At 37.1% G+C, this 143,220-nt stretch overlaps 17 protein-coding genes and 3 pseudogenes across 19 annotated transcripts; 19 read left to right on the top strand and 1 right to left on the bottom strand.

The window, feature by feature from the left end:
- Positions 1–66,411: 66,411 nt before the first annotated feature.
- Positions 66,412–86,035, bottom strand: smad2 (SMAD family member 2). 3 transcript variants are annotated; one of them, XM_020707804.2, is made up of 11 exons: positions 85,866–86,035; positions 82,309–82,793; positions 77,990–78,079; positions 76,830–77,023; positions 76,437–76,571; positions 75,202–75,276; positions 74,987–75,037; positions 74,530–74,742; positions 73,230–73,367; positions 71,799–71,943; positions 66,412–69,480 (listed from the first exon to the last, which is right to left on the bottom strand). In XM_020707804.2, the coding sequence occupies exons 2-11, from the start codon at positions 82,563–82,565 to the stop codon at positions 69,357–69,359; spliced, it is 1,422 nt and encodes a 473-aa protein (XP_020563463.1). In that variant the 5' UTR covers positions 82,566–82,793; positions 85,866–86,035; the 3' UTR covers positions 66,412–69,356. The 3 variants fall into 3 exon arrangements, with proteins under 3 accessions (XP_020563463.1, XP_020563464.1, XP_020563465.1); XM_020707805.2 differs by having other exon boundaries at positions 75,214–75,276; XM_020707806.2 differs by lacking the exon at positions 77,990–78,079.
- Positions 86,036–87,165: 1,130 nt separating this feature from the next.
- LOC101162771 (N-acetyllactosaminide beta-1,3-N-acetylglucosaminyltransferase 2-like) lies at positions 87,166–91,694 on the top strand. Its single transcript, XM_004075007.4, has one exon. It carries the CDS (start codon positions 87,187–87,189, stop codon positions 88,519–88,521), a length of 1,335 nt encoding a protein of 444 aa, XP_004075055.3. The 5' UTR covers positions 87,166–87,186; the 3' UTR covers positions 88,522–91,694.
- Positions 91,695–94,471: 2,777 nt separating this feature from the next.
- Positions 94,472–95,616, top strand: LOC111948322 (heat shock protein 30-like). The gene has a single exon (XM_023960809.1). It carries the CDS (start codon positions 94,691–94,693, stop codon positions 95,291–95,293), a length of 603 nt encoding a protein of 200 aa, XP_023816577.1. The 5' UTR covers positions 94,472–94,690; the 3' UTR covers positions 95,294–95,616.
- Positions 95,617–96,978: 1,362 nt separating this feature from the next.
- Positions 96,979–98,125, top strand: LOC111948331 (heat shock protein 30-like). The gene has a single exon (XM_023960824.1). It carries the CDS (start codon positions 97,198–97,200, stop codon positions 97,798–97,800), a length of 603 nt encoding a protein of 200 aa, XP_023816592.1. The 5' UTR covers positions 96,979–97,197; the 3' UTR covers positions 97,801–98,125.
- Positions 98,126–99,412: 1,287 nt separating this feature from the next.
- On the top strand, positions 99,413–100,548 carry LOC111948326 (heat shock protein 30-like). The gene has a single exon (XM_023960813.1). The coding sequence runs from the start codon at positions 99,702–99,704 to the stop codon at positions 100,302–100,304; it is 603 nt and encodes a 200-aa protein (XP_023816581.1). The 5' UTR covers positions 99,413–99,701; the 3' UTR covers positions 100,305–100,548.
- A 1,367-nt stretch (positions 100,549–101,915) lies between these two features.
- Positions 101,916–103,049, top strand: LOC111948323 (heat shock protein 30-like). The gene has a single exon (XM_023960810.1). The coding sequence runs from the start codon at positions 102,206–102,208 to the stop codon at positions 102,806–102,808; it is 603 nt and encodes a 200-aa protein (XP_023816578.1). The 5' UTR covers positions 101,916–102,205; the 3' UTR covers positions 102,809–103,049.
- Positions 103,050–104,467: 1,418 nt separating this feature from the next.
- LOC111948318 (heat shock protein 30-like) lies at positions 104,468–105,532 on the top strand. The gene has a single exon (XM_023960805.1). The coding sequence runs from the start codon at positions 104,713–104,715 to the stop codon at positions 105,313–105,315; it is 603 nt and encodes a 200-aa protein (XP_023816573.1). The 5' UTR covers positions 104,468–104,712; the 3' UTR covers positions 105,316–105,532.
- Positions 105,533–106,663: 1,131 nt separating this feature from the next.
- LOC111948329 (heat shock protein 30-like) lies at positions 106,664–108,146 on the top strand. Its single transcript, XM_023960815.1, has one exon. It carries the CDS (start codon positions 107,219–107,221, stop codon positions 107,819–107,821), a length of 603 nt encoding a protein of 200 aa, XP_023816583.1. The 5' UTR covers positions 106,664–107,218; the 3' UTR covers positions 107,822–108,146.
- Positions 108,147–108,702: 556 nt separating this feature from the next.
- Positions 108,703–110,655, top strand: LOC101162102 (heat shock protein 30-like). The gene has a single exon (XM_004085886.4). It carries the CDS (start codon positions 109,730–109,732, stop codon positions 110,330–110,332), a length of 603 nt encoding a protein of 200 aa, XP_004085934.1. The 5' UTR covers positions 108,703–109,729; the 3' UTR covers positions 110,333–110,655.
- Positions 110,656–112,017: 1,362 nt separating this feature from the next.
- LOC111948332 (heat shock protein 30-like) lies at positions 112,018–113,164 on the top strand. The gene has a single exon (XM_023960829.1). The coding sequence runs from the start codon at positions 112,237–112,239 to the stop codon at positions 112,837–112,839; it is 603 nt and encodes a 200-aa protein (XP_023816597.1). The 5' UTR covers positions 112,018–112,236; the 3' UTR covers positions 112,840–113,164.
- A 1,286-nt stretch (positions 113,165–114,450) lies between these two features.
- On the top strand, positions 114,451–115,584 carry LOC111948325 (heat shock protein 30-like). Its single transcript, XM_023960811.1, has one exon. It carries the CDS (start codon positions 114,741–114,743, stop codon positions 115,341–115,343), a length of 603 nt encoding a protein of 200 aa, XP_023816579.1. The 5' UTR covers positions 114,451–114,740; the 3' UTR covers positions 115,344–115,584.
- A 1,479-nt stretch (positions 115,585–117,063) lies between these two features.
- Positions 117,064–117,847, top strand: LOC111948363 (annotated as a pseudogene).
- A 1,347-nt stretch (positions 117,848–119,194) lies between these two features.
- LOC111948333 (heat shock protein 30-like) lies at positions 119,195–120,457 on the top strand. The gene has a single exon (XM_023960830.1). It carries the CDS (start codon positions 119,750–119,752, stop codon positions 120,350–120,352), a length of 603 nt encoding a protein of 200 aa, XP_023816598.1. The 5' UTR covers positions 119,195–119,749; the 3' UTR covers positions 120,353–120,457.
- A 1,828-nt stretch (positions 120,458–122,285) lies between these two features.
- LOC111948362 lies at positions 122,286–122,848 on the top strand (annotated as a pseudogene).
- A 1,825-nt stretch (positions 122,849–124,673) lies between these two features.
- LOC111948361 lies at positions 124,674–125,284 on the top strand (annotated as a pseudogene).
- A 1,614-nt stretch (positions 125,285–126,898) lies between these two features.
- On the top strand, positions 126,899–127,963 carry LOC111948319 (heat shock protein 30-like). Its single transcript, XM_023960806.1, has one exon. It carries the CDS (start codon positions 127,144–127,146, stop codon positions 127,744–127,746), a length of 603 nt encoding a protein of 200 aa, XP_023816574.1. The 5' UTR covers positions 126,899–127,143; the 3' UTR covers positions 127,747–127,963.
- Positions 127,964–129,094: 1,131 nt separating this feature from the next.
- Positions 129,095–130,577, top strand: LOC111948328 (heat shock protein 30-like). The gene has a single exon (XM_023960814.1). The coding sequence runs from the start codon at positions 129,650–129,652 to the stop codon at positions 130,250–130,252; it is 603 nt and encodes a 200-aa protein (XP_023816582.1). The 5' UTR covers positions 129,095–129,649; the 3' UTR covers positions 130,253–130,577.
- Positions 130,578–131,128: 551 nt separating this feature from the next.
- LOC111948320 (heat shock protein 30-like) lies at positions 131,129–133,090 on the top strand. Its single transcript, XM_023960807.1, has one exon. It carries the CDS (start codon positions 132,163–132,165, stop codon positions 132,763–132,765), a length of 603 nt encoding a protein of 200 aa, XP_023816575.1. The 5' UTR covers positions 131,129–132,162; the 3' UTR covers positions 132,766–133,090.
- Positions 133,091–133,643: 553 nt separating this feature from the next.
- LOC111948317 (heat shock protein 30-like) lies at positions 133,644–135,499 on the top strand. Its single transcript, XM_023960800.1, has one exon. It carries the CDS (start codon positions 134,674–134,676, stop codon positions 135,274–135,276), a length of 603 nt encoding a protein of 200 aa, XP_023816568.1. The 5' UTR covers positions 133,644–134,673; the 3' UTR covers positions 135,277–135,499.
- Positions 135,500–136,938: 1,439 nt separating this feature from the next.
- LOC101162542 (heat shock protein 30-like) lies at positions 136,939–138,047 on the top strand. The gene has a single exon (XM_023960851.1). The coding sequence runs from the start codon at positions 137,184–137,186 to the stop codon at positions 137,754–137,756; it is 573 nt and encodes a 190-aa protein (XP_023816619.1). The 5' UTR covers positions 136,939–137,183; the 3' UTR covers positions 137,757–138,047.
- Positions 138,048–143,220: the final 5,173 nt, after the last annotated feature.

Genomic DNA, 143,220 nt, shown 5'->3' with positions numbered 1-143,220 from the left:
TCTTATTACTATCTGATTGCTTCTTAGGTTTTCCTAAAACCAAGTGCTGAGGAGATCTAAAAGATGTGGTGTGTAATGAGTACAACTGTGATTTAGTTGTAAAACAATTAGTACAACATTCACAAATGAAAATCTACCATTAAGATTAAAGCAAAAAATATATATATATTTGACAGCAAAACAGCTTAGTCTGTAAGATGTTAATGTTAACTTGTGTTTCAGTGAATTTTTGCCACATCTTTCCCGCATGTTTTCGTCTGCTCCAGGTTCACAATGATTTGAACAAAAAAAATACTCAGAAATGCAATTTGAATCTCAAATTTTCTTCATGCACTCCATGTATGCATTTTTCTCCTCCATCATTAGAAAAATGCCACAAAAACACAACTTTAATTGGAGTGGATCTTTAAGACAGATAATTTGGAGGTTGATCGTTTCAGCTGGACTGATGCCCCCATTCACTCATTCATTTACACATTCTCGCGTGTCCAAAAAATGTATATGACTTGCATCCACCTTGAAACCTAAAAATATGATGATGTTTCTATGTAAAGGCACACTCAAAAACATTTGCAGCAGTAAATGCAAAGAGATGGACAGAAACAGAAGCAAACAAATGCCTTCTAAAGTTTAATTTCTTGTTTTTGATGCTATTTTCAGTTTATCATACAATGGAGAAATGCACATTTGAAGTGGTAATTGTGTTATGGAATTTATCAAACAAAACAAATCAGTACATGTATTTAATTTGTTGCTGTATAAAAAGAGACAAGGAAAAATGTATCTAACTGATTAAGTCTGCATGATAAAATGACCAAAATGCAGTTGGGATCAAACATGTTTATTCTAACAAATTCACAGACCATAATAATTGGACAGGATGGAACTAAAGGCCCCCACAAGTACAGACATGCAGGCATCCATGCACTGTGTGTGCAGAGGAGATGATGGGTGATAGAGGGGCTCTATGCTTCATAGGGTGGTAAATGGAACATAAGGAGCACCGCACCCTCCCCACTGTCGTATGACAAACAAAACACATGAGCAGACACAGATTTTATTTCCATTTATTTATTGAAAGGAAGAGAGAAAAAAAGTTTGTGTTCTTTTTTCACTCTAAATGACAGGTTAAATAATCGATTTACTGTCTTGTAGAGGATGTGTAACAGAAGGAGGAAACACAAGAATGTTGTCATGGTGGGTATAGATTCATCAGATCACATCCACAACATAAGTTTTCAGTTGCTGGTAATCATGTCTGTCAAAATGAAAAATACTAGACATGGTAAAACTTCCATTTGCCAGACCCAAAACTTTTATTTGGCAAACCAGCTGAAGAAAAAAAACAAGAGCATGGCTTTGATTCCATCATGTAAAATACTATATCATAAATGCACATCCAAGCATTAGTAAAGCTTTTAATATTAATGCCTTCTGGGACATTGTTTTACTTGTAAAAGTTGTGCTTTTTATTTCTTCAAAAGTGGAAAAACCCATAAATCCAAAGAACTGTAAGATGGTTTAAACGTCATCAGTGAATTGATTTTTCTTAATTATAATAAAAGTCAAAAGTGGAGTATTTTGTTGTGAGTTACAAACAGAACATTAGGGTCAGGGAGTAATCTCTTACTTTCTAAGACGATCGTAATTTTCATTTCCTAATTGAGAGAAATGGATTGAGGGATAAAGTGAAAGCAGAGATGAACCAGGGATACTAATGTATCCCCTCATCTTCATCACTGTTGTAAAAGCCTTTTGGTTTATTTTTCTTCCCTTTCCCAAGCCTTTGCTTCACATGGATGACTGAAGTTTCCTGGAATTTGGGCAATGTATTGTTCAACTGCTGTTAGCAGCTCTATACTTGCAGAATTTTAGTATCTATTTAGAAAGAAATGCTTTGAAAAGCAGCAAAAAACTCACACAAAATCTTTCAGGACAGGCGTACCTCTGTATTTCAACCCTATGTAAATATTCTTGTCATATTTGCTAATCATTTCTGTGACCCCTATCTCATTAGCATGATCAAAACTTTCCTTAACAACCACTGTTTATAAGTTGCTCAAGTTTTCTGTCTTGCAGTTATCCATCATTCCACTAGGGGCAGTAGAAGGGCTTTTCCTGCTCATTTTAAAATGGCTGCTTCCGTGAAATTCCCAAAACACTTTTGGTGGGGAAAATTTTGCAAATTTTAAAAACTTGATGGTGAGACTAACTTATCTATGACTACTGAATGTATTCAAAGGAAACAAAATTTGTTTATTACTTATTCACTGTAATACAGTTATACCATGTTAAAAATGTGTGGATCATATTTGAAACAGTAGGTAAATAAAGTGCTTTTTTTCCAACAAACACTTATGTCTGTGTTTCTACATTTTAAAACTAACACTGTTGTGAGCAAAAAACGTACTAAATTCCCCATTGTATCATAATGTATACAATCATGAAAAATCATATTGCATTTTTGTGGATTTCATCACAGGCTTTAAAAAAACACCTTAATTCCAAAAATAAATAAATAAAATAAAATAATCTCTTATTTCTCTGATGTTGTAAAGTAAAAATATCTAATCATGGTGGCTAATTGACTCATTGCTGTTCTATCAGCAAATGTTCATTAGTGAAAACAGCTCAAAGTGTAGATCAATTTGTAGATCATCTGACCCCTCTTTTGTTTTTTGATGAAGCATTTTCTGAGGTTCAGGTACTTCACATCAAACATGCCACACAGCACAATCAGCTGCTCCCTCTATGCCACAGGTGTATTGTTAAACGAACTGTATTACACACACCTCTCAGGCTTTGATGACACTCAATTCAATTAAAATCCAGACACATGTGCACATTTATACTCATTCTACCAATGCATCCAATCACCAGCCAAACACCTAACACACAAATTATGGCCCATACACACACAAAGTTGATGTTCTGCTCTATTCTTGATGTTTCACAATTCAATTAAATCACCCTGAAATACTTCTTTTGATGTCAGTATTGGCTATCAGGCATGCACACCTGATCCTAGCAGTACAGTGGCCTTATTCTCTGCAACACAATGATGCTAAAAGCTAACAACATCTGGGCAGCAGTAATGACAGTTTCAGGCACTAGTGAAGCTACAACAGATGGGCAGGCTGTACACTCACTTATATAAAAATATTTCCTATTTTAATGCAGAATGTTTTTGAAAAATGTGCAGCAGTATGTTCTGACATGAAGTCTGTATACTTCCAGTGGCTAAATACACATTTATCTTTATTTTGTTTCAGAATTAAAGTTAATTCTAGAGGAAACTCCAAAATGCAGTCTGGCTGCATCTCATTTTCTCCTTTCTTTCCTAGAATTTGTAGGGGCTGCACGGTGGTATAGTGGTTAGCACTGTCCCCACACAGTGAGAAGGCCTTGGTTCAAGTCCCACCATGGGACCCTTCTGTGTGGAATTTGAATGTTCTCATAGTGTATGCATGAGTTTTCTCCAGGAACTCCATCTTTTTCCCACAGTCCAAAAACATGCTTCATCTGGGAACTGGTGACTCTAAATCAGGGGTCAGCAACCTGGGGCACAAACTGGCAAACAAAGGAAAAGACAGTGGCACGCAGAAGTATGACAACGATAACCACTTGATCTGTCATCTATTTTTATTTTTCAGATTTCAAAAAGGATCAGGTTGTAGTGACAATATAATCTCACAAAAAGCTTTTTTTCCTCCATGGCGTCAAAAGGAAAGGGAAAAGGTCCAGAGTGCTGTTACTGTGACCCCGCCCACCTATATAAATACTCCAAGTTTTTCACATCAGCCTTTATGAAAGGGTGATTTAAATTAATGTGCACTGTAGGAATAAAAAAGCTAAGTTTATCACTGTTTAAATGAAAATGCTGTAATAACGACCCTGTGTTTTAAACTGTTTACAGGTGGGATGAAATGAGCTTGTGTCTGTAACGTCACATTTTTGGTCATGTTTTTGTTTTTGTTTGCGCCGCCAAAAAAATGACCAAAAAAACAAGGTCAGATTAAACTTGGACTTTCTTTCTGTTCTTTCAAATGACAATATGAAATTTACACAGGTTTTAAAGTGAGTAACTGACTAACGAAGAAGTAAAAACATCTCATTTTACAAGTAATAAGAGCACCATCACAGAATTCACTTACATTACGTTATTCAGGCTGTGTCTCATAAAGTAACAAAAGGTTAATAGGCCAAAGGAATATGCTTTATAAATATCAATGGTATTTTGTATTGACGTACCCAATCCTATTGCTGTAGACATACCGCAAACGCATTGCTTTTTGTTTCAAACAAACATATCGGCAAAGCTATTTCAAACTTTAACATATTTTCCTTCTGCAATATTGTTATGAACGCACGTTTTTGTGTTATGAATGTTTTTTTAAAAGACTATTTGACCTGTTTGTGAATTGAATAATATTTAATATATTTTGGAAATCTTTTTATATTTCTTTGTATTAGGGTTCACATTATAGTTGGTGATGGGTCAGTTAAGAACACTTCAAATTGGCACTTTATGTCTTAAGCTTTGCTTACCCCTGCCCTAAATTATCTCAAGTTTATATAACCCAATAAAAAAAAAAATTTGTTTTGTCATATTCTGGCAAAACCCAAAGGGTCAGAGCAAGAGGTTGTTTTGGCTTCCATAGGAATGAAACTGTAAAAAAAAAAAAAAAAGTTTTGTAAACCTATGGTACAGTTTTAAAATATGACTTTTTCTGCGTAACAATTGTTTGTTAAACTAGACTTGCAATGTCTTGTTAAGAAACTCATACTATTTGGATTACAGAGTTTATTGGCTTAAAGCTTACCCCAGACCCAAAACTGAATTATGTCATGTCAATTTCTCAAAGTACATTTACACTTAAAGCCACACACATCCAAAAATAACAATGAGATAAAAGAATTGTATTATTTTTTTCTTTTTATGTTGCCCGCAGTCCCTACAAAACATTTGACCGTATTTCAAAAGAAAAAATTACTAGAAAACAAATCCTTGCAGACATTGCTATAGGGATGTGTGGATGTCCAATTGGCCTAAAGTTGACCAAACATGCATTCCTCTATTGTAATGCAAAGACATTCATAATAGAAAGCAAATAACTAAAAGCATTGAATTTAGCAAACAACTGCTTTCAATTTTCAACTAAAGGCAAAGTTTCCTATAGATCCTGTACTTTAACAAACATTGATTTTGTTCAAATGTAGTAGGAATAAATAATAAATAACTATTTACTCTGGTTGCATCATGATTTAAAAGAGTGTGTCTTTTTTTCTTTGAATTTTTAAGACTGCAATTTAAGATGACATAAGAGTAAATTATAAAAGTAAAGGCCCGATTGCCACATAAAAAAGCATTGATAACAATATTTTAAGAAAAGTTTGTGCTTGAAGCTCAAAAGCAAGTCAGTGGGCATCTGACCTGCACGGTCAATACCTCTTGAAGTGACAGCATTTTATTCTCAGCAAAAGATTAGAGAGCAACTCATTAGCAGGAGAATACAGTATATATATATATATATATATATATATATATATATATATATATATATATATATATATATATATATATATATTGTAAAGTGTATTTTGTGCCTGGCTGTATGGCGGTACACACTCAAATGTTGTTAATGTAAAGGCGAAGCAGTAAAGCTCATTCAGCGGCTTTAATGATTTAAAAAAGACATTCCCCTCACCCCAAATCTGTGGGGGTTGAAGTAATAGATAGGAAGCCAAAATCCCATACGCATATATGTACACATACATACACACTTGAGGGTGTGCTTGCAAAATCATTTGTGCGCGTTACTCTGTGAACAGGGATTCATAGGGCAGACATTTCAAAATTAAATGCTTTTGGTCTGGCAGATTGCTTTACGTCTCTGTCATGTTGTTGTGAATAGGCTCCAGATTTTGATGCATATGAAGACTGACAGGAACACCCCCCCTTTTCAACCCTCTTTAAAACACTCACACATCCACACTAAAACACTTTATTCATTTTCATTCTCTTTATCACCAAAATCCATAGCTTTCATTTTTGTCTTTTGTCCAAGTGTGTAACAGTCTTTTCATTTTTTGTCAATGACAGTAATGATCATTTAATCAATATTTTTTTACATGTACAGTTTTAAAAAAATGTAATTATTTCTTTATAGACTAGGTTCTGGATATCTTTTATAGTTTGTTCACTAATCAAAAGTCATAAAGCCTTCATTTCCTCTGAAAATCATTATCATATTTTCTGTACTATTGGCACAGCGAATTTTGAACTTGTCCAAAATAAGGCAGATTAAACTACAGGGTGCCTTAAACAAGACAAAAGAGTCAGTGATAAATCCACATGTCAGTCAAACTTTCTTAACTGTGATCACAGTAACTCTAGTACTTGTTCACAGGGGTGTGTCCAGTGAGGGGCTTGCCCCACTCCACCACTTTTCAAACATGCCTTCCCGGGTTTCCCCATCCTGAGACACTGAATCTTGATTTCTTACTACATGTTAACCCTTGTGCTATCCTAGGCACTTTAAAAATGGGAGTTGGGTCATCTAGACCCACTAGACAGTGCGCTGAACCTTTTTTCTTCAATGATTTGTGAACCTCACTGGTGTCCATGGATTACATGAAATCTTTCCACCTTTATCCACCTTTGTCATGGTAGGAATAACACGACAATGCAAGGGTGGGGTCATCTAAGATAACACAAGGGTTAAACTGTGTCTTATTTTTAACCTGTCCTGTCGAACAACTATGCAAACAGATGAGAGCTGAAGCCCTCTTGTGTTGGACATACAGTATTTTCCTGTTACAACAGGGAGTTATGAATCTACTGACACACAAGGTGTATATTTGAATAAACCCCTTTTGTAATGTAGACTGAATTTTATTTATATTAATTATATTTGTAATCATTTTTTGTTGGACTGGACGGAAAAGAAGAGGAAGGAAGGAGAGAGAGGGATGTTAGAGAGGGGAGGATAGGTGGGTGATTATAGAAGAGGAGGGGGTAAAATCATAAGGCCTTATAAAGCAACAAGTTGCTGGAAGTTTATAATTGTTACTGTGAGGTTTAGATGTATAAAAACTTTAGAAGGGGTGGGGTTACAAATATACCTGTTGGCTCCAATAAAGTTCACATTTGTTTTTTTTGCACCGATCTGCTGTAGCAATTGAATTTCCCCAACGTGGGATCAATAAAGAATATCTTGTCTTGTCTTGTCTTATCTTATACAAACAAGTCAACATGGACATAAAACAACTAATGTTCACACATGCATACCTATGCAGTCAGACTAACACATTTGTGCAAAGGTGAAAACAGCACAGAGTGAGTGTTTATGTTCTTCTAAGGTGGATGATGGAATGTAATAAAGAAAGAGGGAGAGTGCCCAGTCATCCCCACACCAAGGCCCCCGCTGAAACAGAAGTGGCAGCCAGGACCCCCAACACCCACATTGTAGCAGATAGAGGAAAAACAACCACCGGGCAATCACATCCACCACCCAGGCCAGGGCCAGCAAGACAGCAACAGGGGCCCCCAATGCCAGAGAGCAGGGAGGCACAGGGGAACAGAGAGTGCAAGCTCCAGCCCGACCAGAACAGTAGTCCCCCTGCTGCGCTCGGAGGGCCCAACATGGGACCCTGCCCCAGGAGAGTACCCCCAGCCCCAGACGAGCAGCCCATCACCACCCAGGAGTTCTGAGCATCCCCCCACCCCAACCCCAACTTGGGGGAGCCAGGATCCCCCAAGGGAGACCCGCCCCATGGTTGGTCCAGGAGAGAGCAAGGCATGGGCTGCCAACTCCTGCCGAGGAGGAGAACGCCCAAGAGAAGTGAGGGTCCCCAAGGAGTGTTGTAAACTTCCCCACATTTGGAATTTTGGAGAATGCCGACACTCAAGGGCAAGGACCAGAACCCACACCACAGGGACACAGACACCCCCAGGCTCAGATGTCATGAGATCCCCGGATCTTGGTCTTGCCGGAGAAATTAATACAACTTAAATAATGTAGCCACATTAATATATCTCCTTAAATTAAAGTATATTTGTGGGCATAGATGACTATCCTGGTTGTCAAGGACCTGGTTGTCCTGGTTGTCAAGTCTCCTATCCTTTTAGATTTAATTTGTTTACCTATTTCATCACACCTGATTTATTGGGTTCATACAGCTGTATGGAAGAATAACTTTAAACTTATTCAGAAACTGATCAGTTGAAGCATGAAACATCAAAAAGCTCAAAGGCGGGAGCCTCTGGGGACTAAAATACAAATGTCCTTACATTGCCAAAGTTGTACTGTTAACCAAAAATGTTATTTTGTGACAGACAAGTTGGCTTCATTACATCAGGATAATAAAAAAGAAACAGGGAGAGAAATAAGAGGAAAAATGAAAGATCACAAAAGAGTGCAGATTTCTTCATTACAAAGAACATGATAGAAGGAGAAAACAGGGAAGGAAGGACTGAGCAGGAGCCATCAGGATCCACAGTGAGTTCTCCAAATCAATGGAAGAAGAATGGAGGATGGAAGGATGGATGTGAGAATGGAAGAAGTGTGTGGAAGTGATGTTCTTAATGGACATCATGAAGTTCTATCTGAATACACTGACATGGTGATACCAATATTAAGTAAATATGCTTTTCAATTTTGTAACTATAATTACATATTTGACAATATTTGCATTTAACATTGTTTGCTTTTTTTAAAAATAGAGTTGCTTTTTAGCCAGTGTAACTGTAAATAGTTTGTAGTTTGTCACATAATGTAAATATTGTTAAAAGTTAAATAGACACTGATGAATGTGAATCATAAGCTGTGATTGAACTGAACTTTTTTGTTCCTTCAATGCCAATGGAGAATTTTAAAACTTTGCCCTGTCAAGGTTGAAATCTCAGCATAGTGGGGGTGAATGCATTTTTTTAATATATCTACTTCGTATAAATCTATGGGTATGAAGAGGGTTTGACGTGGCTTGTTTTGATTTTCCTTTGGGTGTTGGAACCACCAAAGTTTATTAATTGAATGAGTTTTGAGTCATTCAAACGTTTCCCAACCTGAGCCCATATCTGCCCCCCCCTAAAATAAATACTAGACACGCCGCTGCTTGTTTGTAACACGCTACATAGTAGCCACTTTAGAATTGTTAGCTGTGTTAGCGTATTCACAATACATGTAACTCCCAACCTTGTTTGACAGTAGCCGTGACTGGCACTGTTGGCCGATTTAGTTTAGCCCCCCTATGTCAAGCTCTTCACTCTTGCAAGACACAGCTTGCAGAAAGGGGGGGATCAAGGGTGGGGCTACTCAGCTCAGCACCAACGGCCACGCCCATTTAAAGGAGACTTTGGAAACAGAGACTTCAGATGAAAACATGAAATATAGCTTTTTAAGACATTTAGGTTGTGGGATTTTGGTTAAAAAACTTCACAACACTGGAAACGTTATTATGTAACCCTTGTGCTATCCAAGGCACTTTAACATTGGGAGTTGGGTCATCTAGACCCACTAGACAGTGTGTTCATCTAGACCCACTAGACAGTGTGTTGAACCTTTTTTCTTCAATTATTTGAGAACATCACTAGTGTCCATGGATTACATGAAATCTTTCCACCTTTATCCACCTTTGTCATGGTTGGAAAAACACGTCAATCTAAGGGTGGGGTCATCTAAGATAACACAAGGGTTAAAAATAAAATTTGTCATAGTAAGACTTAAAAAACAGAAAGAGCACTGTGTACTTCTTAAAATTACTTCAACGTCAGTAAACACGATCAGAGTTAATCCATATAATGAGACGCCCTAGATTAAAAAGCACACCATTTTTTGGAAACAAATTTGGGTTTTTAGATGCGCCTTAATAGTGCAGAAATATAATATTCACCCCTTGAAATTTCATTTTAACCATTAACAAGATTTAAAGCTGCAATAGAATATTACCAGCCTTGAGACTGTACCAACCGATATATGGGTGCTTGGAGTAAATTTATTTTTTTCAGCTTCGGACAAAGACCAAAACGTTTTTGTAACCACTTATTAGTTAGAAAAAAAGTCTCTGAAACATACATTTTTTATTTTACTAAACAACAAAGCAGAAAAAAATGTTTTTTCTCTCTCTTAAAAACCAAGTTAAAAAAAGTTTCAGCTTACCCTTCTGGAAGACAAAAGCTGTGTTACTACAAACAGTTGGTGGTTCTCAAATATCCGGCACAAATCCACTTTACAAAAACAATTTGTGAAGGATTGGTTTAAGAAAAATATGCAAAGCATCCAGGCTTGCATTAGTGATTATTTCTGTGTGGATTGCAGTTGTTACTCAGTGCTATCACTTGTCTGAATTTCCTGTTCTGTGACAGTCTGCATCTGCCCGCATGATGCATGTCATCAGTCTGCCTCCTGCACACATCTTCACATTTCTACAAGAATACTATGAGGACAAAAAACAATTGGTTTCAGAACTTCACTTATGTTTTTTTTAACTTTATAAAGGAAAATGTTGAAGGCACTATTCTGTTGTTGGAGAAGCTGCTACACTCAGTTGCTTTACATTGCAATTATCCAGAACCTACTTAAGTGCTTTATGACTGTGACCTGCATGCATGAAAATACCACAAATGCGAATAATTAGTTTCTTAGTAAAACAAAAACAAAAAACAAATAACTAGACAAAACACAAAGAAGAGAAAATGAAGATGTCAAATGGGATTTAGTTTAAATCATAAATGAAGGAGTATGTTGAATTATTTTTTTACATATTTATTAAAGTCCTACAAAAACTATATTTCTTTCTTTTTTAAATTGTGTCAGTTGTCCTTTAAAGGCCATATATGATGATCCAGCACTGCTGGTTTTAGAAAACATTTGATTTAAAAAAAAAAGTCAGAAAATGGTGGATCGTTATCTATTAAGAAACCAATGTTTAACTCTTAAAATAATAAGAAGAGGAACAACTAAATGTCAAAAGAAGATAAATATAAAATAGAGAGAAGGGTACAATTATACATACATAGTACGACCTTCCCAACATTTTACCCACCCTTCAACCAAATAGTTAAGCCGCTGGATAACCCAGGTAACACGTTTTGTTACAAATGTTGATGGATGAAATCAGTTACAACAGCCTAACCAGTGAAAGTACTGCTGTGTTGCCAGAGAAGTAAATGGAGAAGATGTCTCCTCTAAATAATGATAGTTTTAAACTTGCAGTTTTGTTTTCCCCCGTTGTCAAGTTGCCTGCCTCTTGATCATATTTATCATTTTATGTTCCTTAAATCATTTCTTTGAAATTACTAAAGGTTGCAAAGGTTTTTGGTGGAATACTCAATAAACTATAGATCATAACAAATCTTAAACGAAAAAATGCATTTTTAATAATTTCTTTACACAGTCACATCAAAAAATTACCCCCATTGTCTTATTAACTCGTACTAGCACTCTATTTGTGTGAGCATTCAATTTTCCTGTTTTGATGGTTAGGAACAGTCCAAGGGCTTAGTTCATTAAAAAAAACTTTTAATTTCATTAAACTTTTGATGGGTTTTTTTGCAACATAGGATTCAATGCTTAGCCTCACATATTTTAATGAGCTGTGTAAGTTGTCATATAAAGATAAAGATGGGTGGCGGTGGTGGTGTCCACATACCACAAGACATTGCACACTACCATTTTTCCGTTTGTGAAAATCAAAACTCAAATCTGGTTTATAAAATGTTTATTTTACTTTTTTTATTTCATACAATCAATTTTACTGACACCTTAATTGACTAATGTTTGACATGTCACTGGAAATGCACAGTGAGAGGCTGTGGTCTTAGGGTAAAAGTCTTGGAACTCAAGAAATATCCAGAGAGGTTTTGATTAAATCTATCTGAATTCTTGTCATGAACCATCTGTGTGCATGTCTTTCCATATTTTTGCATTGGGTGTTGTGACTGTGAGTGTGTGTGTTAAATTGTTTCTCATTCACTTCAGATGTGAGGACTTCTCACTCGATGAGCAGATGAAAGCCACTGAGTGGTAATGGAACCTCTGTTGAGACCAGCCAGCCAATCTGCTGCTAGCAAAAGTACACTTCACTCAATCAGAGGCACACTTACACACACATACACATTCGCACACTGATCCTGACACATTTGCATTTCAAGTGCCACAGCAGTTTGCTAGCAAGTGAGACGATTCCAGTTACCATTCAAATGAAGTTTGTGTGTGCCCCAGAGACAGAGGAGAAAGCAGAAAAGGATTTTTTTACAAACATGCAAACATGGCTCTGCCTGGGAAATCTATTCTGAAATGAGCTTTCAATTTTGGGGATGTTAAATCAAGAATCACTTTGGTCGACTGACGTGAAGTGAATATTTTTTGTGCTTGCAGACAAAGCTACATTAGGACTATATGGGTGTAAATGATTTACCATAACTATTTTATCAAATAACTGATAGATGCCAAAAGGGAAAACGAACATGTGCAATGTCAAAAAAACAAACACAAGTCTTAAACGTTTTTTCATGTAAATCCCTTTATCATGAATTCAGAATCGAGTATTTAGCCGGACCATGGTGTAATTAAGGGATCATGGCAGATGAAGTGTGCATTATCAGAAATTATACCATGGGCCAAGAGAATACTCGATTCTGATTGGCTGCTGGGTGTGCATTAAAAAGTGATATACCACAATCATTCAAGAGTTTAAGAGCTAATTATAACTTTCAGCGACTCTGAAAGTTATAATTAGTTAAAAATGCACACAGACTCTGAAAGTCTCTGTGCATTTTTAACACACCTCAAATATTTTTGCACGGTGGTGCAGTGGTTATTTTTTTCGTAGACTTTATTTATCCTTCAATGGGGAAATTTTTGACCACATTTGACCCATCCCCTGGGGGAGGAGTGAGCTGCAACTGAACTGCGCTCGGGAGGCAGTAGCGTTCACTGAGTGATGTTAACTGCTCGTCATTGATATGGTAATTGCCCCCAGTACCATTGTTTCTTCCCCCCGGGAATCGAACCCTGGATTCCTGCATGGTAGCCGCTCACCTTACCAACCGAGCTACTCAGCCGCTGCTCAGTTAGCGCTCTTGCCTCACAGCAAGAAGGCCCCGGTTCAAGTCCTGGCTGGGGTAGGTACCTTTCTGTGTGGAGTTTGCATGTTGTCCCCGTGTATGCGTGGGTTCACTCCGGGATCTCCGGCTTCCTCCCAGCGTCCAAAAACACGCTAGATGGGTTAATTGGCAACTCTAAATTGTCCATAGGTGTGAGTGTGAGAGTGAATCGATGTGTGATTATGGACACTCTACCCTGCGAGAGACTGGTGACCTGTCCAGGATGTCCCCTGCCTTTGCCCACAAGTGGCCGGGATAGGCTCCGGCAGCCCCGTGACCCCGAAAGGGAAAAACGGAATAGAAAATGAATGAATGAATGAATGTTTTTGTTTACAAGAATTTACATCTGAGCTGTTTAGTTTGGGTCAATGCGCTCGAACCCTGTGCACACGCACCCAGTACTGGCAACAATTGGAGTGGGTAAAAAAAAGTCTGTTAAAACTCTTTAACATTGGAGCTTTAGCTCCAGTGTTTACATTCTTTCGACTACTGTAACTTTTCAACCGTTAACACAATTAACGTAGTGATTTTGAAGCAGAGAAAAACAGCCTTGAGCTGATATGCAGTACTGTTCAGATGTTTGTGTAATCAACATTTATCAGCGGATACTGCCAATGGAGAAAAGCAGTTTGAGCCGCAGCTCTATGTTAGTAATGTGTTGCATAGCGGTGCAAAGGCATAAAGAAAAGATGCTTCTCTCTGCGTCTGAACCCGCTGATTCACGGTGATCGTTTACGCTATGTCAAAAAGCCTGTGTTATTTCGTCGTCACTGTGGCATTATTGGAATTAAAGAGTTAACTACGGTGGCCCTTGAAGTTCAAATCACATTAACAAATAATTAAACGCAAAAACATCATAAAGATCCCAGCGACTATTTAAAAAACAAAACAAGACAACATTAATTTTCATAAAATCGAAACAAAATTCCACAAACAAAACCAATTCCAAAAATAAATAAATAAATATAAAGGAAACTTCTTCGACGACAAAAGTGATTTCTAAAAATAAAATTGAAATGTTAAAGAACGAAGCAAAGAAAAAACTGGAGAAGGTAGGTATTATGGGATATTGCTGGTTTGAATGAGGACGTTTGTCCACCATTTTAACAGTTATTTGGCATTAAGCGCCTTAAACTAAAAACATGACTGTTACCGCTGACCCAAACATACCTGCTGCTAAGAATATATTAATTCAGGATGTACTTATGAAGTAATTCTAGATATGATCTATACTAATCACAAGACTACACAAAAAAGTTTATTTTTTTAGTTCAAATTTCAGCTCATGTAGCACTTTAAAGTCCTACTAGTGTGTTCCCAGTGGTCTTTTAATTATGATTATGCCGTTTTTAGCCAAAATCAAAAAACCTGCGATTTCTAGGACAGTTTCTGCAGAGCGGCTGAAGTTCATCAGTTGTGGGCAGGGCTGTTGTCATGGATGTACGTAAAATCCCCGCCCCCAAAGATGCACATTCATCTTTGCAAAAGTTCGGATGTTATGCAGACGAGGCCGGCTCTAGGTTGACGTCATGACATAAGCAGGACCCACAACGATCGATCTGCTACTGATCCATCATGATATGAATAAAGAAAAAGTCATATGTGTAGTTTTAATCTTTAATTCTTTAATATGTGTCCTCGAACATGAGAAAAATGTTACAAGGACATGTTGAAAACACCAAAAACGTTTGTTTCAGTGAAGTGGGTCTTCAAAGAAAGAACATATTTCTTATTTGCTGTTTGTGTGGTCCAACGTTTGTTGAACCAAACAAATAATGACTATATTTAAAAGCATAGTGAGTGACATTGCTGTGTGTTAACCTTAACTTTCTGGTCTGTAATTCCCACAGTAATTACTACTATTACTAGTAGTGACACTGATGTTCAGAAGAACACTTAACCATCAGGCAAAGGTCAGTAATTGCTTTGGGCAATAACTTCCAAATTAAATGGAAAATACAAGGTGAAATCAGGGATTTTCCAGAACCTGATATTCAGCCTATGAGAATATTGTGCAATTAAAACCTTTTTGATTTACTTTGTTCTTTTTCCGGCCTTTTTATTTATTTTAATATGATTAATTCTATCAGTAATGACTAATTTTCCTGACTTAACAAAGAGTAATTTAAAAACAGGTTTTCAGTTGTTAAATTTACTGCTAATTATCTTTATTTGCCATTTTATGTCATTTTCATTACATTGTCTATAAAAGCAGGACTTTATCATACACACAACTTTTTTCACGTTTCACTCCAAATAGCAGAGAATTGCAGCCACGACTTTCAGGTACTATTGCCAAAAATTAAATCAAACTGAAATGTTATTTACTTATTCATTCCTTATCACAAACTGTGTTTTTTTTTTGTTAGTTTGTTGTTTTGCTTTTTGGAGGGGGGGGGGGGTCTCAGATGTGGTTTAGTATGAAGAAAAAGTAAAAAATAAAGTCATAAATTTACTAGAAAAAAAGTGATAACTGTTAAATTAGGAGATTTTAAGTCATATAAGCCAGATGCAATCTCAAAAAAGGAAAATGAAGATGTACATGGATCTATTTGTCTGCAAATGGATGGTTTGGAATGAAGCAGAGCAGGGAGTGTGTGGCTACTTCACTGCAACAAGCTTTTTCCAACGGCATTTCATCTGCTTCTTATACACTATGGTTTGAATAAAGAAATACTAGGAAACGCAATTTCAGACAAAATTTTCTTTATGTACACGTATACTCCATCATGAAAAAAATGCTACAAAACATGTTAAAAACACCAAAAACCTGATGTTCATTGGAGTGGGTCTTTAATTTGAGATTCAAGACTTAATTATAACTTTCAGTAATTTGCTGTTTTCAAACATCTCAAACGACATGCACAACCTTCAAACAGGTAGCTGATCATAAGAAGAAGAAGCCAACACTAAAATAGAAATTTAGTTCTGGTAGTTTTAGACGTTATTCAAATATAACTGACATTTCAGTAACACTGGTTGGAGATGGGAGGTTTTTGGAGTAGATGGTAAAAAGCAAAAAGCATTGATTTGCAGAAAATGTCAACTTTTCAAACAAAACAGATTATTGTAACAATATCAATGAACACAATTAGATTAGATGTTGTATAGTAAAGCTTAAAAATATTAGTAATTTAAAGTGCAAGTAGAAAAAGGGGAAGTTCTTTTGTTTATTGTGTCAACTAAAAAAGAATCCCATAATGTGCTTTTGAAGACTGTTATTTATTCCCCCCTCACAGATCATAATGCTCTAATTTACATTAAAGATTTTTGGAATAGTTGATCATCTGTTTTAACAGTTTTAGCTACTTCTATTTTTATTTCACACAAAAAAAGCCAAAAAAAAGAAGAAAAAAAACATTTTGGTGATGTTTGAAGGACGATTCTGGTTTTCCATCTATTTAATAGGATGATTTTACGACATGAGATTCTCATGAAAAAGCGGCATTTGTGTTATTTTTTTTTTTACATTTTACAGTTAGATACAATAATTTATATTAGTGATATTCATTTGTTATATTTTAATGTTTTATAGCAGCTGTTAGTTTTCTTCATTTTATGTTTGCCATATACCTGAGTTTTCCCGTCTTTGAAAACTAAATAATGTATGTTCTGCACATAATACACATGGATGCAAATAATTAATGCATCTGCTGACCCAAAGCACCTTCCTACTTTGTCATCACCGAATGGTTCCCGTGCTAATATAATCACAAACAGCATTTAAGCCTCGGACTGTAAGTCAGATGGATGATGAGGAACTTGGGATAGAGATGGGAAATGTTTCTCTAAGCTACCACAAATGCTCAAACCATATGGATTAAAAATGGTCAAAGTCTCATCAGGTGCCTGAAACACACTGTTGTCTTACACTAAATCATATTTTAAACCTTTGCTGCATTTCTTATGAGTCTTGCTTCAAAAAAATATTGATGTGATGACTTTTACTGCCAGTATGCTTTATAAGGCTGAATGCTACATTTACGTATTAGCTTTCAAAGTGTCATGTCTCGTCAAGTTTCCTGTTGTCTCGTGTGGGGTTTCCTGTTTTGTTTTGAAAGTCTAACCTACCTCTCGTTCCAGACCTTCCCCTTCCTGCTGTGTCTGCTCCCCACACCTGTGTCTGCCTCATCATCCCTGATCATTCCCACCTGTGCCTCCCCTCCTCATGTATTTATAGCCTGTGTTTCCCTTTGTCCTGTGCCTGTTTGTCATGTGCTTTCACCTGCCAAAGCTAGCTCTTCTCTTGATTCAAGAAATTAAATCCTTAAGCTCTGCATCTGAGTCCAGTCCTGTGTTCTGCCTTGTCAGTACAAACAGGCCAGAATGGACTCAGCAGAGAGCAGTAGTTTAACATCCATCCTGCAACGCCTGGAAGCCCGCCTTTCTCAACAGGAGGACTTCCAGAAGGCCCTGGCGTCTCATATGGTTCAGGTCTCTACCCAAGTTCAAGACCTCCGTTCAAGTTCCCCCTGGACAATCCCTCCTCCAGGACCCTCTGCTTCCATCCCAGTTCCTCCTACCTCCATGCCTGTCAGGAGCCAGGAAATCAAGCTCGCCCCTCCCGATCGTTACTCTGGAGAACCTGGACTGTGTAAGCCCTTCCTCACTGATTGTTCTATTCATTATGAACATTCACCCCATGCCTTCGTTTCTGACAGAGCCAGAATCGCCTTCATGATCTCCCATCTAGCGGGGAGGGCTCGTGCATGGGCCATGGCTGAGTGGGCTCGTGACTCCCCGCTCTGCTCATCTCTCATCGCCTTCCAGGAGGCGCTTCAGAACACTTTCGACCCGGTGTCAACCAGCCGGGATAAAGCCCGTGAGCTCACCATCATACGCCAAGGGGGGGACTCTGTCTGCGATTACGCCATCCGATTCCGCACCCTAGCAGCCGAGAGCGGGTGGAACTCGGTGGCGCTGTATGATGTCTTCATGAAAGGGCTGGCTCCGCGCATTCAGGAGCAGCTCATTCCGTTGGATTTACCTCAGGGTCTCGACTCTCTGATCGCTCTCGCCATCCGCACGGATAACCGACTCCATGAACTCGTCTCCCGACGTGGCAGCGGATCATCAGGAGGCGGGTCTTCTCGCGGGGCTGAATCCGCGGAAAGACGAAACCACCGCCGATTCTCAGCCGACCCGCATCCCTCCGTCACGGCGGACAGCTGTGAAGAGCCCATGCAGGTGGGAAGGACACGACTTTCGGCGGAGGAACGACAGCGACGCCTGCAGGAGGGCCGGTGCTTCTACTGTGGGGAGATTGGTCATCCCGTTTTCTCCTGCCCCGTGAAAAAAACAGCAACGGTGAGTCAGATCTCCGCTATGGACGGACGCACACGGAGCCTCACGTCATTAGTGGTGACCCACCACGGCTCCTCCACAGCTCTCGTAGCTCTCATTGACTCCGGGGCTGATGTCAGCCTAATGGACTGGAAGCTGGCAGTCAGCTTAGGTCTTAAGCCACAGCCTCTGGACAGACCCATCCAGGCCCGGGGCCTCCATGGGAGGGGTCTTTTTAATATCACTCATGTCTCAGAACCCCTCAAACTGTCCATAGGAAACCATTCAGAAATCATGTCTTTCCACCTGTTTGAGGGCTCCTCTAGGAAGCTGGTTCTGGGATTTCCTTGGCTGCGCGAGCACAATCCCCTGGTGGACTGGGCGACCGGGAAAATACTAGAATGGGGGCCAGGATGTGACGGACACAAAAGTCCCCATGCTGCAGGTAAACGAACCATCATAGACAATAACCCTGTTCCTGTTCGTTCTGCTCCAGGTCCAGAGGCCCCTGACCTGAGCACAATACCCTCATGTTACCATCATCTGTCTGAGGTCTTCAATAAATCCCGGGCTCTGAGCCTTCCACCCCATCGCCCCTACGACTGCGCCATCGACCTGGTTCCGGGATCCATCATTCCTAAAGGACACCTGTATTCAATCTCAGCTTCGGAACGCCAGGCGCTTAATAAATACATTGACGAATCTCTGGCAGCGGGTCTCATTCGTCCATCCTCATCCGCAGCTGGTGCCGGGTTCTTCTTTGTCGGAAAGAAGGATGGGACCCTTCGACCCTGCATAGATTACAGCGCGCTCAACAACATAACCGTCAAAAACAGATATCCGTTGCCGCTCATGTCCTCTGTTTTCGACCAGCTCCAGCAGGCCAGGGTGTTTACTAAGCTCGATCTCCGTAACGCCTATCATTTGGTCAGGATCAGAGAGGGGGACGAGTGGAAAACAGGGTTCAACACCCCAAGAGGCCACTATGAATACCGGGTCATGCCCTTTGGACTCACTAACGCCCCCGCCGTTTTCCAGGCCATGATCAATGATGTCCTCAGGGACTTCTTGGATCATTTTGTGTATGTTTATTTGGATGACATCTTGATTTACTCCCCGGACCTGGACTCTCATGTCTCCCATGTCTCCGCAGTCCTCCAGCGACTTCTAGACAACCACCTTTACGTCAAAGCCGAAAAGAGTGAGTTCCACGTTTCCACCGTCACCTTCCTAGGTTTTGTTGTGTCAGCAGGGGCGGTAAAGATGGATCCAGCCAAGGTCAGCGCAGTCAGGGACTGGCCGACACCTGACAGCCGAAAGAAGCTGCAGCAGTTCCTAGGCTTTGCGAACTTTTATAGACGCTTTATCCGGGGTTTTAGCTCAATTGCAGCACCCCTCCATGCCCTCACGTCCCCACGGGTGCAGTACCGGTGGACGCCTGCGGCCGAGACCGCTTTCCGGGCGTTGAAACGCCGCTTCACATCAGCTCCACTGCTCATTATGCCTGATCCACACCGTCAGTTCATCGTGGAGGTTGACGCCTCCAATGAAGGGTTAGGGGCCGTCCTATCACAGCGGTCGGAGCTGGATGGGAAGGTCCATCCCTGTGCGTTCCTGTCCCGGCGCCTCTCGCAGGCTGAACGCAACTACGACATCGGCAACCGGGAGCTGTTGGCGGTCAAGGTGGCTCTGGAGGAGTGGCGGCACTGGCTGGAGGGTGCGGAGCACCCTTTCATTGTCTGGACCGATCATAGAAACCTTGAGTATATCAGGACTGCCAAGAGACTTAATGCTCGCCAGGCCCGATGGAGACTCTTTTTTGATCGTTTTTCTTTTTCCCTTTCTTACAGGCCGGGGTCCAAGAACGTGAAGCCGGATGCCCTGTCTCGTCAGTTCGACCCCGCGCCTGTTGCCAAAGAACCTGAACCTATTCTTCCACTGACTTGTGTGGTTGGAGCGGTGTCTTGGCAGATAGAATCTGAGGTAATGCAGGCTAACAGTGGGGTGCAAACGCCCAGTGGTTGCCCAAGGAATCGCCTATTTGTACCCCCGACACTGCGCTCTAGGGTGATCCACTGGGCCCACACCTCACTGCTTTCCTGTCATCCGGGAGTTAGGCGGACCATGCACGCCATCTCTCGGAGGTTCTGGTGGCCTCGCATGGAGCCGGAGGTCCGGGAGTACGTTTCTGCCTGTTCAGTCTGTGCCAGGAACAAGTCTTCCACCAGTCGTCGCATGGGGCTCCTACAACCCCTTCCTGTACCTTCCAGACCGTGGGCGGACATCTCCATGGACTTCGTCACCGGCCTTCCTGTCTCACGTGGTCACACCACTGTTCTTACGGTCGTGGACAGGTTCTCAAAGATGGTCAGGTTCATCGCCCTGCCTAGACTGCCTTCAGCTAAAGGCACGGCAGAGATCATCATGAACCAAATTGTGAGGTACCACGGTTTCCCGAAGGACATTGTGTCAGACCGGGGACCTCAATTCGTGTCCCGGTTCTGGAAGGAGTTCTGCCGGCTCATCGGTGCCACGGTCAGCTTGACCTCGGGTTACCATCCCGAATCCAATGGCCAGACTGAACGTCTCAATCAACAGCTGGAAACCGGCCTCCGGTGCTTGGTCTCTCAGAACCCCTCAACATGGAGCAGGCACTTGATCTGGGTTGAGTATGCGCACAACACCCTGCCCACCTCAGCTACCGGCATCTCGCCCTTCAAGTGTGTCTTCGGTTACGAGCCACCCCTGTTTGCAGCCTTGGAACCCGATGTTGCAGTTCCGTCGGTCCACGCCCTGGTCCGCCGCTGCCGTCGCATCTGGGAGGCTGCCCGGCAGGTCCTGGTTCGGCAACAGGACAGGGTCAAGGCAGCCGCTGACCGCCGAAGGCGTCCCGCTCCCACCTACCGTCCCGGTCAGAAGGTCTGGCTCTCGACCAAGGACCTCAACCTGCACGTTCCAAGTCGGAAATTGGCTCCAAGGTTCGTGGGTCCGTTTCCTGTCTCCAAGGTCATCAACCCAGCAGCGGTCCGCCTTCGGCTGCCCCGGTCCCTCCGGGTCCATCCCACATTCCATGTCAGCAAGGTGAAGCCGGTGGTGGACAGTTCCCTGATGCCTCCCTCGGAGCCACCCCCTCCGCCCAGAATGGTGGGGGGTGGTCCGGTGTACACGGTGGAGAAGATTCTGGCTGTCCGGAAGCGGGGCCGGGGTCGCCAGTTCCTGGTGGACTGGAAGGGATACGGTCCGGAGGAGCGACAGTGGATTCCGGAACGCTTTATTGTGGACAAGTCGCTCCTGACGGATTTCTTTAGGTCTGGGGCTCCTGGACCGTCAGGAGTCGGTCCTTAAGGGGGGGGTTCTGTCATGTCTCGTCAAGTTTCCTGTTGTCTCGTGTGGGGTTTCCTGTTTTGTTTTGAAAGTCTAACCTACCTCTCGTTCCAGACCTTCCCCTTCCTGCTGTGTCTGCTCCCCACACCTGTGTCTGCCTCATCATCCCTGATCATTCCCACCTGTGCCTCCCCTCCTCATGTATTTATAGCCTGTGTTTCCCTTTGTCCTGTGCCTGTTTGTCATGTGCTTTCACCTGCCAAAGCTAGCTCTTCTCTTGATTCAAGAAATTAAATCCTTAAGCTCTGCATCTGAGTCCAGTCCTGTGTTCTGCCTTGTCACAAAGTAGAAATGATTAAAGTAAAAACTCTAGTTCAGTAAATTATTGCAAAGCAGATGCAAATATAAAAGCTATTAAAAAAATGTAAATCCAAAACAAACTAAGCCTTTAGCTCTTTTGTGATGATTCATTAATAACATAATTGTTATGAACTTAAGTCAAATATAGAAACAGAGTATTATCTTTTCAGTGATGTTAAGAGATCGTAACATGTTTACTATTTGGTTATCAAGTCAAAATAATTTGTAAGATGGCTCTGTCATGTTTTATTTTACTAAAAATGGGGTTGTTTGTTTTTTAATCAAAAAACACCACATGTTGGCATAACATGCACTGCATGATGCAAATGGTGGTCACACCGGATACTGACCGGTTTTCTAAGTCCCCAGATCCTACAATAAAGCAAAACAGCATATTTCAGAATTGCCTTTTATTGTGGTCAGTCTAAGGCACACCTGTGCAATAATCATGCTGTCAAATCAGCACCTTATTGTGGCACACCTGTAAGGTAGGATGGATTATCTCAGCAAAGGAGAAGTGCTCACTGTCACAGATTTAAATAGACTTGTGATCAATATTTGAGAGAAATTGTTATTTTGTGTATGTAGAAAATGTTTCATATCTTTGAGTTCATCTCAAGACAAATGGGAGCAAAAACAAAAGCCAAAAGTCAGATGGTGGAGGTTTTCCCAGTTATTCTTCAAATTTCCTTTGGCTCTTTTGACACATTTACATAACTTGTACATAAGTAACATAAGTAAACTTTTCTTGTTTTAGGTCAATTACATCCATCCATCCATCTTCTTGACCGTTTTTCCCTTTCGGGGTCACGGGGTTGCCGGAGCCTATCCCGGCCACTTGGGCGTAGGCAAGGGATGCCCTGGACTGGTCGCCAGTCTGTCGCAGGGTATAGGTCAATTACAATTAACAACATTATTTTTATTTGCTAAATGACAGAATAATGAGACTGGGTTTTTTTAAGAAAAGCTTTTTGTACTTTTATCAAAGTCAAAAGTTTACATACATGTCATTTGTTACTATTGCCTTTAAACTGCAGTACTTGGGTCAAGGGGTCTTAGATATCCTTCCACAAGCTTCTCACAAGCTTTGGTAAGAATGTTGGTCCATTCCTCTGGTGAGAAAAAAAAGCATGTGTGTGTTTTTATGTTTAGACTTCTGGTTTCAACTGTAAATGTAAAAGCATTTATGAAGAAGGAAAAAAGGGAAGATTAGCACTCTCCCACTTAGATTACTAAAATTCATAGGCCTCCAACCTCCAATACCTCTTTTTCTTCCACCAATCCCCCCCCCCCCACCACCATCACCACTACCACCCATCTCAACTCTTCAATGGGGAAGCAATCTTGCAGCAGTCACAGCCTTCTCTCCCTGCAAAATTAATTTGACAGGTTTGCATTAAGGGACCTGATCAATACCCACTTAGAGCTGTGAGGGCTAAAGCCAAGAAAAATAACACACAGGCCTTCCCGCTGCTCTGTCTGTACTAGATGAGAAAAAATGAATCTTGGGCACTTTCCCCCAACACAGCCCAAAGCGCTTTTCACTTTGCCTTCCTAAACTCTGCTTTGTCTTAAACACGTAGGCATTCAAGCTGTCGTGTAAAAACACGTGTGCAAAAACTATTTTCATTACTAAACTTTTTTTTGTGTGCCAAATTACTTAAGTATGAGTTGTATTTTTATGAAGTCCTCATTAAAAAGAAAATATGACAAACCAGAAATCTGTCAAAAGCAGAAACCAACAGAAACTTTGATGAAAATTGCATTATTGTGGCATTTTTCTGATAATAGTGGACAAATATAAAGAAAATTAAGCATCAAATTGCATTTCTGAGTATTGCTTTATTTAAATTGTTTTGTTTTGTTTTGAATCTGGAGCAGATGGAAAAAAAAAAGCTGTTTGAAAAAGATTGTCCACAACTCAGGGGCAGATTTCAAATGAATTACTGTCGCTTTCGCAGAAAGTATGTCCCAGACAGGTTTTTTATTTTGGCTAAAAACGGCATAATCACAAATAAAAGGTGTCTGTGAACGCTTTTAAAATAGAGCAAAGATGAGTGTATTGGGACTTTAAAAGAGCTGAAAGCCGTTTCTTTACATTGCAATTCAACGAACAATTACCAAATAAGACTTTGTTCCAATGAAAGAAAAGTACTGTACTGCATGGCCGGTCTTTACTGTTTTATGGTTATCAGTGAATCTGACAGCGGGATATTAAAACAAAATTTGAACGCACAATACATTTTTTCTCAAAGAATTCAATAAGTGAGGGTCGAGGGAAAGTTTACATTTCTAGACATGAAACCCGTGTAGTGGGACAACATCCACACCCCTCCACTTATTCTTTTCTTTTCAGTCATCCATCCATCAGAGTCTTCCAGGGTTATCCCATCTTATCCTGGCAAAAATCAATACCGTACTCCTGAGACAGGCCCTCAATAAACAGCAGAGAGAAACATGGGCCAGCCTATAGAGCTAAAGCTACCCCCCACACACACTTTCCGTTCTCCAACCAACACAAAGTAAATGAACTCACTACTTTTCCAACTTTATCCAACCAACAGCAGACACCTTTATCCAGCGTTTTAGCCCTCAAGGTTGCAGTTCTGCCTCAATCTTAGCCATTATTCATTCAAACAACTGTATACTGGTATATTTTCTGACTGCTGTTGTAGGTTTTGATATAACCCTTGTGCTATCTTAGATGACCCCACCCTTACATTGGCGTGTTCTCCCTACCATGACAAAGGTGGATAAAGGTGGAAAGATTTCATGTAATCTATGGACACCAGTGAAGATCACAAATCATTGAAGAAAAAAGGTTCAGAGCACTGTCTAGTGGGTCTAGATGACCCAGCTCCCAATGTTGAAGTGCCTAGGATAGCACAAGGGTTACATGAGTGCAGATGAATGAATTTATAAATGCTCATGTTCTTTACAAATCTTTAGCCAGAAAGATTTGCCACAGGCCTTCTCTAGCCGCGGTTACATGGGCAGAATATCTTGATCGGATCAATGGTCGGGTTAAAATTCACCCGTGCACATGGGCACAAACCTTTTTCCGATTAGAAAAAACGTTCCCATGGCTCACACTTTCGGTCGAAATGAATAATTTGGGCATGCGCAGTAGTGTAAAATCCCCCGGATGAGGTAATAGGTCCCGTTGTAAACAAACCGCTGCCACAGACAGACAGCGTGTGCAACAGCTCCGTAAGACGAGACGATCTTCCAAACGTGCTTTTATTAATGTTATGAATATTATGAAGTACCTGTTCGCTCATCGTTATATTTAATCCGTGTGGTCAGTGCTTTTTTGTGGAAGAATTAAGCTGGAAGAAGGGTTAGGGCAGGCTAACACGGGCTAACATCATCAGCCTTGATGGACACAAAATCCAGGGCCGTGCGAGAAACGCAGCAATCTGCATCTTGGCTGCACGTAAATGTGTGGGAATAACATCAGCCTTTATTTTGTCAGGACACAACTGGAAACACAAATCCACGTGATTGTTTGAACAATTTTTAAGGACTGAACGACATTTATTTCTGCTCTGAAAAGTTCACACAGACCGCCCCAAAGCCACTCTGTGAGCTAGCGGCCCGAGCTCTGTTCGAACACGGTTCCTCCTGAGTCCTGCAGCCGCTAACCCAGAACGGCGGGACGGCTCGCAGTCTGAATTTTCCCATACATAACAAAACAACAAAACGCACACGTAAAAAAGCATCCTCCCCCCCTCAGACACAAAATTATTACCGTAATTTCCGGACTATAAGCCGCTACTTTTTTCCTGCGCTTACAGCCGTGCGGCTTATTCAGTGACGCGGCTAATTTATGGATTTTATTGGCGGCCGCCGTGTACGTATTTTCGGACACGGTAAATGGGTTGAATTCTCTAACACCAAACACAAGTCATTTATTTTTCAACACACCTCTAAGCAGCCAAACAGCATGGACCTCACTTCAGGTCTTAGACACTTCAGTCATGGTTCAACAAAACGAAGCACGCATGCCCGGCCGCATCCCAGAATCCTTTGGTGCCATTAGACCCAGCGTGCACGTGATCGCCGCTACAATATGATGAAGCTTTCAAGTTAAAAGCAATCGTTAAAAGCAGCGTGAAAAAATCCACCATCACCAACGGGTTTGGAAAAGCCGGTCAGCTGCGTGACGGAGAGAACAGCGCATGCTCAGGAGTGCATTTACCTCTGAGTCGTAGTGACTCGGCTGGCTGCACGTAAATATGTGAGAATAACATCAGCCTTTATTTTGTCGGGACACGACTGGAAACACAAATTGACGTGATCGTTTTAACGGTTATTAAGGACTGAGCGGAGTTTTGCATTGAAACGCTCACAGCCTCCGTGTGAGCTGGAGACTGCGTGTCGTGTGAGCTGCTGGGCCGATGGCAGTCTGAAGGCTCCCACACGTAACAACGCATCCGCCCCTCATACACAAAACGTACAGTATTAAGTCCGATTGCTCTGCACAGACACGATTTGCTCCGTCCACCGGCGCAATGGGGACGAAGCGCTCCTCCTTGAAGCCGCCATGGCCAGAGCTGTCGGAGTAGATAGGAAAGGGAGACAAGGAGCGCGCGGGAGCGCGGAGCGCAGAGGCGTCCGCGGAGCGCAGAGGCGTCGAGCCATTCTGCAGGCTGCAGCCAGGGCTTACTGGAGGCGTCCGCGGAACAACAATGTTTGTTGTGGAAGGAAACTTCTGACCCACGCGCCGCGAGGAGGCGCGCGTATCGCGCTGAGGCGCGCGCTTTTCAGTCGCCGCTGCTTTATTTTACTAGCGTGTTTTTAACCAGCCCTGTTACTCCCATAACGCTGCCGCGACACAAGCGTAAGGAGAGCTTTTCCCGTTCGCCCCTCCATCTACTGCTGCTACTTGCTCATTCTTAAACACGTACAACAGAATGGCGAGCCGGGCGTTGGCCCCGCCTTTAGCCCCTAAGACTCATGGGAAATGGGGGATCGCGGATGTAAATTTCCTCATCATAACTGAGGGATGTAATGTTGATTATATGGTTACTGTTTGTAATTTTATGTATGATACCTAGATTGTCAATAAGTAAAAAAAAATAAATAAATAAAAAACCATAACTGAGGAACTTGTGAATAGAATAGAGGTGCATACTGTTTGGCAGATGCAGATATACTCAAATACAAGGGCCTGAGACATAACTGACTCCACCCACTGTGTGCTAATAAATCACACTTGCTCTGTGAGCCAGGACGTGATCCGTCAGGATAACAATGTTGCCTAATTCATGCGGCTTGTACTCCGACGCGGCTTTTGTATGTATAAAAATAGTTAAACACGTGAAAATCAGTGGGTGCGGCTTTTAATCGGGTGCGCTTTGTAGTCCGGAATTTACGGTAATCGGTCTACTGGCACTCAGGTGCCAGAGTGCCAGTGGACCGAGTGAGCGTTGGGGGGCACGAAGCGCTCCTGCCCCGCATCTCCCTCGTGGGGGGTGTAAGAGAAGGGAGAGCCAGCGGGGCGAAAGCGGGGCGAAAGCGGGGCGAAAGCGGAGCAGCGCTTTTCACGGGGCGTCCGCAGAGCAGCTGGTGGGTCCCGTATGCGCTCCAAAGCTTTCTCTCAGCGAAACACCGTCTATGCATGACGTGAACCAGAGCAGTAGTGACACACGATCGGAATTAACCCTTTACATGAACAACGATCGGATAAAGGATCGGTATAACCCACCTATCTCTATCAGAAAGAAATTCTGATCCGAACGAGTCTGATCGGGGCAGAGTATTCCGAACGGCGCGTTTACATGACGCATTTTCTTTCCGATCAGGCGTTCATTCTGATTACTTTTGCCCATGTAAACGCGGCTACTGTTTGATATAGCCACAAATACTTATCAGAGCAGGCCTTCAGTTATGATGCAATCCATCTTTCTACTGCCTTTAATATAAAATACGTTGTTTCAGATTTTAAAAATTTGTATTCTATGGAAGAAAAAAAAGAGTAAAAACCTGGCACATTTTTATGCAAATCGTTTTAAAATTGCTGCTGCCTAAATTTTAAGACCAGTTCTTATGCAAGAAATAAATAGAAAATACAACTTCCAGTTTTAAAGATCCTACCAAAATTATTTAGAAAAAACCCCACAGGAAGTAAACATACCAAAATAAAAGATTATGTTAGCTGTGTTATTAGTTTTGACAAATATTGCAAATTACCAGAGTTTTAATTACCCTTCCTCATCTCCAAAGAATCTTTGCTTTTAAATCTTTCAGCTTTCAGAATTTTAAATTTACAGTATTTTTTAGACTGTAAGTCGTTCTGGAGTATAAGTCGCAGCTGCCAAGAAAATGCATAATAAATAAAAAAAAGTCATATATAAGTCACGCTGGAGTATAAGTCGCACTTTTAGGAGAATTTCTTTAAGCAAATTTTTAAAAAGATTCTTGTGTTCCTCATCAAGAATATTTTTTGACTTACTTATTTTAGGTTTTTACTTCATTATCTGTGCTATTGTATGTGTTTTCTCTCTTTTCACCTTGATAGTATTTTCATTTACCGCATGTGTATTTGCATGTACCTTCTGCATTTTACAGGTTCTACTGTTGGAAGCAGAAGTTGAAAAAGAAAAGACAGCAGTGGGATTTTACCAAAGAGAGGCCAGGTCCATGCACACTGCGCCGCCACAATGCAATTTCACTTTAACGTTGGCACTTTCAGGCCTATTCATCCCTCCCTGGTGAGCCCCATTAGAGAAGATGGGCAGGTGAACAAGAGCACATGGAAAACAAGTTCCTCTAGGCGCTACTGAACCATCAACCTCCCCCCACCCCAGAGAACTGTTCTCTTCCACCCACACATGGATCAGAGTCCTCCTTAGCCGGATGCAGATTGGAACAGACATCAATAAATAATTTAAAGGTCTTGAGACTTTTAAGTAGGAATCTATGCAGTGTGAAACACTGTTTAATCGAGTAACCTCTGACGCCATATCAATCAAACTGAAATAAGAGCTGCTGACGTTGGCACAAAATGGAGAAGCAGTTTAGTTTTCTGCCCTTTTTATTCTATGTCCTTCCCTCACGTTGGTGTAACTTTTTTGTCAAGTTAATAGGACATTAGGTGACATCTGCATTTATCAACCGATGTGGACTCAACCGGTAAAAAAAAAAAAAGAGAGGGAGTGAGACTTAGAAACAGAGTAAGGCAGCCTCTGAGAACCAATGCAGGTAATGCTAATTCAATAAAAAAAGCCTGATCAAAAGGCAGCTGGTTTGTGAAAAAGGCTTCTGAAGATACATTTCAAATATGAAACATGGTTTAGCCTACCAAAGACTTGAACTGTGCCTATTTCATATCAAATTGGAAAAATGTAATGAAATGTCAGAAGATGTTTTTACTAATTCTCCAGGGTGCAAGAATGTTTTGATATAATAAATTACAAAAGAGTACCTGTATGCAAAACGAGCAGTATCAAACTTGGACACAGATGGAGTGATTTGAGCAATATATCCTTCTCAGTTGTTTGCCATTCAATTCGTGATTCGCAAATTGAAATGTTTTACATTTTGATAGCAGTAAATCCCATGACAGTTTAAAGTGAGCTCCTAAAAGAGGAAAATTGTGAAAAAATATGTCGCTATTATGTTTATATATTTTTATCTATTGTTTTACCACAGCTGAACAATTTGCCTACCAAGAAAATATCTGTCAAATTATGATAATATTGGATTTTTACATTGAAAGCAAGTTTGAGAGCTTCTATACATGCACACAGAGAACTAATTTGTGCCTGAGCTGGAGCGCACACACAGAAACACCACTCAATTCTCCGATGTCATCAGCAGATGTGTACATACCCTCGTCTCAATACAATACAGATGAGCTAATAGCTTCAGTGACTCCCAGCCTACCTCTGATCTCCATGATATCCCTGAACACACTCTCAGAGAAAGGTGCCTGCACAGCCCATAATATCTCCATACCTGCCTGTCTGTGGGGAACAGCCCAGGCTTGGTTTACGTTCAAAAGACAAAAATGATCATTCAGAGGTGCATTTAGAGACTGAAGGGATAATAAATAAACACAGGTAAAAATTTAAATTTACATGCACTGTGCAAAATGACCCTTAAGTTACATTCACAACACACTCTGCAAGACATGTTCAACCATTTCCAATGAATAGTCTATGTAAACTTATGTAAATGTATGTAAACATACATGAACATACATTAGCTTAGTTTAGTAATTTTGGATTGTTTAATTAATGTCACCTGTTTCTGAGTTGCCAGTGCCGAGGGTGCTACTGGTCGCTACGGGTGTGGCTGAGGTCCTGCTCCTGGAGCTGGGCGTTGAGGCCTGACCAAAATAGGAAGTCAAGTCATCACAGCCTTTAAATGCTCCAGTCAGGCAATTGGGCAGGCGGCATCCACAGAAGCCTCCACGGGGATCAACCATGGACTTGTTTAATGTGTATTTGCTTTGCTTCTGTTGGTAATTCATTTTTGTACTACGTTTGTCGTTTTTTTCTTTTCCACTAAGAGACCAAATTGTGTTTAGTCTTGTCAGTAGTCTTTGTTATATGTTGTCAGCTCCCCCCATGTTTCTCAGACGGTCTGATCAGCCTCTATATATGTTCCCCCATTGTGTCTTTGGGTAGGTCAGTTTGTTTCTGTTACTTGGTCTGTTCAGTTGGATAAGTTCCAGAGTTACGTTTGTTGCCTGAGTTAATTATGTTCTGTTAAACTCTTTTATGGGCCCAGTTTGTAAATCATTTACATGTTTTTGAGAAAAATTAAACTTTCATTTTTTGATACATTTTCTGTTGTCCTTCTTGGCCGCTCGATCCCTCACACCGCCATATTGGCTGGAGTTAACCCTGGCAAACTTGGACATTCCAAATATGGGGAATAGAGCCAGGACAGGATTAAGCTGTTTTTTCTTCTGTTGTTTTTTCCCACGCCCACGGTTTATGCTGCTCCAGCGGCCTGTCCCTCCATGCTAACGGCTAACCGCTTTAGTAAAAATATCTAGCAAGGCAATGCAGTGCTGAAATAATATTTACATCACAAGTCTTTATCGTTAAGTAATTGGTGTTTGGTGCAATTGACTTTTAGAAAACAATAAGTACTTATTTTCTTGTATTTTAGTATGACTGGGTGCAGGGGAGAGAGGCTGCTCAAGACAGGGATGGGTGGTGAGAGTTTGTGTATGAATGAATGGATGGGTGTGGTAGATGTCTGGTCTTGGTATGAAGCGGCAAGGGGAAACCAGCCTTGGCTGAGGCCCTGATGTGGAGGTACCCAGATTGGGCTGTGCAGCTGACCCTGGTGCAGTGTGGTGTGGCTTAGACCAGGCCCTAGGTCACACGCACGCACACACACACACATACACTGAAGGAGGAGGGTTTGGGGAAGAGAAGGAGGGAGGTAAGAATGTGTGCCCTGTCTAGGCTGCCCCACCTTGGTGGGACACAGCCTGGGTATATAGATAGATGCATTTTAGTATGAACTAACTTACAACAAGTTAGAATATGTTGTTTCTGTGTTCCTAATATGTCATATCATTATATAATATCTTATCATAGCCTTTATATACATATTTTTAAACAATACATCATAACAGTAGATAAACGTAAAATAAAGTAATTTTTTTCTCTCATATTAAATAAAACGGTTGGAATATAATCATATATGATGTTGTGTTTACAAAGTGAGGATTTTTTCTTTTTTAACCTTCAGTTGAGTTAAACATATTTTCATTAACTTCTTAAGGCTCTGGCAATATTTGAGTTAACCTGCTACACTCAGTCACAAGGCCCTGGTTAAGCAGAATGAACTACTGTGATAATAGAGCCATGTGATGTTCACGCATGTTAATGCTGCCTAAAGAGGTTAAATATGGCTGACTCTTCTGCTGATAATCCAAAGAAAAGTAAATAATGTACTGTTTTTTCAAAGACAAACACATTTTTTTAAGATATTTTTTAAAATATATTTACATTTGTATCTTGAGCATAAACAAGACCAATTATTTTCCATTTAAGATATTTTCCTTAAGATGTGAATGTTGGATTGTCTTGGTTTATGAGCCCACTCACCATGACGAGACGCGGGCCTAAAGAGGAACATTATTAGAGCTAAACAATGTTAGCCGTGGTGCCACATGCTCTTGGAACTCCAGCGTCCTCTGCCTTGCGAATATTGATCCAGGCTTTTTTTTTACAGCTCTATTCCAATTAAATAAATACTTGATTTCATATAATTTTGACTGGGCACAAAATAATGTATTCTCCATGATCAATTTGTCACCTTGGTACCTTGGTAAGGCACGCAGTGCGAGTGCCTCACCTTGTGTATTTCCAATGTGTACGTCCACTAAAAATACACACAAAAAAAATACGGATGTAAAAATACACATTAAAAAATACGGATGTAATCAGATAGTTGGCGGGAAATAAGCAAATGAAGTAACTAAAAATAAAGCATCTTTTGTGACAAAAGAAAGACCGAAACTGTAAAGCAGAGTGGCAGTGCCTCTCCTGCCGCTTTCTCGTGTATTTGAACTGGAAATTCTTAAATTTGCTACCTTTTTCCAAAGAAATGAAACCCCACACAAATAAAAGTAATCATAGAAAAGCCATGTCTAAAAATTAATATTTGATTTTATTATGTATTTTTTTAAGCACAGCCTCACCTGCCTCCACGTCACTGGTGGTGACGTATGGATGGCGTGAAATTCACTGAAGTGCCAAGCTTTTGAAAAAATCATGCAGGGAAAAAAAAAGATATGGTTTTTCATGCTTTTTCATTAATGTTTATTTGATTAAATCATTGTGTGCATAGGCGTGTCTGTGTATGTGTGTTTGGTGGGAGGGGTTACATTTTTGTAAGGTCGCTATGTCACTTCAGCCAGGCCTTTTAAAGCAAGTAAATAAGGAGCATAGGGATTTCCACTTCAGACTGCGGCTTTGAAGGGATCTAACGGGGATCTGATAATCACCAGAGGGATTGTGTGCGAGTGTCTTTGCCTGATCTCTGGTGTTACAGAGAAGGTAAAAGGGGATACTCCAGGGGAATCACACCTGATATTGAAGCAGAAATTACACACATGCATGACAACACAACATTAACATGTGCCTTTATGGAGAACTGCTTCCATCGAAAATCTGTCAAATAACCTGGAAAATCTACATAGTAAATATCTTAAATAAACCTATGCATATAAAATTTTCCATTACTGGGCAAAAATGGAAACAATTTATTAAATGAAAACCACTACTGAGTCAAAGTAATGACACAAACATTAAATAAATAGCTAAAGAAAAATCATATCAAGCCTAACTTCACAGTAAACAAATAAACTGTTGGTGATAGAACATGATTGTGAAGAAATTACATTTCATCTAAATTTACTGAAGTTTAGCTCTGATTCCAGAACCCTTTGGAGAGAAGTTACAAGTGTTATTACTCATCTCGGATGCACAATTTTCCCTCCTGATTTGTTGACAATAAACATATTTTTAAGGGGAAAAAACGGACAAAATGCGGCACTTTCTTAATTGCATGCACGTGTGAGAAAGAATACCTTTAATTTGGAGAGCACAGAAAAGGTGTTTATGAATTTTAAATTATCATAAAAGAGGAACCCACACACACACTTGCACTGAAACGTCCACATATCCAGGGTTGCATGTACATGCTCTATGAGCACACACAAAAACACACGGTGTATTACTTGCCAAGGGGCAATAACCTCCCATGAAGCATTGTGGTTTGGATCACAAATATTGACAGCTTTCACATTAGACCTATTGAAATGCATTGTTGTTGCTCTGACAACTTGCACACACACACACACCAACTTACACAACCAATCAATCCAACACCACAATCAAATTCTTTCCACCTGCTTAAACGGAGAAAAACAGTCGCGCAGTTCTCGTGACTTGTCAGTGACATCAATCTGACCCTCAGCCTTGACCTTTGACATTTTGAAAAAATGGTCAACAGTTCAAAAAGAGAGAAAGGACACAAAAAAAGAGTGATGCAGAGACAAGGTGAATCGATAAACATTCAGTGCAGACTGGAAAATGATCCGTTCACAAACTGCAAATGAGATTTTGGATGCATTTACATAATGTATATGCTAATGTTATGGCTCACTTTAAATCTTTATTATAATCTCTTGAAAAAATTATGTAGAACTAAAAATTGCAAACAAGATTTTATTTTAACAGAAAGTTTAACTAAATTACTCTATTTGAGCTGTTGTGCAGTCAAAATGGAATAAAATGGACCACAAATAGATTTTTTTTAATACTAACTATATATTTTTTGCATCATAGTTCCTATCTTGTTTTTCAAATTTCTTGCTGTTATTGCCGTTTCTATCACAACTGCTAAATATGACACAGTGGAGTTAGACTGCATTGTTGGCCTAAGTCACTGTTCACTCATGGAAAATAGTTTATTTTTACTACAGAAATAAAAATATCTGATCCTTAACTCCTTTGATTAACTTATTTTTTTAAATTCAACCATACTGTGGGTAAAACATTCTGAACCACATGGTTTTATTTTGTACTTGAGAACAGGAGAAGGAATGATCTTTTGACAACCTTTAAGCCATCCAACAAGGAATCATCTATAAAAGTCAGACTTTTTTGTCCCACCTATTTGCTCATTTTAGTAAAAAACAATCCCCATAACCATAGAGCTGATTTACTAGTTTAAGACTATCAGAACACAAACGGATGACATCACTAAACCAGTTAACATGGAACCACACTCAATATAAACAAACTTAGATTTTCTAAAGAAACGAGGGGAAAAAAACTGTCACTGAAAATGTTTTGATTAAAAGTAACAGTAATGACAAAACTAAAAAAGGTCTGGACGATTAATATTAAATTTGACATACACACATTGGGGAGGGCTGTCTTACAGTGATCCTGGTGGTCCTATATGGATCTGGAGTCCCCTCTGCTGCCTCTTTTCTATTGTGTTTTAGCAGTTCCTAGAGGGTCGTGGGGTAACCAGCAAAAGTTCTTCAAAAATAATCATTTGAAAAGGCTCCAAGGAGAAAAAACAAAAGAAAAAAAAAATTATAATTTTTAAATATCCTCAACTTCTGCTTCTGTCTCTGTAACACTGGTGACCCTCCTATATGTATTTTTGTGCTAATGGGTGGCAGTGGCTCAGGCGTTTGAGCAGGTCGGTGGCGGTGCGATTCCCGCTCCCCCCCAGTCAATTGTTGTTGTGTCCTTGGGCAAGACACTTCACCCTCCCTCCCTCCAGTGTGGCTCCACTGGTGCAGGAATGTCCCAGTGATGATCAGTAGGCGCGAACTGGCAGCCACGCCTTTGTCATCACCAGGCATGAATGAGGAGTGAATGAATGATGGACACATTGTAAGCGCTTTGAGCATCTGGAGAAGCGCAGACAAATCCAATCCATTATTATTATTATTAATCTTTTTCTATCCAACTTTTCTTTAAAGTAAAATACAAAAACAACTTTAGATTACCTTGGAGAAAAATCGCATTTACAAAATGAACAAAATTTGACTGTGCTTTTAAAATAGTTAGATTTGTAACTATGATGAGAGACCCACACTAACAGAAGAGTGCTGTTAGTATAAGGTTTCACTTGATTATCTCTGTCTGTAAGTACAAGCCCAGATTGAATCTGCCCGCCCTCTGTCATCCTTACCATTGAACTGTTTGTGTTCAGGAGAAAGTGAGGTGCTGCTAATGAATGGCCAATCTATCTAGAGTAAATTTTCTCATCAGAGCGTTCCCCATGATTCCCAGTCCCCCGTTAGAACCAAAAAAAAAAAAAAAGAAAAACAGAGTGGCAGTTAACTCTGAAGATTGATAAGACAAGATGAAGAGTTCTTCATGCAAACAAGCAGTCATTTTGTGCTTTAATCATTTAATAGTAAGAGTAAGAGTAATTTGGATTTACCAGTAGGTAGTCCTGTCTGAAGCTGGAACTAAGAGAATTTTTAAAAATTTAAAAAAAGAAAAAAATATATTCTTAGAAATCAGAAATATAGCAAAATGTCAATAATGGACTGTACACAAGGACAACCTTTTTGTTGGGATTTGACAATTTCCAGTGTCCTAAAGCTTTACCACCAATCTTAGGCAATGTAAAAACCTTAGTTTTGACTTATTTTACCAAATGACATGCTGGAAAAATGTTATGAAAAAAAGTCCAAGTATGATAAAGTCAAAACTTTCTTTCAAACTACTTTCTGACAGGTTGACATCAGCCATGGAATGACTACTTTTTGTTATTTCACAAAAAAGATGATTTTGATGTACATCAATTTACAACATTTTTAGTGTCAGTAGATAAAAAGATGTAGAGGTTTTTCAGTTATAGTTTACACAACACAACAAAAAGTAGAAATAACTACCGGTACCCTTTTTTAAAATTTGCTTCACTGTCATGTAGTTGAAGTACCTGCAGTTGCATTACTTATTTAATATGATTTCAAATATGTCATTAAAATAGATATGCTGTATGTATGTATGTATGTATGTATGTATGTATGTATGTATGTATGTATGTATGTATGTATGTATGTATGTATGTATGTATGTATGTACACTAACCAAAAATATAAACACAACACTTTTGTTATTGCTCCCATTTTTTATGGTATGAACTCAAAGATGTGAAACATTTTCCACAAAACTGAAGATTTCAGAGTGGCCTTTTCTTGTGGCCAGTCTAAGGCACACCTGTGCCATAATCATGCTGTCTAATCAGCATCTTGATATGGCACACCTGTAAAGTGGGATGGATTGTCTTGGCAAAGGAGAAGTGCTCACTATCACAGATTTAGACAGATTTGTGAACAATATTTCAGAGAACTGGTTATTTTGTGTATGTGTAAAATGTTTCACATCTTTGAGTTCATACCATAAAAAATGGGAGATAACAAAAGTGTTGCGTTTCTATTTTTGGTCAGTGCATGTATGTATGTATGTATGTATGTATGTATGTATGTATGTATGTATGTATGTATGTATGTATGTATGTATGTATGTATGTATGTATGTATGTATGTATGTATGTATGTATGTATGTATGTATGTATGTATGTATGTATGTATGTATGTATGTATGTATGTATGTATGTATGTATGTATGTATGTATGTATTTATGTAGATAAATGAAATCTCAGACTTAAATGTCAATAACATTTAGCAGAGCCTTTGTTATTATGTTTTCATCACTTTTATTTTGGCATTTGGTATGCGCCCTGTGTGTCAACAACACAAGTCAACCCACCTACTGGGAGCCATCAGACCAAAGGACCAGCCTGAGGCATCCGGGAGCTATGATAGAAAAGAATATGTTGAATGGGGGAGGAATACAATGTGGTCTCGGAAAGGTTGAGGAAATACAAAAGAGATGCAAAAAATAAATTCAATAAATGTCTAAAGATCTAAATTCACACAGACTATAATGTACCTTTTGGGTACCCTAGCTAATACATTTACATCTGGCATCGTTGTTGCTGTTTGTGAGTTTTATTTACGAACATAAGTATACGAAAGGGAGACGTGAGGTTTGGAGACTTGAAGTCTGTTTTCAAACCCCTGAATAAATATCGTATGGCCAAAATCCAAAAAACCTGTGATGCTTTCTAGGACATAGTTTGTGCAGAGCGGCAGTATTTCCTTTCAGAAATACTCTTCTGTGTCATGGGCAGGACTGAGTGAGCCTCCCTTCACTTCCCATTATCCCTTTATTCACACGCTCTCCCGCTAGCTTATAGTTACTCACACCCCCAGCCTAGCATAACTGGTGCAACAAAAATGACGAGCAATATTGGAGCTATCCAGTCATTCAGTTTCAAGCCAGATGTCAGCTTTGATGAGGAAAAGAAGTTGTTCATGGATCTATTTGTCTGCAAGTGGATGCATCAGAATGGAGCAGAGCAGAGAGCGCATGACCTGCCGATTGCAGCTTCAACATCACAGCCTCAAGCTTTTTACAACTTTATTTTATCTGCTTAGGATTCACAGGGATTTGAATAAAGAAATACTCAAAAAAACAATTTTCATCTTAGTTTTCTTAATATATATGTCCTCCATCATGAGAAAAATGCCACAAGAACATGTTAAAGGGCCTGACCTATATCCTGGTTTTCTTAAGTCTTTCAGAACAAGCTATTTCCATATACATGAGAATGTACCATTGGCACACGCTTTACAGTCACAGACCCATTCACCCAGTCACACACACATTCACACACTGATGACAGCTCCGCTGGCAAACACTGGCGCCAACCTCCCACCAGAGGCAAGGTGGGGTTCAGTGTCTTGCCCAAGGACACTTCAACACATGGGTGTGCAAGGCGGGAATCGAACCTGCAATATGGGTCGACCGCCCTACCGCTGCACCATGGCCGCCCATCTAAACATCACAAAGAGTCACTAAATACAAGCAGTTATCTGATATGGTTTTCAATTAGCTATAAATATTATCAGAAAAATGGCAACTTGGACAAAATCTATTGAGTTTTACTTGGAGCAGGCCAGATGCCCACACTAAGAAAGCCCCAAAAAAACCAATGACTACACATCTATGGGATTTATTTGTTTGAATTTAAGATTTTTAAAAAACATCTTCTCTTTTACACATATGTAGATACATAAAGTAACAGATCATATGGGACAGGTACCCACCCCTTTGTGTTTACTTTAACAGGCAATGTTCAGTTCAGCTCAGTCAGTAAATGGAAACAAAGAGCCTTATAAACATACATCCCAGAGTGAGGCCATTAGGGGCTGCTTAGGTGAACTAATATGGTTGTTATGGCAGTGATTAGCACATACTCAACCAGCAAGAGGATGACAAATAGCACCTGAGACAGAGCGTGATTATAAGCGTGCATTTCTATGTGCAGAGACAGTATCAGGACTGAGTGTGATGGATGATGCCTAGAGCACAGTCAGAGCTGGCTCATAATTAGACCTTAATGACATCAGTTGGTTTTCCTGGTGGGCATGTCACAACGAATGTGGCAGAGTTGTTAAAAAGGAACACCTTGCCATCTTGTATTTGTGTCCACTGTTTTCTCTGCAGGCTGCCGTCTTGGGACAAAATTCCTTAGTCTTTATGTTAAAACAAAAACACAAACACAGAAATAATGAATGCCAGTCTAGTAAAAATAGATCTGTGACACTAATAAATTACTTTTTTTTTCAATTGAATTTTTGTAATTCAATTCAAAAAATTACAATTTTGTTTGCCCAAAATGATGCATTAATAAACATTTCAAAGTCTCATAAAACTGAATTTTTCATGTTAAGTTGTATGCATTCCACAGGTCTAGCGACTGCCAACTGAGCTCTCTGTGTGACTGTGATCTGAGGTAATTATTAAGAAAGGTTACACTGTATAAAGGTAAGGTAACAGAGTGGAAGGTAGTATTGTGTACCAGAGGTGGCTCAGGTGATGTGAAACTGGTGTGAGTTTCGCCTGTCTGACCATGTACCTGAGAGGCAAGTGAAAGTCAATCTGCATGTGTGTCTCTACATTTGTAAGTAATGAGGGAACAAGCATTAAATTATCTCTGTTGTTATCTTTAAAACAAAGAAAGTAAATAAGAATAGATAATTCATACCTTTTACAAAAAGTACTAGTGAGATTAAATATTTGCCTAAAAACAAAACATTGAATTTAAAAAAATAAGTTTGGCAGAACACAAAATTATGCCAAGATTCTTTATATTTAGAGTTTGCACAGCTAAAATACAACCTCTTCATTCAACTGTATTCTGCAAATTGTTACAGTTTTGTCCATTAAGTTTCACCTTTATGTAAGTGAATGGAAATTAACCAATAACTTTAAGCAAATTTCTTAGCAATATCACAATAATTAGGTTGATAATTGCACAGACACAAATGCAAATGTCCACAAATGACAAGTCAAGGTGTTTAATTCAAAAGCCTGTTCTCAGAGTGCAGTTATAACTGTGGGTAAAACTAGCAAAAACACTTTCAATAATATTGATTCTTTGTAAGCAAGTAGATCTGACATGTGGAACAAATTACTGAGTGTTCATCAAGACCAAAGAGGTGTTACATAAATAAATACTTTTCAAAAAGCAGTAAGGATACATCCGTCACAGTGACACAACTAGCAGTGATAGAATTTGTGTGAGAAAGTGATACTGAGTGGGGGGGGGGGGGGGGGGGGGAGAGTACAGTGTTGTCTCCTTCCATCCACACACAAGCCTGTGGAGGATCAACATCTAGTGCTGAGTGTCTGGCTCTTGAATTAGTTATCAGAGATCACATTGCCAGTCTAGTCGTTACACCGTCAGGTCAGACAGGTCAAATACCTGTTCAGATGACACACTGATCTGTTAGCCACTGTGATAAGTTACTGGTATTTTACAGCAGCTGACCAGCAAAGTCCATACTCTGCTCTGACTTTTTGACGTTATTTTTTTTCTCCAATCTCTACTAAAAATCCTAAAATGTAAACAGCACCACTGCTAAGTTGTAGTAAATATATTACTGCCTTGCAGCATCAATTTAATTATTTAAAAACTAACATGAATTTATGATGACAGTAAACAATGGAGGCTTTATTTGCTTGAGTCAAGATTATTAAAATAATTCATTTCAGTCAGGTAAATTAATTTACAATTGAAAAATTGGCTTTTTCTGTGATTGTTAACATGATGGTATGATGAGTTGGATAGTATTATTGTGAAGGTGAGCTTAACCTGTAGAGTACGGTACTTTTAGGTTTTATTAATGATAGTGTATATTTCTGGAACAACACTCCAAAATTAAAATGTGTTTTTGGAGTAGAAGTTAGAATGAAATCGGTCACTTATACCTAGAGTGTGAACAGAAGTTAATATGTAATTATACATTTTTGAGAAAAAACAACAAAAGCAACAATTTATATATCCTTTAGAAGATATTTCTAATGTCTATGCAACATGTTATGGAGTAAAAGAACTACTTTCTATTAACTGAGACTCACTGTATGTGAATATTTCAGAGACGACAGAACTCAATGCATTGGGCTTCAAGATATTAAATACCCACCCCACTAAAAATCCTTTTTTCAGTGTTTTTAACATGTTCTTGTAGCATTTTTCTGATAGAGGAGATATATAAGGAAAATTGAGCTTCAAACTGCATTTCTGAGTATTTCTTTATTTAAATCGTAAGGAATCAGGAGGAGATGAAAAATACTAATGAAAAGCTTTTAGATTTACTGTATGACTTACAATGGTAAGCCACAAGCTCCCTGCTCCGTTCCATTCCGATGCATCCACTTGAAGACGACTAGATCCATATAGGACTTCATTTTCCTATTCTGAGTTGGCATCTGGCTCAAAACTGTACGGCTGGATAGCTCCAACATTGCTCGCCATTTTGTTGCACCACTACTGTTAGATTGGGGTTGTGAGGGGCAGTAAGCTAGCAGGAGAGACTGTAAACAAAGGGATGATGGAAAATGATGGGGGCAGGTTCAACTCTGTGTCAACAGTACTGCCCATAACTCAGACATATTTCTAATAGGTTCCTGCCGCTCTGCAGAAACTATGTTCTAGAAAATGAAACTGTATTTTGATTTTGGCTAAAAACAGCAGAATCATAATTCAAAAGACCACTGGGAACGCTTTTTCATTGGATCAAAGGTGATCGAAATGGGACTTTAGTATACTGAATGAAAAAGGCTTTGCTGTTGTGTACAAAAAAAGCTACATTTTGATCAACAACTTTACATCAAGCTTAATAAAAAATACCAGAACTGACTTAAATGTAATTTGATTGGCTTTGATGTTTATCAGTAAAAAGTGAACTTAGAAACTCCCAATACTGTAAAAAATTTAAGTAATGTTTAATTGAAGTTCAGTTTAGCTTTCATGTTTAAATATCATACGTTTCTCAAAATCTATCATCTGCTTTACACTTGGTTCCCATTGAGAAGTTTAAAGTCTAGTAAAGTAATGTTTTCTGTCAACACCTTTCAGAGAATCAGCTTTAAAGCAGGCAACCAATCATGCTGTCGTCCGCAATGTGGCTCCACAAGCAAAGACAGTATTTGTGACACTGCTAAGTTTGCAAGAAAGTGTGTGTAACCCTTTTAAGCTCAAATACAAACACACACCCAGTAATTAATTTGGTAGCCTTTGATTGCCAGGGTTGTTTACTGGTTGCAGATGTGAGATCAGGGATGTCACCTGCCAGATTGACTCCACTAAGTTCCTTTGCAATGTTGCAAAAGACAAAATAGAGGGATTTTTTTCCCTTTTTAATATGCACAAAATCAACAAGATGAGATAAGAAAAGGCAAAAGAAAACAGAAAATGAAAAACTAAAAACGGTGTCTCCTTGGCTGCTTAAACATCTTACAGTTGCAAACTCAAAGATAGAGGCTGAGTGACAGGGCCTTATTACAGGTGCAAATTGAGGCTGTGAGGTGTATGTGTTGTTCATTAAACTAGGGTGAATCTCTATTGGGTTTCATTAAGGAGCCTGACCACACCAGCTAAATGGTTAATTTAGACAGCTCTGCCTCTTCACTGACCTCCCCCCCCATGTCTATTTGTTTTCACACAAGTACACAAATGAATACACTCAAATAAACCTAACCCCCCCCCCCCCATCCCTCGTACTCCAAAACAAACAGAGACAAACCAAATTCTTATTTATTAAGCAAAGGTGACAGGTACTGAATAAGTTGTTTTCTGGTACAGTGTGCATGCGCATGGCTCCATCTAAGAATCTTACAGAACGTGTGTGTCCCTATGCGTGTTTCTGTTTAATAATGCCAGGATATGAGAGTGTGTGTGTGTATAACCTGTGCATGCCTGTATTTGTTTGAGTGCACCACATATGAACCTGGAGAATTTTCTCTATATAGAGTCTGTGTGGGTTTGAGAGTGTGGGTGTTTTTACAAAAGAGGACAATTGGAGCTTGTGGTTATGAGTTAAGTCTAATTTCCAGGAGGCTTGTCCAAAGTAAGCAGAGCTGACACTGTGTTGGTCCAACCAGTTATCTGTCACTAGGAATTAGACACTAACACACACCAGAAGATATGAGCCGGCCTGGATACACACACAGTTTTACTGTCTTTGCCCAACATTCATCCACATAGAGATTTTATATAAAGTTGGAAATGCTGCATATAAAATCAGGGTTTTTACCTAATGAAATGGTTAGTTGAAATCTGGCTCATGAATGTTGCTCTGGTCTACTCCAAAGTGCATTCAAGATGCTTAAAAAACTGGATCTTGGAGTTTTTACTTCAATTGATCTGATTCCATTCCCCTATAATGTGGAAAAAAATATACACAAAATGCTTAAAATATTTTCATTAATCTTTTAATATTGCATCCAGTGTTTACTTTCTTTCAACTAACAAAAGTCTTCATGCAACGTTTATGTACTTAACATAATCCCTGCAGATTCGGAAGCAGAGGAAACCGGCTTTGCGCTGATATCCAAAACTTTACAGTAGTGAGGTGTTTTCCACAATCAACGTATCAGCTGATTCACAATCAACGTATATCAGAGAAAAGTAGCTTAAAACCGCTTAAAGTTGCTTTTTTCTGCGAACGAATCGGCGGATTCAGGTTGATTGTGTGAACAGTCAATGAGTTATGTCAAATAGTGTGTTATTTAGGTGTTGCTGGCGACGGCTTGTTTGAATAAGTAAAAAAGCCAATGAAAAATGTGAACAGCAGTGCTTAATGAAAATACATGTGAAAGTGTGTAAACATGCCAAGCAGCTGTTGCATAAAAAGACAATGCCAAATATTATCCGCTACATGACGTATTTCACAAATTTCAAGTATTGTGTGGAAACAGACATTTGTCGTTTTATTTTAGTAAAAGTAGGGTTAAAACTGTAGCAACATTGTTGGTTCTTTTTTTTTCACTAAAGCTAAATCCATAGTCTTTTTTCCTGTAACTTATAACGCTTGTGCTATCATAGGCACTTCAACATTGGGAGTTGGGTCATCTAGGCCCACTAGACAGTGCTCTGAACCTTTTTTCTTCAACAATTTGTGATCTTCACTGGTGTCCATGGATTACATGAAAGAATGCACCACAGAAAATTTTATTCCTTACAGAAGCAATACACACTACCACAAATGAGCCGATCTGCTGATTTTAAAAGTATTAAAAAAACAAGAAAAAAATCCCAAGTTATTGGATTTCTTTTTTTCTATAAACTCTCACATCCCGACTTAATTTACAGTGTGTATATTTGTTGTAGAGAACTGCCAACATGATGCAAACAACATAAAAAAATGATGTTCTCCTAAGTGCAGAGCTCATAGTCAAATGCACCACAGAGCTCATTTAACATATGTGAAGGGAAACGTGTTGAGTGTTTACAAGTGTCTAGTAGCTCAGTTGGGCACCAGAAAATATAGCTTGTCTTCACATCCTTCCATCTCATTATTCAAGTTCTGCCTCTATATCTTTTACTGTTTCATCCCCACATGGGAGCCTTTTATTTTGTAAGAACGATGGCTGATAAAGTGTTCAAGAGTATGGTATTACAGATGGGATCTTGGTAACTGTCTGATCTTGGTCTCCCATTATTCCAGTTCAGTCACTCTGCCTCTTCAAGTGGCCTTACAGCACTTTTAGCCAAGCCTCAATCAAATAATATCAATTGTGTGCTCTGAGGGGCCCTTCTGCCACTCTTTCAAGCTTTGAACAAGCAGCACCATGCACACAAACCACCACTGACAGAGAAGATAAAATTACATCTACTGGAATAGCTTTTATATGAGCTGAACCCATCTGTCATGGCGAAATTGAAAATCTGCAATAGAATAATAAAGATAGCTGAAAAACTAAGTGGCAGCACCATTGACACTAAAGAATTCATATTTTATGTAAAACAGCAGAGATTGCATGATAACATAAAACCGTTCTGTTCTGGGACTTTCATCTTGAAAATAGTCAAAATTAAAGGTCTTTAAAAGAACAGAAAAATACATTTTTTAACATTTACACATTAGAAAATCTTTTTTTTTTCCATCTCACATTCACCAATGTGTTTAAATTCTTCATACCATCTTGTGCTGCATGCACATTTGTTAGTACAATGCGTTAAATTCTTGTAATTTTTTGTAATACCACATGTCTGTAAAGCTTAGCTAGGACAGCAGTAGTATCTGAAACAAGAATAAAACCTAGAAGTATTGCACACATTTTCCTTTCAAACAAGACACTGCTTTTGATTTCTGAATCAAAGTAGATTGTATTTGTCTGAGGCTTCTCAGCAGCGTGTGTGTGTGTTTGTGCGCGCATCCACACACATGTATTCCCAAGGCCTGAACAGGCTATCAAGCAGCTATCCATCCTTTGTAACGATCAATATTTATGAATCCCTGAGGACCTGTGGTATGAGGCATATAAACAAGCAATGGAAGAGAGCAGGAAAGACACCAAACAAACCCACAATAACAGCACTATATTAAAGTGCACATGCAATCACAGAAATAGTGAGGGCACTAGGAGACATGGAAAGGGTAGGAGTCTGGCAGATTGTCAATACTTTTTAGAAAAGTTCATAATTACATAAAGATTATTGTAATTAGCTTTCAGGAATGATAGTCTGTATGATTTACTCAAAGGCTCTGTGAAATTAGGCAAACCTGAACCTTGATCCAAATCGCCAACTCAAAACAAAACAGAAGGTGGACTTTAAACTTTTTTGGATACAATACTTATTTTCTCCATGTGTTTGCTTGACTATTGACAACAATAAAGACCCACTCCGATGAAAATGGTGTTTTTGGTGTTTGTAATATTCTCTAATTCTTCTCATGATTAAGGACATATACAAAGAAAATTAATCTTAAAAATCACATTTCTGAATCTTTCTTTATTCAAATAGTTCTGAATCAGGAGCAGACAAAAATATACCCTTGGAAAAAGCCTGTAGTTGTAGTGTAGAAGCTATGAAAAGCAGGCCACAAGCTCCCTGCATTTTTGTTGCTAGGTTGTTAGGTTGGGGTTGTAAAGGGGCTGTAAACTAGTGGGAGCACGTATGAATAGATGGATGACGGGAAGTTGGTAAAGGCTTATGCCACACCAACAGTCCCACCCATAACATTGGGGCAAATTTCTGAAGATAAACCGCCGCTCTGCAGAAACTATGTCCTACAGCAGTGTTTTAAACCATTTTTAAGCCATGGTACACTTTTTTCTCTGCAAAGGTCCTGCAGCACACCAGGAAACAAAAATATTTAACCCTTGTGCTATCTTAGATGACCCCACCCTTACATTGACGTGTTCTCCCTACCATGACAAAGGTGGATAAAGGTGGAAAGATTTCATGTAATCCATGGACACCAGTGAAGATCACAAATCATTGAAGAAAAAAGGTTTAGCGCACTGTCTAGTGGGTCTAGATGACCCAACTCCCAAAGTTAAAGTTCCTAGGACAGCACAAGGGTTACAAAAAGAGGGAAATTTAATTATTTATGTACAATTCCTCCATGATCTTATGTGCATTTTTTGTAATAATTGAGACACAAAAAACTATAAGTTGCAGCTGTTTTGCCTAAAAGTTGCGATAGTTTTCAATAATACATTTCAACTAAACTAATTGAAAACTTGCCCAGGTAGTTGCTTTTCCCTCCAGTTTATTAAAGTGCAGCGTCATGTAAACCACGCAAAAAAACAAACAAAATGACATTTTTTATAAATGGGATCAACTGTGCCTTTTGGACAAATATAAAATCACAGCATATTTGATCAATTTTAGACAAAAAAGTTCAATTGTAACTACTCAAAACAGTGAACTCAGTAAAGTTTTATTCATTTTTCTTTTCTCTAAATTAAAAATGTAACTTTAACAAAAATGTTTTATTTGTTTTTTGGGTAAAGAAATTGTTTCTTTTTAGTTGGCAATTTCAACCTAATGCTATGTCTTTTATTTTGTTGATACTTGTTTTTAAAATAAACTCCAAGTTTTTCAAAAGTGATTTAAGTCTGAAATAGAATGTATCCTTCCATCCAAACATTATTAGAAAGCAGCTGTTTCTTTTATAAAGATGACTTGGACCAGATGCTGGAATCTTTCACTGTAATTCATTTGTTCTCCAACACAAACCTTAAAGGACAAATAAACTGTCTCCCTGTTTTCATCATTTGCAAACTGTTATTAACTGTTATAGAACAGATGTTTGCATTTGTTGGGCTTTATGACAGTTAACAGAAGGGCAGTAAGAGACGCAGTCACATTAACGCAATGCATCATGGAAGTTGTAGTGAAATGCAGTGGCGCTGATGACGGACAGAGTCAAGTTTTCTCCCTTCACACGCTTCATTTAAATCAATTGTTTGTTTACATTGAACATGATTCAAATCTCCTCCTCTGCTTTTGTTTTAACCCACGTCAAAGTTGCTGCTTGACGCTTGTACGAAAGTGTGTTTATAAACCTGACGCTCCCACCGCGTGTGGGAGGAGCTACATTCAAAAGTGTTTCTCACCCTACCTGTGAAACAAATAGAAGATGCAAGAAATCCGGTGCCTTTAATTGGAAGAGCTCCACAAAGCTGTCGGCAGATTACTCAGTATGAAACCTGAGCCCTCTTTGATGAGGAAGAGCCGATATTCTGGAGATGATAAATGATTTTAGATCAATGAAATCTAGTCATTTCCCGTGGCACACCTGACCAACTCTCACGAAACACTAGTGTGCTGAGGCACACTGGTAAAAAAACACTGTCCTAGAAAACAACACAGCTTCTTTGTTTTTGGCTACAAAAAAACAATCCGAATAATAATTAAAAGACCGTTGGGAATATAAATTTGCAATAGATCAAAAGATGATTGGAGTGGGACTTAAACAGATAGAAATATCACTATATATCATTATAAATATCATTATAAATGCTGTGTTCTGCTAATGAAAATTTACACTTCCATTGATTATCATATGTACGCTGTGTTTTTTTGGCTGATTATAACTTTACTTGGTGTTTAAGTGAATTGCAATACGTTTTTATTCAACAGTTTAACAATTCAGAAGGCCGTAAGAATGTACAGCAAACATAAGAATAACAAAAATAAGAAAAAAATGTTTATGCAAGAATCAAGAAACATTAATTTCTCTTACGTAAGCCCTTATGTCAGAGTTTAGTAAAGTACTTTATTTAGTAAACACATGTGCTCATGCTCCTATATTTCAAGTTGAAAACATTTCCTCTTATTGTCTTTACTATCAATTGTTTTTGTTTAGGGTATTCATTAATAATAAATAGATTACACCACTGCAACCTTCTTTGTGGGGGGTAGGGGAGCAATATTGCTGTGCTAATGAAATCCATTTTTTTAGAATTTCTAGCAGGAACTGAGTCATCTTATCAAAGTAAAATGTGGTGACACTATACATTTTATTGTGAGCCAGCAATCTAAGTAGGTGAAACTATAGTATGTAATTAATTTATCATAATCAATGTGAGAGAAGTTGATAACATGGAAATTAGCATCAGTGAATCAAGGACAACAGTAAGCAAACAAACGCAGCAACAGAGAGTTTGTAACAATTTACCCACACATACGAAAATAACCATTTAAAGAAACGCGCACACATCAGTGTACCCAGATATCAATGTGTGTGTAGACGCAAACCTACTCAGCTGATCCGGTCTGAATACACACTAATACTGCACACATCCGCACACAGTGGGCCTGTTTAATATCATTTACATAATGAGAGAGCAGCAACAGTAATAGCTTTTCCTTTCTCTTATTATCATAATTTCACCCTGGGCGCCAAATGACAGAAAAGGAGAGAGGGAGACAGGGAGAGACGGCGTTACAGCAAAAGTGTCTTGTCCTTGTTAACCTGAAACAACTCTTTGTCAAAGTCAAGGCCGAGCACTCCTGCTTTCTTCTCTTGTCAATATCTGCTTGCATAGATTTCGCTTGGATACTGTGGTTGGATATAGCTATAATATTCTGCAAACAGAACATAAAAATTCCAATTGCTCGATTATTAAGTTGTTTTTCTAATTTCTTGACTCAAGATCATTCCAGTCTTTTTTGTTAAATAAAGCATGCCAAGGAACTTAAATAACACACCAAAGCCACAAAACTGTTCAACAATCCAGACAATATCACTATAATGTTTTTCTTAAAACAACAAATGAAACATGACGTCTTTGATTGCATGAGTAAACATTAGTATAAGAAAAAATTGGACAGCAAAAAGTTGTTATTTGTAAGATTTATGCATCTTGCTTAATTTAGAATTGGGGTCAGAAAATCTTAGAAAGTGGGTGAATATATGATCAAATGTATGTGGCCACCATGTTTTTTATGTGCTGTTCACTGCCAAATGTATTCCTGTCCATTTTGCTTCATTCCACCTTTCTTTGATGCTACTCTACACCAAAAAGCCACAACAACCTCAAACACAGGTATAGTACATTTTTAAATCAATGTTTTAGTGTCTATGAACTCCGATAAGGCCTGAGGGAAAAGTGGTGTCATGTTCTCCTGAAATCTAAAGAGTAAAAGACGTATTACAGAATGTCTGCAGAAAGTCATTGATTTTTGACAGGAATGAAATTAAAAATACAGCATTTCATCCGTAATAGAGGGATCGAGTGTTGCATGCTGACTTGAAAATAAATATTAGAGGGAACAAGTGCACGGCTGGAAAGTACATTTTGGGTTCCATGAGGTGCTGTCCTTCACTTCAATATAAGCATCTTTAGTTTCCTAACTCTGTTTTTCGTTTAGTATATCTGCATGTCTTCATTCCTCTGCTTTTCTTTACAATTCTACTTTTGTTTTGTTCATCTTTCTCTTTTTCAAAATCTTCCAGTTTTTTATCTTCTTTAAATCACTGGGCTGATTTTTCTGTAATATTTTTCTTTCTCCGTCCCTTTTGTCCATCATTCCAGCCTTATCTTTTCCCTTTGACTCCTGCCGTCTTCTTGGCCTGTAGCATTCCATGTGTTTCCTCTTCCCCTCCTCTCCTGCTCCGTATTGACAGAAGGGGGTATGCATTTTCCTAAAACATTGGCCGATGAATCATTGATGTTGGTGTTGAGGTTTCAGTGGTGTAGGGCCAGCCGGATGTAAATAAGTGAGGACGAGTCATAGGGTATAGGTAGCTGATATGCAGCCCTGTATCTGAAACATTAATGAGATATGCTTTGCAGCATGTGTATTTGTGTCTATGTACATGCTGGCACAATTTTGAAGGCTATTTAAGAGGGCCAGACATGACAGTTGTTTACAATATAAGTTACACACTGAAACACTAAGAAGGAAGGCAGGAACTCAGAAAAAATGAGAGGGAACTGATGGATGGTGGAAGACAATAAAAGAAAGAAATGTTAGGATAATATTACTAGAGTGAGAAGCAAAAATATTAGGCTGTAATGGCATAAATTACAAGGAATACATGTCAGGAAAGTCAACGGATGTCTGCTTTTTTTTTTTTAACTACTATACCTTGGCAAAGAACTTATAGACACACTCTACAACCCTATCCAATGTTTTTATCTTAATGAGAAAGGGAGATTTTGATAAAGGCAAACAGGAGAGTGAATGTTTGGGGGCCTTAAACAGAAACTCATGGCCCTTTTGTCATGATATCACAGTTTACCAATGAACCACTTGTAATCTGGCTGTGAGGACTTTCTATCTATTTGTAAAAAGACCACCTTACATTTTTTATAGAAATGTAATTAACCCTATAACAACGGACATGTCGCCAGCTACAACTGAATAACACATGCTCTTTGAAATGTCAAAACTCTTTCACCGTTTATGGAATCAACGTATATCAGGTGATTCTGCCGCAGAGAAAAAGCTGCATTTCATAATAAATTTGCACCGATATGCAACACATTACTAACAGAGTAGTATTGCATTATCGTGCAAAGCCACTATTTTCTGCAACTGAACCAGCAAATTTACATTGATTGCATAAGAAATTCACTACTGTAAAGTGTTGCGTATAGCTAAAGCTCTGGTATAAAAGGAGTAAAGGCAACACATTCACATGAGATGGAGTGATGTAGTAAAGCCAAAAATAGACATTAAAAACTTTGAGAGACATTAAGCTTTGTATATTTAAAGCAGCTACATCTCTACAAGAGCTAGACTCACTTCATCGCCACAAACCAATACCCTCTGTTTTATTGATTGGCCTTCTTTTAAAACAGTTGAAAATCTAAGAAAAGTGCCCTCATATGTGACTAATTTTCCTTACATTTCTGGGCATAATACACACAGTCTCGCACACATGCGCAGGCACACACAAAACCATCATGGTCAATCACTGTTCCACACCTTCACTTGAAGCACTTTTCCGGCCTCTTAGTCCCTTCCTCCATTCAAGGAGTACCATTAATACAGTCATTTAGTTCAGCGATACCACGCTGTGGTCAGTGCTTTTACATTATGTATCAGTTGAGGTCAGAGCACATTGAACTGTGCTGGTTTTGACTCTAACCACACATTGTAAAAAACATTATCCATTTACCACAGAGAAGAAAACAAGAGCTATTATTATTACATTGACAATCTTAAGGTTAATATATGGAGATACAGAAAGATCTATGCAAGTAAATAGAAATTTGCGTTAAAATAAACTACATGCGTTAAAATGACCCTGAAGATTTTTAAAAAATGTGTGACCAGCCATTATTCAAATGGTTTGATCAACCCTGAGCCATGGTATTGATAGATGCTACATCATCAATTAACTAATGCTTAGTTTTGTGTTACTCCTTATTGCCAAATTAACCTCGGATCAAATGTGGCAGGCATGGATAACGTATTGTCCAGCAACTTCCATTTGCCTCCAAACACACAAAAAAAATTGCAAACTGCTTTCTAGGAACTATTAATCAAAAATAGCATAAAATTCTGAAATACAAGTTAAAAAATATTTTCAGTTGGATCAGACTGCATTGGGCAAAATTATTCTGCAAAGCTTTATGTTCATTCATGAGATTTTGCTGCCCACAAATCTGACACTGGTTACCCCTTCTTCAGCCTTTGGACAACTTTTGATAACTGATGACTGCAGACACAGTAGTTTTAAAGACGGTGTGACCTAATTGTCAAGACTTTACAATACAGCTCTTGCCAAATTTGCCCAAATTCTTGCATTGCTTGTGTGTTTTTCAAAAAATACATAGGACCTGCAACATAAGTGATTTTCAGAGAGAGATGGCCAGCTCTACACTTATTAGAATATTTGTTAACCCAAGTTCCATGGGTAATACTAAAGGCTTTACAGTCATACCCTCAACTTAACACCTAAGGCAGTATAGCACTTTACCATTAACTGCACTTCACTGTTTCATTAATGAGTAATAATGTCATGAGTACCTACAGTTTTCCCAGCATGTAAAGATGACGCCTATGTATGCATAAACACAAAAATACATGCAAAAAGCTCTTAACCACATAATAAAGCCCCATTATCTTGTAACCAGAAAAAAACATCAGTGTCATGAGGTCAAAAACCAAACTCTCTGATGCCCGTTAGGAATCTACCACAGGGCAGAGCACTTTAGACTGGTGCTTTAATGTTAACCACAGCTACTAAAGCACTTTACCTACTTACCGCAGATGGGGGTGTGTTTGTGTAAGCCTATAACTCAATATGTTCTTTAGTGGATGTATGAATAACTGAGCATGTTTGTGTAATTGTGTCTTATAGTTTCAGGGCTTAGTGTGAGCATGTGTGTATGTGTCTTCTCATTAGAAAATTGCACTTTAATGAAAGGGAAAGTGATGAGGCTAAAAGTGACTGATGTGCAGGAGGGTAAACTTAGGAAATAACAATACAGCGAAACCATATGAGTCACAAAAACATCTGTGGCATTCACTAATATAGAAAGTCATTTTAAAAAAAGATAAAAACTTACATAAATATATAATAACTATTTAAGTATATGTTTTGATGATCTTTGCATGCGAGTTAAAAGAACTACTCTGCGGGAAATCCTGTTTTAGGTGTTTTTAAAATGTTCTTGTGGCAGTTTTCCAATGATGGAGGACCTCTAAATAGAACATTTAGCTCAAAATTACATTTCTGAGTATTTCTTAAAGCAAAGTCATTGTAAATCAGAAGCGGACCAAAAATTATCCAGTTTGAAAAAGATTGTATTTGTAATTTAGAAAATACCCTGAATCTCCCTGCTTCTCTCCTTTCTGATCCATCTACTTGCAGCCAAATAGTCTTTGATTTCCTTGTCTGAGCTGGAATCTAGCTCAAAACTGTACGGCTGGATTGCTCGAATATAATCACCAATTTTGCTGCACCGCTTATATTAGATAGGTTTGTGAAGGGCTGTAAGCTAGAGGGAGAGAGTGTAAACAGATGCAAGATGGGAGGTGGTGGGCTTACTCCAGACCAATGATACCGCCCACAACTTAGAGGCATATTTTTAATGAGCTTCTGCTGCTTTGCAGAAACTATGTCCTAGAAAATGACAGATTTTTTATTTTGGCTTTAGTAAACATGAACCTAATTAAAAAAGCTTTTAAAATGGCTCAAAAGATGATCAGAGGGAGTCTTCAAGGCCAATGTTAGTTACACTTAATACCATGTGGAAAAGAAATTATGCATCCAGGGTAAAAGTATTTTTTTAGATTTTGCTCACAAAGTGGCATCTTGCACTGTAATAATATGCTGAATCATCTGAAAACTAAACAGGAAGTAGAATGTGCCAGCATAGGTGACATGCAGCAAATAAGGGCAGCATTTGTTCACATGATGCCCAATGTTCATGACAGCCAATGTGCAACTTAAAATCTCAGGGCTTTAAGAGAAAAAACAGAAATGTCTAAATGTTAAAATAGAAGCTACCAACACAGCAACACTTAACTTCAGAGAGGAAATAGGCAGACAGTGAGACAGCGATGAAGAAACAAGGAGAAAAACAAAGGGAGAAGTGTTAAAACATGGAATTCAAAGAGAGGAGGTGCAACGAGGCGGCAGCAGTACATCTTGATCAACAGATGACTGATCATATCAGTGCTGGCCATCTTTCACCAGCCGCTGCTTGATGACACCACATGACCCCCCTTTCCATGTCTACACACACACACGTGCACACACACATTCATTTTCCCCGACGTACCCTGAGGCAGGAGCATCAATAACGACTGGCCTGGCCAGGGGCCTCCACACACACACACGCACACACACACACATGCGAGTGCGCGCGCACACACACATTCAAACCAGTTCACAAAAGCATGTGCACAAATACTCCCCTATCAAATGCTCATGCATGTATTTGAACATGCACAGACACACGCAAGATGGTAAGGCTGGTGGTGAGTAACAGAGAAATACATCGAACACTCAGACAAATACAATGAAGCTTTGTACCCTGAGGCCTAAGGTCTTACCCCCCACCATGCACCCCATGTCCCCTTCTGTCCTCCTGCAGCTCCACTGTATTTACCAATAGCTAAGGTAAAAATATATACATATAAAATGGCAGAACAAAATGTTTATCAAAAATAATTATCAATAAGAAAAAGCGAGGGCAACAGAAAATATTTGCAAATGGAACAAGGAGGGGTAAAATTTAGTCTGAATTAAAATTAAAAAGTAAGACAACATTTAGAAATGTGTAGTAAAAACAATAAATAAATAATACTAATTTCATACACAGAGGATATTTACTAAATGTCAAAACCTGTTTGAGCCCTAATTATTATTTTTTATTTCCAAACAAATGAAATTGTCAAAGAATAAATCTGCTTCTCCTTAAATCTCGGATTGTAGCAGTTGGATATAAAGGTTTTAGATCAATTTTCTTTATTAGGAATTTAAGTCAGACTGCAAAATATTGCAAAGTAAATGCTAAAACCAGGAATAAACACACAATAAAATAATTCACTATAACAGAACAATACAAAAAAAGGTTGCAATTTGGTATGCTAGTGTTGTGTTTTCCGGCTCATTTCTTGGTAAGTCCTAAGTGTAATAGGAGAGTTCTTTAACACCTGAGTCCACCACATGCAAGTACCCACATGTTCACACAAGGTCCATCTCTATTCATTTGCTTTCTCTTTCATCTTTAGCTGTCTCACAGTCTTTGAATCTCTTCAGCTTAGTTCTCATTTTTGGGATTCATTTGACATTATTAAACAAACACACCTGCTGTCTGCTAACTCGAAACTACACAGGGATTCTGTTCACTCTTCAAGCAGAAGAGCAGTACTTGATCAATTCTAAAGATGCAGCCAATCTTTCCAACTCTCTTTGTTGGTTGAAATCCACTTCCTTTGCGCTGTAGTTATTAACGCTAAAGCCAAAACGATAACCAAAGGAAACTATATAAAAATAAATCACATTTGGAAGAATGGGTCAGCTGGGTTTTAAAGGAATCAAAAGAATAAAAAAAGAAGAAACTGTATTGAAGTCCCACTCTAATTATCTTTGCATTTATTCTAAAAGCATTCCTAGTGGTGTTTTAATTATGATTGTGTTGTTTTTAGCCAAAAATAAAAAGAATGGAAAAAAAAGGTTATTTTTTTAGGACATAGTTTTTGCAGAGAGGCAGTAGTTCATTAGAATTTCTGTTGGCACAGAGTAAGCCTACCCCCTTCCCATCATCCATCTGTTTACACTCTCTCCCACTACCACAACCCCTCACACAAAAATGGCGAGCAATATTGGCATCATCCAGTTTTGAGCCAGATGCCAGTTCAGACGAAGAAAACAAAGACGTACATGCAACAAGTAGTCTGCAAGTGGATGCATCAGAATGGAGCAGGGAGCTTGTGGCCTGTCGATTGTAGTTTCTACCAAGGGTAGAGCTATTGGGGGGCAAAAAAGATTCAAGGCTTGCCCTCTTGCCCTCCCAATTTTTTGAGTCAATATGAGTATTATTAAAATTATTAGCAAAGATTAAAAAATCTATATATATATTTGTAATGGCCTTCCACTCTGCTGTTCTCATTTGCCAACCTTCCAAAGTCTTCTGCACCTTCCTGCCTGTTTTAGCTCTGCTCCAAAACAACTACAAACTTTTTCAAACAGCATTTTTTTTCGTTTCCTCCTGATTCACAATGACTTGACTGAAGAAATACTCAGAAATGTGATTTTGAACTTTTTTTCCCTTATATATGTCCTTAATTATGAGGAAAAAGGCCACAAGAATGTGTTAAAAGCGCAAAAAACTCAATTTTCCAACGAGTGGTCCTTTAAGGATCATTTACATGTAGAAACTGTATTTTGTCTAAGTAAAACTGTGTTACATTCACATATACTGAATTTGCAATAGAAATTGCAGCTTTTTGTAGCTATACAAGCAGTACATTTTAAAGAATTTCATGTAAATGTGTGTATGCATCACTTACAAGGCTCATCTGAATCCTACAAACCTCTCGTTATCGTCTTAGAGGGATAAATCTGTTGTGCATAAAGCTTTGTCAGGGTTTCAATTAGACTTTTTAGTTATTCCTGATAATATTAAATACTGACATGTGTGTTTTAAGGTTTTATTAACAGAAAAAAGTCTCACACACACCTTAAGGTTTCTAGGTCAATTAAGTACAGACCCAGATTTTAAAAAATGATGTTCATTAGCTTTCACACACTAAGGATAATTATTACCTCCAATCCAAATGCCTGCAGTGTCCGCTCAGCACCTCTTAAAGTATGTACTTTTGGTATTTAATTGATTAAAACAATTGGCAATGAACTTTAAATTAGTGCAGCATAACATTATAATTTCTATGCATGCATGTCTTTGTGTGTACATGCGTGTGTGCGAGCTAGACAGAGAAGTTGTGGTGTGTGCATGCTAATAATTAGCAGGCAGTAAAGCAGCTGTGTTAATTGCATTTAGGATCCTGCCTGGGGAGAATGATGGGAAGAAAAGAGCAAAAGAGCAAAGTAAAAAGGGGAAGAGAGCAAGCGCACAAGCAAATGAAGAACGATCTCATCTCTTGCTCCTGAAATAGAGAATTCCCATGTATTTTAAGATATAAAATGGAACGTGGAGCCCCAGGAGCAGGACAACACACATGTAGAGGCCACATCGCACACTCCTTCATTCACTCACTCTCTCACACATGCACAGCCCCTGGGAGAATGGCGCTAACCTTAATTAGCCTAACACAGTGTTAAAATTGATTGAAATGCAGAACATCAATTATTAAGCCTAACTGTTTTTATAACCCCACACACACCCTGCCATGTAGCACATGTAGGTAGAGGAAAAGGGGGATACTGAGAGGGCAAAGGAACGTGAGTGAGGATAAAAAAAATTGAAAGGACTTTTTATACCTCTGCTTGTGTGTTTCTGACAGTAAATCTATTTCCGTAGCAAATTGAAGAAAAAGTGTCTTTGAATAACATACAAGGACATGAGACACGGTGGCAAAATGCATAAAACAAACTTTCAGACCGCTCAGAATAAAGTCTGCAGAAATATTAAATCAATTTGCAATATCTTTTGGCCCTTTGTATCGTAGGTTAAGGGATAAGTGAAGTACAGAAAAGGAGATTACAGCACAGAGCTTAAGGATTACAGAGATACAATACCAACAATGCAAAAGTTAGAAATGGAAACAAATCACTTAGTGCCATGGGGGTAAATTTAATTTCATTGTTAGGAGTAGGCACAAAAAAAAGAGACTTTGCAGTCAGCCATCGTGTAATCACTTTCTAATCATTTAGAGAGTTTGATACTTTAAATTAATTACTAGAAAAGTCAACATAATGATTCATCTTGGTTTTTTTCTTCTATATACAAAAAGGGTTGCAATTTTCTTAACAACTAAATAACCTGAGATTATCAGGCACCTTCCGGCAGCTCTCCTTGTTCTCTATGTTCCGTTTTCCTAATAAAAGAAATCTGGAACGTTTTTATCAAAATGTCACAATTCTCTTGGGAAAATCTTTTAATCCATCTTTCATTATTTTATAAAACGTTCTGCTTTCTTTGGTGAACTGAAGAAAGAAAAAAAGACTAAATGTTCTCTTTTTTCCAGGTATTACAGCTGACTGGGCCAGCAGACAAACACAAGTGATGCAATGCTGCTTTACGAAACCCAATAGATCAGTTAGCTGTCTCATTACAGCAGGTCTAATGGATTTTAGTCAAAGTCTTAAAGACAGAGTGACAAATACATAACCGGTGCAAAAATATATATATTTTGCCATGTTTGCAAAAAAAATTCCCCAATTTTCAAACTGTATACAGTTGAATAAATTAGGGGGTTTGGTGCACAAAATTGGGAATCACTAAACCTCAAAAACCTTTTTTGACTAACATATTTGTGTTTCACGTGAATGAAATCATATTTCCTACATTTTAGGTTTTGTTGTTGGTGCCACCCATTTAATCTTTTTAGAAATAAACAAATTGTAATCTATGCCACCATAAAATGTGGATTTGAATCCTTTCAAACAAAAACACCAGCTTTGGATTAAATATGACCCACTGTCTACAGTAAAATGTCACTTTTGATTCATCTTGAAAAAACTTCATTACATATGTTTAAAGTGAAGGAATCTTGATTTGGGATTTGCATTATTGGGTGGAAATACGCCGTCAGATCTATTATGGATTTCCTCATTGATCTAATGTCTGGTGCTTACCAGAGGCTGTATCGAACACTGCAGTATGACTGTTTATTAGAGTTATGGACCTTTTTCACCGCAGACTTTTTGACATTTCATTGTACAAGTATAATTATTAAGAAACATTTCATGCAGAGCATTTCCACTTTTCCATGACAGTATAGGACAGCCTTTTCGAGCATGTTTAGGTTAAGCCAGATCCTCTAAACAAACAACGTAATTGGTTTGTCCTGTGAAAACCCATCACTGGTCTTTGAGGGCCCTGCTGGTCTAACAGCTTACCCTGCTTTAATTGCTGCTGCTGGTTACCTGAATGAGGTGTATTCAGATAATCAAAATCCAAAGTCAAATGATTCAGATAATTAGGAGCAAGCAAGGCTGAGCTGGCTGGAGAATGAGCAGGACAGAAGCTTTCAAGAACCAGGGTTAGAGACCATAGCCCTCCTCAAAAGAATACTTCCAGTGAATGTGTGACACTGATGTATCATTAAAGGAAAATGGATAAAGGAGAGATGGATGGATAAACAGAAGTAAAGAGAGGTGCAGGCTTTAAGGTTTTTATGTATGCACACACAAATAAACAGAAACATAAAAGTTAAGGCTATCTAGAGTGAAGGAAAGACAATATGTCATATTAACGTAAACAAGTCAGAAAATAATTGTATTAAGCAAAGCTGCTTTTTTCTCTCCTCTGTATTGGAAATTTAAATTATAGTCACATAGGGAGCCAGGTCTTTGATGTCACACAAGTTTGATACAATTATTCATCTTAGTTCCAGCCTCATGCACTAACATTAAAAAGTAGCCTATCTTATGACGACAGAAATGTGACATATACCTTTAAAACCCCACTACATATCTCTCATGGACAGTCCCTAAATGTTATATACAGAACACTTTCAGTTTGAACATGTTTTGCTATTAAAAATCTGCATCCATGAAAAAATAACGGATTTTCATCCACACTGGATAACCACCCCTTTTTTTTCATTGAACAGCTAAATTTCCTTAAATGTCTGGAGCAGGAACTACTAGCGATGGAGCTGACTCACAATTCTGACCGGCGATGATTTACATTACGTCAAAAGCGTACGTGTGAATCTACAGTTTCCGTGCTCTTCTCTTCTTATGACCACGTCATGGGCTGTCCAACTGGATGACTGCCTGACCTTGAGTCTGTCTTTGTCCTAGCGCTGTCATGACCCACTAAGTAAATGGAAAACTCATTTAAGCCTAATTACACAGGCAAGGTTTCTGCTTCTCTCTTACTTTCTTTCATTGAAGAACCACTTTCTTTTACCCTCTCTATTCACCTTTGCTCCCTTACTGTCCTGTCCTCTTTGCTCTCTTGTTTCCCTTCTCTTTGCGCTCCAGTTACTGGATCAAGGTAACCCCACACAACCAGTCAACCAAATCACATGCACACCCACACACATAAACAGGATATCCAACACTCTACTGTGACCAAGAGGCCCATGTACAAAAGCTTTTAGATGGTTCATTGTTATATTCTTGAGGTCAGCCATAGTTTATGACCCAGTCTTAATTAGTTAACATAACTTATACATGATTACCTTTTTTTTAGTTCCTGTTGCCTTCAAACACATGGACACAAAGCAGCCTTCTAAGACGTAAGGCCAAGGAGTGCGGTTTGTCTAAGCCCATATCTCTAACCAATGACCCTGACAAAACAAAGACACCAAAGAATGGATAAAGCACATTTGCATACATTAAGCAGGATGCATGTTGGGCAGTACCAATAGATCAGATAGTTAGAATGTTCGAAAGCCTTACCTTACGTTTACACCGGTCACGTGATGCGGGTTCTTAAACACACATTTAGCTCATGCAGTTCTAACTGGACTGTGATGCTGGATGCTAACGCATGTGCAAATTTTCTAATCGGTGCAAAACTCCCAAACCTTGGTCCAGGCTTTTTCTTTCTCAGCTACAGTCTGATATATGAAAGATTTGGTGTCATAATTCCGGCCAGGTGCAAACTGAAATGATTAATTTCTCCTTCATGATCTATTTTCACATGGTTCGCACTTCTGTGAATTAAAAGGGACACCATCCATACGTCGCTACCAAATCTGAGTCCCTGATTGGTCAAAGTTCACCCTGGTTTAACTATCAACGCGTGTTTAATGGCCACGCGTTTTGTACGTAGATCCCAAAAACTGTTGTAGAAACGTGAAAAGCTAAACGCGAGATTTAAATGTGGAAGCCCGAAACACTCGTCTACATCGATTTTTCATTGAAAGTGACTGCATGAACATTAGCTACTGAAGGCAGTGTGAGCGTAGCTTCAGAGAAACCTTATCCTGAGTCATCAATTGGCAAATACACATTCGATATAAATGTCAATGATAGATGACAGTCTGGGGGTCGGTGCTCAGGCCGTAGGTCAAAACTTACATGTCTACCAGATGAGAAATAAAAGATGTCTTGATAGAAGAATTAACTTAAAAAGGTTTAAAATTTATAATGCTAAACTATAGACTACTAGAGCAGTGTTTTTCAACCGGTGTGCCGCGGCACACTAGCGTGCCGTGGGAGATGGTCAGGTGTGTCATGGGAAATTACCCATTTTCACTAATCTAAACACATTTACCATCTCCAGGAGATCAGCTCTGTGTTCATCCACACAGGCCCTAATAAAACACTGAGTAGTAAGGAATATGAAAGATCATAAAATACTTTTTTCTTTGTGTTTATTTGATTCTATTAAAAGCATTTTGATAAGAATGGCGGTACTGCGATTTAGCCGCAGCTTCAGCTCTGTTTTCTGAAAAGTCCCGCCCATTTAACCGTCTCGACCAATCATTTTTGAAAGCTTAATCACACGTCATCAGTCTGACCAATCAGAAGTGGTTAAAGTCTTCACTTCCGTGTTCCGATTCTGCTCATAAAGTCGCTCCGTTCTAACAAAAATACCAGCTAAAGCTCATATTTAGCGGTGTAGCTTTCCGCGGGATCCGGTATCAGACCGTGGAACAAGTGAAAAAAACAACGAAGCTCAGAGAAGCGAGTCTGTCTGTCATCGTCCGCAGTTTTCGCAATACATCTCCCATGATGCATTGGATAAAGTGACAACGTCTCAGCGTACAATGAGTCCTCCCTGTTAAACGTCTTGAAACCACAACGACAACAGTTTTTAAATCTTCTTGATGAAATCAGAGGTAAACCGTTTAGTTCTCCTTCAAGGTTTGTGTTTATTAACAGTCAAACATCCCAGAGTTTGGTCCAAGTCATCTTTTTAACTGAAACCCTTTTCTAATAACGTCTGGATTATTTCATACGTGAAATTTGAGAAGAAGTAGTAACAACATTTAAGAAAGAGGATTAAGGTGAAGTGGCCAACAGACACACTTAAACTAAATTGAAACAATTTAAAAATCTAAAAAGAAATAAAACCTTTTTGTTCCAGACTTCATCTTGAAGACCAGAGAAAAACTAATTAAACTTCAACACGTTCGTTTTTGTGTAGCTACAGAAAAAATAAATGTAATGTTGGATTTTTTAGAAAATTTTATCAAACATAGTGTGATCATATACTTGTTCAAAAATTACAGTTGCCTTTGCACTAACATTTAAAAAAATATATCATTATTTAGAAAGAATATATTTGTTTTTTTGTGAGGTTACATAAAATTGCATATTAATAAACTGGAAGGAAGAAATAACTACCAGGGTAAAATTTAAAATAATTTAGTTGAAAATTATTAAGGAAAACTAACTTAACTTTTATTACATCTTTTAGAAAAAATAGCTGGAACTTCCAGCTTTTTCTGCCACAATTATCATAAAAATGCATGTTAGATTACAGAGGTATTGTACAGTATTGATGTACAGAGGGACTGTACATCAATACTGACTACGAGTTTCTCCTTTTATCAATTTTTGGATGCTGGTGTGCCGTGGGATTTTTGTCAAGGATTAAGTGAGCTTTGGCTCAAAAAAGGATGGAAAAACACTGTACTAGAAGATGAGCAGTCTAACGTGGGTACACATGCCTTTTGTTCGCAACCTCTATATAAAAAGACAGTTACAACACATCCCATAAATACTGAGTCCATAAAGCAAATGTGCAGTTAGAAAGAAACAAACTTAAATCTGCTTTGCAACCACACCAGACATAAATGACAGTCACCAGTCCAAGTCTACATTAGCCTACTCTTCCAAAAAGTTTAAGATCCAGGATTTGGTATTAAATTGTGTGGGAAATGCTTACTGCTCTGTATGGTAATAGTGCTTCTGGGACCGCATGAAATCCAAGGCCAAACCATAAGAAGGGAGGTTGAACGTAAACAACATCCTAATGATGATCTGGTAATGGAGTGGGTCAGCCAAAAAAAGTACTCACTGTGGCAGTGAAAAAGAAGCAGGGCGGTGAGTGTTCACGGAGATAATGTAGATAACTGACTAATGAATAAAAGAAAAGGAGAGGATTGGATAAATGTGGACATTTACATCATAATGGATTTACATTTGTTGGCATTGGCATATTTTGCCCCCAACCCTTTTTACTTTAAAGCTATTTATATGATGAATGTGTAACCGACTGAAATCAGTCAAATATACCTGCAATTAGCATGTTTGGCATTTGTCTTTGTGAAATTTCTTACTGTACACAACAAAACTATTACAAAAAAGTAAGTCTGAATAAAAGATATAAAAAGATTGAAAATTCATACTGATTTGGTTGCATAAATACTACAGAAGTTGCAGCTCAATTAATTTGTATAAACCAACAAGTTGAAGCAACTTACATTGGTGAGGCGTTGCTGCCCTCCTCTGTTTGTAAGGGCAAATGACAGACTGACACTTAAATCTCTCTTAGTTGTTCAGAGCCTTTTTAAATTATAATTTGCTCAAATAATTTAAATTGAAAGCAGTCTTTTGTATCTATGCCAATGCCTATTTTTACTGCAAGCCCAGTTTCCTTTGTTACAGATATTTTTCATTATATTACACAATACTTCTACAATGAACCTGAAACTGTACAAAAACCTTCATTCTAAGGATAAAATAAAAAAGTAAGAATCCAAAAACGAGGCAAAGACTGGTCAAAACAATGTGAAAAAAGGTTTTTTTTTAGAAAAACAAAACTTCAATAAACTTTATATATTCACAGTGTTCCAAAGTTTTATTTCATGGGGTATCAAAATGATCTGTCATGACTCTTGCTTTGCTTGTTTTAAACCAAAAATCCTAAAGGTAATACTTATTTAGAAGACTTCAACGTTAAATTTTGAATTGTAACTATAATAATGGCAGGTAGCTGTAATTCCAACGTCATTGTAAACAACCTGTGTAATTCACAAAAATGGGTAAACTGCTTGTATTAGCCCTTGTGCTATCCTAGGCACTTTAACATTGAGAGTTGGGTCATCTAGACCCACTAGACAGTGCTCTGAACCTTTGTTCTTCAATGACTTGTGAACCTCACTGGTGTCCATGGATTACATGAAATCTTTCCACCTTTGTCATGGTAGGGACAAACACGTCAATGTAAGGGGGGGGGGGGGTCATCTAAGATAGCACAAGCCTGGTTATTGTAATTTGCTCTCTTATAGACAAACTTCAATTAATTTCATCTTATAAACATTAATTCAACCATTTGTACTGCCAAAAGAGAAAAAGAAAAAGGAAAAACAGAGCTAAACTACACTAGCTAACCTTGGTAATGAAAGAAACAGGTCAAAGTTTTGCTAAAGGCTTACCTTGTGCAGACTTCAACCGCAGACTTTTTAAGATCTGTGAATTTAGAAGTGTGTAATTCTTTATAGCCGCCCGTAGAAATAATGTTTTTTTTTAATTGTGGTCCAGAAAATATGCAACAAATACGTTTTAAACACTGCTAATGGAACATCTGCTCTGCACTAATTAACTCGAATGATTTAAATGTTTTTCTCCCTTTTCTAACTTAGTCATTACATGATAATGACTAATTGGACTTGAACATTTTGTCGCTTTTTTTACATTCATGATTTATTTTTACAAGTTCTTGTGCATATTGTTATGGAAGAAAAAAAAAGGTCCCATGCATGTGGTTACATTAATTTTCTCAACACCGTTACAAGACATACACTTTAGAAGTCTCTGATTAATTTCCTCATTATTCAGATGTCCTCTGTTCTAACTAAATCACTACAAACAGAAAATTGATATTACAAAATGTACTAAGTGAAAGCACACTAGTAATTTTCAGGAAAAAATACATTTTAATTGAAGAATTGTAATTAAATACATAGACTGTATAGTTCTCAATATTATAAAAAGTTAAAATTAAAAAAATAATATCTGACAATGTTAGTGCTGCGGGGTTGAATGTTATTAGCATGACAATTACGGTTTAATGAAATGATCATTCTTAAAATATTAGTATAATCTAACATCCAAACATTAAAATGTCAATCATATCTTAGTTCCACAACCCTTGTAGGAGCTAGAACTTAGTTAAATAGTTTCTGGGCCTTTAGCTCCTACAACCCTGTTTACTAAAACAGATTTTAGTTAAAAAAAAAGTGGCCATTACTTCATGTACTGAATAGGAGAGCACACACTATGCCTAATGAAATTCAGAGTTAAAATATTTATTTAAATATCTAAAAACTTTTCGGCAAGTAGTACTTTTCTATCTTTTCAAATTACAGTGATGAATGAACTGGGGTTATCCTCACTAGAAAATATCATTTCGTTATTTTTTCAAAAAAGTATTGGGGTGCATTTCGGTGTCAAGGCTCTCGACTAAATGCTTGCACTGGTGCGCCTAAATTCTTTTCTTTAGTGCATCAGCACGAAGGTTTGGTGCACCCACCTTCTTGACCACATTGCATTTAACTCAGCAGTGTTACAAGGTCCCTTTTCTTTTGAATAGCTGTCAGTGTCGGCATCAAGACCACTCCTATTGTGGGAGCATTTGAAGGGGTAGGGTAGTTTTTTAAGGACTAACCAGAGGAGAAACGCTTTTCTTCACGTGGGTGTGCTCTGATGCACAAAAGTTTACATCTAAATGTAAGTCATGACTTTTTTTGTGGCATGAGCTTTTAAATTTAGAAAACCATTGAAAAATCCAGATGTTTGTGCGACTAGATCAGTCACATTGTTTTTGAGAATGTACATTATTTCACACCACGAAGAGGGTCTAAGGGCAGGGATACCCAGTTTAGCTTAGTCTGCTTAGTTTAGCAATCAGCTATTGTATTTTATGACTAATTTTTATTATATTTTTTTTGCAATTATGGATGTGAAGCCCGTTGAGACAATCGTGTGCTAATATATGGGCATATGGGCCAAATAACTGGGTAATATTGGGCTAAATAATTAAAAACTGAACTAAGTTGGACACTAGAGCCCTGGGTGTATTTATAAAGTTGTTAAAATATAAAGTTTGATGATCAATTATATTCAAAGCAAATTGAGAAGGGAGGATTGAAATTGAGCCATTTCCATAGAATGACTCCATAATAATTTCTTTTTCATAACATTTTTGCTTTAAAGTTGTATTAGAAGTAAAAACATTTTTGCTTTACTGCACCTATACATTTTGTTCTCTTTGCGGTGTGAAAAAAAGAAAATGTCAAATTCAGTTTTGTTAGTCATCGTTTTAATTTAGCTTTTTTTATGGAAATACGCCAGTTCACTACTGAAGTTGTCCCTAAAAAAATGGAAAGAACAAAAAACCCAGCAGCAAATTTATATTCTGAATATCACATTAAAATTCAAAGCCAAAGAGACCATTTTCAGCTGAGCTAAAACAGCTTTATTAGTGTACACCTTAAAAATTCATAAATGTTGGATAGTTGAAAAGCCTATGAAGATCATCTGTGTTTAAAGAACAGAGGAATTCTAAGAAATTGATCCCTAGTGAATATGCTTCATTGACAGCAAGCACAAATAGCATGTAAAAAAAAAAAAAAAGTACAACTATAAAACATTACTAATGACATGTAGGAATCTCACTCTCCCCATGAAGCCACTTTGTTACAGGTTTGCTAGAAAGAGGCTTACTTTGGAATACACAATTGTCATCACAATAAGGGAAAAAAAAAATTAAAAAAAAGGTAAAAGTACAGTATGATCTGTTAGTAGGAATGCTGACCTTGACTCAGTCCTTCATGAAAACTCATTTTCTTCCACTTCCTTCTAAAACTGAGCAGAGCTGACTGGACTTATGGTACAATCCGAGGTGGCACTTATTTAAAAAAAAAATGAAGATAAAACAAAGGCAGAGGTAAACGCCTCTGCTGGATTCTGGCAATATGCACACATTGCAAGTCTAGCAATCAGCAAAGACACTAAATATATCCTGATAGGAGGTTTTCTTTTTTTTTTTAAAGTACAGACCAAACAAACAGATATCAATGCATAGAACAAACTTGCAGTTTTGGAATAGAATAACCTGAAAGAAAATACATTTTTGTTTGCACTGGTAAAACATTGGCTGGACTCAGATGAGTTGAAACATTTCTCCAAACAAATGAAAAAAACAATGTACAGACCAGCGAAACTACAAGACAGATGAGAGATTTTGTACAGAGACACGTACAACGCAGCACTTAACAGATTTTAGGCTATGAGAAGGTTTTTAGCTAAATGACGAGAACTGTTTTTGTGATGAATTATTTATGATGAACCAGAGTTCAACAACTTTACAATAGTTACCCTGCAGAACCAGCATTTATGAGCCTCAAAGGCAAGCCTTAAATTCCAGTAATGGCAGGATGCTAACAGTGTGCACATTTAACAACAATCAAAAATTCAGTCATTAAATTGGAAACTAAACCTTCAGTGACCCATCATTTTGACTTTCTACAACATATTTAATATGCAACTTCAAAACAAATCTTAAAATCAAAAGAAATAGGTAATAATCAGAAAAGAAATGTTATCTAGCTATGTGATTTCATAAAAGGCAGTAACTTTAAAAAATATCCTTGGTAATTTAAGTCAAGGTTTAAACAAAAGGAAAACAACAAGTGGGACAGCTTTGCAGTAATACCTCCCATGAGTGGTAGATATTATAAAAATGGTCTATTCTATTCAACATACATCTTACATGCCAACATCAAGCTGTAATCAGGGTCTAAGGAAAAAAAGGAAAGCTTTTAAGATTTTAAATACATTTAGCATATACATATATATAAAAAATACATAAAAATACAAAAATGTAGCTAAAAGATTGTGTAAAGAAAATAATAGATGTGTATAACTAGCTTTTTTAAACACTTAAAGCTCAAATAGTTTAAAATACCAATGTACAAGCTGGTTTTTCGATCAGAAATCTCATTCAAATCAAATATTTCATCAAACACTCATTAACAAGTCAAGAAAAACAATTTGGGAAACAAAAATGTATTGTAATGCAAAAGAGAAAAAAATATCCTGAATTTTAAAGGGGATTTTCAACTCAGGGGATAACTTGTATTTTTCCATGAAAGGCAACGTTCTTGAGGGTGCATCATTGGGGGCAGTGCAAGAAGAGCATAGAAGCTACTTTGTAAATTAAAGTCCCACGTGGTAAGACTTTTTATGTCAATAAATTGTAAAAAAAACTGCATCCGTTTAAGAAACATGCATTTTTAATATATGTGAATAATCTTGAATATTTCTTTTTCTAATCTGTCACACAGAAGTAGTCATAATAGAATATCTTTGAGTTTAGCTTTAGTCTAGGGTATCTTCAGGTCCACCACAATGCTTTTCTTCTAAAGACAGTATGGAGTGAACAAAAAGGATTGATCACTTTTGTGTTTTTCAATAACACTATACTTTTTGCTGAGAAAAATCTCAATTTTATGACTGACATTTTTATTATTAGGTAGTTTCTGCAAAAAATAAACTAATTTGAATTTTCTCTCAGCCATGGCTGAATGTTTCCACTGAGCGTACTGAGAGTACGTGTGTGTTTTTGTGTTCAAATGACAAAAATGGAGTGCGTTAAACTTAGCGTGTATCATGTTTGATAGTTGAAAACCATGCAGTGCAGCCTCATCAGTTTATAATCACAAAAGAAACAGTACTGAGTTGGAGAGGAGGAGGGACATATCTAATAACGAGGAATGGACATTTAGTTATTCATTTGGGGTATTAAAAAAAAGGCATGCCCAGTGGGGGGGAATTTATTGCGGTTAAACATAAGACTAAAGTGGCAGTAGTGTGTCAGAGTTGTGACGCTGTCATTTGGTTGTGATAAATCATGGTGAACTTGTTTAAGACTGCATTTTAATGGTACTAGGTTGCATGCCTGATCCCCCAAACCAATGCTGTGTCACAGAAGGGGGATCTATCCTTCTACTAGGTTTTCTAAAATTACTTTGTATTTTTTTTTTTACTTCAACCAGAGCCCAGACGCTGGCCGGGCCACTATGACATCAATTAGGGTTTAAATATTGCAGTTGGATTTCAGGTATTGGGCTGAAATTAAGTGGAACATCAGCCGGATGCTAATCCAACAAAGCTAGAGAAGGAATTCAGGTCCAGTGACCACATTACTGTCACCATTCCAGTACAGTCAGCTTGGGATGCCACTTTTATTCCCCAGGTCCATCGTATGACATTTGTTATCGCTCCAAGTGTGTTTACAAGAAGTTTGAAAAACATAATTTAAGACTGATTGGTGATCACTTTTAGAATAAACTGCTCCGAAGTTGAGAAATGTCTAACTTTGTTTTGGGAACCCTGTTTAGGACATACTGGAGCAGCGTACTGAGGGGGAACCCATTTGGGTCAACACCTTATCCAACCACTGGAGGGGGCCGTTGAGATGCAACTCAATCCAACAAGGGGTGCTGGTTACTGTCTGACGCCTGTAGAGAAGCAAAAAGGGAAAAGGTTGAAGACAACGACTTATGGTTTTAAATGCATTCAATAAATAACCAAGAATAACTAATATCACAACATTATTGTGTTAAAGTTAGTGTAAAAAAAAAAGTGTCAACTTCTGGCATCACATAAGTAAATTGAAGTTTTAACATTTACTGAATTTGATAATAAACAAAAATCTTAGTGGTTAACAGAGGCACTTGTTGGTAACTTCAATGGCAACTTTTATACTAAAAAGACTTATTTTACTGAAATGATCAATGCAAATCAGGAAAATTCCAAAATTATTTTTTCTTTAATGAATAATATCTTACAACCCAGTGACAATCGTTGTCCTCATTTCTATTCAAATGACACCTAAAATTGTCTTCTGTCCTTCTTCAACCAGAAAATTCAAGATATCCAGCAGAATCTCCACTTCTGCTCCCATCCCTTCCGACTGTTTCTCATACCTTTTCCTCCTTTCAGCTACCCGAACACAGAAATATCCCGCCTCATTTATAAGTCAGAACTATTAACATGTCTGCTCGATCCCCTCCCAAAATCCCTGGCTAAATTCAATTCTATATTATGTATACAGCCCAATATTACAACAATAGTTGTCTAAATGGGCTTCATACTGGTAATTGTATAAGAACATGAAATCATAAAGAACATGAAGTCACAGAATTTAGTAGGTAATTGCTAAACTAAACTAAACAGACTAAACTAAACTGGGCATCCCTGCCCTTAGACCGTCCTTCTCTGTAAGGAAAAACTCCTAAAAAAGAAAAATACTGGATTCCGGTGTAGGTGCCATAACTGTTCCGCCTAGGCCCAGGACCCCGAAGGACCCCGAACAGAAGTTCCAGGCCGAATGGTTATTGTACCTACACCGGAAAACAAACAAAAAAACAAAAAAAAAAAGTAGAAACCTCAGGGTTGTCCACATGAAGGAGAGATCCTCCCCCGGGACGGACAGGCGATGTACCAGAACTCTTACAGAGAATTAACTAATCTAACTCTACAACTATCGGTACATGTTTAAATAGTCCTCCCTATAATCTGGCTCGTCTTATGTTCAATTCTGGCCTCACTGACCTGAAATTGATTTTCTGTGGTACGCTGCACTTACAAATCTGTAAAAACACTTTAGTACAACTTAGGTAAGCTACAGAGCCGCACCGCGTGATGTTTTGGAGCATGACTGTTCACAGAGTGATACATACTGTGCTTTAGCTTAAAAACAAGAAAAATGTATTATTGTAAATGGATTAATAAAGTTTGACTTATCTGTCACGTTGGTAAAACTGGTTATTGAGGATTTAAAAAAAAATGCACATAAAGAACAACAAAGTTACATTTTATTGTGCCGTCATGCGATTCATTTTTTTGTGTGATTAATTTATCATTATTTTCATTTAAATTTATGACATAGTAGCAAAGTAAAAGATCAAATTACAAAAACTGGCTTTAAAAAGACATTGATGACGTCACAGCAGCAACGCGGCGCGTGCCACGTACACAGGGGTACACAGACACCAAGACCTGCACTGAGAGCCATGTAAGAGCCGTTTTCAGTCAAATAAAACAAACAGTGGGACCTTTGTTTTTTCATAATTAAGGACATGACAATAGTTATAGGTTAAAAATGAAACTCGTGATAAAAAATAAAATTGCGCTAATTTGTCTATAATTAATTAATCGCGATTAACGTAATAATTTGACCAGCATTTTCCCCCTAAAAAAACGACTTCAGACATTTCGGACTTCCGCCAAGTTGTGTTTGGTGTAAAAGGAGGTGTTTTTGTGTAGTCTTCTGCACAAACCAAGTAATACAAATTAGGCCTTTCACAACAAATCGCAAATTTATCGTTATCGCGATATCAATCAGTGCAACGTTCATATCGCAAAAGTCGGCGAAAATGACAATAAACGGTTACTTTAAATGTGCCCAAAAAATCTTATGGTAGCTTGAAGTATTTAACGCATCAAATAAATCCCTCGATGTATTTGACCAATCGGATGGACCCCTTTACGTTGATGACCAATCGGATGGAGCCCTGTTATGTTAGATGCTGGCCTCTTATGTAGACGAGGGTCATTTCGAGTATAATTTAAGTTATGTTGACTTATTTAACTGTTGCAGTGAAATGGAAATGATGTTTTTGGTTGTTTTGCTTTTTGTTCATGTATCGAAACTTACATCGTCATCGCAAAATTGATCAAAATGTCCCATATCGCACGTTTTCCTCATATCGTGCAGCCATAATACAAATCACGGTTTGTCAAAGGTGTGGATGTACTTGAGAGTTGGACACACCTGTACTCAGCTCCCCAGCCCTTGACGAAACTCATTCTGATTGTGCACATTCTGGTTAGCTGATACACCGCCTCAAAGCCCTGGTTGACTGACTGGGCCAGCAGCGCTGCAAACTCCTGGTTGTTAAAAATCTTCAGGTTACAGCCTTGAGAGGAAAAATAAACCAAGTGTGAGGTACATTATATCATTTTTCTTTTAATAGATCAAATAAAACAGCCATTAAGTAAAATCCATCAAATAGTAGTCTCTAATACATCCTGCCAAAACAAGCAGCAACCAAAACCCTCTAATAAAAAACTGATCATAAGCCAGAATGTCTACAAAATATAAATTTGATAAATGAGTAGTTTGAAACATGTTTTCTGTAAATGAAAGCCTAGAGGTGCTTATTGATAAGCGATTTGCTGTCCTTCAGTCAACAGCAGGAATTATCATTCAGAGGCAGAGAGCATTCACACCTGCCATTCTCTAAAATCCACTGGACCGGAAAAAAGAATCAATGGAAATTGGATGAAATGGTGCTTTCAAAGCCAAGACTTGGCTGCACCTTAACTGAAGCCAGCAGATCTCAATGAACTGCAGAAGTGTTGTCATTTGTCATGCTTTTGCTGCTTGAGCTGATTCTACAAGCTGGCAAATCAAAGCCCATGCCTGGTTTCTTATCCATCACTTCTGCACTGTCAACACTTTTTAGTCTATTTTTCCATTTCCATGAATGCACTTAAAATAAACTCAAACAGAAGCCTTTGACCAGGCATGAAACGTTCAAAGGGAACTGATGAGTCAGTGAGTGGGTGAAATACCATGTCATTGTGAAGTCTTGTTTCATTTGCATAAGCTGACAAATAACAAGAACATGCTGTGAATTTCTTCTCCCCACTTAGTGCAGTCAGATGTACTGGATTTCACTCTCACTACCACTTTCTTTGCAGACAGGTCAATGTTCTGATGGACAGAGGAATGCATGTCGATCTGTAGAGATATCACTTTTGCCAGCAATGTTTCATGTACTGGTCACATACATGTGTTATATTTAAATGTTTTCAGGTCTGGTAACCTACTTATAATGGCCACTCAGAGCAATATTTAAAAAACACTGCCCAAACTTTACAGCACCCTCTTTAATTACGACTCCAACTTCCGAAGGATGTTCCTTTAGAAAACGCAAGTTCCCTTTGAATTCCCCATTCTATGCAATTTAGATATTTAGAAAGGAATTCCACAAAAACAACCTTCAAAATAGCTCTAAAGGCCCACGAAAAAGCTGGTTTCTAACTATGCAGACATTTCTTGTGCTAAACTGTTTACCTGCTACACAGCACACAACCAATCACAAATAAATATTTATGCTTTTTTTTTTAATATCAGGTGACAATTTAGGTCTGGAGCCCTGATCCAAGTATATTTAAAAAAAGGAGCTTGCATATAAACCTGGAGGTATTTTGCAGACTGTGGCAGGATGCCAGCCGTATCGTTGATTGCAGTTGGGACTCTGTACAAAAATGGCACTGTCACTGAGGCACTCTGCAAATACCTCTCCACCAATGTAATACAACCGGACGCCACGACCTGCAGAGTAAAATACAGAGGAGCACAAACAGCAAATTACTAACTGAACAGTTCTATCTGCCCCTCCGCCTTTGGAAATCTGTTTCACAGTCAGCATCTTGATTCTTTTTAGCTACCGGTACTTAATTTTCTTTTAACCTCTTATTGGACATCATAATGTGTCTTTTTAAGACACATTCATTGACGTTTTACTCTGAGAAACTTCCATGTTTAAGGCCCGTACACACCGGGACGAATTTCGCGCGTGATATTCGCTGACGTTTAACGCCTCGTGACTAAACAAAGGGCACCAATGTGAGTGTGCATTCCGATGTGAAAAACGCCACGCGTAAAAGCATCATTTTTTAAAAAACGCCTCGGGTTCATTTTTTTTGGTTTGACGCGCCGGGTCAAAAACTATACGACCAATGAGAATGGCGCTTTTGCACACGTGTCTGGAGTTTCTGAAGTTACGGTAAAACACAACTTGGGGGCGCTCAAACACAAAACTGTCTTGCTGAGCACACATACGTCACGGTGAAGAAGATATACGCCAAGTAGCGTCTACACTGCCGCGAAGAAATAAGACGAAGAAGATGCACTCACTGAGGGACATTCTAAAATATCCCCGAAAACGCTCATGATGCATTTTCAGCTCTTGTACCAGTCGATAAAACTCCCCATGTTCTTTCTTCTCGTAACTATGGGATGTAGCCAAAATCGACGTCTTTTCCGGCGTCTTTCATCATTCAACAGAACAATAATTTCTTCATCGCTGGAACCAGAGTTGGAGCAACTGGTGCTTGAAATATTCATGTTTTCTTTGTTTGACTCTGACAAGCGCGTAAATACTTGCTCTCTTCTTCTGAGTGAAAAGCGACTTTAAGAAGCGTAAAGTTGCGCAGCGCCACCTTGTGTACAGGGGGTATTTCTGGTTTACATTAAGCGCCATCTAATGTCAGGGAATTAAATTGCATGTTCGCTCGGCTCATCGTCAGCGAAAATCGCCTGGGTGTGAACACAAAAAACGTGTTGAAAAACGCTGGCGAATAACGGCTGGCGAATATTCGTCCAGGTGTGTACGGGCCTTTAGACTGCAATTACTCAACCCCCTAACTAGCAAATCTTAATATTTTTGATGACATCCTGACCTCTGAACTATGATGTTTTTTTGCATATTTACCTATGTGTCTCCTTGTCATTTCAACTGTTGCATTTCTATTAACGTTGCTCAGAAGTCCTAAACAGAAGCGCTCAGAGTTGGAGGGGTCAGTGAAGCCATCGACGGTCAAGGATGGTTGGGAGGCGTGGAAATTCTCCCCGACCCGCTGGTTCAGCTCATAGTAAGCTATGGAGCACCAGAACGCAGGTTCACTGTAGGTGACTGGCTGGAGATCTAAAAAAACACAAGGCATCACATTTTAAGAGTCTACATTTATGAATGATACTGTTTCCAAGATTTATTATGGGAAACTTATTTTAGAAATTAAGTTTTGATCATTACTGACAACTTCTAAAAAGAAGAAAAACTGAATCAATACCCTCAAGAACATTTTCTTTCCTTTTCCATTATGCAAATACAATCTGTATTTAATATGTACACAAAAAAAGCCAGAAGACAACAACTAAGGGAAGCTTACCCATGCCGGTGACAGGTGAAAGTGTACTTGGTGACATTTCTGCTGGTGAACCTAGTAGGAAAACAAGCATTCAAACTTTCCAAAGCAATCTTTATTATATATTCAATCCGTGGATTTTATTTTCGTTCCATCCATTGCTAGATAGAGTTGTGGGATGGGGTGGGGGGTCCTTACAGAACGATCAAGATCAAACTACAGCAGAGAAAAGAATCTACCTGATTCCATACTTTGATTCATTTGCTGATCACTGGTCTCCCCATCTTCACTCATGTAGCCAGGCGGAGGAGTGTCTGCAATACACAGAGCAGAATCAATAAATCCCTAAATAAACACAATAAAGGAATTACTATTTATTACAGCCCAAACTTATGATGAGGCTTTATTCGGGTATTAAGGACCACGCCTGTGTAACACCCTTTCATGTTTTTGAAGGAAAGCTAAACACCTACCTTTATAATCTGGCTTTTAGCTGAAATTTAGGAATAAAATGATTTGATATTTCCATTATTTCATGCATTGATGCTTATAATTATTTAATTTTTTATTTTTTTATTTTTAGTGTTTTATGTCATCCATCACAGTCTATCTGGTTATTAATCTCCGTTTTCAGTGTTTTCCTCAGAGGAACCCTCCACATCAGTGTTGAAGCCCCCCTCTGCCAGCAGGGTCACTGCAGTGGGATCACCTGGGTTTGGCTCCTTGCTTCGATCGGTGGGGTAGGGGTGGGGGTCCTGTGGTAACATCCTCTGTGATCATAAGTGTGTGTGTGTGTGGGGGGGGGGGGTGGGGGGGTTGGGGGTCATTGATGTGACTAGATCCCCAAACTATCATTTCCCCCACTTCAATGTCAAATTTCATGCATCACTGTGTTGTGTGCATGGGTGTCGCAAAAGTCATGGGTATTGTGTGTGTTTTACTATTTTTGTGTGTGGGAACGTCTTTGCTTTTGCTTTTTACATTGAAAAATGTTTTACTGAAGTATTTTGTGGCACATGTGCATGAAAAGTGCTTTATAAAGAAAGTCTGATTTGGTTTTGTTCTCAACATTGGAGAAGAAAGCGTTTGAAAAATAAATCTGCACTACTAAGCATTTTGTATACTTGGCATTTAGTAACAATAGCAAGTATCAACATAAAAAAATATACCGGTAATGTGAATTTAAATGTGGTCACTTCCCAAAAGGGAACTTCATATTTTTAACTTCACTGACCAAAGTTGGTGGTTTATGGCTATTTAGATTATCTCTATGAACTACTTATTTTAATAAACATTAAAAAAAAAAATCATTCCCACTGAAAAAAAGGGCCAAATGGACCCTCGGTCATTCAGGTCATGTTAGTAAATGATTCTGTTTTTCAGGGAAACTGGACTTTAAAGGTTTGGCTCCTTATCTGAGCAGATTCTTTAGAGCCAGAGTTCTGAAAAAAAAATGTTTGCTTTGTATACTGACCAGGTATATAGTTGTTAGGAGGTTCAATGCCTGCAGGGAAGTTGGTGTTTTCAGGAATGGAGTTGGTAAAATCATCTAGAGGTGGGAGCTCTGTCAGAATCTCTGTGTGGCGTGGCACCAACACTGGAGGGAGAACTACAGAGGAAAATATCCCATTTAACTAAACTTGATTTGTTATGATAATCAAAACAGTAGAACAACAACAGAAGCACACACACACACACACAAGCATGCATCATCCTGTCTTATTAATAACACTTGTGAAAATTATGGCATTATATAATTTTTCCCTCGGCTTAAACTGGACTCGTCAGAGCGCATCTTAAGGACCACAGTAAATCACAATCAGGGACTGCCACTTCAAATAAAGACAGAAGTCTTAAGGGTCATTACCAGGCGTCTCCACTCTCTGATAGTGATAGGGATTGACGCACACTTCGTCTTTTTTGAGGTTGAATGCATACTGGCATGTGTCAATGGCCCTCAGCTCATGGTGGCTATGAAGGTCAGGCCATCTCCATAGGCGGCAGTAGATGACATGAGGCAGGCCTTTGCGGTGAGAGACTTGCAGACGCCCGTCCAATGACCTGAGATGGGAAGCAGGACAACGTAAAGCTCAGTTAAGAAAAAAACGATTTTGATTTAAGAGCAAGCTGTAAAATAACTAAAGAATTCTGGGCAATTTTGCAAGAACATCATCATGAATCAAATTTTATAAAAATAAGGAGTACTACTCTCTAGATATTACTTCTACTATAAAGCTCATCCTACATAGTTTTAAATTAGACTTGTCTATGCAAATTGTTTTGTTACTTTTTAAAGACCCACTCCAATTAAAATTGTGTTTTTGGTGTTTAACATGTTGTGGAATTTTTTTCATGATGGCAACAAATTATGTAACGGAAATCACCACACAAGTTTTTAAGTCAGTCTTTGGGTTCTACATACAAAACCCACTGCGATTGAACAAGCGTCAAAAGTTAAACCACCTGAACTTTGACCAATCAGGTAGTGGTGTATGGATAGCCTCCTTTTCAAAGGACGGAACTGCCAAGCGTTTTGATAATCAATCATGAAGGAGAAACCAATAATTGCACAATAATGGCATAATCCTAATTAAAACACCACTCAAAACACTATTAAAAGAGATCAAAAGATGATCGGAGTGGGACTTTAAATCCCTCAAAGCATTTTACTATTTTTGTTGTCATAAAATGCCATTGTTATACATTATCTAATTAAACTAAATTACTACACAGGGTAGGAATTATAAATGCTGCATTCCTCTGTTTGGTAATCCAAATCACATGGCCATGTTCCTTTCCTGCTGAATACACTGAGCTACAGCACTACATTTCCTAATAGGCTTTATTAGACAATTAAATATTATAGTAACAGCATTAACACACTTGTAAATCAATAGATCATTCAGACTCTAAGTCAAATTAAAAAGCTGCAGTTTGATTCCACTCAATCCAGAGACAATTGTTCTGCTGCTTAAGTAACACACTGTATACCTCATTGTGTATTTGTGTCAACAGGAGTGTATTCACCTGCTGTGGTCTTGGTATCCATACAAGCCTGTAGAGTCCCACTGCTCTATCGAGTGGCCTGAGCCTAGACCCCAAAATTCTGAACAATTGCTAAAGACACAACACAGACACACAAGACAAGTGCAAAAAGGATCAAAATAAAAGCAAACAGATGGCAAACATGGGGTGTTTTAACTCAGCAAGATGAAATCACAAATGTATGGAGATGGTCTCTTCTGGACATGACGACTACATAAAATTGCTTTCAAAATTAGGATGGCAAAAATATGACTAGTTTGTGGTGAAGTCGTGACACCGAACAATGAGGAGCTGAAATCTGAATATTGACACACGTTTAAAATTGTTTAGACGTTTAGAAATAACAATATTCTTTGAAAGTAATGTCTAAATAAAGGATGTAAATTGAAAACTGCTAAAAAAAAAAAAAAAATTCAAAGAGCAGCCAATTTTTACTAATGAAAAAAAATAAAAATAAAAAAAAATTACCAGACATCTAAGAGATTGAGATTAAATCAACCTCTATGTCAAACAAGCAGCAAGTAAAATGCACAGCTGGATTAAGTTTTAGGATGGGAGGAATATGGCAAAAGAAACACACAGCAATGATGTGTTGATGACAAATCAAAAAGACAAAACAAAATGTTTGACAATAGAAAAAACATGACCATAAAAAGTGGGTCACAACACAGCACACTTCCTACTTCAGCTGCGTTTTTTCAGTACTTGTTGTCGGATCGGATCAAAGAAACTGTTGTGCTCGTCAGTACAGGCTCTATCTTGATGCTAATCAACATCCTTAAAGTTCTGCTACAACTGCCGAGTACAGCATCACCAGAGACAGATAGCATTCAGCCTTAACCCCCTGTTTTTCACCTCAAAGGTTGAATACAATTTCAACAAAGTGTAAGCCTGAAGTGCATTTAAAGAATGCCAAAACTTTGTCTTTTTTAAACCCTACAGGATTCGCATCAGATCACGTTAAGCTGAACTGAACTCATCTCTGCACATTTGCATCGTCTTTCCTGGAACATTTCCTGCCTCTATCTACAAAGCTCTCCACCTGCTATCAGTGTAGTCCTCCAGATACCCTTTTGACATTTTTCACATAACAAAGACGACAACTACTAGACACAAACTGCAGTACCGGTACTTTATCTTACTTATCAGCTTCATTTCCATGTGTTCAAAGGCAAGAAAGATATGCATCCAAAAACTAGATTTCTGCCTCTTGAAAGTATGACTGCCTAATAACTCCAGCAGCTATTATTAGCCTGTTTCAAAGAAAAAATGCCAATATCAATAAATAAATGCCCAAAGGCATGCAACTTATTTTATTTGTAATACAAATATGTCTGTGAACAGATCTAGGAAACCAATGAACTGGCTGAACAAGCTGCATTATATATTCTATGCAGCAGAATTAAGATAAGAAAGCATTTACTTGTATGCAAGAAGGAGTGTGAGCAGTTACTTCCTGTCAAACCAAAAACCAAAAATAATTGTGCATTCAAAATTGCTGAAACAGGATAGAAGCTATTTTAAAGTAATCTTTTTCAATCCAAATTCCTTAGAGTGAAAAAGAAATGTCACATTTCTCATGCAGCAGTGACAGAGTAATAAGCATCACTGCACAGTGCTATTCTGTGCCCCCTTCAGGCATTCATGTAAATAGCACATCATTTCTACCCAGGAACTAAGTAAACAAACTGAGCTTAATGTTCACTTTAAATCCACAGTTAAACTGGTATATCATTTAGCTCCAGATGAAAAACACACATGTGCTGCAATAGTTTTTAGAAAAGGCTTAAAAATATTTCTAGAATATATTAACAAACTTATAGACAGAAAATACATTTGCACAAACAAGAGCCAAAACTTAATTAAGTGCCATCAATCTAGTAAAAGAACTTTATCAAAAAAATACTAAACTATGTGTAATGGTGAGTAAAAAAAAACAAGAGTACTTCTTGAACAATGGTACTATTTTACAATTTGTAAATATTTGCTCTAGGGTGTTTTTGTTCTTGTACTTTTCTGATCTATAATATTTCAGGATTTTGGGTTGGGTTCTGTACATTAAAATGAAGTACGGTAAACCTCAGGTCAGGTTTAGCTGGCATCATGTGTGGACTATCCATTTCCTCCAGTCAGGTTTCATTTCTCTTGCTTTGCTAACCTTTGACAGAAGACAGTGGGGAAGTGGACCGCTGTTGCACAACGGAGACATCTCTTCCTGTGAGCGTTTGGTGACCCTGAACCATCCCTCCCTTTCATGCCCGTTTCCACACCTTAATATTCATAAGAATTAGCAATGTCAAGGCATACTAACAAACAAGAAAGAGTTAGAATGATCAACTAAATAAATTCAACCTCAAGCTTTCTCATTTTTTGTCTAATTTACAAAAAAAGAAAAGCTGTATTTGTTTAAAGATCTACAAAAGCTAAACGAAAAATTACAAAAACAGCTCATAAATATGCTATATTCCAAGCATGTTTTAGAATGAAGGATGCAGATCTCTTTTAGCAACAATACCTTGGATTAGTTACTAAATGCACACAGCTATTTTATAATAAATCGTGTGTTTTGGTTAGTTTTTGTGTTTTGTTCCATGAACAAATGCAAGTTTTTTGCCAAAAGAACAATGTAACATTTAAGAACTATGCCACATTTAATTCCTAAATAAAAGAACCATAATTGTACATGAAACACATGACATCAACTAGCAGATTTGTTCGCTGATTAGTCGTTTTCTGTAATGCGATGACTGATAAAACATCTCTCTCCCTTGGTTGTCAACAGAGCCTAGCTCATGTGTAGATAAGATAAATTCCTTATTCAACTGTGATTTGCCAAAAAAATGCAGCCATTACATTTTTTCAAATAAATAATTGACATATATAAAACAAGAAAAGTTCATAAGTTGTGGTCTGTCTACACAGAAAGGCATTCTATAGAATTCTTACATAGATCAAAATACTTCACCCCATTTTTCTTGTATTCTGTGGGCAAATGCATAGTAAAAAATCTAAAATCTGGTGCCTCAGAAAGTTATTGCATTTTATCAAACTAATCAAAAACAATGTTATTTTCCAGCACAAATGTCAGCCTTCTGAAAACTGCTTTTTTATTTATTTTAAACTTAGTGTGGCCTCTTTTTGCATAAATTACTGCAACAGTACGTAATGGTATGGAGGCAATCCGCTAAAGCCCAGCTTGCTCTGAAAGCTGCTTTCAGGTCATCTGCATTGTTGTCTTTTTTACATCTTCCTCTTGACAGCAGCCCATGGGTTTAGTGTCAAGTTTCAGCTCAGGAGCATTTGCTGACAAATCAAGTCCAGTAACCCCATGGATACTAACCAGCCTTTGAAACCTTTGGCATTATGAGTAGTCGAGCAGTGCAGCCCCGATACTTTCCTATGAAAAAGATCTTGTGCTGAAAACAAACATACTTTTGCTTTTGTCGTGCTGACGGACACGCTGCAGCCTTTTCACATTATTTAGTGTTAAATAAACACTTTGGTTGCATTAGCACCTCCCTGCACTTGAATGGTAAATGGAAACCCACACATCCTGCTCATGTGAAATTAAGTTACAGTGAGTGACCACACTGGGTGTAGACTTACTTAATGGATATAAAGACGGAATTTTAAACAAAAAGTATTGGAACCTTGATTGTAACAAATAGGCTTAATTCTAAATACAATCTATAGTTGTAATCTATAATTGCAATGATACATGTACTTTATGTAATGTTTATTCTATGTAATACTGATTACTTTTAAAAATGCTTCACAGTAAATCATTTTTTTCTTCATAAAAAACACTGGGCTTTAAAGCAATTGGACATAAAGCCTTGAAAAAAGGACAGCATTAATTAGCTTTTAGCTTTTTTATGCTAACACCTAAATTCAGGTGTAAACTAAACAGACAAAGATGCGTTTCTGGCCAGGTTTTCTCAGCAAAACCACAAACTCTTTAAAAAGACATAATTTACAAGCAAGTAACTAATCCAGTGCTACTTTCTAATCTGATTACATTAGGATTTTATGTGTTTACTAAAATGTTGCCATGCATAGATTATAAGACTGGGCTCACTCAACTCATTTTGACATGAAACAAACACTGATACTAAAACTGAAATAATCCTAATTTAATTAGGTGCTCATAGGTTTCATAGAGAACAAGAAGTTTTCATGATATGATAAGATCTGTAAAATGTTTTTACACCAAAATCTAATAAAAACAGGGATGTACCTGCTTTCTATAATCTTCCAAACAAATGTTTATGTGCCCACACCTCCATGTGTCCTTCTCTCACCTTGGTATTGTTATACACTTTGTGTTGCTGTTCTGTGTGCTGATTGCTTTCTCCAGCTCATCCAGCTGGCCTGTCTTCTTCAGCTTCTTCACCAGGCTTTTCACAGCTTTCTCACACCATTTCTCTTCCTGTCCTCCTCCATTCTGCTCCCCAACTCCTCCAATTCCTCCTCCGGCTCCTCCGCTGCTTACTGGAGTCTTCTTCCATCCCAGGAGGCGTTTCACAACAGGGGGAGTGAAAGGAAGGATGGAGGACATGGTTTCTTGGCTATGTATTAGGAGACAGGATTTTTTTTTTTTTTTTTTTTACTTGTTGCTTAAAAAGTAGCCGAAAATCAAAAAGAGGGGGAAGTGTAGAAAGACTGATGCAATTGATGACCCTGAGCCGTATGTGCGCTCTGTGAGTTTTGTCACAATTACAAAGATCCAAAATACTTCTTGAAATCTTAGAAATATAAAAGCACAAAGAAGAGAATCCGACGAAATCTGGAAAAAAAATGAGAAGGTAAGGTCAATACTTAGACAAATAAGGGTAGAAGCAGAAAAAAAAAAAGTTTCTTTGAAAAATGAACACCAGTCAAGCACATGTGCATGTGTACTGTGTGTCACTTTTATCAGAGTACTGACGTAACAAAACCATGAAAATCCTGGCAGTTAAAGAACACAACTTATTTCAACAATAATAAAGATTTAGTAAATGAAAAACGCCAGCAATCTAATGTACAAAAAAAGCCCTGCCTCTAAACAGTACATAGTCTAAAAATTTGAGACAACATAATGTAGGCAAATGTCAAGTACAGGTCGGTGTGTGATATAAATGATTCTTGTTGTGTAATTTCATTTAGTCTGCAATTTTATCAAATAAGCAAAAATCAATAAAATGTTTTTAGCTTTTTGGTTGACTAATGCAATCATAAAAGAATGATAATATCAATAGTTAGTACTATAATTATTTATCATTGATCTTGTTATTATTCAAAAGCCAGAAATGGATATTTCACTTTTTCATTTTCTAATGTGACAGTCTTCCCATTAAATGTGAAAGTATGCAGTAAAATCCCCAAGAATATTTCAGATGTATTTTCCAAGAAAAGCAGTTCCTGAAGTATGTAATGTGAAACAACTTTAGAGTTTTACAGTTTAATTTCCATTTGATGGGACGTGTGCATTAATCTAAATATCATTTCGTTTATCTTATAGACTTAAGACTTTTTTTTTTAAACTCCTTAAGATCCAGGATTCTTAGTTCAGAAGCAGTACCCTTTTAAAAATGTCATTGCAATTTAGAAATATATGTGCTTAAAAATCACAAAAAAAGGGTAAAACCAATGGTCAAAGTAGAATCTATACTTGATCTTATTTGATTAATCAGTTTATATTTCTATGTTCCAATCAGATCGATTCGTCTGAGGCAAGTTTTTAATTGAATCGACCATTAAAATGAAATTATTTGATTATAGCATTTCTGCAAAATAACATTTGGATTGAGTCGCAGTGGGTTTATTTTACTCTAACTTTAAAACGAGCAGGTGCATCACAGCGGACAACACACATGATGGCAGCAAAAAATAATTGAGCCATCATTCCAGTCCAATGCTTGGAAAACACTTCTAATGTTCTGGTTGTATTATTTTTATGTGGAAAAACAACATTAGGCTGAACATTTCATTAATTCATTTTCTAATCCGTTTATTGTCTTTCGGGGTCACTGGGCTGCCGGAGCCTATCCCGGCTACTTGCGGGTGAAGGCTGGGGACACCCTGGACAGGTCGCCAGTCTGTCACAGGGCCACAATCCCACAGCCATGCACTCTCACATTCACACCAGTGACCAATTAACCTATGACGCCTGTTTTTGGATGGTGGGAGGAAGCCGGAGTCCCGGAGAAAACCCACACATGCACGGGGAGAACATGCAAACTCCACACAGAAAGGTCCCCCTTTGGTGTTCTGGTTCAGGTCCCACAGCTGGGACTTGCTGTGAGGCAAGAGCGCTAACGACTGCGCCACCATGCAGCCCCACTAGGCTGAACTTTATCAAACTAAAATGTGCAAGGACTTGGCATTAATTCCTGTTTATTTGTTTGTTTTTTACAAAGAATCTGGAAAACTTCACCTGCACTGTTCAGAACCCAGGTATTTATCTCTGAGTCACACTGATTGATTTTTTAGCTAAAGTTGTTCAGGATCGATTTCAGGTCAGTGAATCGGATCAAATCAGGTCGTTAAAATGAGGCAATATGGACTACGAGTCGTAACATAAATTATTAAATTATGAAATTAATCGAATTGCTGTTAAAATGAATTGTTACACCCCAATGTAATGCGAAACAACTTCAACAGATTTTTCTTCCATGTGATGAGACACGTAAATGAATCTGAATATCATGTAGTTTCTCTTATAGATGTGTTGTTTTGTTTTGTTTTTTGGAGAACTCTTAAACATGCAAGATTCTTGGCTCAAAAGCAGTCCCACTTTAAAAAAAAAATGCCATCCCAGTTTTAAAAATTATATAAGAATAGCAAGAGTGCTTAAAGCCACAAAAGAAAAAGGTAAACCAATGGTCATGGCACAGTCATAGTTATAACACACTAAATTCAAATTTAGTTTAGTTAAAAAAAAACGAATATCATAGCATTCATTAATGTGAAACTGCACAAAGCTACAGTAAAACTGATAGTACATTTCTGTAGTTCTGCTGCCATGAAGAAAGTATCTCTTTCTTCCATGTGTTACTCTGAAAGTCCAAGCTCCTTCTTGGAATTTAGTTCAGGAGCTTAACCCTTGGACTTCTTGCCTACACTTTTGTTTAAATGGATTTCTAAAAACGACCATTCCTGAAAATGGTTAGCAGCAGTTTTTTTTAATTGTTAAATAATGATGCCTTTTCTAAATGGTCTAAATATTTAATCATGCCGTGTTAAGATGTCTATCTAAAGTAGGTGACCTCTGGGGGAGACAACGACTGTGCTCTTCACGTTGATACTTAAGTAGCAACAAGAAATACTAAATAATTTCTTGTTTAAAACAGAAGTGATAAGTCGCTGTCGAGTGTTGGACATTTCAAATTAAACCAATAGGTCATCGTTGGAAAGGAGTAAAACAAGTGGGGAAACACGACTGAAAAATGTAAAAAAATAAAAATAAAATAAAAATAAGGAGAATTGCTATTTCAACTCAACAATAGTTTAGAGCATTAAACATTAGCACTGCCATAGTATAACAACTGTTTTGGGGGGTGACTTGTTTTTTAACGAGCATGCACATTCGCGTTTTGAAGAATAGGCTAACGCTAAAAAAAGAAGGATTCAAAACAAACAGCGTATTGAGACTCAAAAGTCACGGAGGAAAAACATAATTTTTACCGCATTTATACTAATGTTGCTCTTAAACGACCGAACGCCCCATGACTTTACCACCATTAGCGACCCAAATATCCACTAAAAAACAAAATCTGTTAGCAAGCTTGCTACTTAGTGCCACAGACAAATAAACAGTAGTCTGTTGCTTCTTCTGTCGCTCAAACATAAAAGATTTCAATGTTAGAAACACACTTACCCAACAAAAAGATACGGAGCTGATGAACGGAGACCTAGGTACCTGTCCAAAACCTTTGGTTGCTCATTTTAAACGTCTGTAGTTAGACTTTTAACAGTATTTTCCACATTCGAGCCGCCGGGATGATGGCTCCTCATTCATAGCTCAACCAACCTTGTATTGCTTTATACAAAACATAACCCTTGAGCGACTCCACTAGGTCCCGCCTATTCTCTTTTGCTATTGGTTGTATTTTCATTTCATTGGTCTATGGCAATGTCTGTCACTCTTTGGGAGCTACCATTGAGTAGGAGCTACGAAGGAATTTGTGCAATGTTTATGTATTTGGTTTGAACTCATAAGACCTCAAACTATCATTCGTAAACGCTATGTGGTATGAAATAATAAAAAAAATGTTGTTGATAATGAATTAAATAAATATATTTATATTACTATTAAGTTATGCTATCCAAATATGTTACCACAGCACGTGAATGTATACCAAAAAGTTGCCCCGAATAAGGTAGTTGAAAATTATTTTGCGCGTAGAGTAAGCGCCACTCCTAGGTATATTTTTCTTGCAGTCAAAACGCGCATGCTCCGTGCGAGCAAGGCTGCCTCACCTGTGATGACAGCATTTCTGAGCAGAAACGGAGGTGGGCTGATGTTGACATGAATAATGCACCGCAGACCTGTCTCTGCCTTACCTGCAAACACCTGGAGTAAAAGAAAAGAAAAGTAAGGAGTAAACACCACAGGATAGAATCGCTTTCATCCCTTCCATTGCAGTCGGCGTCCTTAGTAAAGACAAGTACCTTGTAAGTATATTTTAAGCCTTATACTGCTAAAAGCTTGATGAGTATGAATGAGTGACTCTGATATAGAAAAAATATCTATAAATATAGTTTTGCTGTTAAAAGATTATGGAAAGTTAAAATCATTTGTCAGTCAGTTGTTCGCAATATTACAAAAATGTTAAAAACAAACAAACAAACAAACAAAAAGATTATTTACAGATAAGTTATCATAGGTAATCCACTTTAATTTGTATTAAATGTTCCATAGTATGTCTACAGGGGCTCTGATATTACCAACAGCTATGCAGGTGTACATGGCAATAATATGAGTGTGTAGAAAGGACCTGATAATGGCCCCCACTGGACCATCTCCAAGGAAACAGAAACACCAAGGGGTTGCCTGGTCTTTATGAAACATATGCTTCTATCATTGTATACAGAGAAAAGAACATCATTATTTCCTGGGATGATTATGCAAAGAGATAACAAAAGTTTGTTGTTGTTGTTTTTTTTTCAGATAAATATCCAACATAATACTGCTAGCAATGGGAAGATGCTGCAAATGTAACAGTAGACTACTGTGCCTGTGTCTCCTGCCTTGTATGATGACCGGTCACCTTCTGATTTACATTATGGTGTCTATATTCATCACTATGTCCTACGCTCCTCCAAAAATTATAATTCACTATATTGCCCCAGGCTTCTCTCCTAATTCCTCATCTTTGGCCTCCCATCCACTGAGCCCTTTCTGGAACCTACGTTTGGAGGATGGCGCAGTATGGAACCAGTTGCAGCATGTTTGGGATCGTCAGCACAATCCGATTTTGAGAAAAAACACAACTGGGTCAATGTGGAAGCCAAATGCTCAGCTTTTAATGGAAACTGAAGATGGATGCTCTGACTGTATGTCAGATGCATGTTCAGTCCCTCTTAAACATGACTTAAACAGCTTACCAGAACAAATGAGGGCATTTATCAGGTCAATGCACTGCAGGGAGTACCCCATGCTCATCAATCAGCCTGGTATCTGTAGGAGAGGTGCTGAAATCTACGGAGTGGATTCTCCCATGCTTCTCATGGCCATCAAATCCCAAGTTGGAAACTTTGAAAACAGACAGGCAATCCGTGAAACATGGGGACGCAGTGGTCTTGTTTTTGGGGAAACAAATAGGAAAGGGGAACTAGTTCAGACAGTTTTTTTGCTTGGAAGACAGGATTCAAGTATGGGTCCTCACCCTGACCTGAAGAACCTCCTAGACCTCGAGAACCAAAAGTATGGTGATATTCTGCAGTGGGATTTCAGAGACGCTTTCTATAACTTGACCCTAAAAGACTTGCTGCTTTGGCAATGGATTCAGCAGTACTGCCCGACAGCAACTTTTATTTTTAAAGGGGATGATGATGTCTTTGTTCGAACAGATGCCCTGCTGGACTACCTGCACAAAAAGAAAGAAGAGCACCGACTGTGGAGGACCAATGACACTGAGATGGATTTGTTCCTTGGAGATGTCATCTATAATGCAATGCCAATTCGTGAGCCGTCTGCAAAATACTACATACCAGAAAATTTCTACAAGGGCGTGTACCCGCCCTATGCTGGTGGAGGAGGGGTGGTGTATTCCAGCTCACTTGCATTACGCCTGAAAGAAGTGTCTAAAAGGGTGCGCCTTTTCCCAATTGATGATGTTTATCTTGGCATGTGCCTTCAGAGACTTGGGCTTTTGCCGAGCCATCACCCAGGTTTTTTAACATTTGATCTCCCAGCAACAGACAGGGGCAATCCCTGTGCATACAGATCTCTTCTGCTAGTTCACAGACGCAGTCCAAAAGAGATGTTGACACTATGGAAGCAGCTTCAAAATCTGGCTGGTCAGTGCTGAAGCTCATTTGCCAAACAAATTGGATTCAGTGAGTTTAGTACCAGATTAATGCAACCACCAGACTAATTTGAAAAAATATTTATATATATCTGCTTATGGTAAGCAAACAATGCACTGATGAGGGCACCTACCCTCTGGAGGATCTTTTTTCTCTGAGGACAAGAATCTACCTCAATAGTACATTTATTATGAAACAGAAAAGAGGCACCGACATTTTATAAAATTCCTTTTCCGATTGCTTTGAGCAACCAGCACAAGTTACACTTTTACATTGTTAATTAAAACATAGTACCTAACTCTTTAATCTCAAAAGGAAAACACATATTCTTTTCATTTTAAAATAGCAGGATTGCAACAATAAACAAATCAATACTTACATTTAAAAAAATTACAGTGTCTTTTATGTACTAAAGTAGTTCAAGGCCTTTTTTTCCTGCATTGAATTCAAATAAGCAACAGACATGACTGTCAAACATAGTGAACGAAGAGAAAACTTGCAAAATGTGCTTAATCATTGTAAATAATACATTTTATACCACTTTTTTGTCAGATGTAACACTTACAAAATGATAATAATATTCTTAAATGATAAGACTATTTAAAGGGCCACAGTCAAACACTACAGTACAAAAACTTTTTACATTTTTTTTCTGCATTTTACAAGGATCTACCGGTAATTTTTTGTGCTGTCAATCTATTTAGTTAGGAAGGACTTATAGTTTTCAGTTTTATTTAGAATATTCCAAAGAGTCAAAACACTAAAACAACCAAAGCTTACTGCAGCTTTATGACTCCACAGCTTCTTTGACTGAAACTAAAAAAGCAGTTTGAAGTATAAATATGTAAGATAATGTGTTCATGAATGCTTTATTTTCTATGGTTCATAGGTGTCTCACAGTTGAGCACGTGTTTTCTATTGTGTTTCTTTTTTCATTAAAGCCTTAGTCACAGCTGCCCTTAGGTGGATACAGGCTGTGGGCACAAATGGGCAAACCTGTACAAAATATCAAGGTTGTAGACTGCTTTGTGAGGTTGTAGAGGGAAAATGTTCATGCACATTTTTTTCCACAGCCATGCCTCGGTTGTCAGGTCATAGAGATCACTTGAGCGTGGGCACCTTTCGGTGCAGCTTGACTGTTACAAATGAGGACATTAGACAATCAGAGTGTAGTTTGTATGGACATATGGGCATCCTTTAGACACTGACGTATCACCTGTACTCCCTGTCAGTGCGGCATTTGCCCATGATCAGTGAGGACCCAGTACTTGCATCTTACCAATGACTAAGAAGTAGTGTTAAGATCCAGGCCTTGAGAGCTGGCGTCCTACATGTTTTCCAAACAATCTGCCATTGAAGCTTCTAATTTGCTAAACACACCTGATTCAGGTAATCAGCAGCAGATAACACATGAGTTCTGGAAAACCAGCAGGAGGCTGGCCCTTAAGGCCTAGAGTTTGACACTTCTGGACAAAAGCAACACCATACAGCACAAATGTGAGCAACTTACGTTATCCCTATAAATACTTCACAATACACTTATCAAACGCACAACAATGGTACATTCCGTTTTTTTCACGACATCCCTTAAGGTGGCCGGACAGGCCTCAAGAGAACTGCAAGACATATCTACGTTCCCCTTAAGGCGCACCCACTCCTATCTACCACTCTCCATGAGCACATTCAAAACCTTATAAAATACTGTAATACTAATAGGACAATTAAAGATTAAGGATTTTTTTTTATGAAAGCAATAAAATGTTCACCTTTTGGCTAGGGATTGCCAAAGCAAATCCTTTTTCTCTGATTTGCATAGGTGTTTTGGCAGAGTTTTCTGCCAGATGCCCTTCCTGACACAATCCTGCTGTGTTTTATCGTTTCATCTGTATTGAAATTTATAGGAAAAAGCTGTATTTTTACCTTAGAAATACGAATGTTGTTACAGGTAAATAAATATTTTTAAAGAATATTACTTGGTAGAATTAAGGATTACTTTACATTTCATGTTGTTTCTGTGTTTTTAAAAGTTGATTTGCTCATTCTGGATTTCTTTTGGAGACCATGGACCTTAAGGTTCACTAGCAAGTCTTTCTGTTGTTCCGAGACTCAACTCAAAGCATGGAGACATCTTTTCAGTGCAACACCTAATGACTATGAAACGGCCAAACAGCATAAAAAGAGATATAACGTCCAGTGTTTGGCCTGAGGATCCAGTGGAGCTCGTCCCAAACCGTCCAGACCAGACGAGAAGAGGAAGAAGTAGTTTAAAAACAGGCTTATGGCTCGCCTTTTCAAATGAGCTTTTAACTTGTGTTTAGCTATTTATCCGGCTAATTTTGAACCTTTTATATTCTTCTTTTATTATTACATCTTCTAAATTACAATAAGTTATTGTTTTATTCTTATATTATTTTTATCATTTTTTTTATTTGGCAATAATTGTTTTCTTGTGCATTAGTATTTCTATATTTTATTTACTTAATGTATTCTATCTCTCATTGCCTATCCTTGATCAAAGCTGTGTTCAACAGTAAGGTTGTCTGTTCTTGTTAAAGGGTTTATCCACCTGTAAAGAACTAGGATGCTTTTCTTTGGGGGGGGGGGGGTCCCTATACATTGTCTTTTTTTTTAAAGGTGGTTTGCTTTCATCTTATTTCATATTTTCACAAATCGTGTTGGACACTTTGTGCTACAATTTGTTGTTCAAAAAGTAGCCTATAAATAAAGGTTTGAAATCTGGAAGAAATTTTCTCATGCTGCCAATCTCAACGCTCAGATCACAAGAAGAGCTCTTTAGTCTGTTATTGATCGTAGCACAGTTAAAGAAATGGCTCACTGACAATCAGAGCTGTCAGCACGGAGTAAATCTCCACTCACTGATCCCCGCTACCATCTTGTCTTGTATGTGTGTATTTGTTCATACATTTGTCTGATTTTGGCTTGTTTTTATCGCCAATTTACTTATGGTTAACTGCTAATTTTACTGAATGTATGGTTTAGTATATGTACGTAATGTAATGTGTAATTTTATTTTGATCTTTTAGGGTGATTTTAACATCTACCTAGGGAATGCAGATCAAAAATAGCCCTTTTGCTAACTCTGGCATTTTGACAGTAATGTTTATTATAATGCGCTGTCCCTGTATCGATTAAATAAATAAGTCTAAAAAAGCAACAGAGCGATTTACTTAGACTGAGAAACATGGATTGTAATGTAATCCATTCAATATAAAAACTACGTCTCTTCTTTGTCTGATTATATTTCTCAAAATTAAGAGGTTCTGTAACCAACAGATGTAACAGAATCAAATCCATAACAGTTCATCCATGCAGCTCTGTGTTGAAATGACAAACAATGTCCTTATGTGGCCTGGATTTGTTTTAACAGTTAATATCTTTTTGAACTGATGAAAAAAAAAAAAAACTAAGCTTGTTAAAAAAAAAACATTGTTGTGTTTATAAGCAATACTTTGTGTCCCTGAAGGAAATTATCCCTAAAATTAGCTTAAATAAATAAAAGAATTAAAAAAAAGAAAATTATAAATTATCCAATTTATTGCAGTTCCTGAAATGAAAACCACAGGAATGTTCAACTAATTATGCAACAAGGTTCTGTCCATTTTTTTTCTTAATTTTTTTTAATTATTGGTAATCAATAAATATGCACAAAAAAAGATACAACTATGGCTTAACAAAGATTTTAGCTTAACTATAAAATGAGAAAAAAATGAGAGAAAAAAGCGATACTTATAGCTAATAAAGAAAGGTTGAATGCAACAAAATGTAAATAAGAAAAAAAAGATGTGTATTTTCTTATGTTTGTTTGTACTAAAACATTTTGATACTATATGTTGCAATTTTAAATGATTTATTTCTTTGAAGCCTTGATGAATATCTCTGTATTATTTTTCTATTTTATTAAATTTGGAAATTTAAAATGAAAAAAACAAAAAATAAAGGATAGATTTATAAAAGGAAATGTTTAAAAAAATAAAAAATAAAAAAAATGAACAAAGATTTTGCGTGTGGGAAGTGTGTTTGTTTAAAGTGTATACGTTCCTCAATCATAATGTAAGTTTCAATGACATTTTCTAATATGTGCAAAAAAACATTCATAGGTTTTTCAAAATTTAGTTATTTTTCTTATACCTTGAGCAAATGAATCGGTTTTGCATTAAGATTTATTTTTATAATTTTAATATTAGTTTAAAAACTTCTTTGTTTATAAGACTTTTTAAAAGCAAAATTGTTTTCATGCACATAAACAAAAATTAAATATGCCCATGAATGACATGGAAAACCATTGGCAAGGCAAGGCAAGTTTATTTGTATAGCACAATTCGTACACAAAGTAATTCAAGGTGCTTCACAAAACAGAAAAATGCATTAAAATCACAATACATCATAGAAATAATCAACGTAAAATTTACTTTAAAAGAAAAGAAAAAATTTGAAAATTGATTTAAAAATGAAGGAAGGAAAGGAAAGAAAAGTGCAGATAGGACCTTATAGTCATTTGCAAGGCTGAACAGAAATGTTTTAAGTCTAGATTTGAACATGAACACAGAAGAGGCTTGTCTTACGACTTCAGGGAGGCTGTTCCAGATTTTAGCTGCAAAATATTGAAACGCTGATTCCCCTTGTTTAATTCTTACGCTGGGAATCAACAGGAGGCCGGTCCCTGAGGTCCTCAGAGTACGAGATCGTTCATTCGCTTTAATTTTGTTATATTTCTTTGTTTGATGAAAGAAGAATAAAGTAGTCATAATAGAAGCGTATATTAGAGGAATAAATTTCTAAAATAAAAGGACTAAAAACAAATTTATATAAATTTTAATAAAGTTAAGGGGCAATGAATACATTAAGAAAATCTTTTATATGCGATTAAATTATGTTCTTTTAAAAAAATCATTATTAATTATTAAAGTGTGAATAAAAACAAAAACTTGTTTAACGAAGCAGCTGTGATAATGATTTGACAATAAAGAATGTAGGACTGGATTTTGACAAACACAGCCATACCTATGTAAATAAATGTATTAAAATTATACCAAAAAAAATAACATTAAAAAAATGGATTAAACTATTTGTAATGTTTTCGTGTACATTTTGGAGATGAGCAAAATTCTTTTTGCAAGTCTAAAAAGATAAAGCTAGACATACAACAGCTAACATTCATCAATGTTGAAACAGCACCAACGTGTGGACATTTGTAGCAACAACGAGAATCTTCCAGATCCAACTGGAACTGTTTCTTGATGGATACTGACAGTTTTTTCTTTGATTAATTTGAATTGTTTTCAAGTTCGTAGGATAATTTTTTCATCATTATATAATTGTTTAATTTCTTTGAGATATTATCCTGATTATTTTAAAAGAAAATGAATAATCTATCTACTACATTTATGAAAAATAAGCATTAACACTTTTGCAACGAGAATATTGTACAATTTCCATGATGGTAAATGATGTCCGTTGAGTATAAATTCGACATTTATGAGAAAGGTAAAGTCCAAAAGAAATGACCTGGCACAAATAACTAGTATGTTGCATGAATTTATCAGTGGACAAATGTAAAAAGCATTGAAGAGACTTAAAAATGTAAGACGAGTCTTTAGTTGTAATTGAAACAATGCTATTTCAACGTGTGCTTTTAAAAATATATCTTTCAAACTTTTCTTGATCAGAAGAAACTTTTATAACACAAAACATCTTTTATTTGCAAAGAACAGATATAAAATAGGTGAACCCAAAGTAGCATGTTGTCCATTAAATGAAACAGAAAAATATGAAAACAATTTTCACCTCCTTAGAGTAAATAACTCAAGAGTTCTCAATAAAACATTTTGTTTTTTGTTGAAGAAACATTTTTCTGGATCTTTCATAGCTTTGTTTATGCTATGATGTCTTCATTAGTGGTTAAGATTTACATACAGTCTTTTTTTAGCAGGAAGATAGGAAGGGATGCTAAGGAACCTGGTCAAGTACCACCATCTAGTGGACAAATGTGATAACAGACCAGAAACTTCCTGAATTCTCCGCCTCTCCTCCTGTCAGAGTATAAAGCTGGGACAGAGTCACTGCTGAGACAGAAAGATACACAGAAGAGAAAAGACAATTCAACCAGCTTTCATCTGCCAACAAAAAGACTCAAGACTTGAAACTCTGAAAATGCTGTGCTCTCGAGGTCTTCACTCTGATCTCAGTCCATCCATGTTCTTCTTCTCACCTGTACGCAGTCTGTGGCCAGAGGTCAGACCTCTGTTCTACCAGCGGGATCTTTTGCAGAGGAACCTGCAGGAGCTGCGCAGCAGTCTGGAGCTGATGGACAAATTTCAAGACAAGATCCTGGAGGAGACGGAGCCTTTCCAGAGCAGTGTGACCCTGCAACCAGTGAGCTTCCAGCTGGACAAAGATGGACAGAACTTTGGCCTGACCCTGGACACTCGAGGCTTTTCTCCAGAGGAGCTGTCTGTCAGGCAGGTGGGCAGAAAGCTGAGAGTCAGCGGGAAGACAGAGAAGAAACAGGAGGACGGGAAAGGCTCCTACTCTTACAGACTCCAGGAGTTCAGACAAGAGTTGGATCTGCCTGAAGGCCTGAACCCTGAAGCCGTCACCTGCTGCCTGTCTCCAGACGGAAAGCTCCACATCCAGGCCGCCAAAGAGGAGGCTGACAGAGAACTGACCATCAAGAGGAGCTCGGAGGAGGAACCACAGCAGAGAGAGAGTTCACAGAAACAAGATAGCAAAGTGCAGACTCCCAATACATCATAGAACAAACAGGAGAACCTGGACTTAAACTCTACATGTGCATATCTGATCATTTCTTATTAATGGTATTTAAGCTAATTTAGCTCATTTTGATTTTAAACACGTCTTCATTTTTAAACGTATTAGCTAGTTCTGACTGTGAATAAACGATTAAATGCAACAAGATGACATGAATGTAGTAAAGGGACTTTTTTATTTTGTTATATCTTTGTTTGATGAAAGAGGAATAAATAAATGTTTCATGTTGAAATGACTGCATTTGTTGAGTCTTTATTTGAATGTTTCATTATTTATTAATCCAAACAAATTTATCTGAAAATCACCAATCAAACAAACAAGAAAAAGCACAAAAAAAAGATTCCACAAAAGTTACAAAATTTCTAAAATAAAAGGACTAAAAACAAAAGAAAAGAAAAAAGTTTTGCCAAAACCTGATAAACAAAGATGTAGTTTGGCATTGCATTTTGTTTATTTAAAGTGTTATCCAGTAACTTTATTTATATTAAAAGTTGACAACTGACTCAATCAAACAACTGAGACGAATCTTTGAATTTGTTAAAGTATAAATTTTAATAAAGTTAAGGGGCAATGAATACATTAAGAAAATCTTTTATATGCGATTAAATTATGTTCTTTTAAAAAAATCATTATTAATTATTAAAGTGTGAATAAAAACAAAAACTTGTTTAACGAAGCAGCTGTGATAATGATTTGACAATAAAGAATGTAGGACTGGATTTTGACAAACACAGCCATACCTATGTAAATAAATGTATTAAAATTATACCAAAAAAAATAACATTAAAAAAATGGATTAAACTATTTGTAATGTTTTCGTGTACATTTTGGAGATGAGCAAAATTCTTTTTGCAAGTCTAAAAAGATAAAGCTAGACATACAACAGCTAACATTCATCAATGTTGAAACAGCACCAACGTGTGGACATTTGTAGCAACAACGAGAATCTTCCAGATCCAACTGGAACTGTTTCTTGATGGATACTGACAGTTTTTTCTTTGATTAATTTGAATTGTTTTCAAGTTCGTAGGATAATTTTTTCATCATTATATAATTGTTTAATTTCTTTGAGATATTATCCTGATTATTTTAAAAGAAAATGAATAATCTATCTACTACATTTATGAAAAATAAGCATTAACACTTTTGCAACGAGAATATTGTACAATTTCCATGATGGTAAATGATGTCCGTTGAGTATAAATTCGACATTTATGAGAAAGGTAAAGTCCAAAAGAAATGACCTGGCACAAATAACTAGTATGTTGCATGAATTTATCAGTGGACAAATGTAAAAAGCATTGAAGAGACTTAAAAATGTAAGACGAGTCTTTAGTTGTAATTGAAACAATGCTATTTCAACGTGTGCTTTTAAAAATATATCTTTCAAACTTTTCTTGATCAGAAGAAACTTTTATAACACAAAACATCTTTTATTTGCAAAGAACAGATATAAAATAGGTGAACCCAAAGTAGCATGTTGTCCATTAAATGAAACAAAAAAATATGAAAACAATTTTCACCTCCTTAGAGTAAATAACTCAAGAGTTCTCAATAAAACATTTTGTTTTTTGTTGAAGAAACATTTTTCTGGATCTTTCATAGCTTTGTTTATGCTATGATGTCTTCATTAGTGGTTAAGATTTACATACAGTCTTTTTTTAGCAGGAAGATAGGAAGGGATGCTAAGGAACCTGGTCAAGTACCACCATCTAGTGGACAAATGTGATAACAGACCAGAAACTTCCTGAATTCTCCGCCTCTCCTCCTGTCAGAGTATAAAGCTGGGACAGAGTCACTGCTGAGACAGAAAGATACACAGAAGAGAAAAGACAATTCAACCAGCTTTCATCTGCCAACAAAAAGACTCAAGACTTGAAACTCTGAAAATGCTGTGCTCTCGAGGTCTTCACTCTGATCTCAGTCCATCCATGTTCTTCTTCTCACCTGTACGCAGTCTGTGGCCAGAGGTCAGACCTCTGTTCTACCAGCGGGATCTTTTGCAGAGGAACCTGCAGGAGCTGCGCAGCAGTCTGGAGCTGATGGACAAATTTCAAGACAAGATCCTGGAGGAGACGGAGCCTTTCCAGAGCAGTGTGACCCTGCAACCAGTGAGCTTCCAGCTGGACAAAGATGGACAGAACTTTGGCCTGACCCTGGACACTCGAGGCTTTTCTCCAGAGGAGCTGTCTGTCAGGCAGGTGGGCAGAAAGCTGAGAGTCAGCGGGAAGACAGAGAAGAAACAGGAGGACGGGAAAGGCTCCTACTCTTACAGACTCCAGGAGTTCAGACAAGAGTTGGATCTGCCTGAAGGCCTGAACCCTGAAGCCGTCACCTGCTGCCTGTCTCCAGACGGAAAGCTCCACATCCAGGCCGCCAAAGAGGAGGCTGACAGAGAACTGACCATCAAGAGGAGCTCGGAGGAGGAACCACAGCAGAGAGAGAGTTCACAGAAACAAGATAGCAAAGTGCAGACTCCCAATACATCATAGAACAAACAGGAGAACCTGGATTTAAACTCTACATGTGCATATCTGATCATTTCTTATTAATGGTATTTAAGCTAATTTAGCTCATTTTGATTTTAAACACGTCTTCATTTTTAAACGTATTAGCTAGTTCTGACTGTGAATAAACGATTAAATGCAACAAGATGACATGAATGTAGTAAAGGGACTTTTTTATTTTGTTATATCTTTGTTTGATGAAAGAGGAATAAATAAATGTTTCATGTTGAAATGACTGCATTTGTTGAGTCTTTATTTGAATGTTTCATTATTTATTAATCCAAACAAATTTATCTGAAAATCACCAATCAAACAAACAAGAAAAAGCACAAAAAAAAGATTCCACAAAAGTTACAAAATTTCTAAAATAAAAGGACTAAAAACAAAAGAAAAGAAAAAAGTTTTGCCAAAACCTGATAAACAAAGATGTAGTTTGGCATTGCATTTTGTTTATTTAAAGTGTTATCCAGTAACTTTATTTATATTAAAAGTTGACAACTGACTCAATCAAACAACTGAGACGAATCTTTGAATTTGTTAAAGTATAAATTTTAATAAAGTTAAGGGGCAATGAATACATTAAGAAAATCTTTTATATGCGATTAAATTATGTTCTTTTAAAAAAATCATTATTAATTATTAAAGTGTGAATAAAAACAAAAACTTGTTTAACGAAGCAGCTGTGATAATGATTTGACAATAAAGAATGTAGGACTGGATTTTGACAAACACAGCCATACCTATGTAAATAAATGTATTAAAATTATACCAAAAAAAATAACATTAAAAAAATGGATTAAACTATTTGTAATGTTTTCCTGTACATTTTGGAGATGAGCAAAATTCTTTTTGCAAGTCTAAAAAGATAAAGCTAGACATACAACAGCTAACATTCATCAATGTTGAAACAGCACCAACGTGTGGACATTTGTAGCAACAACGAGAATCTTCCAGATCCAACTGGAACTGTTTCTTGATGGATACTGACAGTTTTTTCTTTGATTAATTTGAATTGTTTTCAAGTTCGTAGGATAATTTTTTCATCATTATATAATTGTTTAATTTCTTTGAGATATTATCCTGATTATTTTAAAAGAAAATGAATAATCTATCTACTACATTTATGAAAAATAAGCATTAACACTTTTGCAACGAGAATATTGTACAATTTCCATGATGGTAAATGATGTCCGTTGAGTATAAATTCGACATTTATGAGAAAGGTAAAGTCCAAAAGAAATGACCTGGCACAAATAACTAGTATGTTGCATGAATTTATCAGTGGACAAATGTAAAAAGCATTGAAGAGACTTAAAAATGTAAGACGAGTCTTTAGTTGTAATTGAAACAATGCTATTTCAACGTGTGCTTTTAAAAATATATCTTTCAAACTTTTCTTGATCAGAAGAAACTTTTATAACACAAAACATCTTTTATTTGCAAAGAACAGATATAAAATAGGTGAACCCAAAGTAGCATGTTGTCCATTAAATGAAACAAAATATGAAAACAATTTTCACCTCCTTAGAGTAAATAACTCAAGAGTTCTCAATAAAACATTTTGTTTTTTGTTGAAGAAACATTTTTCTGGATCTTTCATAGCTTTGTTTATGCTATGATGTGTTCATTATTGGTAAAGATTTACATACAGTCTTTTTTTAGCAGGAAGATAGGAAGGGATGCTAAGGAACCTGGTCAAGTACCACCATCTAGTGGACAAATGTGATAACAGACCAGAAACTTCCTGAATTCTCCGCCTCTCCTCCTGTCAGAGTATAAAGCTGGGACAGAGTCACTGCTGAGACAGAAAGATACACAGAAGAGAAAAGACAATTCAACCAGCTTTCATCTGCCAACAAAAAGACTCAAGACTTGAAACTCTGAAAATGCTGTGCTCTCGAGGTCTTCACTCTGATCTCAGTCCATCCATGTTCTTCTTCTCACCTGTACGCAGTCTGTGGCCAGAGGTCAGACCTCTGTTCTACCAGCGGGATCTGTTGCAGAGGAACCTGCAGGAGCTGCGCAGCAGTCTGGAGCTGATGGACAAATTTCAAGACAAGATCCTGGAGGAGACGGAGCCTTTCCAGAGCAGTGTGACCCTGCAACCAGTGAGCTTCCAGCTGGACAAAGATGGACAGAACTTTGGCCTGACCCTGGACACTCGAGGCTTTTCTCCAGAGGAGCTGTCTGTCAGGCAGGTGGGCAGAAAGCTGAGAGTCAGCGGGAAGACAGAGAAGAAACAGGAGGACGGGAAAGGCTCCTACTCTTACAGACTCCAGGAGTTCAGACAAGAGTTGGATCTGCCTGAAGGCCTGAACCCTGAAGCCGTCACCTGCTGCCTGTCTCCAGACGGAAAGCTCCACATCCAGGCCGCCAAAGAGGAGGCTGACAGAGAACTGACCATCAAGAGGAGCTCGGAGGAGGAACCACAGCAGAGAGAGAGTTCACAGAAACAAGATAGCAAAGTGCAGACTCCCAATACATCATAGAACAAACAGGAGAACCTGGATTTAAACTCTACATGTGCATATCTGATCATTTCTTATTAATGGTATTTAAGCTAATTTAGCTCATTTTGATTTTAAACACGTCTTCATTTTTAAACGTATTAGCTAGTTCTGACTGTGAATAAACGATTAAATGCAACAAGATGACATGAATGTAGTAAAGGGACTTTTTTATTTTGTTATATCTTTGTTTGATGAAAGAGGAATAAATAAATGTTTCATGTTGAAATGACTGCATTTGTTGAGTCTTATTTGAATGTTTCATTATTTATTAATCCAAACAAATTTATCTGAAAATCACCAATCAAACAAACAAGAAAAAGCACAAAAAAAAGATTCCACAAAAGTTACAAAATTTCTAAAATAAAAGGACTAAAAACAAAAGAAAAGAAAAAAGTTTTGCCAAAACCTGATAAACAAAGATGTAGTTTGGCATTGCATTTTGTTTATTTAAAGTGTTATCCAGTAACTTTATTTATATTAAAAGTTGACAACTGACTCAATCAAACAACTGAGACGAATCTTTGAATTTGTTAAAGTATAAATTTTAATAAAGTTAAGGGGCAATGAATACATTAAGAAAATCTTTTATATGCGATTAAATTATGTTCTTTTAAAAAAATCATTATTAATTATTAAAGTGTGAATAAAAACAAAAACTTGTTTAACGAAGCAGCTGTGATAATGATTTGACAATAAAGAATGTAGGACTGGATTTTGACAAACACAGCCATACCTATGTAAATAAATGTATTAAAATTATACCAAAAAAAAATAACATTAAAAAAATGGATTAAACTATTTGTAATGTTTTCCTGTACATTTTGGAGATGAGCAAAATTCTTTTTGCAAGTCTAAAAAGATAAAGCTAGACATACAACAGCTAACATTCATCAATGTTGAAACAGCACCAACGTGTGGACATTTGTAGCAACAACGAGAATCTTCCAGATCCAACTGGAACTGTTTCTTGATGGATACTGACAGTTTTTTCTTTGATTAATTTGAATTGTTTTCAAGTTCGTAGGATAATTTTTTCATCATTATATAATTGTTTAATTTCTTTGAGATATTATCCTGATTATTTTAAAAGAAAATGAATAATCTATCTACTACATTTATGAAAAATAAGCATTAACACTTTTGCAACGAGAATATTGTACAATTTCCATGATGGTAAATGATGTCCGTTGAGTATAAATTCGACATTTATGAGAAAGGTAAAGTCCAAAAGAAATGACCTGGCACAAATAACTAGTATGTTGCATGAATTTATCAGTGGACAAATGTAAAAAGCATTGAAGAGACTTAAAAATGTAAGACGAGTCTTTAGTTGTAATTGAAACAATGCTATTTCAACGTGTGCTTTTAAAAATATATCTTTCAAACTTTTCTTGATCAGAAGAAACTTTTATAACACAAAACATCTTTTATTTGCAAAGAACAGATATAAAATAGGTGAACCCAAAGTAGCATGTTGTCCATTAAATGAAACAAAATATGAAAACAATTTTCACCTCCTTAGAGTAAATAACTCAAGAGTTCTCAATAAAACATTTTGTTTTTTGTTGAAGAAACATTTTTCTGGATCTTTCATAGCTTTGTTTATGCTATGATGTGTTCATTATTGGTAAAGATTTACATACAGTCTTTTTTTAGCAGGAAGATAGGAAGGGATGCTAAGGAACCTGGTCAAGTACCACCATCTAGTGGACAAATGTGATAACAGACCAGAAACTTCCTGAATTCTCCGCCTCTCCTCCTGTCAGAGTATAAAGCTGGGACAGAGTCACTGCTGAGACAGAAAGATACACAGAAGAGAAAAGACAATTCAACCAGCTTTCATCTGCCAACAAAAAGACTCAAGACTTGAAACTCTGAAAATGCTGTGCTCTCGAGGACTTCACTCTGATCTCAGTCCATCCATGTTCTTCTTCTCACCTGTACGCAGTCTGTGGCCAGAGGTCAGACCTCTGTTCTACCAGCGGGATCTGTTGCAGAGGAACCTGCAGGAGCTGCGCAGCAGTCTGGAGCTGATGGACAAATTTCAAGACAAGATCCTGGAGGAGACGGAGCCTTTCCAGAGCAGTGTGACCCTGCAACCAGTGAGCTTCCAGCTGGACAAAGATGGACAGAACTTTGGCCTGACCCTGGACACTCGAGGCTTTTCTCCAGAGGAGCTGTCTGTCAGGCAGGTGGGCAGAAAGCTGAGAGTCAGCGGGAAGACAGAGAAGAAACAGGAGGACGGGAAAGGCTCCTACTCTTACAGACTCCAGGAGTTCAGACAAGAGTTGGATCTGCCTGAAGGCCTGAACCCTGAAGCCGTCACCTGCTGCCTGTCTCCAGACGGAAAGCTCCACATCCAGGCCGCCAAAGAGGAGGCTGACAGAGAACTGACCATCAAGAGGAGCTCGGAGGAGGAACCACAGCAGAGAGAGAGTTCACAGAAACAAGATAGCAAAGTGCAGACTCCCAATACATCATAGAACAAACAGGAGAACCTGGACTTAAACTCTACATGTGCATATCTGATCATTTCTTATTAATGGTATTTAAGCTAATTTAGCTCATTTTGATTTTAAACACGTCTTCATTTTTAAACGTATTAGCTAGTTCTGACTGTGAATAAACGATTAAATGCAACAAGATGACATGAATGTAGTAAAGGGACTTTTTTATTTTGTTATATCTTTGTTTGATGAAAGAGGAATAAATAAATGTTTCATGTTGAAATGACTGCATTTGTTGAGTCATTATTTGAATGTTTCATTATTTATTAATCCAAACAAATTTATCTGAAAATCACCAATCAAACAAACAAGAAAAAGCACAAAAAAAAGATTCCACAAAAGTTACAAAATTTCTAAAATAAAAGGACTAAAAACAAAAGAAAAGAAAAAAGTTTTGCCAAAACCTGATAAACAAAGATGTAGTTTGGCATTGCATTTTGTTTATTTAAAGTGTTATCCAGTAACTTTATTTATATTAAAAGTTGACAACTGACTCAAACAACTGAGACGAATCTTTGAACTTGTTAAAGTATAAATTTTAATAAAGTTAAGGGGCAATGAATACATTAAGAAAATCTTTTATATGCGATTAAATTATGTTCTTTTAAAAAAATCATTATTAATTATTAAAGTGTGAATAAAAACAAAAACTTGTTTAACGAAGCAGCTGTGATAATGATTTGACAATAAAGAATGTAGGACTGGATTTTGACAAACACAGCCATACCTATGTAAATAAATGTATTAAAATTATACCAAAAAAAAAAAACATTAAAAAAATGGATTAAACTATTTGTAATGTTTTCCTGTACATTTTGGAGATGAGCAAAATTCTTTTTGCAAGTCTAAAAAGATAAAGCTAGACATACAACAGCTAACATTCATCAATGTTGAAACAGCACCAACGTGTGGACATTTGTAGCAACAACGAGAATCTTCCAGATCCAACTGGAACTGTTTCTTGATGGATACTGACAGTTTTTTCTTTGATTAATTTGAATTGTTTTCAAGTTCGTAGGATAATTTTTTCATCATTATATAATTGTTTAATTTCTTTGAGATATTATCCTGATTATTTTAAAAGAAAATAAATAATCTATCTACTACATTTATGAAAAATAAGCATTAACACTTTTGCAACGAGAATATTGTACAATTTCCATGATGGTAAATGATGTCCGTTGAGTATAAATTCGACATTTATGAGAAAGGTAAAGTCCAAAAGAAATGACCTGGCACAAATAACTAGTATGTTGCATGAATTTATCAGTGGACAAATGTAAAAAGCATTGAAGAGACTTAAAAATGTAAGACGAGTCTTTAGTTGTAATTGAAACAATGCCATTTCAACGTGCGCTTTTAAAAATATATCTTTCAAACTTTTTTTTTGATCAGAAGAAATTTTTATAACACAAAACATCTTTTATTTGCAAAGAACAGATATATAATAGGCGTACCCAAAGTAGCATGTTGTCCATTAAATGAAACAGAAAAATATGAAAACAATTTTCACCTCCTTAGAGTAAATGACTCAAGAGTTTTCCAATAAAACATTTTGTTTTTTGTTGAAGAAACATTTTTCTGGATCTTTCAAAGCTTTGTTTATGCTATGATGTCTTCATTATTGGTTAAGATTTACACAGTCTTTTTTTTTAGCAGGTAGATAGGAAGGGATGCTAAGGAACCTGGTCAAGTACCACCATCTAGTGGACAAATATGATAACAGACCAGAAACTTCCTGAATTCTCCGCCTCTCCTCCTGTCAGAGTATAAAGCTGGGACAGAGTCACTGCTGAGACAGAAAGATACACAGAAGAGAAAAGACAATTCAACCAGCTTTCATCTGCCAACAAAAAGACTCAAGACTTGAAACTCTGAAAATGCTGTGCTCTCGAGGTCTTCACTCTGATCTCAGTCCATCCATGTTCTTCTTCTCACCTGTACGCAGTCTGTGGCCAGAGGTCAGACCTCTGTTCTACCAGCGGGATCTGTTGCAGAGGAACCTGCAGGAGCTGCGCAGCAGTCTGGAGCTGATGGACAAATTTCAAGACAAGATCCTGGAGGAGACGGAGCCTTTCCAGAGCAGTGTGACCCTGCAACCAGTGAGCTTCCAGCTGGACAAAGATGGACAGAACTTTGGCCTGACCCTGGACACTCGAGGCTTTTCTCCAGAGGAGCTGTCTGTCAGGCAGGTGGGCAGAAAGCTGAGAGTCAGCGGGAAGACAGAGAAGAAACAGGAGGACGGGAAAGGCTCCTACTCTTACAGACTCCAGGAGTTCAGACAAGAGTTGGATCTGCCTGAAGGCCTGAACCCTGAAGCCGTCACCTGCTGCCTGTCTCCAGACGGAAAGCTCCACATCCAGGCCGCCAAAGAGGAGGCTGACAGAGAACTGACCATCAAGAGGAGCTCGGAGGAGGAACCACAGCAGAGAGAGAGTTCACAGAAACAAGATAGCAAAGTGCAGACTCCCAATACATCATAGAACAAACAGGAGAACCTGGACTTAAACTCTACATGTGCATATCTGATCATTTCTTATTAATGGTATTTAAGCTAATTTAGCTCATTTTGATTTTAAACACGTCTTCATTTTTAAACGTATTAGCTAGTTCTGACTGTGAATAAACGATTAAATGCAACAAGATGACATGAATGTAGTAAAGGGACTTTTTTATTTTGTTATATCTTTGTTTGATGAAAGAGGAACAAAATAAATGTTTCATGTTGAAATGACTGCATTTGTTGAGTCTTTATTTGAATGTTTCATTATTTATTAATCCAAACAAATTTATTTGAAAATCACCAATCAAACAAACAAGAAAAAGCACAAAAAAAAGATTCCACAAAAGTTACAAAATTTCTAAAATAAAAGGACTAAAAACAAAAGAAAAGAAAAAAGTTTTGCCAAAACCTGATAAACAAAGATGTAGTTTGGCATTGCATTTTGTTTATTTAAAGTGTTATCCAGTAACTTTATTTATATTAAAAGTTGACAACTGACTCAAACAACTGAGACGAATCTTTGAATTTGTTAAAGTATAAATTTTAATAAAGTTAAGGGGCAATGAATACATTAAGAAAATCTTTTATATGCGATTAAATTATGTTCTTTTAAAAAAATCATTATTAATTATTAAAGTGTGAATAAAAACAAAAACTTGTTTAACGAAGCAGCTGTGATAATGATTTGACAATAAAGAATGTAGGACTGGATTTTGACAAACACAGCCATACCTATGTAAATAAATGTATTAAAATTATACCAAAAAAAAAACATTAAAAAAATGGATTAAACTATTTGTAATGTTTTCCTGTACATTTTGGAGATGAGCAAAATTCTTTTTGCAAGTCTAAAAAGATAAAGCTAGACATACAACAGCTAACATTCATCAATGTTGAAACAGCACCAACGTGTGGACATTTGTAGCAACAACGAGAATCTTCCAGATCCAACTGGAACTGTTTCTTGATGGATACTGACAGTTTTTTCTTTGATTAATTTGAATTGTTTTCAAGTTCGTAGGATAATTTTTTCATCATTATATAATTGTTTAATTTCTTTGAGATATTATCCTGATTATTTTAAAAGAAAATGAATAATCTATCTACTACATTTATGAAAAATAAGCATTAACACTTTTGCAACGAGAATATTGTACAATTTCCATGATGGTAAATGATGTCCGTTGAGTATAAATTCGACATTTATGAGAAAGGTAAAGTCCAAAAGAAATGACCTGGCACAAAAAACTAGTATGTTGCATGAATTTATCAGTGGACAAATGTAAAAAACATTGAAGAGACTTAAAAATGTAAGACGAGTCCTTAGTTGTAATTGAAACAATGCCATTTCAACGTGCGCTTTTAAAAATATATCTTTCAACCTTTTCTTGATCAGAAGAAATTTTTATAACACAAAACATCTTTTATTTGCAAAGAACAGATATAAAATAGGTGAACCCAAAGTAGCATGTTGTCCATTAAATGAAACAGAAAAATATGAAAACAATTTTCACCTCCTTAGAGTAAATAACTCAAGAGTTCTCAATAAAACATTTTGTTTTTTGTTGAAGAAACATTTTTCTGGATCTTTCAAAGCTTTGTTTATGCTATGATGTCTTCATTAGTGGTTAAGATTTACACACAGACTTTTTTTTTAGCAGATAGATAGGAAGGGATGCTAAGGAACCTGGTCAAGTACCACCATCTAGTGGACAAATGTGATAACAGACCAGAAACTTCCTGAATTCTCCGCCTCTCCTCCTGTCAGAGTATAAAGCTGGGACAGAGTCACTGCTGAGACAGAAAGATACACAGAAGAGAAAAGACAATTCAACCAGCTTTCATCTGCCAACAAAAAGACTCAAGACTTGAAACTCTGAAAAATGCTGTGCTCTCGAGGTCTTCACTCTGATCTCAGTCCATCCATGTTCTTCTTCTCACCTGTACGCAGTCTGTGGCCAGAGGTCAGACCTCTGTTCTACCAGCGGGATCTGTTGCAGAGGAACCTGCAGGAGCTGCGCAGCAGTCTGGAGCTGATGGAAAAATTTCAAGACAAGATCTTGGAGGAGACGGAGCCTTTCCAGAGCAGTGTGACCCTGCAACCAGTGAGCTTCCAGCTGGACAAAGATGGACAGAACTTTGGCCTGACCCTGGACACTCGAGGCTTTTCTCCAGAGGAGCTGTCTGTCAGGCAGGTGGGCAGAAAGCTGAGAGTCAGCGGGAAGACAGAGAAGAAACAGGAGGACGGGAAAGGCTCCTACTCTTACAGACTCCAGGAGTTCAGACAAGAGTTGGATCTGCCTGAAGGCCTGAACCCTGAAGCCGTCACCTGCTGCCTGTCTCCAGACGGAAAGCTCCACATCCAGGCCGCCAAAGAGGAGGCTGACAGAGAACTGACCATCAAGAGGAGCTCGGAGGAGGAACCACAGCAGAGAGAGAGTTCACAGAAACAAGATAGCAAAGTGCAGACTCCCAATACATCATAGAACAAACAGGAGAACCTGGACTTAAACTCTACATGTGCATATCTGATCATTTCTTATTAATGGTATTTAAGCTAATTTAGCTCATTTTGATTTTAAACACGTCTTCATTTTTAAACGTATTAGCTAGTTCTGACTGTGAATAAACGATTAAATGCAACAAGATGACATGAATGTAGTAAAGGGACTTTTTTATTTTGTTATATCTTTGTTTGATGAAAGAGGAATAAATAAATGTTTCATGTTGAAATGACTGCATTTGTTGAGTCTTTATTTGAATGTTTCATTATTTATTAATCCAAACAAATTTATCTGAAAATCACCAATCAAACAAACAAGAAAAAGCACAAAAAAAAGATTCCACAAAAGTTACAAAATTTCTAAAATAAAAGGACTAAAAACAAAAGAAAAGAAAAAAGTTTTGCCAAAACCTGATAAACAAAGATGTAGTTTGGCATTGCATTTTGTTTATTTAAAGTGTTATCCAGTAACTTTATTTATATTAAAAGTTGACAACTGACTCAATCAAACAACTGAGACGAATCTTTGAATTTGTTAAAGTATAAATTTTAATAAAGTTAAGGGGCAATGAATACATTAAGAAAATCTTTTATATGCGATTAAATTATGTTCTTTTAAAAAAATCATTATTAATTATTAAAGTGTGAATAAAAACAAAAACTTGTTTAACGAAGCAGCTGTGATAATGATTTGACAATAAAGAATGTAGGACTGGATTTTGACAAACACAGCCATACCTATGTAAATAAATGTATTAAAATTATACCAAAAAAAAAAAAAACATTAAAAAAATGGATTAAACTATTTGTAATGTTTTCCTGTACATTTTGGAGATGAGCAAAATTCTTTTTGCAAGTCTAAAAAGATAAAGCTAGACATACAACAGCTAACATTCATCAATGTTGAAACAGCACCAACGTGTGGACATTTGTAGCAACAACGAGAATCTTCCAGATCCAACTGGAACTGTTTCTTGATGGATACTGACAGTTTTTTCTTTGATTAATTTGAATTGTTTTCAAGTTCGTAGGATAATTTTTTCATCATTATATAATTGTTTAATTTCTTTGAGATATTATCCTGATTATTTTAAAAGAAAATGAATAATCTATCTACTACATTTATGAAAAATAAGCATTAACACTTTTGCAACGAGAATATTGTACAATTTCCATGATGGTAAATGATGTCCGTTGAGTATAAATTCGACATTTATGAGAAAGGTAAAGTCCAAAAGAAATGACCTGGCACAAATAACTAGTATGTTGCATGAATTTATCAGTGGACAAATGTAAAAAACATTGAAGAGACTTAAAAATGTAAGACGAGTCCTTAGTTGTAATTGAAACAATGCCATTTCAACGTGCGCTTTTAAAAATATATCTTTCAACCTTTTCTTGATCAGAAGAAATTTTTATAACACAAAACATCTTTTATTTGCAAAGAACAGATATAAAATAGGTGAACCCAAAGTAGCATGTTGTCCATTAAATGAAACAGAAAAATATGAAAACAATTTTCACCTCCTTAGAGTAAATAACTCAAGAGTTCTCAATAAAACATTTTGTTTTTTGTTGAAGAAACATTTTTCTGGATCTTTCATAGCTTTGTTTATGCTATGATGTCTTCATTAGTGGTTAAGATTTACATACAGTCTTTTTTTTAGCAGGAAGATAGGAAGGGATGCTAAGGAACCTGGTCAAGTACCACCATCTAGTGGACAAATGTGATAACAGACCAGAAACTTCCTGAATTCTCCGCCTCTCCTCCTGTCAGAGTATAAAGCTGGGACAGAGTCACTGCTGAGACAGAAAGATACACAGAAGAGAAAAGACAATTCAACCAGCTTTCATCTGCCAACAAAAAGACTCAAGACTTGAAACTCTGAAAATGCTGTGCTCTCGAGGTCTTCACTCTGATCTCAGTCCATCCATGTTCTTCTTCTCACCTGTACGCAGTCTGTGGCCAGAGGTCAGACCTCTGTTCTACCAGCGGGATCTTTTGCAGAGGAACCTGCAGGAGCTGCGCAGCAGTCTGGAGCTGATGGACAAATTTCAAGACAAGATCCTGGAGGAGACGGAGCCTTTCCAGAGCAGTGTGACCCTGCAACCAGTGAGCTTCCAGCTGGACAAAGATGGACAGAACTTTGGCCTGACCCTGGACACTCGAGGCTTTTCTCCAGAGGAGCTGTCTGTCAGGCAGGTGGGCAGAAAGCTGAGAGTCAGCGGGAAGACAGAGAAGAAACAGGAGGACGGGAAAGGCTCCTACTCTTACAGACTCCAGGAGTTCAGACAAGAGTTGGATCTGCCTGAAGGCCTGAACCCTGAAGCCGTCACCTGCTGCCTGTCTCCAGACGGAAAGCTCCACATCCAGGCCGCCAAAGAGGAGGCTGACAGAGAACTGACCATCAAGAGGAGCTCGGAGGAGGAACCACAGCAGAGAGAGAGTTCACAGAAACAAGATAGCAAAGTGCAGACTCCCAATACATCATAGAACAAACAGGAGAACCTGGACTTAAACTCTACATGTGCATATCTGATCATTTCTTATTAATGGTATTTAAGCTAATTTAGCTCATTTTGATTTTAAACACGTCTTCATTTTTAAACGTATTAGCTAGTTCTGACTGTGAATAAACGATTAAATGCAACAAGATGACATGAATGTAGTAAAGGGACTTTTTTATTTTGTTATATCTTTGTTTGATGAAAGAGGAATAAATAAATGTTTCATGTTGAAATGACTGCATTTGTTGAGTCTTTATTTGAATGTTTCATTATTTATTAATCCAAACAAATTTATCTGAAAATCACCAATCAAACAAACAAGAAAAAGCACAAAAAAAAGATTCCACAAAAGTTACAAAATTTCTAAAATAAAAGGACTAAAAACAAAAGAAAAGAAAAAAGTTTTGCCAAAACCTGATAAACAAAGATGTAGTTTGGCATTGCATTTTGTTTATTTAAAGTGTTATCCAGTAACTTTATTTATATTAAAAGTTGACAACTGACTCAATCAAACAACTGAGACGAATCTTTGAATTTGTTAAAGTATAAATTTTAATAAAGTTAAGGGGCAATGAATACATTAAGAAAATCTTTTATATGCGATTAAATTATGTTCTTTTAAAAAAATCATTATTAATTATTAAAGTGTGAATAAAAACAAAAACTTGTTTAACGAAGCAGCTGTGATAATGATTTGACAATAAAGAATGTAGGACTGGATTTTGACAAACACAGCCATACCTATGTAAATAAATGTATTAAAATTATACCAAAAAAAATAACATTAAAAAAATGGATTAAACTATTTGTAATGTTTTCGTGTACATTTTGGAGATGAGCAAAATTCTTTTTGCAAGTCTAAAAAGATAAAGCTAGACATACAACAGCTAACATTCATCAATGTTGAAACAGCACCAACGTGTGGACATTTGTAGCAACAACGAGAATCTTCCAGATCCAACTGGAACTGTTTCTTGATGGATACTGACAGTTTTTTCTTTGATTAATTTGAATTGTTTTCAAGTTCGTAGGATAATTTTTTCATCATTATATAATTGTTTAATTTCTTTGAGATATTATCCTGATTATTTTAAAAGAAAATGAATAATCTATCTACTACATTTATGAAAAATAAGCATTAACACTTTTGCAACGAGAATATTGTACAATTTCCATGATGGTAAATGATGTCCGTTGAGTATAAATTCGACATTTATGAGAAAGGTAAAGTCCAAAAGAAATGACCTGGCACAAATAACTAGTATGTTGCATGAATTTATCAGTGGACAAATGTAAAAAGCATTGAAGAGACTTAAAAATGTAAGACGAGTCTTTAGTTGTAATTGAAACAATGCTATTTCAACGTGTGCTTTTAAAAATATATCTTTCAAACTTTTCTTGATCAGAAGAAACTTTTATAACACAAAACATCTTTTATTTGCAAAGAACAGATATAAAATAGGTGAACCCAAAGTAGCATGTTGTCCATTAAATGAAACAAAAAAATATGAAAACAATTTTCACCTCCTTAGAGTAAATAACTCAAGAGTTCTCAATAAAACATTTTGTTTTTTGTTGAAGAAACATTTTTCTGGATCTTTCATAGCTTTGTTTATGCTATGATGTCTTCATTAGTGGTTAAGATTTACATACAGTCTTTTTTTAGCAGGAAGATAGGAAGGGATGCTAAGGAACCTGGTCAAGTACCACCATCTAGTGGACAAATGTGATAACAGACCAGAAACTTCCTGAATTCTCCGCCTCTCCTCCTGTCAGAGTATAAAGCTGGGACAGAGTCACTGCTGAGACAGAAAGATACACAGAAGAGAAAAGACAATTCAACCAGCTTTCATCTGCCAACAAAAAGACTCAAGACTTGAAACTCTGAAAATGCTGTGCTCTCGAGGTCTTCACTCTGATCTCAGTCCATCCATGTTCTTCTTCTCACCTGTACGCAGTCTGTGGCCAGAGGTCAGACCTCTGTTCTACCAGCGGGATCTTTTGCAGAGGAACCTGCAGGAGCTGCGCAGCAGTCTGGAGCTGATGGACAAATTTCAAGACAAGATCCTGGAGGAGACGGAGCCTTTCCAGAGCAGTGTGACCCTGCAACCAGTGAGCTTCCAGCTGGACAAAGATGGACAGAACTTTGGCCTGACCCTGGACACTCGAGGCTTTTCTCCAGAGGAGCTGTCTGTCAGGCAGGTGGGCAGAAAGCTGAGAGTCAGCGGGAAGACAGAGAAGAAACAGGAGGACGGGAAAGGCTCCTACTCTTACAGACTCCAGGAGTTCAGACAAGAGTTGGATCTGCCTGAAGGCCTGAACCCTGAAGCCGTCACCTGCTGCCTGTCTCCAGACGGAAAGCTCCACATCCAGGCCGCCAAAGAGGAGGCTGACAGAGAACTGACCATCAAGAGGAGCTCGGAGGAGGAACCACAGCAGAGAGAGAGTTCACAGAAACAAGATAGCAAAGTGCAGACTCCCAATACATCATAGAACAAACAGGAGAACCTGGATTTAAACTCTACATGTGCATATCTGATCATTTCTTATTAATGGTATTTAAGCTAATTTAGCTCATTTTGATTTTAAACACGTCTTCATTTTTAAACGTATTAGCTAGTTCTGACTGTGAATAAACGATTAAATGCAACAAGATGACATGAATGTAGTAAAGGGACTTTTTTATTTTGTTATATCTTTGTTTGATGAAAGAGGAATAAATAAATGTTTCATGTTGAAATGACTGCATTTGTTGAGTCTTTATTTGAATGTTTCATTATTTATTAATCCAAACAAATTTATCTGAAAATCACCAATCAAACAAACAAGAAAAAGCACAAAAAAAAGATTCCACAAAAGTTACAAAATTTCTAAAATAAAAGGACTAAAAACAAAAGAAAAGAAAAAAGTTTTGCCAAAACCTGATAAACAAAGATGTAGTTTGGCATTGCATTTTGTTTATTTAAAGTGTTATCCAGTAACTTTATTTATATTAAAAGTTGACAACTGACTCAATCAAACAACTGAGACGAATCTTTGAATTTGTTAAAGTATAAATTTTAATAAAGTTAAGGGGCAATGAATACATTAAGAAAATCTTTTATATGCGATTAAATTATGTTCTTTTAAAAAAATCATTATTAATTATTAAAGTGTGAATAAAAACAAAAACTTGTTTAACGAAGCAGCTGTGATAATGATTTGACAATAAAGAATGTAGGACTGGATTTTGACAAACACAGCCATACCTATGTAAATAAATGTATTAAAATTATACCAAAAAAAATAACATTAAAAAAATGGATTAAACTATTTGTAATGTTTTCCTGTACATTTTGGAGATGAGCAAAATTCTTTTTGCAAGTCTAAAAAGATAAAGCTAGACATACAACAGCTAACATTCATCAATGTTGAAACAGCACCAACGTGTGGACATTTGTAGCAACAACGAGAATCTTCCAGATCCAACTGGAACTGTTTCTTGATGGATACTGACAGTTTTTTCTTTGATTAATTTGAATTGTTTTCAAGTTCGTAGGATAATTTTTTCATCATTATATAATTGTTTAATTTCTTTGAGATATTATCCTGATTATTTTAAAAGAAAATGAATAATCTATCTACTACATTTATGAAAAATAAGCATTAACACTTTTGCAACGAGAATATTGTACAATTTCCATGATGGTAAATGATGTCCGTTGAGTATAAATTCGACATTTATGAGAAAGGTAAAGTCCAAAAGAAATGACCTGGCACAAATAACTAGTATGTTGCATGAATTTATCAGTGGACAAATGTAAAAAGCATTGAAGAGACTTAAAAATGTAAGACGAGTCTTTAGTTGTAATTGAAACAATGCTATTTCAACGTGTGCTTTTAAAAATATATCTTTCAAACTTTTCTTGATCAGAAGAAACTTTTATAACACAAAACATCTTTTATTTGCAAAGAACAGATATAAAATAGGTGAACCCAAAGTAGCATGTTGTCCATTAAATGAAACAAAATATGAAAACAATTTTCACCTCCTTAGAGTAAATAACTCAAGAGTTCTCAATAAAACATTTTGTTTTTTGTTGAAGAAACATTTTTCTGGATCTTTCATAGCTTTGTTTATGCTATGATGTGTTCATTATTGGTAAAGATTTACATACAGTCTTTTTTTAGCAGGAAGATAGGAAGGGATGCTAAGGAACCTGGTCAAGTACCACCATCTAGTGGACAAATGTGATAACAGACCAGAAACTTCCTGAATTCTCCGCCTCTCCTCCTGTCAGAGTATAAAGCTGGGACAGAGTCACTGCTGAGACAGAAAGATACACAGAAGAGAAAAGACAATTCAACCAGCTTTCATCTGCCAACAAAAAGACTCAAGACTTGAAACTCTGAAAATGCTGTGCTCTCGAGGACTTCACTCTGATCTCAGTCCATCCATGTTCTTCTTCTCACCTGTACGCAGTCTGTGGCCAGAGGTCAGACCTCTGTTCTACCAGCGGGATCTGTTGCAGAGGAACCTGCAGGAGCTGCGCAGCAGTCTGGAGCTGATGGACAAATTTCAAGACAAGATCCTGGAGGAGACGGAGCCTTTCCAGAGCAGTGTGACCCTGCAACCAGTGAGCTTCCAGCTGGACAAAGATGGACAGAACTTTGGCCTGACCCTGGACACTCGAGGCTTTTCTCCAGAGGAGCTGTCTGTCAGGCAGGTGGGCAGAAAGCTGAGAGTCAGCGGGAAGACAGAGAAGAAACAGGAGGACGGGAAAGGCTCCTACTCTTACAGACTCCAGGAGTTCAGACAAGAGTTGGATCTGCCTGAAGGCCTGAACCCTGAAGCCGTCACCTGCTGCCTGTCTCCAGACGGAAAGCTCCACATCCAGGCCGCCAAAGAGGAGGCTGACAGAGAACTGACCATCAAGAGGAGCTCGGAGGAGGAACCACAGCAGAGAGAGAGTTCACAGAAACAAGATAGCAAAGTGCAGACTCCCAATACATCATAGAACAAACAGGAGAACCTGGACTTAAACTCTACATGTGCATATCTGATCATTTCTTATTAATGGTATTTAAGCTAATTTAGCTCATTTTGATTTTAAACACGTCTTCATTTTTAAACGTATTAGCTAGTTCTGACTGTGAATAAACGATTAAATGCAACAAGATGACATGAATGTAGTAAAGGGACTTTTTTATTTTGTTATATCTTTGTTTGATGAAAGAGGAATAAATAAATGTTTCATGTTGAAATGACTGCATTTGTTGAGTCATTATTTGAATGTTTCATTATTTATTAATCCAAACAAATTTATCTGAAAATCACCAATCAAACAAACAAGAAAAAGCACAAAAAAAAGATTCCACAAAAGTTACAAAATTTCTAAAATAAAAGGACTAAAAACAAAAGAAAAGAAAAAAGTTTTGCCAAAACCTGATAAACAAAGATGTAGTTTGGCATTGCATTTTGTTTATTTAAAGTGTTATCCAGTAACTTTATTTATATTAAAAGTTGACAACTGACTCAAACAACTGAGACGAATCTTTGAACTTGTTAAAGTATAAATTTTAATAAAGTTAAGGGGCAATGAATACATTAAGAAAATCTTTTATATGCGATTAAATTATGTTCTTTTAAAAAAATCATTATTAATTATTAAAGTGTGAATAAAAACAAAAACTTGTTTAACGAAGCAGCTGTGATAATGATTTGACAATAAAGAATGTAGGACTGGATTTTGACAAACACAGCCATACCTATGTAAATAAATGTATTAAAATTATACCAAAAAAAAAAAACATTAAAAAAATGGATTAAACTATTTGTAATGTTTTCCTGTACATTTTGGAGATGAGCAAAATTCTTTTTGCAAGTCTAAAAAGATAAAGCTAGACATACAACAGCTAACATTCATCAATGTTGAAACAGCACCAACGTGTGGACATTTGTAGCAACAACGAGAATCTTCCAGATCCAACTGGAACTGTTTCTTGATGGATACTGACAGTTTTTTCTTTGATTAATTTGAATTGTTTTCAAGTTCGTAGGATAATTTTTTCATCATTATATAATTGTTTAATTTCTTTGAGATATTATCCTGATTATTTTAAAAGAAAATAAATAATCTATCTACTACATTTATGAAAAATAAGCATTAACACTTTTGCAACGAGAATATTGTACAATTTCCATGATGGTAAATGATGTCCGTTGAGTATAAATTCGACATTTATGAGAAAGGTAAAGTCCAAAAGAAATGACCTGGCACAAATAACTAGTATGTTGCATGAATTTATCAGTGGACAAATGTAAAAAGCATTGAAGAGACTTAAAAATGTAAGACGAGTCTTTAGTTGTAATTGAAACAATGCCATTTCAACGTGCGCTTTTAAAAATATATCTTTCAAACTTTTTTTTGATCAGAAGAAATTTTTATAACACAAAACATCTTTTATTTGCAAAGAACAGATATATAATAGGCGTACCCAAAGTAGCATGTTGTCCATTAAATGAAACAGAAAAATATGAAAACAATTTTCACCTCCTTAGAGTAAATGACTCAAGAGTTTTCCAATAAAACATTTTGTTTTTTGTTGAAGAAACATTTTTCTGGATCTTTCAAAGCTTTGTTTATGCTATGATGTCTTCATTATTGGTTAAGATTTACACAGTCTTTTTTTTAGCAGGTAGATAGGAAGGGATGCTAAGGAACCTGGTCAAGTACCACCATCTAGTGGACAAATATGATAACAGACCAGAAACTTCCTGAATTCTCCGCCTCTCCTCCTGTCAGAGTATAAAGCTGGGACAGAGTCACTGCTGAGACAGAAAGATACACAGAAGAGAAAAGACAATTCAACCAGCTTTCATCTGCCAACAAAAAGACTCAAGACTTGAAACTCTGAAAATGCTGTGCTCTCGAGGTCTTCACTCTGATCTCAGTCCATCCATGTTCTTCTTCTCACCTGTACGCAGTCTGTGGCCAGAGGTCAGACCTCTGTTCTACCAGCGGGATCTGTTGCAGAGGAACCTGCAGGAGCTGCGCAGCAGTCTGGAGCTGATGGACAAATTTCAAGACAAGATCCTGGAGGAGACGGAGCCTTTCCAGAGCAGTGTGACCCTGCAACCAGTGAGCTTCCAGCTGGACAAAGATGGACAGAACTTTGGCCTGACCCTGGACACTCGAGGCTTTTCTCCAGAGGAGCTGTCTGTCAGGCAGGGTGGGCAGAAAGCTGAGAGTCAGCGGGAAGACAGAGAAGAAACAGGAGGACGGAAAGGCTCCTACTCTTACAGACTCCAGGAGTTCAGACAAGAGTTGGATCTGCCTGAAGGCCTGAACCCTGAAGCCGTCACCTGCTGCCTGTCTCCAGACGGAAAGCTCACATCCAGGCCGCCAAAGAGGAGGCTGACAGAGAACTGACCATCAAGAGGAGCTCGGGAGGAGGAACCACAGCAGAGAGAGAGTTCACAGAACAAGATAGCAAAGTGCAGACTCCCAATACATCATAGAACAAACAGGAGAACCTGGACTTAAACTCTACATGTGCATATCTGATCATTTCTTATTAATGGTATTTAAGCTAATTTAGCTCATTTTGATTTTAAACACGTCTTCATTTTTAAACGTATTAGCTAGTTCTGACTGTGAATAAACGATTAAATGCAACAAGATGACATGAATGTAGTAAAGGGACTTTTTTATTTTGTTATATCTTTGTTTGATGAAAGAGGAACAAATAAATGTTTCATGTTGAAATGACTGCATTTGTTGAGTCTTTATTTGAATGTTTCATTATTTATTAATCCAAACAAATTTATTTGAAAATCACCAATCAAACAAACAAGAAAAAGCACAAAAAAAAGATTCCACAAAAGTTACAAAATTTCTAAAATAAAAGGACTAAAAACAAAAGAAAAGAAAAAAGTTTTGCCAAAACCTGATAAACAAAGATGTAGTTTGGCATTGCATTTTGTTTATTTAAGTGTTATCCAGTAACTTTATTTATATTAAAAGTTGACAACTGACTCAAACAACTGAGACGAATCTTTGAATTTGTTAAAGTATAAATTTTAATAAAGTTAAGGGCAATGAATACATTAAGAAAATCTTTTATATGCGATTAAATTATGTTCTTTTAAAAAAATCATTATTAATTATTAAAGTGTGAATAAAAACAAAAACTTGTTTAACGAAGCAGCTGTGATAATGATTTGACAATAAAGAATGTAGGACTGGATTTTGACAAACACAGCCATACCTATGTAAATAAATGTATTAAAATTATACCAAAAAAAAAAACATTAAAAAAATGGATTAAACTATTTGTAATGTTTTCCTGTACATTTTGGAGATGAGCAAAATTCTTTTTGCAAGTCTAAAAAGATAAAGCTAGACATACAACAGCTAACATTCATCAATGTTGAAACAGCACCAACGTGTGGACATTTGTAGCAACAACGAGAATCTTCCAGATCCAACTGGAACTGTTTCTTGATGGATACTGACAGTTTTTTCTTTGATTAATTTGAATTGTTTTCAAGTTCGTAGGATAATTTTTTCATCATTATATAATTGTTTAATTTCTTTGAGATATTATCCTGATTATTTTAAAAGAAAATGAATAATCTATCTACTACATTTATGAAAAATAAGCATTAACACTTTTGCAACGAGAATATTGTACAATTTCCATGATGGTAAATGATGTCCGTTGAGTATAAATTCGACATTTATGAGAAAGGTAAAGTCCAAAAGAAATGACCTGGCACAAAATAACTAGTATGTTGCATGAATTTATCAGTGGACAAATGTAAAAAACATTGAAGAGACTTAAAAATGTAAGACGAGTCCTTAGTTGTAATTGAAACAATGCCATTTCAACGTGCGCTTTTAAAAATATATCTTTCAACCTTTTCTTGATCAGAAGAAATTTTTATAACACAAAACATCTTTTATTTGCAAAGAACAGATATAAAATAGGTGAACCCAAAGTAGCATGTTGTCCATTAAATGAAACAGAAAAATATGAAAACAATTTTCACCTCCTTAGAGTAAATAACTCAAGAGTTCTCAATAAAACATTTTGTTTTTTGTTGAAGAAACATTTTTCTGGATCTTTCAAAGCTTTGTTTATGCTATGATGTCTTCATTAGTGGTTAAGATTTACACACAGACTTTTTTTTTAGCAGATAGATAGGAAGGGATGCTAAGGAACCTGGTCAAGTACCACCATCTAGTGGACAAATGTGATAACAGACCAGAAACTTCCTGAATTCTCCGCCTCTCCTCCTGTCAGAGTATAAAGCTGGGACAGAGTCACTGCTGAGACAGAAAGATACACAGAAGAGAAAAGACAATTCAACCAGCTTTCATCTGCCAACAAAAAGACTCAAGACTTGAAACTCTGAAAAATGCTGTGCTCTCGAGGTCTTCACTCTGATCTCAGTCCATCCATGTTCTTCTTCTCACCTGTACGCAGTCTGTGGCCAGAGGTCAGACCTCTGTTCTACCAGCGGGATCTGTTGCAGAGGAACCTGCAGGAGCTGCGCAGCAGTCTGGAGCTGATGGAAAAATTTCAAGACAAGATCTTGGAGGAGACGGAGCCTTTCCAGAGCAGTGTGACCCTGCAACCAGTGAGCTTCCAGCTGGACAAAGATGGACAGAACTTTGGCCTGACCCTGGACACTCGAGGCTTTTCTCCAGAGGAGCTGTCTGTCAGGCAGGTGGGCAGAAAGCTGAGAGTCAGCGGGAAGACAGAGAAGAAACAGGAGGACGGGAAAGGCTCCTACTCTTACAGACTCCAGGAGTTCAGACAAGAGTTGGATCTGCCTGAAGGCCTGAACCCTGAAGCCGTCACCTGCTGCCTGTCTCCAGACGGAAAGCTCCACATCCAGGCCGCCAAAGAGGAGGCTGACAGAGAACTGACCATCAAGAGGAGCTCGGAGGAGGAACCACAGCAGAGAGAGAGTTCACAGAAACAAGATAGCAAAGTGCAGACTCCCAATACATCATAGAACAAACAGGAGAACCTGGACTTAAACTCTACATGTGCATATCTGATCATTTCTTATTAATGGTATTTAAGCTAATTTAGCTCATTTTGATTTTAAACACGTCTTCATTTTAAACGTATTAGCTAGTTCTGACTGTGAATAAACGATTAAATGCAACAAGATGACATGAATGTAGTAAAGGGACTTTTTTATTTTGTTATATCTTTGTTTGATGAAAGAGGAATAAATAAATGTTTCATGTTGAAATGACTGCATTTGTTGAGTCTTTATTTGAATGTTTCATTATTTATTAATCCAAACAAATTTATCTGAAAATCACCAATCAAACAAACAAGAAAAAGCACAAAAAAAAGATTCCACAAAAGTTACAAAATTTCTAAAATAAAAGGACTAAAAACAAAAGAAAAGAAAAAAGTTTTGCCAAAACCTGATAAACAAAGATGTAGTTTGGCATTGCATTTTGTTTATTTAAAGTGTTATCCAGTAACTTTATTTATATTAAAAGTTGACAACTGACTCAATCAAACAACTGAGACGAATCTTTGAATTTGTTAAAGTATAAATTTTAATAAAGTTAAGGGGCAATGAATACATTAAGAAAATCTTTTATATGCGATTAAAATTATGTTCTTTTAAAAAAATCATTATTAATTATTAAAGTGTGAATAAAAACAAAAACTTGTTTAACGAAGCAGCTGTGATAATGATTTGACAATAAAGAATGTAGGACTGGATTTTGACAAACACAGCCATACCTATGTAAATAAATGTATTAAAATTATACCCAAAAAAAAAAAAACATTAAAAAAATGGATTAAACTATTTGTAATGTTTTTCCTGTACATTTTGGAGATGAGCAAAATTCTTTTTGCAAGTCTAAAAAGATAAAGCTAGACATACAACAGCTAACATTCATCAATGTTGAAACCAGCACCAACGTGGTGGACATTTGTAGCAACAACGAGAATCTTCCAGATCCAACTGGAACTGTTTCTTGATGGATACTGACAGTTTTTCTTTGATTAATTTGAATTGTTTTCAAGTTCGTAGGATAATTTTTTCATCATTATATAATTGTTTAATTTCTTTGAGATATTATCCTGATTATTTTAAAAAGAAAATGAATAATCTATCTACTACATTTATGAAAATAAGCATTAACACTTTTGCAACGAGAATATTGTACAATTTCCATGATGGTAAATGATGTCCGTTGAGTATAAATTCGACATTTATGAGAAGTAAAAGTTTCCCCAAAAGGAAAAATGACCTGGCACAAATAACTTATGTTGCATGAATTTTATATCAGGTGACAATGTAAAAACATTGAAGAGACTTAAAAATGTAAGCGAGTCTTAGTTGTAATTGAACAATGCATTTCAACGTGCGCTTTAAAAATATCTTTTCAACTTTCTTGATCAGAAGAAATTTTTATAACACAAAACATCTTTTATTTGCAAAGAACAGATATAAAATAGGTGAACCAAAGTAAGATGTTGTCCATTAAATGAAACAGAAATAATATGAAAACAATTTTCACCTCTTAGAGTAAATAACTCAAGAGTTCTCATAAACATTTTGTTTTTGTTGAAGAAACATTTTTCTGGATCTTTCAAAGCTTTGTTTATGCTATGATGTCTTCATTAGTGGTTAAGATTACAACAGATCTTTTTTTTAGCAGGAATAGGAAGGATGCTAAGGAACCTGGTCAAGTACCACCATCTAGTGGACAAATTGATAACAGACAGAAACTTCCTGAATTTCCGCTCTCCTCCTGTCAGAGTATAAAGCTGGACAGAGTCACTGCTGAGACAGAAAGATACACAGAAGAGAAAAGACAATTCAACCAGCTTTCATCTGCAACAAAAAGACTCAAGACTTGAAACTCTGAAAAGCTGTGCTCTCGAGTCTTCACTCTGATCTCAGTCCATCCATGTTCTTCTTCTCACCTGTACGCAGTCTGTGGCCAGAGGTCAGACTCTGTTCTACCAGCGGATCTTTTGCAGAGGAACTGCAGGAGCTGCGCAGCAGTCTGGAGCTGATGGACAAATTTCAAGACAAGAATCTGGAGGAGACGAGCCTTTCCAGAGCAGTTGACCCTGCAACCATGAGCTTCCAGCTGGACAAAGATGGACAAACTTTGGCCTGACCCTGGACACTCGAGGTTTTCTCCAGAGGAGCTGTCTGTCAGGCAGGTGGGCAGAAAGCTGAGAGTCAGCGGAAGACAGAGAAGAAACGGGACGGAAAGGCTCCTACTCTTACAGACTCAGGAGTTCAGACAAGAGTTGATCTGCCTGAAGGCTGAACCCTGAAGCCGTCACCTGCTGCCTGTCTCCAGACGGAAAGCTCCACATCCAGGCCAAAGAGGAGGCTGACAGAGAACTGACCATCAGAGGAGCTCGGAGGAGAACCAAGCAGGAGAGGATTCACAGAAACAAGATAGCAAAGTGCAGACTCCCAATACATCATAGAACAAACAGGAGAACCTGGACTTAAACTCTACATGTGCATATCTGATCATTTCTTATTAATGGTATTAAGCTAATTTAGCTCATTTTGATTTTAAACACGTCTTCATTTTTAAACGTATTAGCTAGTTCTGACTGTGAATAACGATTAAATGCAACAAGATGACATGAATGTGTAAAGGGACTTTTTTATTTTGTTATATCTTGTTTGATGAAAGAGGAATAAATAATGTTTCATGTTGAAATGACGCATTTGTTGAGTCTTTATTTGAATGTTTCATTATTTATTATCCAAACAAATTTATTGAAAATCACCAATCAAACAAACAGAAAAAGCACAAAAAAAAGATTCACAAAATTACAAAATTTCTAAATAAAGGACTAAAACAAAAGAAAGAAAAAGTTTTGCCAAAACCTGATAACAAGATGTAGTTTGGCATTGCATTTTGTTTATTTAAAGTGTTATCCAGTAACTTTATTTATATTAAAAGTTGACAACTGACTCAATCAAAACTGAACGAATCTTTGAATTTGTTAAAGTATAAATTTTAATAAGTTAAGGGCAATGAATACATTAAGAAAATCTTTTATATGCGATAAATTATGTTCTTTTAAAAAAATCATTATTAATTATTAAAGTGTGAATAAAAACAAAAACTTGTTTAACGAAGCAGCTGTGATAATGATTTGACAATAAAGAATGTAGGACTGGATTTTGACAAACACAGCCATACCTATGTAAATAAATGTATTAAAATTATACCAAAAAAAAAACATTAAAAAAAATGGATAAACTATTTGTAATGTTTTCTGTACATTTTGGAGATGAGCAAAATTCTTTTGCAAGTCTAAAAAGATAAAGCTAGACATACAAGCTAACATTCATCAATGTTGAAACAGCACCAACGTGTGGACATTTGTAGCAACAACGAGAATCTTCCAGATCCAACTGGAACTGTTTCTTGATGATACTGACAGTTTTTTCTTTGATTAATTTGAATTGTTTCAAGTTCGTAGGATAATTTTTCATCATTATATAATTGTTTAATTTCTTTGAGATATTATCCTGATTATTTTAAAAGAAAATGAATAATCTATCTACTACATTATGAAAATAAGCATTAACACTTTGCAACGAGAATATTGTACAATTTCCATGATGGTAAATGATGTCCGTTGAGTATAAATTCGACATTTATGAGAAAGGTAAAGTCCAAAAGAAATGACCTGGCACAAATAATAGTATGTTGCATGAATTTATCAGTGGACAAATGTAAAAAACATTGAAGAGACTTAAAAATGTAAGACGAGTCTTAGTTGTAATTGAAACAATGCCATTTCAACGTGCGCTTTTAAAAATATATCTTTCAACCTTTCTTGATCAGAAGAAATTTTTATACACAAAACATCTTTATTTGCAAAGAAAGTATAAATAGGTGAACCCAAAGTAGCATGTTGTCCATTAAATGAAACAGAAAAATATGAAAACAATTTTCACCTCCTTAGAGTAAATAACTCAAGAGTTTCTCAATAAAAATTTTGTTTTTGTTGAAGAAACATTTTTCTGGATCTTCAAAGCTTTGTTTATGCTATGATGTGTTCATTATGGTTAAGATTACACACAGATCTTTTTTTAGCAGAAGATAGGAAGGATGCTAAGGAACCTGGTCAAGTACCACTCTAGTGGACAAATGTGATAACAGACCAGAAACTTCCTGAATTCTCCGCCTCTCCTCCTGTCAGAGTATAAAGCTGGGACAGAGTCACTGCTGAGACGAAAATACACAGAAGAGAAAAGACAATTCAACCAGCTTTCATCTGCCAACAAAAACTCAAGACTTGAAACTCTGAAAATGCTGTGCTCTCGAGGACTTCACTCGTCTCAGTCCATCCATGTTCTTCTTCTCACCTGTACGCAGTCTGTGGCCAGAGGTCAGACCTCTGTCTACCAGCGGGATCTGTTGCAGAGGAACCGCAGGCTGCGCAGCAGTCTGGAGCTGATGGAAAAATTTCAAGACAAGATCTTGGAGGAGACGGAGCCTTTCCAGAGCAGTGTGACCCTGCAACCAGTGAGCTTCCAGCTGGACAAAGATGGACAGAACTTTGCCTGACCCTGGACACTCGAGGCTTTTCTCCAGAGGAGCTGTCTGTCAGGCAGGTGGGCAGAAAGCTGAGAGTCAGCGGAAGACAGAGAAGAAACAGGAGGACGGGAAAGGCTCCTACTCTTACAGACTCCAGGAGTTCAGACAAGAGTTGGATCTGCCTGAAGGCCTGACCCTGAAGCCGTCACCTGCTGCCTGTCTCCAGACGGAAGCTCCACATCCAGGCCGCCAAAGAGGAGCTGACAGAGAACCATCAAGAGGAGCTCGGAGGAGAACCACAGCAGAGAGAGAGTTACAGAAACAAGATAGCAAAGTGCAGACTCCCAATACATCATAGAACAAACAGGAGAACCTGGACTTAAACTCTACATGTGCATATCTGATCATTTCTTATTAATGGTATTTAAGCTAATTTAGCTCATTTTGATTTTAAACACGTCTTCATTTTAAACGTATTAGCTAGTTCTGACTGTGAATAAACGATTAAATGCAACAAGATGACATGAATGTAGTAAAGGGACTTTTTTTATTTGTTATATCTTTGTTTGATAAAGAGGAATAAATAAATGTTCATGTTGAAATGACTGCATTTGTTAGTCTTTATTTGAATGTTTCATTATTTATTAATCCAAACAAATTTATCTGAAAATCACCAATCAAACAAACAAGAAAAAGCACAAAAAAAGATTCCACAAAAGTTACAAAATTTCTAAAATAAAAGGACTAAAAAAAAAGAAAAGAAAAAAGTTTTGCCAAAACTGATAAACAAAGATTAGTTTGGCATTGCATTTTGTTTATTTAAGTGTTATCCAGTAACTTTATTTATATTAAAAGTTGACAACTGACTCAATACAACTGAGACGAATCTTGAATTTGTTAAAGTATAAATTTTAATAAAGTTAAGGGGCAATGAATATTAAGAAAATCTTTATATGCGATTAAATTATGTTTTTAAAAAATCATTATTATATTAAAGTGTGAATAAAAACAAAAACTTGTTTAACGAAGCAGCTGTGATAATGATTTGACAATAAAGAATGTAGGACTGGATTTTGACAAACACAGCCATACCTATGTAATAAATGTATTAAAATTATACCAAAAAAAAAAACATTAAAAAAATGGATTAAACTATTTGTAATGTTTTTCCTGTACATTTTGGAGATGAGCAAAATTCTTTTTGCAAGTCTAAAAAGATAAAGCTAGACATACAACAGCTAACATTCATCCAATGTTGAAACAGCACCAACGTGTGGACATTTGTAGCAACAACGAGAATCTTCCAGATCCAACTGGAACTGTTTCTTGATGGATACTGACAGTTTTTTCTTTGATTAATTGAATTGTTTTCAAGTTCGTAGGATAATTTTTCATCATTATATAATTGTTTAATTTCTTTGAGATATTATCCTGATTATTTTAAAAGAAAATAAATAATCTATCTACTACATTTATGAAAAATAAGCATTAACACTTTTGCAACGAGAATATTGTACAATTTCCATGATGGTAAATGATGTCCGTTGAGTATAAATTCGACATTTATGAGAAAGGTAAAGTCCAAAAGAAATGACCTGGCACAAATAACTAGTATGTTGCATGAATTTATCAGTGGACAAATGTAAAAAGCATTGAAGAGACTTAAAAATGTAAGACGAGTCTTTAGTTGTAATTGAAACAATGCCATTTCAACGTGCGCTTTTAAAAATATATCTTTCAAACTTTTTTTTTGATCAGAAGAAATTTTATAACACAAAACATCTTTTATTTGCAAAGAACAGATATATAATAGGCGTACCCAAAGTAGCATGTTGTCCATTAAATGAAACAGAAAAATATGAAAACAATTTTCACCTCCTTAGAGTAAATGACTCAAGAGTTTTCCAATAAAACATTTTGTTTTTTGTTGAAGAAACATTTTTCTGGATCTTTCAAAGCTTTGTTTATGCTATGATGTCTTCATTATTGGTTAAGATTTACACAGTCTTTTTTTTTAGCAGGTAGATAGGAAGGGATGCTAAGGAACCTGGTCAAGTACCACCATCTAGTGGACAAATATGATAACAGACCAGAAACTTCCTGAATTCTCCGCCTCTCCTCCTGTCAGAGTATAAAGCTGGGACAGAGTCACTGCTGAGACAGAAAGATACACAGAAGAGAAAAGACAATTCAACCAGCTTTCATCTGCCAACAAAAAGACTCAAGACTTGAAACTCTGAAAATGCTGTGCTCTCGAGGTCTTCACTCTGATCTCAGTCCATCCATGTTCTTCTTCTCACCTGTACGCAGTCTGTGGCCAGAGGTCAGACCTCTGTTCTACCAGCGGGATCTGTTGCAGAGGAACCTGCAGGAGCTGCGCAGCAGTCTGGAGCTGATGGACAAATTTCAAGACAAGATCCTGGAGGAGACGGAGCCTTTCCAGAGCAGTGTGACCCTGCAACCAGTGAGCTTCCAGCTGGACAAAGATGGACAGAACTTTGGCCTGACCCTGGACACTCGAGGCTTTTCTCCAGAGGAGCTGTCTGTCAGGCAGGTGGGCAGAAAGCTGAGAGTCAGCGGGAAGACAGAGAAGAAACAGGAGGACGGGAAAGGCTCCTACTCTTACAGACTCCAGGAGTTCAGACAAGAGTTGGATCTGCCTGAAGGCCTGAACCCTGAAGCCGTCACCTGCTGCCTGTCTCCAGACGGAAAGCTCCACATCCAGGCCGCCAAAGAGGAGGCTGACAGAGAACTGACCATCAAGAGGAGCTCGGAGGAGGAACCACAGCAGAGAGAGAGTTCACAGAAACAAGATAGCAAAGTGCAGACTCCCAATACATCATAGAACAAACAGGAGAACCTGGACTTAAACTCTACATGTGCATATCTGATCATTTCTTATTAATGGTATTTAAGCTAATTTAGCTCATTTTGATTTTAAACACGTCTTCATTTTTAAACGTATTAGCTAGTTCTGACTGTGAATAAACGATTAAATGCAACAAGATGACATGAATGTAGTAAAGGGACTTTTTTATTTTGTTATATCTTTGTTTGATGAAAGAGGAACAAAATAAATGTTTCATGTTGAAATGACTGCATTTGTTGAGTCTTTATTTGAATGTTTCATTATTTATTAATCCAAACAAATTTATTTGAAAATCACCAATCAAACAAACAAGAAAAAGCACAAAAAAAAGATTCCACAAAAGTTACAAAATTTCTAAAATAAAAGGACTAAAAACAAAAGAAAAGAAAAAAGTTTTGCCAAAACCTGATAAACAAAGATGTAGTTTGGCATTGCATTTTGTTTATTTAAAGTGTTATCCAGTAACTTTATTTATATTAAAAGTTGACAACTGACTCAAACAACTGAGACGAATCTTTGAATTTGTTAAAGTATAAATTTTAATAAAGTTAAGGGGCAATGAATACATTAAGAAAATCTTTTATATGCGATTAAATTATGTTCTTTTAAAAAAATCATTATTAATTATTAAAGTGTGAATAAAAACAAAAACTTGTTTAACGAAGCAGCTGTGATAATGATTTGACAATAAAGAATGTAGGACTGGATTTTGACAAACACAGCCATACCTATGTAAATAAATGTATTAAAATTATACCAAAAAAAAAACATTAAAAAAATGGATTAAACTATTTGTAATGTTTTCCTGTACATTTTGGAGATGAGCAAAATTCTTTTTGCAAGTCTAAAAAGATAAAGCTAGACATACAACAGCTAACATTCATCAATGTTGAAACAGCACCAACGTGTGGACATTTGTAGCAACAACGAGAATCTTCCAGATCCAACTGGAACTGTTTCTTGATGGATACTGACAGTTTTTTCTTTGATTAATTTGAATTGTTTTCAAGTTCGTAGGATAATTTTTTCATCATTATATAATTGTTTAATTTCTTTGAGATATTATCCTGATTATTTTAAAAGAAAATGAATAATCTATCTACTACATTTATGAAAAATAAGCATTAACACTTTTGCAACGAGAATATTGTACAATTTCCATGATGGTAAATGATGTCCGTTGAGTATAAATTCGACATTTATGAGAAAGGTAAAGTCCAAAAGAAATGACCTGGCACAAAAAACTAGTATGTTGCATGAATTTATCAGTGGACAAATGTAAAAAACATTGAAGAGACTTAAAAATGTAAGACGAGTCCTTAGTTGTAATTGAAACAATGCCATTTCAACGTGCGCTTTTAAAAATATATCTTTCAACCTTTTCTTGATCAGAAGAAATTTTTATAACACAAAACATCTTTTATTTGCAAAGAACAGATATAAAATAGGTGAACCCAAAGTAGCATGTTGTCCATTAAATGAAACAGAAAAATATGAAAACAATTTTCACCTCCTTAGAGTAAATAACTCAAGAGTTCTCAATAAAACATTTTGTTTTTTGTTGAAGAAACATTTTTCTGGATCTTTCAAAGCTTTGTTTATGCTATGATGTCTTCATTAGTGGTTAAGATTTACACACAGACTTTTTTTTTAGCAGATAGATAGGAAGGGATGCTAAGGAACCTGGTCAAGTACCACCATCTAGTGGACAAATGTGATAACAGACCAGAAACTTCCTGAATTCTCCGCCTCTCCTCCTGTCAGAGTATAAAGCTGGGACAGAGTCACTGCTGAGACAGAAAGATACACAGAAGAGAAAAGACAATTCAACCAGCTTTCATCTGCCAACAAAAAGACTCAAGACTTGAAACTCTGAAAAATGCTGTGCTCTCGAGGTCTTCACTCTGATCTCAGTCCATCCATGTTCTTCTTCTCACCTGTACGCAGTCTGTGGCCAGAGGTCAGACCTCTGTTCTACCAGCGGGATCTGTTGCAGAGGAACCTGCAGGAGCTGCGCAGCAGTCTGGAGCTGATGGAAAAATTTCAAGACAAGATCTTGGAGGAGACGGAGCCTTTCCAGAGCAGTGTGACCCTGCAACCAGTGAGCTTCCAGCTGGACAAAGATGGACAGAACTTTGGCCTGACCCTGGACACTCGAGGCTTTTCTCCAGAGGAGCTGTCTGTCAGGCAGGTGGGCAGAAAGCTGAGAGTCAGCGGGAAGACAGAGAAGAAACAGGAGGACGGGAAAGGCTCCTACTCTTACAGACTCCAGGAGTTCAGACAAGAGTTGGATCTGCCTGAAGGCCTGAACCCTGAAGCCGTCACCTGCTGCCTGTCTCCAGACGGAAAGCTCCACATCCAGGCCGCCAAAGAGGAGGCTGACAGAGAACTGACCATCAAGAGGAGCTCGGAGGAGGAACCACAGCAGAGAGAGAGTTCACAGAAACAAGATAGCAAAGTGCAGACTCCCAATACATCATAGAACAAACAGGAGAACCTGGACTTAAACTCTACATGTGCATATCTGATCATTTCTTATTAATGGTATTTAAGCTAATTTAGCTCATTTTGATTTTAAACACGTCTTCATTTTTAAACGTATTAGCTAGTTCTGACTGTGAATAAACGATTAAATGCAACAAGATGACATGAATGTAGTAAAGGGACTTTTTTATTTTGTTATATCTTTGTTTGATGAAAGAGGAATAAATAAATGTTTCATGTTGAAATGACTGCATTTGTTGAGTCTTTATTTGAATGTTTCATTATTTATTAATCCAAACAAATTTATCTGAAAATCACCAATCAAACAAACAAGAAAAAGCACAAAAAAAAGATTCCACAAAAGTTACAAAATTTCTAAAATAAAAGGACTAAAAACAAAAGAAAAGAAAAAAGTTTTGCCAAAACCTGATAAACAAAGATGTAGTTTGGCATTGCATTTTGTTTATTTAAAGTGTTATCCAGTAACTTTATTTATATTAAAAGTTGACAACTGACTCAATCAAACAACTGAGACGAATCTTTGAATTTGTTAAAGTATAAATTTTAATAAAGTTAAGGGGCAATGAATACATTAAGAAAATCTTTTATATGCGATTAAATTATGTTCTTTTAAAAAAATCATTATTAATTATTAAAGTGTGAATAAAAACAAAAACTTGTTTAACGAAGCAGCTGTGATAATGATTTGACAATAAAGAATGTAGGACTGGATTTTGACAAACACAGCCATACCTATGTAAATAAATGTATTAAAATTATACCAAAAAAAAAAAAAACATTAAAAAAATGGATTAAACTATTTGTAATGTTTTCCTGTACATTTTGGAGATGAGCAAAATTCTTTTTGCAAGTCTAAAAAGATAAAGCTAGACATACAACAGCTAACATTCATCAATGTTGAAACAGCACCAACGTGTGGACATTTGTAGCAACAACGAGAATCTTCCAGATCCAACTGGAACTGTTTCTTGATGGATACTGACAGTTTTTTCTTTGATTAATTTGAATTGTTTTCAAGTTCGTAGGATAATTTTTTCATCATTATATAATTGTTTAATTTCTTTGAGATATTATCCTGATTATTTTAAAAGAAAATGAATAATCTATCTACTACATTTATGAAAAATAAGCATTAACACTTTTGCAACGAGAATATTGTACAATTTCCATGATGGTAAATGATGTCCGTTGAGTATAAATTCGACATTTATGAGAAAGGTAAAGTCCAAAAGAAATGACCTGGCACAAATAACTAGTATGTTGCATGAATTTATCAGTGGACAAATGTAAAAAACATTGAAGAGACTTAAAAATGTAAGACGAGTCCTTAGTTGTAATTGAAACAATGCCATTTCAACGTGCGCTTTTAAAAATATATCTTTCAACCTTTTCTTGATCAGAAGAAATTTTTATAACACAAAACATCTTTTATTTGCAAAGAACAGATATAAAATAGGTGAACCCAAAGTAGCATGTTGTCCATTAAATGAAACAGAAAAATATGAAAACAATTTTCACCTCCTTAGAGTAAATAACTCAAGAGTTCTCAATAAAACATTTTGTTTTTTGTTGAAGAAACATTTTTCTGGATCTTTCAAAGCTTTGTTTATGCTATGATGTCTTCATTAGTGGTTAAGATTTACACACAGACTTTTTTTTTAGCAGATAGATAGGAAGGGATGCTAAGGAACCTGGTCAAGTACCACCATCTAGTGGACAAATGTGATAACAGACCAGAAACTTCCTGAATTCTCCGCCTCTCCTCCTGTCAGAGTATAAAGCTGGGACAGAGTCACTGCTGAGACAGAAAGATACACAGAAGAGAAAAGACAATTCAACCAGCTTTCATCTGCCAACAAAAAGACTCAAGACTTGAAACTCTGAAAAATGCTGTGCTCTCGAGGTCTTCACTCTGATCTCAGTCCATCCATGTTCTTCTTCTCACCTGTACGCAGTCTGTGGCCAGAGGTCAGACCTCTGTTCTACCAGCGGGATCTGTTGCAGAGGAACCTGCAGGAGCTGCGCAGCAGTCTGGAGCTGATGGAAAAATTTCAAGACAAGATCTTGGAGGAGACGGAGCCTTTCCAGAGCAGTGTGACCCTGCAACCAGTGAGCTTCCAGCTGGACAAAGATGGACAGAACTTTGGCCTGACCCTGGACACTCGAGGCTTTTCTCCAGAGGAGCTGTCTGTCAGGCAGGTGGGCAGAAAGCTGAGAGTCAGCGGGAAGACAGAGAAGAAACAGGAGGACGGGAAAGGCTCCTACTCTTACAGACTCCAGGAGTTCAGACAAGAGTTGGATCTGCCTGAAGGCCTGAACCCTGAAGCCGTCACCTGCTGCCTGTCTCCAGACGGAAAGCTCCACATCCAGGCCGCCAAAGAGGAGGCTGACAGAGAACTGACCATCAAGAGGAGCTCGGAGGAGGAACCACAGCAGAGAGAGAGTTCACAGAAACAAGATAGCAAAGTGCAGACTCCCAATACATCATAGAACAAACAGGAGAACCTGGACTTAAACTCTACATGTGCATATCTGATCATTTCTTATTAATGGTATTTAAGCTAATTTAGCTCATTTTGATTTTAAACACGTCTTCATTTTTAAACGTATTAGCTAGTTCTGACTGTGAATAAACGATTAAATGCAACAAGATGACATGAATGTAGTAAAGGGACTTTTTTATTTTGTTATATCTTTGTTTGATGAAAGAGGAATAAATAAATGTTTCATGTTGAAATGACTGCATTTGTTGAGTCTTTATTTGAATGTTTCATTATTTATTAATCCAAACAAATTTATCTGAAAATCACCAATCAAACAAACAAGAAAAAGCACAAAAAAAAGATTCCACAAAAGTTACAAAATTTCTAAAATAAAAGGACTAAAAACAAAAGAAAAGAAAAAAGTTTTGCCAAAACCTGATAAACAAAGATGTAGTTTGGCATTGCATTTTGTTTATTTAAAGTGTTATCCAGTAACTTTATTTATATTAAAAGTTGACAACTGACTCAATCAAACAACTGAGACGAATCTTTGAATTTGTTAAAGTATAAATTTTAATAAAGTTAAGGGGCAATGAATACATTAAGAAAATCTTTTATATGCGATTAAATTATGTTCTTTTAAAAAAATCATTATTAATTATTAAAGTGTGAATAAAAACAAAAACTTGTTTAACGAAGCAGCTGTGATAATGATTTGACAATAAAGAATGTAGGACTGGATTTTGACAAACACAGCCATACCTATGTAAATAAATGTATTAAAATTATACCAAAAAAAAAAAAACATTAAAAAAATGGATTAAACTATTTGTAATGTTTTCCTGTACATTTTGGAGATGAGCAAAATTCTTTTTGCAAGTCTAAAAAGATAAAGCTAGACATACAACAGCTAACATTCATCAATGTTGAAACAGCACCAACGTGTGGACATTTGTAGCAACAACGAGAATCTTCCAGATCCAACTGGAACTGTTTCTTGATGGATACTGACAGTTTTTTCTTTGATTAATTTGAATTGTTTTCAAGTTCGTAGGATAATTTTTTCATCATTATATAATTGTTTAATTTCTTTGAGATATTATCCTGATTATTTTAAAAGAAAATGAATAATCTATCTACTACATTTATGAAAAATAAGCATTAACACTTTTGCAACGAGAATATTGTACAATTTCCATGATGGTAAATGATGTCCGTTGAGTATAAATTCGACATTTATGAGAAAGGTAAAGTCCAAAAGAAATGACCTGGCACAAATAACTAGTATGTTGCATGAATTTATCAGTGGACAAATGTAAAAAACATTGAAGAGACTTAAAAATGTAAGACGAGTCCTTAGTTGTAATTGAAACAATGCCATTTCAACGTGCGCTTTTAAAAATATATCTTTCAACCTTTTCTTGATCAGAAGAAATTTTTATAACACAAAACATCTTTTATTTGCAAAGAACAGATATAAAATAGGTGAACCCAAAGTAGCATGTTGTCCATTAAATGAAACAGAAAAATATGAAAACAATTTTCACCTCCTTAGAGTAAATAACTCAAGAGTTCTCAATAAAACATTTTGTTTTTTGTTGAAGAAACATTTTTCTGGATCTTTCAAAGCTTTGTTTATGCTATGATGTCTTCATTAGTGGTTAAGATTTACACACAGACTTTTTTTTTAGCAGATAGATAGGAAGGGATGCTAAGGAACCTGGTCAAGTACCACCATCTAGTGGACAAATGTGATAACAGACCAGAAACTTCCTGAATTCTCCGCCTCTCCTCCTGTCAGAGTATAAAGCTGGGACAGAGTCACTGCTGAGACAGAAAGATACACAGAAGAGAAAAGACAATTCAACCAGCTTTCATCTGCCAACAAAAAGACTCAAGACTTGAAACTCTGAAAATGCTGTGCTCTCGAGGTCTTCACTCTGATCTCAGTCCATCCATGTTCTTCTTCTCACCTGTACGCAGTCTGTGGCCAGAGGTCAGACCTCTGTTCTACCAGCGGGATCTGTTGCAGAGGAACCTGCAGGAGCTGCGCAGCAGTCTGGAGCTGATGGAAAAATTTCAAGACAAGATCTTGGAGGAGACGGAGCCTTTCCAGAGCAGTGTGACCCTGCAACCAGTGAGCTTCCAGCTGGACAAAGATGGACAGAACTTTGGCCTGACCCTGGACACTCGAGGCTTTTCTCCAGAGGAGCTGTCTGTCAGGCAGGTGGGCAGAAAGCTGAGAGTCAGCGGGAAGACAGAGAAGAAACAGGAGGACGGGAAAGGCTCCTACTCTTACAGACTCCAGGAGTTCAGACAAGAGTTGGATCTGCCTGAAGGCCTGAACCCTGAAGCCGTCACCTGCTGCCTGTCTCCAGACGGAAAGCTCCACATCCAGGCCGCCAAAGAGGAGGCTGACAGAGAACTGACCATCAAGAGGAGCTCGGAGGAGGAACCACAGCAGAGAGAGAGTTCACAGAAACAAGATAGCAAAGTGCAGACTCCCAATACATCATAGAACAAACAGGAGAACCTGGACTTAAACTCTACATGTGCATATCTGATCATTTCTTATTAATGGTATTTAAGCTAATTTAGCTCATTTTGATTTTAAACACGTCTTCATTTTTAAACGTATTAGCTAGTTCTGACTGTGAATAAACGATTAAATGCAACAAGATGACATGAATGTAGTAAAGGGACTTTTTTATTTTGTTATATCTTTGTTTGATGAAAGAGGAACAAAATAAATGTTTCATGTTGAAATGACTGCATTTGTTGAGTCTTTATTTGAATGTTTCATTATTTATTAATCCAAACAAATTTATTTGAAAATCACCAATCAAACAAACAAGAAAAAGCACAAAAAAAAGATTCCACAAAAGTTACAAAATTTCTAAAATAAAAGGACTAAAAACAAAAGAAAAGAAAAAAGTTTTGCCAAAACCTGATAAACAAAGATGTAGTTTGGCATTGCATTTTGTTTATTTAAAGTGTTATCCAGTAACTTTATTTATATTAAAAGTTGACAACTGACTCAATCAAACAACTGAGACGAATCTTTGAATTTGTTAAAGTATAAATTTTAATAAAGTTAAGGGGCAATGAATACATTAAGAAAATCTTTTATATGCGATTAAATTATGTTCTTTTAAAAAAATCATTATTAATTATTAAAGTGTGAATAAAAACAAAAACTTGTTTAACGAAGCAGCTGTGATAATGATTTGACAATAAAGAATGTAGGACTGGATTTTGACAAACACAGCCATACCTATGTAAATAAATGTATTAAAATTATACCAAAAAAAAAAAACATTAAAAAAATGGATTAAACTATTTGTAATGTTTTCCTGTACATTTTGGAGATGAGCAAAATTCTTTTTGCAAGTCTAAAAAGATAAAGCTAGACATACAACAGCTAACATTCATCAATGTTGAAACAGCACCAACGTGTGGACATTTGTAGCAACAACGAGAATCTTCCAGATCCAACTGGAACTGTTTCTTGATGGATACTGACAGTTTTTTCTTTGATTAATTTGAATTGTTTTCAAGTTCGTAGGATAATTTTTTCATCATTATATAATTGTTTAATTTCTTTGAGATATTATCCTGATTATTTTAAAAGAAAATAAATAATCTATCTACTACATTTATGAAAAATAAGCATTAACACTTTTGCAACGAGAATATTGTACAATTTCCATGATGGTAAATGATGTCCGTTGAGTATAAATTCGACATTTATGAGAAAGGTAAAGTCCAAAAGAAATGACCTGGCACAAATAACTAGTATGTTGCATGAATTTATCAGTGGACAAATGTAAAAAGCATTGAAGAGACTTAAAAATGTAAGACGAGTCTTTAGTTGTAATTGAAACAATGCCATTTCAACGTGCGCTTTTAAAAATATATCTTTCAAACTTTTCTTGATCAGAAGAAATTTTTATAACACAAAACATCTTTTATTTGCAAAGAACAGATATATAATAGGCGTACCCAAAGTAGCATGTTGTCCATTAAATGAAACAGAAAAATATGAAAACAATTTTCACCTCCTTAGAGTAAATAACTCAAGAGTTTTCCAATAAAACATTTTGTTTTTTGTTGAAGAAACATTTTTCTGGATCTTTCAAAGCTTTGTTTATGCTATGATGTCTTCATTATTGGTTAAGATTTACACAGTCTTTTTTTTTAGCAGGTAGATAGGAAGGGATGCTAAGGAACCTGGTCAAGTACCACCATCTAGTGGACAAATATGATAACAGACCAGAAACTTCCTGAATTCTCCGCCTCTCCTCCTGTCAGAGTATAAAGCTGGGACAGAGTCACTGCTGAGACAGAAAGATACACAGAAGAGAAAAGACAATTCAACCAGCTTTCATCTGCCAACAAAAAGACTCAAGACTTGAAACTCTGAAAATGCTGTGCTCTCGAGGTCTTCACTCTGATCTCAGTCCATCCATGTTCTTCTTCTCACCTGTACGCAGTCTGTGGCCAGAGGTCAGACCTCTGTTCTACCAGCGGGATCTGTTGCAGAGGAACCTGCAGGAGCTGCGCAGCAGTCTGGAGCTGATGGACAAATTTCAAGACAAGATCCTGGAGGAGACGGAGCCTTTCCAGAGCAGTGTGACCCTGCAACCAGTGAGCTTCCAGCTGGACAAAGATGGACAGAACTTTGGCCTGACCCTGGACACTCAAGGCTTTTCTCCAGAGGAGCTGTCTGTCAGGCAGGTGGGCAGAAAGCTGAGAGTCAGCGGGAAGACAGAGAAGAAACAGGAGGACGGGAAAGGCTCCTACTCTTACAGACTCCAGGAGTTCAGACAAGAGTTGGATCTGCCTGAAGGCCTGAACCCTGAAGCCGTCACCTGCTGCCTGTCTCCAGACGGAAAGCTCCACATCCAGGCCGCCAAAGAGGAGGCTGACAGAGAACTGACCATCAAGAGGAGCTCGGAGGAGGAACCACAGCAGAGAGAGTTCACAGAAACAAGATAGCAAAGTGCAGACTCCCAATACATCATAGAACAAACAGGAGAACCTGGACTTAAACTCTACATGTGCATATCTGATCATTTCTTATTAATGGTATTTAAGCTAATTTAGCTCATTTTGATGTTAAACATGTCTTCATTTTTAAATGTATTATTTAGTTCTGACTGTTTGTAACAAACATGTTCATGAAAATGTCAGAGACATATGTAATTGAGCAATCATAACCAATCAGTTGATTTAGATATTTACTCATATTTTTTTGGATGATCAAAGTTGAGAAAATAAATTGTTCAAATATCAATGACTGCTGTCTGTGGAGTTTCATTTGACTGATTTTTTTTATCAAATTGTAAGCATCTGGAAATTTCCTAATGAACAACAAATATAGAAACATCATAAGATGGGTACACTAGGGTCATAAAGAGATAGACATGGTCAGCAAAAAAACTCAGTTTAAGTTTTTGTAACCATGCTCATTTGGTACTAATGGGCCTAAAGTCTGCCAAGAAAATATTACCCTCACCTTTATACCACCACCAGCAGCTTTAACTCTTTATACAATGCAGGATGGATCCATGCTTTTATGTTGTTGATTCCAAATTTTGACCCTACCAATGTTGCATCAGTCCGGACAACATTTTTCCTTCTATCGTCCTGTTTTGATGAGCATCTGAGAATTTTAGTTTTAGTTTCCTGTTCTTAGCTAAGTGCTGTGGTCTTCTCCTGCTGTGGCCCATCTGCCTCAAGGTTGGACGTTCAGATATGCTCTTCTGCAGACCTCAGTTGTAACAAGTGGTTATTTTGATTTACTGGTGCCATTCTATCAGCTGCAACCAGTTTGGCCTTAGAAATTTCCCAGAAGTCTTTGCAAAAACTAGTGGGCATTGATGCTCACTAGATTGCTGAATAAAGACCACAACACATTGCGTCTGATCAATTTTTCATTTCAAAAAAGTGTTTTTAAATTCATTTGTATCAGTTATCTAAGTTTTCATCATAAGAACACAGTAGATTAATACATTGTTTTCACAATGTCTTCATATTTATTAGGTTTTTACTTTGGGAAATCAAAACAGATGGAAAGACACTGAGATAAGATATCTTTGTATGGCACTCCAATATCTTCCTAAATTAAATAAAAAGGATGGACACGCAAAAGAAAGCATCTAGGAACCACGTTAAAAGTATTTAGAAGGCATTTAGTCTTTCTTTATGGTGGGTGGATTTGTTTTATATCACTGTTGCTGTAATAAGTAACTATGGCCGTTAGATGGCAGCGTTGCCTTCCACATTAAAGATCAAAGTACCCTCAGCATTTCAATTTTCCAACATTTTTCCACCAGCTGTCTGTTGCCTTTAGGAGATAACAATTATATTTATAATGTCGTGTTTCCTTCATTGCTTTTTCATTTTGGATCTGCTTTTTCATCGGGTTTTGCTGTGTTACATGATAACTTCACTAACACGTCCTTTTAACTTGAACAAAAATATATTTTCTGTCTAAAGACACCAGCTCAGCTATTAAAAAAAGACAATTCTTACATTTATTGGGATGTTTGGTATTTTTTCAAATACCAAACACTCAAATACTTTTTTTTCTCCATAGTCCTTTAGTGGAAATGACATTTATACTTTCTTAGCTCATAATGTAGCGTCTTTTGGAAGACTGTGCTGAAAGAAGCCCAGGGATAAAAAAAACCTGCCTCAGTTTCAACATTTTCTATCTCTGAAGAACATACGCAGGGATGATGAAACCTGGCAAACACAGCGCTTTGCTGCTCGGGGATATTGTGTCAAGGCTGATGTCAATATTTTTGACACATAAAGAGAATATGAGTTTTCTGAGGGGGGAAAATATACTTTTTCGTCAGGCATTCACCTTTGGATGAACTCCTCAAACTGGAGGCAGGATAAGTGAGGAGGAGGAGGAAAAGAATGAAAGGTAACAGAAATAGAGGAAGGATGAGGAGGAGGATGAGGAGGAGAAAAGCAAGGCTCAGCTCCAAGTAAATCATCTGCATTGTTCTCTTAATGCTGCTGCTTGTGTGCAGAAATAAGCACAAGCACCCTTGCAAGTGCAGAAACTGCATCAAACGTGCGTGCACGGGAAGAGTTTCGGGCACTTCCTCGGTCTTGTCTTAGCTTGTCCCTCGTGGAGATGTTTTTAATGCACCATAATCCCCCTCTTCCCTTTGAAGACATAAAAGCAGATATCCTTCAATCCATGTAAGCGCTTCTGACTGCCACCATCATCACAAACACACGCGTGCTCACAAGCGGAGCCGCCAGCTCATCAACATGCAGTTATTCCTCTCTGGCGGCGAGTTGCAGGTTGATAATTGGCTGCGGCGCACTGCATGTGAGTGTGTTTTAAGTGGGGGAGTGTGTATTTCGTGTCTCTGCTGCAGAGCTGGGGTTGCTTGAAAATTCTCGTCACGTCTCAAAGCCTCGATTAAGACGTTGTTCCAGTTTCCAACAGACAGACATGCGGGGAGGAGAGGAAAGGGGGAGGTGGGGGGCAGCAGGGGGTGGAAAGATGAGAAAATGAAGGAGGAGAGAGCAGGCAGGGAGAAAGAAAGGTGATGAGGCAGGACCAAAAAATAAATGTCGATGAAGGGTTGTGCATGTCAAAGAGAAGGGAAACACTGCAATGGAGGTGCTGGCTGTAAGAACATCCACGACTCCAAAAAATACTTTATCATTTTAACAGCATTTTAGGCCTAATTTTTATGTTTTAAACAACAAAAACTTGCAACTAAAATAACTCTAAACGGCAACAAAAATCAGAATAACCACACATGCTTGTACCCACACAATGAAGACCTACACACAATTTAGAAGTCTAATCATTCATAGCGTCAGAGACAAACAGGGGCTTACTGTTGACCTGTTGGTCCGAACATCTGTCCGCTCGGTTCAGGGGTCTTTAACCGGAGGCTCCGGAGCCTCACGCTTTTACCCTTCAATTGTGGCTCTTTGGCTTTGAAGAAAAAAATGCTACCACTGAGAATAAGAGCCACTTATGTCATAGTTAATAGTTTAACATGTTTTCCTCATTGCAAACGTCAAAAACTTTAATTTGGTCTTTTAAACTGAAGCTTTATAATTTATGCCATTTGTTTTTGGTGTTTGATAGCAGGGCACCACAGGGATAAGTTATGCTAAACAATTTATTTTTATTGACTGAATGCAAAAAAAAAATCTTCAGTTTTTTAAGTTACCGTAAGTCAGTGTTATATGTTTTTCCTAAATTATAAATTAGCTACTGTAAGTACACATTCTAATCTATGCTGCATAACAGTGTCTATTTTATTAAGCAGTTAAATTATTATTATTATTATTTTTTTTTTTTTTTATCAGACACTGGGTTTGTTTTGTGTAAAACCTACCGACATGTTTCGGCGGAATGCCTTCCGCCTTCGTCAGGGTCGTCATCAGATGGTGGCGTGTGACGTCTTTAAAAACAGCTGATTTGTGACTGAGGCGGAGTCACCTGTCAAACTTTGACAAGTGACTCCGCCCCTTGATGTCCGTCTTTCTCTGGAGGATGTTGCTCCAGGTGTGAGAGAGCAGGAAAGCCCCCTCATCCCGGTTCATGGAAGTGTGGGCTCGTTTTCTGATCTCCACCGCCTCCATGATCCATCTGCGGTGTCTGTTGTCTTCGGTGCGGAGGACTTTGGCCTTTTCCCAGTCCATGATATGGTTTTCTTGTTTGCAGTGATCCGTTATGGCTGATTTCATGTTTTCTTGAACTGCCTGTTGTCGTCTGGCTCTTGTTAGTATTTTGTTTGTTTCCTTTTCGCATTCTTTTTGATGTTCTGTTTTTCTTGTGATGAAGGAGCGTCCTGTTTCTCCGATGTATGTTTTATTGCAGGTGTGACATGGGATTTCATAAATGACATTGCATTTTTTATTTTGTTCAATCTTATCTTTTGGGTGAACCAGTAGTTGCCTGAGTTTTTTATACGGTTTCACTGGGGTGCTGATGTGATGTGAAGAAGTGTCTATTATAGTCGTAATGATAGAAAATATCATGTCTGAGGGGGCCGGTTTAGCTCGTGCTGGTTTGCGGCAGCTTCCTTCCGTGAAACCAGGGTTCGAATCCGGACTGCTCCCTATTCCCTTCTCTGCTGCTGTGCCAGTCCCAAGCCCGGTTGGATTGAGAGGGTTGTGTCAGGAAGGGCATCCGGTGTAAAAAAACATTGCCAAGTTAACTGTGCGTCTCATCCTTGTGGGAGGGTTGTTTCGCTGTGGCTTCCCCTGTTGGGAGAAGCCGAAAGTGAAAGAAGAATAGAAAATGTCATGTTTGACATGGTTTCCCTGCATTTTGTTTCAAGTCAATCTACTGCAGCAGGATGATCTTATTTTGTAAGGAACTCGTTGGCTGCTGTAAAAAGTAAAGAAGCTAAAGGTATTATTCATAGAAAAGTACAACACTCTACTATTTCAATTGTAAATTTTTAAAAACTTCATTTTAGAAATGAATAGTTTAATGGCCACACAAGCTTAAATTTAGTGTATTTTTCTTAAAGGTTAAGTGGCATTTTGGGGCTCTTGCTGAGTTTTGGTCAGTAAGAAACTGGATCAAATGGCTCTTTTGATGTTAAATGTTGAAGAAACCTAGCCTCAATCCATAACAGCAAAAAACTTTGAGTTTTGCAATACATGTTTTATGATGATAATAATAAGTTGTTTTTTTTTTTTGGAAAGACAGAAAATTCGAAGAATATTTTAGATATTAAACATAACATAAATTCTGAGGAGAGGTGGTGGGCCCCCTCAGGACTATATTAGAACAGACGGGATAAACATTACCTATTAAGGCTGCTTTTCTCAACAACAACAAAAAAGACTTTTTGACAAACGCCAACATTGAAGTGAGGGTAAAAAATGTCTATAGCATACCACATTATGCTCTAAAACCAAAGTATTTTAAGTATAAAGTTAAATAGAAATATCCCAGACTTTGATAGCATTTGTAGTTTTTCATGTTTTTGTGTAATAATTAACGAGGTACGACGGAGTTTTAGGGCCACGGTGAGGAAAAAAAATTCTGGCCAACATGACGAGATTAAAGTCGTAATGTCGACTTTAATCTCGTCATGACGAGAAAAAACTCGACACAAAGTTTCGAGAAAAAACTCGTCGTGTCGAGATAAAAGTCGAAATAAAGTTTCGAGATTAAAGTCGCATTGTGGCGCGAGAGCAGTGAAGCTGAGTCTTTCAGGGGTATTCAGTGTTATGGCTAATGTTAGTGAGCTAGTGGCTTTGTATTTAAGAGTTTACGACAGAGTTGTATGGCCACCAAAAAAAAATTAATTTTATTTGGAGATAAAAACTCGCAAATTTACGGGAAAAAGTCATAGATTAACAAGGAGAAAACCCCGAAGTTGTCTGTTTATCGGAGCCTAGCTTGAAGATGAAATATGTGGAGCCTTTTGTGAAGCTTTATTTCCGGATTATAGGT

This window comes from Oryzias latipes, chromosome 12, assembly GCF_002234675.1.
Source record: "Oryzias latipes chromosome 12, ASM223467v1".
Taxonomy (NCBI): Eukaryota; Metazoa; Chordata; class Actinopteri; order Beloniformes; family Adrianichthyidae; genus Oryzias; species Oryzias latipes.
Note: the sequence above shows the minus strand (reverse complement) of the source record. Positions and strands in the feature narration are given on the sequence as shown.

What these genes read in the sequence shown, in the direction of transcription:
- smad2 (XM_020707804.2), bottom strand. Translation starts at nt 82,565, where the DNA reads ATGTCCTCCATCCTTCCTTTCACTCCCCCTGTTGTGAAACGCCTCCTG. An exon ending in TCCTAACAACTATATACCTG is followed by an intron (nt 75,277 to 76,436) that starts GTCAGTATACAA and finishes TGTGTATTGCAG; the next exon opens with ACACTCCTCCGCCTGGCTAC. An exon ending in GGCTGGGGAGCTGAGTACAG is followed by an intron (nt 69,481 to 71,798) that starts GTGTGTCCAACT and finishes GCTTCTCTACAG; the next exon opens with GCGTCAGACAGTAACCAGCA.
- LOC101162771 (XM_004075007.4), top strand. Translation starts at nt 87,187, where the DNA reads ATGGGAAGATGCTGCAAATGTAACAGTAGACTACTGTGCCTGTGTCTC.
- LOC111948322 (XM_023960809.1), top strand. Translation starts at nt 94,691, where the DNA reads ATGCTGTGCTCTCGAGGTCTTCACTCTGATCTCAGTCCATCCATGTTC.
- LOC111948331 (XM_023960824.1), top strand. Translation starts at nt 97,198, where the DNA reads ATGCTGTGCTCTCGAGGTCTTCACTCTGATCTCAGTCCATCCATGTTC.
- LOC111948326 (XM_023960813.1), top strand. Translation starts at nt 99,702, where the DNA reads ATGCTGTGCTCTCGAGGTCTTCACTCTGATCTCAGTCCATCCATGTTC.
- LOC111948323 (XM_023960810.1), top strand. Translation starts at nt 102,206, where the DNA reads ATGCTGTGCTCTCGAGGACTTCACTCTGATCTCAGTCCATCCATGTTC.
- LOC111948318 (XM_023960805.1), top strand. Translation starts at nt 104,713, where the DNA reads ATGCTGTGCTCTCGAGGTCTTCACTCTGATCTCAGTCCATCCATGTTC.
- LOC111948329 (XM_023960815.1), top strand. Translation starts at nt 107,219, where the DNA reads ATGCTGTGCTCTCGAGGTCTTCACTCTGATCTCAGTCCATCCATGTTC.
- LOC101162102 (XM_004085886.4), top strand. Translation starts at nt 109,730, where the DNA reads ATGCTGTGCTCTCGAGGTCTTCACTCTGATCTCAGTCCATCCATGTTC.
- LOC111948332 (XM_023960829.1), top strand. Translation starts at nt 112,237, where the DNA reads ATGCTGTGCTCTCGAGGTCTTCACTCTGATCTCAGTCCATCCATGTTC.
- LOC111948325 (XM_023960811.1), top strand. Translation starts at nt 114,741, where the DNA reads ATGCTGTGCTCTCGAGGACTTCACTCTGATCTCAGTCCATCCATGTTC.
- LOC111948333 (XM_023960830.1), top strand. Translation starts at nt 119,750, where the DNA reads ATGCTGTGCTCTCGAGGTCTTCACTCTGATCTCAGTCCATCCATGTTC.
- LOC111948319 (XM_023960806.1), top strand. Translation starts at nt 127,144, where the DNA reads ATGCTGTGCTCTCGAGGTCTTCACTCTGATCTCAGTCCATCCATGTTC.
- LOC111948328 (XM_023960814.1), top strand. Translation starts at nt 129,650, where the DNA reads ATGCTGTGCTCTCGAGGTCTTCACTCTGATCTCAGTCCATCCATGTTC.
- LOC111948320 (XM_023960807.1), top strand. Translation starts at nt 132,163, where the DNA reads ATGCTGTGCTCTCGAGGTCTTCACTCTGATCTCAGTCCATCCATGTTC.
- LOC111948317 (XM_023960800.1), top strand. Translation starts at nt 134,674, where the DNA reads ATGCTGTGCTCTCGAGGTCTTCACTCTGATCTCAGTCCATCCATGTTC.
- LOC101162542 (XM_023960851.1), top strand. Translation starts at nt 137,184, where the DNA reads ATGCTGTGCTCTCGAGGTCTTCACTCTGATCTCAGTCCATCCATGTTC.